The sequence below is a fragment of the Centroberyx gerrardi genome, chromosome 2, assembly GCF_048128805.1.
Source record: "Centroberyx gerrardi isolate f3 chromosome 2, fCenGer3.hap1.cur.20231027, whole genome shotgun sequence".
NCBI classification, from domain to species: domain Eukaryota; kingdom Metazoa; phylum Chordata; class Actinopteri; order Beryciformes; family Berycidae; genus Centroberyx; species Centroberyx gerrardi.
This window is the reverse complement of record NC_135998.1, coordinates 21,686,341-21,830,519: the sequence shown is the minus strand read 5'-3', so window position 1 is coordinate 21,830,519 and position 144,179 is coordinate 21,686,341. Positions and strand designations below refer to the sequence as shown.

General features: G+C 41.6%; 7 protein-coding genes across 10 annotated transcripts in view; 3 read left to right on the top strand and 4 right to left on the bottom strand.

The window, feature by feature from the left end:
• itga1 (integrin, alpha 1) overlaps nt 1-18,058 on the bottom strand; it is a 45,655-nt gene extending 27,597 nt beyond the window's left edge. Inside the window, exon 1 of the mRNA XM_071895006.2 lies at nt 17,781-18,058. Coding sequence (XP_071751107.2) covers nt 17,781-17,829 — 49 coding nt within the window. The 5' untranslated portion in view covers nt 17,830-18,058. The remainder of the gene's footprint in view (nt 1-17,780) is intronic.
• Nucleotides 18,059-37,253: 19,195 nt separating this feature from the next.
• On the top strand, nt 37,254-41,987 carry LOC139908298 (Golgi phosphoprotein 3-like). The gene is made up of 5 exons (XM_071894941.2): nt 37,254-37,638; nt 38,174-38,305; nt 38,638-38,752; nt 38,969-39,129; nt 39,791-41,987. Exons 1-5 carry the CDS (start codon nt 37,429-37,431, stop codon nt 40,052-40,054), a joined length of 882 nt encoding a protein of 293 aa, XP_071751042.2. The 5' UTR covers nt 37,254-37,428; the 3' UTR covers nt 40,055-41,987.
• Nucleotides 41,988-49,759: 7,772 nt separating this feature from the next.
• pstpip2 (proline-serine-threonine phosphatase interacting protein 2) lies at nt 49,760-62,394 on the top strand. 2 transcript variants are annotated; one of them, XM_071895054.2, is made up of 14 exons: nt 49,760-49,881; nt 50,937-51,037; nt 55,425-55,499; nt 56,307-56,341; nt 56,468-56,574; nt 56,682-56,744; nt 58,341-58,439; nt 58,568-58,613; nt 59,009-59,088; nt 59,307-59,405; nt 59,638-59,734; nt 59,935-60,019; nt 60,207-60,256; nt 62,284-62,394. In XM_071895054.2, coding segments are annotated over exons 1-14 (972 nt in total). In that variant the 5' UTR covers nt 49,760-49,848; the 3' UTR covers nt 62,286-62,394. The 2 variants fall into 2 exon arrangements, with proteins under 2 accessions (XP_071751155.1, XP_071751154.1); XM_071895053.2 differs by lacking the exon at nt 62,284-62,394 and adding an exon at nt 60,514-61,988 and having other exon boundaries at nt 60,207-60,247.
• On the bottom strand, nt 62,011-77,656 carry dhx29 (DEAH (Asp-Glu-Ala-His) box polypeptide 29). The gene is made up of 28 exons (XM_071895046.2): nt 77,359-77,656; nt 76,189-76,262; nt 75,390-75,503; nt 75,171-75,300; nt 74,935-75,074; nt 74,707-74,847; nt 74,399-74,525; nt 74,127-74,291; nt 73,357-73,525; nt 72,350-72,470; nt 71,819-72,220; nt 71,409-71,675; nt 71,043-71,186; nt 70,693-70,869; nt 69,587-69,727; nt 68,086-68,227; nt 67,767-67,887; nt 67,441-67,525; nt 66,649-66,737; nt 66,263-66,391; nt 65,987-66,062; nt 65,537-65,761; nt 65,254-65,390; nt 64,704-64,794; nt 64,286-64,582; nt 64,045-64,176; nt 63,698-63,794; nt 62,011-62,422 (listed from the first exon to the last, which is right to left on the bottom strand). Exons 1-28 carry the CDS (start codon nt 77,507-77,509, stop codon nt 62,367-62,369), a joined length of 4,140 nt encoding a protein of 1,379 aa, XP_071751147.2. The 5' UTR covers nt 77,510-77,656; the 3' UTR covers nt 62,011-62,366.
• A 58-nt stretch (nt 77,657-77,714) lies between these two features.
• Nucleotides 77,715-96,867, top strand: mtrex (Mtr4 exosome RNA helicase). The gene is made up of 27 exons (XM_071894912.2): nt 77,715-77,844; nt 78,717-78,854; nt 79,002-79,068; nt 79,148-79,210; nt 80,037-80,149; nt 80,275-80,449; nt 81,123-81,213; nt 81,338-81,462; nt 81,602-81,700; nt 81,908-82,028; nt 82,128-82,259; nt 85,210-85,289; nt 85,874-85,984; nt 86,663-86,764; nt 87,741-87,866; nt 88,501-88,651; nt 89,031-89,203; nt 89,727-89,795; nt 89,890-90,015; nt 90,116-90,226; nt 90,366-90,554; nt 92,205-92,368; nt 92,876-92,981; nt 94,502-94,558; nt 94,652-94,814; nt 95,826-95,930; nt 96,152-96,867. Exons 1-27 carry the CDS (start codon nt 77,744-77,746, stop codon nt 96,202-96,204), a joined length of 3,111 nt encoding a protein of 1,036 aa, XP_071751013.1. The 5' UTR covers nt 77,715-77,743; the 3' UTR covers nt 96,205-96,867.
• plpp1a (phospholipid phosphatase 1a) lies at nt 96,861-111,007 on the bottom strand. Of its 2 annotated transcripts, none has more exons than XM_071894914.2 (6): nt 110,473-111,007; nt 104,870-105,021; nt 102,901-103,184; nt 100,044-100,101; nt 98,506-98,682; nt 96,861-98,223 (listed from the first exon to the last, which is right to left on the bottom strand). In XM_071894914.2, exons 1-6 carry the CDS (start codon nt 110,528-110,530, stop codon nt 98,104-98,106), a joined length of 849 nt encoding a protein of 282 aa, XP_071751015.1. In that variant the 5' UTR covers nt 110,531-111,007; the 3' UTR covers nt 96,861-98,103. The 2 variants fall into 2 exon arrangements, with proteins under 2 accessions (XP_071751015.1, XP_071751014.1); XM_071894913.2 differs by lacking the exon at nt 104,870-105,021 and adding an exon at nt 107,376-107,530 and having other exon boundaries at nt 110,473-111,001.
• Nucleotides 111,008-115,328: 4,321 nt separating this feature from the next.
• On the bottom strand, nt 115,329-140,535 carry csgalnact1a (chondroitin sulfate N-acetylgalactosaminyltransferase 1a). 2 transcript variants are annotated; one of them, XM_071894930.2, is made up of 8 exons: nt 140,444-140,535; nt 131,314-132,802; nt 128,880-129,096; nt 126,341-126,442; nt 119,370-119,548; nt 119,185-119,279; nt 118,885-118,966; nt 115,329-117,188 (listed from the first exon to the last, which is right to left on the bottom strand). In XM_071894930.2, the coding sequence occupies exons 2-8, from the start codon at nt 132,119-132,121 to the stop codon at nt 116,893-116,895; spliced, it is 1,779 nt and encodes a 592-aa protein (XP_071751031.1). In that variant the 5' UTR covers nt 132,122-132,802; nt 140,444-140,535; the 3' UTR covers nt 115,329-116,892. The 2 variants fall into 2 exon arrangements, with proteins under 2 accessions (XP_071751031.1, XP_078144224.1); XM_078288098.1 differs by lacking the exons at nt 115,329-117,188; nt 118,885-118,966; nt 119,185-119,279; nt 119,370-119,548 and adding an exon at nt 119,831-120,148.
• Between the last annotated feature and the right edge of the window lie 3,644 nt (nt 140,536-144,179).

The window sequence follows — 144,179 nt, the reverse complement described above, 5'->3', positions numbered from 1 at the left end:
TTCATGCATCCTTTTATTCATTGACTGAGGATGTCAGGTCCACAGTGCCGCGGTATCGAATTCCACTATCAGGAAGTTCCAGATGTATTCTCTGGAGCTCGCCGTTTTACTGGCCCAGAAAACATGTAGGCTTACAAGCCGAGACCCACGCAATGACATCATTCCCCCCCGACGGTTGTCAAAGCTTTCATCCCTCCAAATTCTCCTTCCATAAAGCAGGGAGGGTTGACACTCTCCTAATCATATCCCGCTAACACACACACACACACACACACACACACACACACACACACACACACACAAGCACACATGCAGCGCCGGCTAAATCTGCTGATCTTAACAGTTTTAGAACCAGAGCTAACATAGAGAGCACAGCTGGGATGTGGGGGCTTCTGGGATAGATCAAACACCTCTGGAGATCCTAAAAATACACACACCCAGGGGTCAAAGGATGACCTTCGCCTTCACAACCAATAAGCAACGAGAGTAAATAATCATACGTGTCATGGGGCAAACAGTGAGAGAATATGCTATAATCATAAGCTTGGGAGTAAGCTCTATATTTCATAATAACACTCTACATGGACGACTAGCACTTAAAACATCACTACAGGTTTATTTTGGAAAGTCAATGAAAACAAATAGGAGCTTGCCATGTTCGATAACATACAAAGTTGCAGCAGTGGGACCAATCATAGAGAGACAAGAAAGGACAAGAAAACGGCGCTGTTATCATGAGTGAGAAACCAATGAATAAAGAATAGTGTGTAGATTGTTGATACAACGCAAACAGAAGACAATCGTATACAGTCGTGTGTAATGAGTATATGGAGCAATACTGACATTATAATAAGTGTATATCTCATTTTAAATGGCATGCTTCTTCTTCTTTTTACAATGCCACGCTGTAATTTAACTCTGCTGTTTAGTGTTTGTTTTTAAATCATGTGCCAACTGTAATGATGTGTTCCATAAGGCTTTTAGCCAAAGCCCACTTGATTGCACAATCCATTTATATGGCTGAAGTTTTGTGTTAGAGGAATAGATAGATGGTGAAGAACTTCAACCACTCTCCCTGCCATTTTGGTGGACTGGTGTAATCAATTTATAGGAAAACAATTGAAAATGATCTTAAAGCTAGTTTCAAGCTCAGCACCTGTTCTGTCTGTGAAGCTGACCAATATAACAGATTAAAGTATCAAACCCAAGTATATCAATTGTACATTCAAAATTTCCAATAATTCCCATCATTTAGGCTATAAGCTGATGACATCACACAAACAACCAAAATCAAGAAGACTCGAGGCGACGGGTGCTTAGGCCTGTCTATGATTTTAGTTTTTAGGGGGTGAATCTTGAAGTGCATGACAGCCACGTTACATGCCCCCTTGACTGTCTTTCCAGTTATTACAAGGCTACTTATAAAAAACGAAGTGCCATATCTCAGAAGACATATGCACTCGTCAGTCATGACAGTTAGATGGTGCTAGTGTCAAAAAACCAATTGCCTTAAGAAAGAAAGAAAGAAAGAAAGAAGCAAGCAAACAAATAGACAAAGGGAGGGGGAGACAGGCAGAAAGCAGGCCAGAGAGAGAGAGAGACGTATATATACTGTATATATCTATATATTAATGCTTTGAAATGTACAGGAGCGAATGAGGGCTCTGCTCACAGATTTACATTAACTCTGAAGAAAAAACATGAACGTTTTTGATCTATTTACAAAATTGTTTCCACCTCTCATTTTGATCATTTAAATATTTAAATGTGTATTTGTTAATAAAGTTCTCAGCATTCTATAACACATGACTCAATGGAGCCTGTCAGGACAGTTGATTTTCCCAGCCCAGCCTTTTTTATTTCTAACTGAAAAAGATAAGCTGACAAAAAGAAAAATGTTATGCACAGATAAAAATAGTAACAAAGACAAACAAACTGGGAAACTAACAAATACCAAGATGATGATGAAGAAGGAGGTTCAAATAAGACTCTTGGTGACTTTTGTTGAAGTTTCTTCCCCAACCATTAAATGTTCTCACATCCAGAGACCAAAAGTCTCTCGAGGCAATTTGGAATTTCTCACATGAAATTGTGTGTTTTCCTCTCTGGGAAATTTGTCTGTCCCATCTCTCTCTCTCTCTGTCTCTCTCTCTCCCTCTCTCCCTCCCTCCCTACCTCCTCCAGACATTATCCAGCTCTCTTCACTTCCCAAAGCTTGGACCAAAAGCGGATATTCCTCACACAGATACAGCCATGTTATCCTCTCCGGTCGGAAACAGGCTTGATGATCAGGCCTGTGAGATGTCATGTTACAGTACTGGGCAGAATTTTTCTTTACTAGCACATAGAGCTACAATAAGAGCAACACAGTGCCACTTCTGCACAGTTCCGTTCCTGGTTTTTTGCAAGCTACAGCTAGCTAGCCAAAACACAGACAGAGTTGTGAACTGTGACCAATAAGTCCTACCTAGATAGATACGAAATTATGTAGTCTATGTAATCTATGTTATGTAATCTATGTTAAATAGTTAGAAAAAAAAAAAAAAGAAGATGTTGACATGAGCAATAAATGAGTAGATGTCGTAGTTCTTTCTGAATAATTCTGAGAACAGTTTTGGGGAGTTGTGTGAACATTTTTAGGGATTCATAATTAAAGGAAAACTCCATCCTAACACATTGTTAACTTGAAAATGTGCTCAGTAGAAGCACAGACCTCCACCATGTCTGACAACACCCCACAAGGCTTCACTCAGAGACATTACAAAAACCGTAAGAAGGCACGGCCCAGTGGTTCTTCCCTGCACAACCTTTTGTCAAAGTTGTAATATTATGTGAATCTGTTCTGAAGTTATGCACCTTTTGGTGAAATGCCACGCCCACCACCACGGCTCCTTTTGGCCAATCGACATGAAAAGTTAATCAGTTTTTCCTTGGCCCATAACCAACCTTCATACCAAGTTTTGTGCAAATCCGTGCCCAACTTTTTGAGATATCCTGCTAACAGACAGATGGACAGAGAAACCCACAGACGCGGGTGAAGACATCACCTCTTTGGCGGAGGTAAAAAATCTATTTGTTTTGGTGTTGTATTTGTCTTATTCCTGTGGATAACTGGCCAAATGTAAATGATGCGATGTGACGTCACGTTGAGATATTTCCAGTGCAACTACAATGGAGTTTAATAGGAAAAAATAAATGTAACTGGTATAGGTTTTGGTGTCAGTCCCTCAGAATCAAAGAGCAAGGACTTCTTTCTAGAGTCGCCATTTTGCACCGACATTCAACAATCATACAGGGAGAAATCCATCGTAGACGAGACAGACACCAATTTCTCCACCAACAGTAGCCTCAGTAGTCCAGAACGCAACGCAGCCACAAGACATGTTGTGCTTTCAGTCAGGGCGCGATGCTCGCTGTGTCTCCACTGGAAACTGTCACTCTCTTGCTCTTACTATCGCTATTAGGGGTGTAACGGTACACGTATTCGTACCGGACCGTTTCGGTACAGGACTTTCGGTACGGTGCAGATGTGTACCGAATGCAATCTTAGTAGGCTTGTTTTGCGTGCGGAACATACTTCAAATCAGAGTTCCCACACGAACATATTACGTGGCGGACCGGACGTTTGTTTAGTCTCCGCCTCGCACTTTGAGCGCACTACACAGACAGCACGCTTAGCTTAGCCTAGCTTAGCCTAGCTTAGCCTAGCCTAGCCTAGCCTAGCCTCTGGCTAGCCTAGCCTCTGGCTAGCGAACGTCATGGCCAATGCAAACGATAAGCCAGAGCTTGAAGACCCTCCCTTACCGTTAAGGTCTCCTTTGTTCAGTAGTGATCGGGTATGTTTCTGGCAACACGTCAAAACTTGATAACTCATTTGAAACGGCACCATGCGAATGTGAATATCACTGCTGCAAGGAAAAAAACGAGCGTAGTGCAAACGCTGCTCCCTTCGTCATTTAAACAGCCTTTCGCTGCTAATTCAGATCGGGCCAAAGCAATAACAAATGCTGCACTTTAGTCAATGTGGAAAAGTTCATTTCCTAAAAAAAGAAAAGATTATTATAGTTATTTATATTTTTTATTATATTTTATATATTTCTTATTATATTTTATATTTTGTTTAATTTATTTAAGAATATTTTATTTATTGGAGAACTTATTAGTAGTAGTTTGCAGAAGTATTCTATTTTTTATTTTATTTTATTTTTATATATTTTATTTTTTATTATGTTTCATTTAAAATTTTATAAAAAAAATTATAAACTGTTGATGTTTACAAAAGTTCATAATAAACGACAAGCAATTTTATGTTTTGCCTTTTTTCCCCTTACTGTACCGAAAATGAACCGAACCGTGACTTCAAAACCGAGGTACGTACCGAACCGTGATTTTTGTGTAGCGTTACACCCCTAATCGCTATCTCTATCACTTTCGTTATTGCTTTCTCCAGCTACATGTAAAACTAACTGAATATTTTAAGTCCAGGCACATTCTGGGGGATGTCGAAAGGCATCCTGGGAAATTTAGGAAATCACTAACTGATGTAGAAGTAGGTTAGATGAGGCAAGTTGAGGGAAAGTGGATACAACAAAAAGGTAAATTACAACACTTGGAATACATTTTACATCACACACGATGATGTAAGAGGATCCAAGGGCAGAATTTTCCCTTGAAGTGAAGTTTTCACAACTTTTACTTCCTCTAGTTAGTACTCTAAGAAGAACAGACATGATTTGTAGAAAATTATTTTCTCAAGTGCTGTACACTGTGATGAACTGCATTGCAACACATGCAACAATTACATAAGATGCATCTTGTGTCTTATGATTGTAATATTGTGCAATTACTATAAAATAGCTATGCTGCTGTTATGAATGCGTGTATCATTCTTATACTACACTCATGACCTACGCTGTAACAGTGAATGCCTTAATAGTGAAACAAAGGTAGCTCACTCATATTCCTAAGTTCAGTAACTTATTTCCCAGGAGGCCTTTGTCTGGGAGAAGAGCACTATGAGCGGGGCCTGCGTGGTGGCCTCTTCTTGGAGAGGTTAATGTGAACGCGGTGCCTCAGCAGACGCCACAGCTCCACTGCTCCCTGTATGATGCCAGTTTGATGGATGGCTCTGGCCCGCTGCTGGCCTGGGAGACAGATAGGGGGGCGGAGGGCTGGGTAGACGTCGGGCTAGGCCTGGTGCACAGATGCAGCATTACTTTGGCTACAAGCACAAGATGGACACACACACACAGACGCAGTCTCAGACACACACACACACACACACAGGATCTGAGGCTATCAGCACTTAGCAGGTACTGAAAGTCTCAGAGGGCTGCAAGAGTGTGTGTGTGTGTGTGTGTGTGTGTCTGTGCATGTGTGTGTGTGTGTGTGTGTGTGTGTGTGTCTGTGTGTGTGTATTCCTCATGTTGTTTCTTCTGGCAAGACTGTATGGGGTCTGGCACACTGGCAAAAAAGGAAATGGCCCTAGACAGTCCTCAATCCTGTTTCACAAACATTTCACTTTATCACAAACTAGACCCAAAACAAAAGAACGTTTATAGCAAAAGAAATCCTGACACTTTGCTTTTGCCTATGAGAAATTCATCTTAAGCACAAAAAGTACTACACTAAAATTCTGCAACACTGTTATTTATTTATAGTAATAGAAGCTCCTCAGTCCAGTTTGTAAAACAGAAGGTCCACATGAAAGTGGTTGTCCGCTCTCTCCTCAGCTATTCACTGTTCTCCTTGTTGTTGTGCTAATCTGGTGATAATGCAATCTACTCCCACCACAGATTCTCTGAAATGAACCTCCCCTCTGACTCCCTATCGTCTCCCCAGCAGCTTTCCTCTCCCAACAACCTTCCCTGCACTTTCCCCTTTGCCTCCCCGTCTGCCCTCCCTCCTCCCTCCGTGGCCCTGATGCCTCACAACAACTGTGCAGTGCCAGAGGTCACATGACTGAAAAATACCTCAGCACTCATAAACTATCCATGGACATGGCACAGTTAAGCTAAGTGGAGAGATGTCCATCGGAACGAGACTGCCGCCAAATTCCTGGGTTCAAATTCCATTCTATGCCCCTTTTTCCTTCCAGAAAGGCTTGAAATTTCTTAAAATAAAATAAAAAATAAAAGTGTTCTATAAATTGGCTGTGTGATATTTATATAATTACAAAGTTAATATTTTAGGTTGTCCATGTTCTCAATGGACATCCTGACCTACGTACTGACGCTAACATGATTAAAGTATAGAATCGCTCTGTCCTTCATTTAAGGAAACAAAGACAAGCCATTTTTCCTTCTCTTTGAGAAGACAACAAGAGTCATAATTCAGCTTCCTTTCAGAGGCAGCGACTTTAACGAGTCTTCAATATGGAAACAATTATACCATCGCTACGGGGACTAGGGGATGCTCCTGAAAACGTAACAGTCTGAAGGAAGGTGATGACGAGCGGTGAAGTGTGAAACACATGCAGACACTCTTCAATGCTCTTGTGTTGAGTGTGTTAACTGTGTGTGTGTGTGTGTGTGTGTGTGTGTGTGTGCCCTGACCATTGGGAAGGAGGTCATGAGGTCACAAGGTCTTGATTGTGGAGGTTATGACCTAAGTGGACACTACATGTGATGTTGTACCTACATGGGTTTTTGTTTTTTTTAAAACACTTTTATGAGACATAGGTTTCTTTCCAATGTGTGTTTTGTTGGGGACTATTACTGCACATATTTATCTATAATGTGTGTCTCTGTGTTTAAGCTTCCAGGAAGTTTAGGTACTAAAACAATCTATGGAGGTGCTCAGTGTTATTCAAATACAATCAGTCTTTTTTTCTCAGTCAATTGGTCTGCAGCACAGAGTCAAACTCTGTGTTCGTCAATCTCAACCTGACCACAAAATCTGCACTCCTGATGTACTGTATGTATTTATCCAGGTTTCATGCACATCTACTCGCCTGAGGCAGGGAAAGCTCTCACACAATGAAGTTCTGGTGCTGGTGTTCCCACAATCTATGTTAGAACAGATGAGACTACTGGGGATAATTCCACATCTGCAGTAATGGTCTTGACACTGGGGTGGCATGCATGCTGTGACACAAATGAACATGAGAGTTTGGCAGAAGCATCACCCATCAAGTTCCTATTTTTCTCTCTCTCTTCCTCCTTGAAGCTGTGGCAGAGAAACCAAGATGATGATGATTCATTTATTTGGAAGAAGTGTTGCCATGGTGTTTGTTCCAGACAGAGAGTCATCATTCACTTGGTTTGCAGCGTAGGCAATATGGGCAATTCATTTTGTTTTATAATAAAACAAAATAATAAAATTAACAAAAGTAGCTGCATTAAACTTGCTAATAGATTGCTAGTTAGCATTACATTTATAGCTTGCCTACCACTGATGCCTTGGCTGAAATTTCTCTCAGAAACATTGGGCTCATAAGCTATAAAGTTTTTTGGTTTGCAGCAACCTCAGTTTTGACTATTTTTAGTTAGAATGACTTAATTCTCCACAAATCCAACTTCATCCATGCTAGGCTGTATGGCTGGTAACTTAGGCCGTGTTGACACGAGTCCATTCTTTCAAACTGCCAGCACCTTTCTAACATCACGGGAAATGGAGAGCGACCGCAAGCTGGACAGAAAGTGTCGGCTTTGGAAAATGCACTGTGCCTGACTTCGTTTTAGGCAGAGTGGAGCACTTTCTTAAGTGGAGAAAAGTTCATAACAAAGAAGAGGCAGGGTTTTATGGTGCGTAGGTAGCTGACAGATTATGAGTCAAGGATTATGTTGGCTATTTTGCTATTTTCTGGTGAATGGTGAGTTGTACCCATGTATTGTTTGCTGATAGCTGCTTGTGCAACTAGCCTACTTGTCATGGAAACAAAGAGCGCATTGTGCAATTCCACTTTTTTTATATCAGCACACAATTGCATGAACACGGCTTCAGGCTACATAACAGTTAGTGACTAATTAACTTCCGTTGCCCACATGACCTCTGAGGATTTGCAGTAAAATTACAAGTTCATTTTACTCAGTTAATTAAATATTTCTTTGTCACTTTCCAAGGCATTGTTTTGCATTAAGGTTGATTAATCTAAATTAGTGGTCAGACATACCATTAGCGTTCTCTACCTCAAAAGTTTGAAACATTACTGTTAACATAATGTTAACAATGATTTCCCACTATTTATTAGGCGAATGGTTATTATTTCAGTGGTTAAGTGATTATTCCCGCTATTTCTTTATTATACACTCCTCAACTGTAATTACTTCCACATACTATAGCCTCCGTTCAAACTTTAAAATGTTCAGGTACTTTAGAAGATGTGCGGATGTATTCAACATTTTGATTCTCTTTATACTTTTAAAATGTTTAACTTTATTGGATAATCCAATATAGATACTCAACTTCCTATCAAGTGACTATAATGTAAAAGGTCTGAGTTTCAAGTGATACTCATAATTGTGTGAAAAGTAGCCTATAGATATTCAAAGTCTGGGCTGGGGTTAATCTCAGGGTTGGGGTTAATTACCTCCGCCAAGGAGGTGATGTTTTCACTTCCATCTGTGTGTTTCTCTGTCCGTCTGTCTGTTAGCAGGATATCTCAAAAAGTTGGCCACAGATTTGCACAAAACTTGGTATGAAGGTTGGTTATGGGCCAAGGAAGAACTGATGAACTTTTCATGTCAATTGGCCGAAAGGGCGCATGGTGGTGGCCATGGCATGTCACCAAAAGGTGCATAACTTCCTTGCAGGGTGTTGTCAGACATGGAGGAGGTCTGCGGTCTACTGAGCACTTTTCCAGTGTTAGAAATGGGGCCAGGTTAGGGTTGGGGTTAGGGTTAAAAATGGGGTCAAGGTTAGTGTGAACATGCATCACATAAATGAGTGTGGATGCGATTGCTTTAAATTATGCAAATAATTGTCAATTGTATTAATTGATTTAGTATAGACTGTTCATCTGAACACTTTTGCGTTGCTAGGAGATGTGAAAACACCCAGTCTGTTTACACTAGGAAGTGTCAAGGAGTTTTCATGCTGAAAACTATTTCAAATCGATGGAGATTCTTCTACTTCTTTCATGCATGGTACATAATAGGGACATCTCATTTGACAAAATGATAGAAGTTGGTGATAGCTTGCCACTCAAGAAATATGACCACTGTACCTTATAACCTAAAGCTACATGTTTTTACCCTTTAAAAACTCTATAACCAACTGTAAGCATCAACCTTGAACCAGAAACTTTGCACCTGGTCTACTTTTGGTTTCACAAGCTTGGGGCTAAACCACAGAACCACGCTCTAAATACTTCCTCTGCCAACCATAGCAGGGTCTTCCTGGAAATGTATGAAAGCTGAACAATCAAGAAGGTGCAACTTCCTACCAAACATATACATTTTATAACATCAGGCACCCCTGCATGCTCCCAAGATGCACCGGCTTGTCTTTGCTGATCATGCAAAAGCAGTGGGAAATGAATTCCTTTTCTGAATGAGCTTGACTCTGATAATGTGCATGTGCTATGATAACCATGTATAAATCTCTCTAGAAATTAGAAACAAGAAAGCCAAGAATCTCTTGATGAGGTCAAGGATCAAATCCTTGAGTTGCTTTACTGACAATGAATGGAAGACCAAACTTCTGGATATGTTAACAAATAACAGGGCGTTATGGGATATAGGTACTATATTCTTAATGCTAATATGAGTTTAGGCTCACTTGAATGTAAATGCTCAAACAAGCATTCTATGAGTCCATAAATTCTGTAGTTATTTCTATTGGTTAACTGAGTCACAGTATTCTTGCTCTGGTTGCTTCCCCATAGAGTTTGCTGAATTTAAGTTTGAAAATTCATTATTAAATGTGAAATGATTTTTATGTTATATGCAAAACATTTTTCTTTGAAGCAATAAGTGACTGTATTTATTAGATGAATGCAGGGGAACAAAAAGATGGACTTGTGTTTTGAAGTGTAATGATTTCCCTAATTCTCAATAGGATTGACCTACCTTGACATGTTGAATTTCAACTTATTTTACTCACCAGAAAACTGCATCTTTCCCCCACATGTACATTTTTCCTTTAGTTTCCTTAAATGGTTATGTTCATATTGGAAGTATTCCTTATTGAAACCAAGGGGCATCACTTGCTGCAGGCTACTGCCAGTTGTAGTGAAGCACACACCTTGCTCCAATTGATCAATCAATAATGCATGATGTGCCTGGACTTATACTGACTATGGCACATCATGAAAAAGTGTATAGCACGCACAAACAGTAAAATTTCAATATATTAAAAGATTGTTTTTTGACTGCATGACATTGCTGGACTAACCATTTGTAAATAAAACATATTTTGTATCCAACATATTTATTACATGTTAATGTGTGGTTCATGACTGAGGTCCTTATTCATCTGTTGCCACCGGTAGCACATGAAAAAATGTCTTTGTTAAGGCAGCGTAGGCGATGCCTTCTGTCCAACACATTAAACTGTTTCTAATCATATAGGTTATGGGATTCATAACAAAAATCAAAAAATTATATATGTAAGATGTCAGTGTTTGTTAACAGTTAAAAATAGCAAATGGACACAATAATCGAACACACTCAAAGCAGTCTGTTTAATAAAAACACAGAGTCTCTCTATGCGGCTTGCTCCTGGCAAATATTAAATTACAAACAGCAAGGCCACTTAAAGAACGGATGGGTCCATTCTCTTTAAAAAAAAAAAAAAACAAGCCCATGTTCAATTACTGTCAAATGGCACATGAGCATAAATAACGAATGTGTAATAGGCCTATAATGTGATCAGGCAGTTGAGACGGTGATCGGCCAATCATGGTAATCTATTTAAACGTGTATTCAGTCAGAGACACTTACGTCAAGGGAGTTTGGACCATTTATAGCTCAAATGGTTATACAGTTGTATTTGGCGGAAAAGGCTCTGGTCTTGAGGACGCTCCCCAGATGAATCCATTTGATCCGGGGAGAGCAATAAATACCCCAAGGCATGGGGGGTTTAGTAGACATATCATAAATAATATGAAAACCAACATAAAACCAGACGTAATTCAGAGATAACTTGCACAAGCGTTCTGTGTACAGATAACAGCAGGAGGAGGTTGGGGAGGTGGAGGGAGTTTGGGTCGACTTGGGTCAACAGCAGCAGTGGCATGAATGATCAGCAGTGTGAGCTGACAGATTATAAAGACCGCCTCATTGACTTGTTCGAATGTGATTGGTGATGAGAGTCAGCTGTTGGATTGGATCAGCTGATAGCCAATAAGCTGATAGCGTGCACGACGTCAGTGTTCTGCCTGAATTAACGCCATGCTCCATTTGGACAATTATGACCGGTGGCCAATTGATTGGTGCATCCCAGTACTGGCATGAGTTTCAATGACGAATTCCAAACCATCATGCCATTTAAAGATGAAGAGCGCAACTGTTGGCCACTAGTTTAGAAACTGCTGTTAGTGCGCACATGAAGAACACAGGTCATCCCAAGTTTGCACCTTTGCCCCTTTCGTTACTATTGGTCAGTACCTCTCGTGCAAGCAAACATGGTCGTAATTGTGAAGGTACCAAAACAATTATGCTGTTCCTGCTAATGTAGAATTTTGCTTGAAGTAAGCGAGTGACATGAATCTAACCAGCAAACCACCAATCATTCAAAATCATTCAAAAGGGGAGGGGCAGGGTGCAAGAGGCCAAGAGTGTGTGTGTGTGGTTTGCACATGACACTTTACACTGGAAAAAGAAAGTAAACAACTTCAAAAAAGGATGTAAACAAAGCATTTTTGAATGCATTCACAAAACTAAGTTTGCAACTATTTTATGAGGCTAGACATTTATTCATTTTGTAGTTTATGCTACAAAAACACACGCTAGTTAACATAATAAGGTAACAGAGGCTACGTTCAGACTGCAGGCAGAAGTGGCCCAAATCCGATTTTTTTGCTCATATGTGACTCAGATCTGTTTTTTTTATAACAGTGTGAACAGCACAAATCACATGGAATCTGATCTTTTCAATTCTGATTTGGGCCACTTTCATATGTGGTCCTAAATCAGATACAGGTCTGATTTTTTGCAATGCGACCTCAGTCTGAAGTCTGTCATATCGGAATTCACGTGACTTTTACGTCACTCTAGATCGACATTCGTCACAATTCCGCGCTGGCGGGAGTCGCTCGGTGAATACTAACATGGAAGACAGCTGCGATGGAGGAAGTCAGTGGAGGGACAGTGAGGTGTTAGACCTCATAAGTATTTGGGGTGAGTGAAATTTTGGATGAAATCTGTTTCAGTGAAGCCATTCACGTCACGATCCCACCACTCCTGGCTCCGACTCCGCATCCACACACACCTCCGTACAGAAATAGCAGCCATTGCTCCACAAAAAGCCATAATTAAAAATTTGGCTCTCTTTCTCCTCATCCTCGTCCTCGTTGTCATCTGCTCACGAATTCGCTGGCTTCCACTGCACGTCAACTTATAAATGAAACCGTAAACGCTGACTTCAGTGGCGTCCATGATTACTTCCGTACGACAGCGTGCTGCGTGTCACGTCTTTGTTATTGTTCTTTTGCGCATGCGGGTCAGTTCAGGACCGTGACCAGTTCACACTGGAATCTGATATTGGCCACATTTAAAAAATAATGTGAACAGCCAAACAAAAAATCTGAGCAATAAATCCGAATTGAGCACTAAGACTTGCAGTGTGAACGTAGCCATAATTAGAATGTAAACACATTTTCATTCTTTCTTGGGAAACCTCCATGGCACAGCTTTAAGGGAAATTGAAGGACTCTGGGAAACTGGGATACTTCAAAACTGTACTGAAGTACTGAAATAATCAAAAAAAATCTAAACTGTACTTTAACAAAAAGAACATCTCTCTCTCTCTCTATGTTCCTCTTTCTTTTTTGACACTTCAGAAGATTCTATGTAGTGTCTCCTTCAGGAGACACTACATAGAATCTGAGCCACTCTCAAGCCTGACCTCAGTGTTACCCACTACGCTTCCTTGTTTGTAAGAAGGATGGAAACTTGTACCCTTGCCACATCAGATATGGCACTAACCAAACTGCCAGCCTAAGCAATCAAAGAAAAATGTGCTCGAAGAACGCTACCTATGTGGATATCTCTCAGCAGAGAGTAAACTGCAGAATTCATGGCCCATTTGAAATGCTTCTTATCCATTAAATGTCAGAGCTAGAAATCCAGAAATACTACTTGCACTGGGCAGAATGCTACTACTATGAGACATTAAAACACATGTTTTTCCACTGACAGAAAACATGACTTCTCATCCAGAAAAAAACATGACTTAATATTTTTTTATTCTTCGCAATTGATTATTACTCTGTATTAAATGACCATGAGTCTTTCAATGTGCGCTATCTTGCACATCCTGCGCACTATCTGGGATACTGTCTAAACCAATATCTGCTTTCACGAGCAGTGATGCTTAACAGTGCTGGCTGAGTACTGTATGACTAAACTTAGCATTTTGTCATTGTGAAAGGTTCATTCATCTAATTTCACAGTTAAATAGTTCATAGTTCAATAGTTTTGAAACAAAGCAGTGTGATTTCTTATGTGATGTTTTTATGTGATTTTTACCGTTATGTGCAAATCTGTTCTCTGATTACAACATAACAGAAAAGATTGGAAGAGAAGAGAAGAGAAGAGAAGAGAAGAGAAGAGAAGAGAAGAGAAGAGAAGAGAAGAGAAGAGAAGAGAAGAGAAGAGAAACATATTTTAAAGCAGATCACTTGGGCTTTTACACTTTGTCAGCATCACAGTCATCAGACATCTGGTCTGCAGTCGACCAGCTTTTTTTCACTACCTTATTTATGCAATTTATAGCATGTTGACTATTTACAATATCATGCTAAATCCTAAAAGTTGTTTCTAATAATCTCTAATAATCTAACCATTCACTATATATCGACATTATCTCTGAGTGTCAACCTCTTAACTCCAGTATCTAGTTTCTGACTGGGGGAAGAGAAAACTGACAAACAGGCTTCTATAGTGCTACAATCCAGCCGACACAACGCAAGGCAATGGGTTTAGTTTCCTCTCACACCTTCACAGCACTGCCAGACCTTCAGACCTCTCTGAGACAACAGCTTCAATTGATTGGAAAAAACAAATACGGAAGTTAAAATGAAGTGTCACACACTACATCAAATGTACATATGCTAAAGATGTGCTAAAGAGGAAACGAAAAGTCACAGAACGTAATTAAACGTGATTAAAGTGGAAGATGGCAGAGGAGGAAGAGACATAATGCTAATGACTGAGATGGTGGGCTTCACTTCACTATAGTCTCTCCAGGCTCATAAATTCATTCAGAGCTTTAATGTCAAAGACGTACAACCCTTCTTCTTACAGCCTTCAAACCTTCAATGAATCCATCTAATCTGGTGCAACATTCTGTGAGTTCATGATCTTGTAGAGAGAAACACATCCTCAGACCTGAGATGTGAGAAACCGCAAGAAAAATTAACAACCTTAAATACAAGGAAGGGAAAGTATCTCACTCCTCTAAAGAATGTGGAGGATCTAAATCAGTTCATGTTCTACTAACCCTTCACCACTTCTCTCTCTCTCTCTTTGTAGTAGAAGAACTTCCAAAGACATTAAATGGATTCCTGAATATGACGAACATATGGTTTGTATTCTACAACTGTGCATTCATGTGACAAGTGGGCTGAACATCCGCTAAATTGATTGGGAAACGGCTTACAGCTTATGAATCCCACACCAGGAAAACATATAACGTCTATCTGCTCTACAGTAAAAACACATTAGCAGCAGAAACCAACCAAAAGTCTCATAACAGCTCCCCATCTAATTTAGTTCATTCCAACCAACTCATGGACCAAAAAGCTAACTTTTAGTTAGTCAAGGAGCCATATTGTGAAATATCACCCAAAATTTCCTAAAGCTGTTTTTCACATCTGACAAACTTCTCTTACTGTAATTGCATGATGCACCACAGTCACTGCATTCAAAAGAACTCACACAACAGCTCCACAAATAATTGTTCACCACCTCACCACCTGCATTCAGCGGTGTGTGTGTGTGTGTGTGTGTGTGTGTGAGAGAGAGAGAGAGAGAGAGCGAGAGTGGGAGAGAGAGAGAGAGAAAGTGAGAGTGGGAGAGAGACTAAGAGAGAGAGAGTCTTAAGTATAGGTGTTCATGCTGTTCATGTGTCCATAGTAAGTTTGGTCACCCCAGTCCCACACACACTGATTGAAGCCAGATGCCCCTGTTCTATGGAGTACCAAACCAAAACCACCTGTACCCCCATCTCCGTTAGGAATTTACAGAGATTAAATGCTGCCACTACAATAACCACATGTGGGCCTCTGAGCCAAGCAGAGGTAGCTCCAATAGCACAACATGGGATCTCCCAGTATGGTCTCAAACCAAACAGCTCCTGCCCCTGTATAACCCAATTTGGGTCATACACAGTACAGCCCACAGTACTAGACTGAACACCAGTGGACAGAGTGGGACTGTACTAGGTGAGACAGGAAAAAATAACAGAATAAAGCAAAACATGAACTAGTTTAGTTAAGTAAATCCAGGCATCCCCATTCACAAACAACCAGCTTGAAGGCAGATGCATAACCACAAGGAAAACAGAGACAAGTTCATTACTTAATGAACAGAGGGAGCATGGTGGGTGGGTTGCAGGGGAGATTTCCCACCAGTGTGGCAAGGATGTGTCCTGTGAGGGAGGCATGTGCATGGGACCACGGGATGAGGAAGGAAACGTCGGTGAAACATCAGTGACCTACGGAGAACCGCTGTCTGATTGGAGGAGCTAGATGGGGGCCAAAGAGGGCACTGGGCCAAGTAAGGAAACTTGACTTCTTGATGTGATGACAGGAATGATTTTCTGCAAATGTGAGCTTGTGGTGATCCCTTCTCACACACAGACACAGACACACACACACACACACACACACACACACACACACACACACACACACATATTTTAAGGTTCTACAGTTGTGGACACTTCCTCCACCGTGCAGCCAGTGGATCAGTGACAGCGGAGAAGGAGCAGTCTCGTTCCAGCTGCTTAGCTCTTGCTCCTGGCAGACCTGCAGTCCTTAAGCCTCTGACGGCCAGCTTATGGAGATGTCCAAGGCCGGCCAAAATCAAAACCACAAGCCTACACAAGAACCCAAGTCCACATATACATGACGCTAATGACTAATACTTAAACAGTTTTTCAGAAAAGGTGATCCATATACAGGTCAAAGGTGCAGGCAATTTCCAGAATCAGGATTTCTCTTGGGGCTTTGTTTACGAAAAACAACAGCAGGGATGTTGGGTACATTGGAAGACACATCATATGACTATCAAAGCACCTCGCCATCACACCAGAGTGTTTATACATTGATACAGGACTTGGAAGAACCTCTCTGACATCTATAGGCATCTGACATTTACAGCCATTTACTGTATGTGTGACTACTTGTAATTCAGATTCAGGATGTAAAGCACAGTATGGGTGATGGTTTTCAAGGTATCATAGGGTTAGATTGTACTTAGTTGGTAACATCTGTAGCCTGTATACACACACGCACACACATTTTATCTCCAACTGCATCTCTTAACTCAATTCTCTAATGACGGTCACAAGCCAGCATCACATGTAAGCGTAGGAATCTGAGAATTAGAGAGACCTGCACTGTTTACTTTAGTCTCTCTCTATTCTCTCTCTGTCTCCCTCTCTCTTTCTTTCTAACACAGAGGAGAGGTTCATTTTGGTTAGCCGGTACTTTCCCTCATGTTTGAACTACATGGACATGACCTAGAAGTTAATTCACTACTGCTGCTCTGGAGCTGAACCTGAGAGTACAGTGTCACCAAGGGACTCCCCAATACCAACATGCATATCCATTACTAATACAGTACCCCACTCCCACCAGCCCGTTATGCTGGTGTAAAGTCAATATTCAATAAAGTGTATTATGACGTTCAAAAGATAACGCCCTCAAGAACTTTACAGAATGAAAATCTGATTGTCAGTGATAATAGTTAGAAAGCCCCATGCCTGCATATTGAGTCATATAGGGAGGATTTCTTTCATTAGCCTACAGGAACTAACTTTAATCAATTTCATATGCCATTTCTGCAGTAACATGATATTGGTGAAATGACATCACAATGAAGACATCTCTGCTTAGATACAGCAAAATTGTTTAGTTTTTTATTTTCCAGGAAGTCTTGACACTTGTATGTAACATATGTACTGGCGTCTCTGTTTGCTCGTTGGTGCACACAGGCGCGCCATTCAATTAAAGCACCATACAGTAGGGTAGTTTTACTGACATAATGTCTGTGTGCACAGTTACATGTGGCGGTGCCACGCTCCTAAAGCCAACCTCCTACACGGAGAAACAATTAAGTGTTCTGCGGTTTCCTCCAGTCAGAATAAGTAACATGTGGGCATTACTGACGGAAAGTATTTAGGGGCAGTTTGCGAGGACACTGTGGTGCCACCACCTTTTAATGGGCATGGAGGCAATGTTAGTCACACACTTAATGGATGCTTTTAGTTGCTTAGTCGTGAATTATGCACACTGCAATTATCTAAGATGTGCTGTCCGGCGTGTGCCCAAAGATGCGCCGGAGACCTTGACAAGGTACAACACGCGCGCAGGCGCGTAATTTCATGTTGGTATCTTCTTATTTAATCTGGTAATCAAGCACAAGCGTCCCGTCCCTTTCGACTTTACTTACCGATGGTTGTTACTGTTGTCAAAGTGAAATGCTGACTTGTCCCGAGCATCTTTTGACACTATCGGTCTCCTGCAGCTTCAGTTATTCCGCGACCTTTTCCTTATGACGCTCGATATTCAACAAGACAGAAATCTCCTGCGGCGTAATGGCTAAATGAGTAATGACAGTTCACAAGGCATTTCCTGTGCTGCAGCATCCACGCTTGAAGTAGGCTATCTGAATCGCTGATGGTAAACTCCCGTTTGAAATAGGCTTCACTCTCTGGGATGTGCTCTGTTCCACTGCCCGTCCCGTCTGAGCGGAGCGGACAGAAACAAGGAGGAGGAGGAGGGAGAAAGCGAGTGGGAGTTATAAGTTCACTTATACAGAGGACCTTAGGCTGGAGTGTGTAACGGCTGCTGGTCTTGCCAGCCCATGGGAAAATCTTACCAGTCAAATAAGTGCAGGGCAGTAACTGAGTGACATGTCGATCAGAATTCTAACTTCTTCTGAACATAGCCTACCATATTAATATACAACAAGTAACACTTTACTTATTGTTAGTTATTTAACACATTTTAACTTTCGAAACATATATTTCATCTGTCAGTTGAACTAATGTAATTTCTCAGATGAACACAGCGAATAATGGAGCTTTTGAAACCTGATCCAAAATCTCGTCTGTTACATGTTACTCTGAACGTGTTGTGTCCTGGTTTCCCTTAGACCAGGGGCGTAACAATATTGTTAATTGTCATGACTCTCGTATAACATAATTTGATGTCACTTTACTTAATAATATTAGTATAATATGAGTTTAAGGGTTACTAATAAGACATTGTGGCATAAAGAACGCCACTTATTCTGGATATACCAGGTTCATGATCCATTATAGTTTTTTTTAATGAAATTTTCTGATACCTCTATGATGTAATTCTAATGTACTTATATGTGTTATAAACAAATAAATATATATAGGGCCCAGTGGTATATAATAATAATAACAATAATAGCCTCTTTATTTATAGCTATAGCACTTATCTAAAAACAGAGTTTACAAAGTGTTACATAATAAACAGGAGTGAAACAAAAGAAGAAGAAAAATAGAGTAAACAGTAAATCAATAAAAGTCATTAATCCATTAATTCATGCATTTTCTATACCTGCATATTCCTATTCAGTCAGGGGGTGCTGTAGCCTATCCCAGCATGCATTGGGGGGAGGCAGGGAAACCCTGGACAGGTCATCAGTCCATCATAGGGCGAACACAGACAGACAGACAGACAATCACACTCATTTCTCAAATACATTATTACTGCTTACAAAAGAAATCAGTTGGTTGAAAACTACTGTCTCTAAAACCTTTGATAAAAATGGCAATTTAGAGATCCGGTCTATAGTTATTGAAGGTTGAAGGATCAAGGCTGGGTTTCTTAAGGAGTGGTTGAACCACTGCATGTCTAAAACTGGAAGGGAAAGTACCAGTAGCCAGAGAGCTGATTATAATTGATTAAATTAAAGACTGCATCGAAGACCTCTTTGAACTTGATGGGCACATCATCTAAAGGACAGGTAGAACACTTCATATGATTAACAATCTCTTTTAAAAATTTATTTAAAGAATGTGTTTAAAACATTTAAAAGAGCAGTGTTTTATTAAATTACATTTCCTGAGTAGGAGAGGAGAGTCTGATGTTCTGCTATGGCTACTGCTATAGTGCCACTACTACAACCACCTTGTAACAGCCTAGCAACCACTTAGTAACACCTTAGCTACCAAGAATAATCACTTAGCAACCACCTGGTAACAATAGCAACCAGCAAAACACTCACATTTTCTTCAGAAAATGTACTTAATCTGATTTGTATTATTGTCTCCTCTGTCTTCTTTTTTCTTCTTGGAATTTATTTTTCTGCCTGTTTTTACACTCTTTTTGTGCCATTCTTAGTCTTTTTCTTGGTCCTGATATGTACATCGGTTACATGAAACATTCTGTTTCAGAACCCATTATTTTCCACGTTGATGGAAGTTTACTCTATTATGACAATTCTCACTATCTGTCTCACTATCCACATGCACAAGTAGGCCTATACACACACACACACACACACATACACACACACACACACACACACACACACACACACACACACACACACACACCTGCATGCCTGTATCCATTTCTGCAATCACTGAGTGGCAGGTCCACTGTGAGCCCTCTCCATTACTGTGTGTAAATATTATGAATCCCTTTATATACAAAGAACCACAAACCTCATGATCATTTCATCTGCTCGCACACAGGATGAGTTATTTACCATAAGTAGATCCTGTTGTAGCCTTCATCATTCTATTATTACTGCTATAACACACACCCACACACACACTGTACAGGATGTGCATGTACACACATACACACACAAAGAATAACGTGGACTTACAAAACGTGCATACATTTACACACAACAGACACAAATCACAAATCTACACATCTGTATCACACAGAATCTCAGGAACTCCCTGTGAAGGAGACAGTTTACATCAGTCCTTCCTGTCTTCAGCCCTGCAGACATCTCTGACTGAGACTCAGGAAGACTCTGATTAGTTCCTATGTTTTCTGTTTTCCGTCACTCCCCCTTTCTCTTCCCCACCCATCTCCCCCTTCCTCATCCTTTTACACCCCTCTACCCAATCATCTCCTTTTACCCTGGTAAAAAATATATGGGCAGGACAGTAGTAATCCTCCATGTTTTCAGTTTGACCCTGAGCTTCCCACACAGTCTCCTCCCACCCTTTCTTCTGTCCCCAGCCTTTCGTCCCGACATACAATATGCCTCTATTAGCCGTGGAAGTCTATTCTAATGTGTTTTTCCTCTCTCTCCCGCTGTCACTGCCTGTATATACATACCTGAGGAAAGCACCAGGAGCGTAAGAAGCAAGGTTCTCTGGCTACCTAATGAATCAAGGGCTTCTTCATTCAATTTCACAAATACTCTCTTTGATATGGAATTGTCTCCTATAAAACATTCTTCTGTAATCATACTGTGGAAGTAGCTAGTCTGTGCCGCTCTTTAGGTGATGTAAGGCTACTGAAAGGTAATGAAGACAGTATTGTATATGCTGAGTAAATCCCTTTAAGTGAAGGAAATGAGCTTGGTTCACATAGTCTAACAGACAATATTTGTTTGCCGACTGAGTCTTCAATCATCGGGTCATGCTAAAGCCAAGCGGCAGACACCCCCCCCCCCCTTAAAAGAACCTTTCCCCTCTAGTGAAGGCTATTTACACTGAGCATCTAAGGAATCTGTAATGTATACAAGAGGATGGGGCTTGTGTGTAAAGGTATGCTAGCTGACAGTTCACAGTAAACATGCAGTAGCCTAAATATGTTTTTCCCTCATATTACAATACATATTGATACCTGAAATTCTAAGATTTTTTTATATTCGACTAATTACGGGGCTTTCTCTCCTCGCTATATTTATGTTGACATTCAAAAATCAACCCTGTATTCCTTACCTTCTTTTAACATTAAATACTCAAAAAACAGTTATTCCATGTCTAAGACACCCTCTTATGCTGTCAGTTTTCACCAGTCACCACAGCGCCATGGACGTCAACAACCAAATTGACATCAGAGTGAATGACACACTATTTTGTACAAATCAAATCTGTTCCTCACTGAGCAGTATATAATTAATAAGACAAAGTAAAAGTTTAGTTTAATTTAACTTCAACTACAAATCTTTACATCTTTAATTGATTTTTCAACTCACATAATCCTCCTCTTGTATGTAAATAATTTAGATGACATCACACAATGAGGGAATAAAATACATTGTATGAGCAGCGCTTCTATGTATGTATGTAATATGCTATAAGTTCATTTGCTATCGGTTAAGTTGCTAATGTTAACTAGCAAGCCAGGTAGCCTATATATACAGTATATTACAGCTGTGAATGTGAAGGGATGGAGGGTGGCATCATGCAAAAGACTCAGATGTGATGTGATGAGTAGAGGAACAAATGTTACTGTATTCTCCATAGAAGAGATCAAGGCAGGGAATCAACTAGGGATCCAGAGAGCTGAAATCCAATTCAAATACACTGCTAGTTAATTATGTCTATGCATCATCAAATAAAACTGTGAGATTGTGCAGAAGATATACTAGAGCAGATCACACTAACCTCATAAGGGAAATGTCAATCTAAAATGTGCAGTTCCAGATAAAGGGGACATTGAAGATGTAATGATATAAAAGGGGAAGTTCCTTTTTAAATTAAATGACGCAATTTGCAAAGACAGAACATTTCAGAGAGCCAAGTCTGCTTTCTAAGTATGTTTCTGCAGTCTCTTACTATACTCATGTGAAGGCCAATGCTGCAGCTCATTGCTATATAAGGACATGTTGGCTCTATACTGTTGTAGCATATGACTTTGTCTTTTTTTCTTGCTTTTTTAAATCTCCAACAAACTGTATTATATTCCCTCTCTGTGAAGACAATGAATGTGTAAGATAAGACTACTACATGTATGGTCATGGTTATGGTTATGTTGCATGACTTTGGAGCTGGTTTGGTGGTGGCAGAGGCAGCGGTGCTGCAGACGTGACCCAGCAATACCACTGGGGATGCACTTCAGAGAGGATTCAAGTCCTCTGTCAGCTCGGTGTGAAAGAAAGCAGATCCATCCCTCCTGATTCCTCTTTGATGAGAACAGCTCTGACTATGTCTCCAACTTTAACACTAACCAGACTTAGGAGATATTTAGATCACATGTAAATATCTTGAGATTAACCCTCTGTAGTTTTTGCTCTCTCACTCGCTCTTGTTCCTCTGATTATTGTCCTTTCCTTTGTTCTGAATTATGTTTAAAAAGCGGAGTCTGGCGTCAACAAACAGGAAATGCCTCATAACAAAGAGCAGATGCCGAACAATGTGATAAGTGAATCTGTGCTTTATTTCCTGGGTATTGGACATAGCATTATCTCAACCAATTAGAGCTCATGGTGCACTGGCCTTCAAATCCAGTGCTGTGCCCTGACACAGGACAAGGCTTCATCCAGACCCACCTTGTAAATCCTTACTTTCCACCAAGACGCCAAGAGGGTGGCAGTTTTAGCATTGATATAAAAATATTTTAGCTATTTTTCTGCCACATTTTTTATTAAAGAGCACCATAGAGGGTCATACAAAAGACAAAAGAGAGTTAGATAATGGCATGTGATACAAGTCATGTCTGGACTCAAACCCAGCATCATAAGAACATGGCATGCGCCCCAACCTGCCAAGCCAATGAATGCCCAGAAAGAGTTCTAAGCTAGTGAATCCTTACTTCTTAATTCCATGTAGCGGAGTGTCGGAGACTACATTTGCACACTGTCTTCAAAGTCATCTCCCAATCCTCCAGGTGGGCGAAAACAACAATCTGACACATGGGCAGCAATTAGATGTCTCCTCAGTCTCCTCCCCTCTGGGGCTCTCTCTCCCCTCTCTGTCCTGATGACAGGGCCTGGAGCTCCACCTCGCTCTTCAGAGGGCCGTCACGGGGTCTCGACCCTTTGACTCTGTCAACACTGACTCAGAGTTAGGGTTACAGCCCGGCCACTGGCTCCCTGCCTCCCACAGACAGACTGTGCACCTCTGCCCTCTGTTACAGCAGGGGTATGGAGAACCTTTCTTTTCCGATGTGTATAGTCATGAATAACATTGAAATTCCATAAAACATGCCTTTGCGTACTTGGGATCTCTTGCCATGCAACAGGGCATAAATCCCATTCTCGTAATATCCTATACACCCCAACCCTAAAACATGCTTCTAAAATTTCCGAAAGAAAACTGCAAAAATGAATAGACTCCTTAGAATAAACTCCTTCCAGCCTCAAATAATGTGCCTGTACTTGAGGAAACAGGGTGTGGAAATTGAGATGTACAGCTGTTTTTGTGAAAAGTGTTTTCTTCCTGTATCCTCTCTGCTGACTAAACAGCATTGTTCTGGAAGCAGACGCAAACGTTGGAGGCCATTATGTTTGTTGGTTATTGCTGTATGCTGAGCTCATGCCACCATGCTTGACTGTGGCTGACTATAACAAATAGGAATGTGAATTCTGTCAAAGGCTGTCCCCAGACCACGGCAGGAGTATACATTAAAGTGCTGTTTCTTCAGTCAGTGGATTGGATTGTACTGCAGTAATTCAGCCTGGGGTAGTTTCACACCAATTTTCCCTTCACACCAATTTTCCCTTCAAAAGGTTACAGCAAGCAGCCATTGGTACTGTGAGAATCTGCTATTGAAGAATTTAGCTGCCATGATGTCTCTTTTTTTGTCCCGCGCACACACAGACACACACAGACACACACACACACACACACATATATGCACATATGCGCATACACAGTTGTTTCCAACATGTGACATCACATTCAAAGCATGTCATACAGTCATTGTGATTGGAGGATATCATATTCTGCTGGGGGAGCGGTTTAGGGCTTGTAATTCCTCAGCGTGACATCTGACATGACAGCATGGAGGAGACAGGAGGAGAAAGCAGGGGGTCGTGGTAGCACACTAGTGACCACCAAGGTCGATCCCTAAAGCCATGTTCACATTTTAACACGACGAAGATTTGGCACGGGCCTTGGCCATTGAGTTCTGTTGAACTTTGAACCCCCCAGTCGCTGACCCTTCTTGGCTTTACAGTAGGCGGTTGTAGTACACCCACCGTCTTTGTTATTTTGTCGTCTTTGTTGGATTTCCAAAATGGACTAAAAGCTCATGCTGTGTGTTTCAGAATTTACTGACTTGTACAACAACTCTATCAGAGAATACAGAGACCACACAAAGAAGGCATAGTGACATTTTATGTGTTATTTACTTACCAGGCCTTAAGATGTACTGAGCGGGAAGTTGTGCGGAAGCCGTCGGCAGAAGCAAAGTCTTCGTGCTGGAGCGGCTACAACACTGTGCTCTTCAACACGGTGAGCGCAGCACAAGAGCCTTGTTCTGTCGCTGAAATGTGAATGGCGATTAAATCCTGAACACCTTCTTGGTCATAGCATTTACTCTAACCATTTATCCATTGAGTTAAAAACTTGGTTATCCATCATATATATCATTACTTTTAGAGACAAAGCACAATAAATGCACATATACAGTAATGTTGACATAAACACTGTGTATATTATAGACTTAATATCCATTTAGGATCATTAAACTGTTTTTTTGTGCAATTGGCACGGCTTAAGGCTGAAATATAGTTCTGCGTCCAAGTGATGCCGTATCTTGCTTGCGGTGTCTGTGGCGGTGCAAGCATTGTATAGTTCTGCGTTGGAGGTTCTGCACGTAGACCGCCAAAACACTAGACGGCGGTGTCAAGTTTTTATTACTTCCGTGCTAACAAAGTACATGTAAAAAGCAAAGCAACTCACAGTTCTTGCGGTCTTGTGTCGCCCTATGCGCAGTTACATTTTGGGAGTCAAAGTGTCACCATTGGTACACCTACAGCGCACCAACGGCGACACTTTGACACCGAACTATAAATCAACCTTTAGAAGGCACACCAACTTGCAGTGATACAGAGATAGTGATTCGATTTTCAAATAGTAGTTTCTCCACAGTACAACAAATGTGGGCACACTAGGTCTTTTAATGTTGTTGGCAGTTTACCTATTGTTAGTATACACCCTTGTAACATCTGTTTGGAAGTTTAACCGCTCACTGTTTGAGCTTTGGTCTTTTGACAGGTCTGCTGTGGTGGATATGAAGTCAGGGGCCTATAAGGGCCAAATGCTCCAGTTCAGGGGGTCACATCTCCTCAGGTAAATGCTGATACTCCCTGGGAATATTGTGTGTGTGTGTGTGTGTGTGTGTGTGTGTGTGTATGTGCAGTTGTGTATGTGTATGTGCACGCTCATGCACATGTGCATGTGTGTGTTTATATGTGTATGTGTGTGTGTTGACCCTTGTGTATAGAGTACCTCTCCTCATGTAACCAGATGATGATTAAGATCATAAGGTCTCCATGCTCCCTCATCATGTTCACTTTGACTTGACTTCTCCAACCTCAAATCCTGTGTTTTGGGTTAACATCAGTTGGCCTCTGACCAGAGTGACTGAGCAGCACAAGAAGTCACCTGGTGAGGATTATTTGACTTAGCAGTGGACCAGGATATTTCAAACGCTATTTCATTTCGCTTTCCCACAACTTCAGCAAAACTGTCCTTTTGGGATCATTCCATCAGTTCTGTTGAGCCGTAGTTGCAGCAAATAAAGCAAATCTTCTATGTGAGATATGCAGTTGTCTGAGGTCAGCAGTGCTGCTAATTCATCAGATGTTCCCGGCCTGCATGTGCTAATCAGAATAATGGTCTACTGTCAGGTCAGTTGTTTTATTGTACATTGTTGTAAGTGAATGAGTGGCTGCACGTTCACTTTCTATATGCACGTGTGTGTGTGTGTGTATGTGTGTATACACATGCACCTGTAGTCACAAGTGTGTGTGTGTGTGTGTGTGTGTGTGTGTGTGTGTATCATATGTGTGCGTGTGTGTGTGTGTGTGTGTGTGTGTGTGTGTGTGTGTGTGTGTGTGTGTGTGTGTGTGCGCGCGCATGCAGAGTTTCTCACAGCTGGGTTTCAGAAGGCTCTGGAGGCCATGGAGTTCCATTGTTAAATGCTTCCTGCAAAAATCTACTGGGGAGAGGAGAGGAAAGGGAGGATCGCATTTTTAAAGTTTGGCAGCTAAATACAAAAAGAATATTTTCATTTTAGATTGTATTAATAACAACTATTAGTTTGTGCAGGACATTTCTTGCTGTAATAATGAACAAACAGTAGCTAGTTGCTACTGTCCTGGACCAGATTTAGCTGGAAATAGCTTTCAATGGTGCAATGTAAAACATATTGCATATTTAAAGTTCAAAGAGTTCATGTCAAGTACTGTTGCACTCTCAAACATTAGTGCAACGCATTCAAATTCTATAACAAACCAAAATCCTCAAATAAATATCCGGCTAAACTTGAGAAAACCAATGCTCCTTAGTTCAACTGTAGAGATAAAAGACAATGATTTCATTCAGCCAAACACATGTGACATAATGTTTGTTCGACTACAAGACTTCCTTGGTCCATTGACTGATCTGTGTCCTAGATACAAGGCTTTCAATACACTTACTCAAGCTTCTGGTGTAAAGCAAAATTCCTCGCAAACTCCTCTGCTAAATATGAAATTGCATGTGTTGCATCATTGTTATGGTTATTATTTAGGCCACTCTGAATAGAGGCAAAAGAGTAGCACTTCCCGTTTTGTGCATGTTTAGAGCAGACATTACTTTCCTGCTTTATCTCTTTCACCCTATCATTTTCGCTCTTTCACTCTCTCTCTGGCCTCTGTCTCACTTAGTATTGTTACTGTGCTTATGGCACACCAGGCACATGAACCAGGATTGCTGTTGTCCTTGAACTCCACCATAATAGCACCATGCTTGGCTCCTTATAGAAGAAGAGCCACCAAGCTTCTGTTTCACCCGCTGTTCAGGTTCACACCAGCCCGACACAAAGGAACAATGCCAGCTGAAAACCCTGCAGAAATGTACAGATGTGACCATTTACTCTCCCATCATTTCCATCTAGTCACGCCACCTCTCAGACCTCGTTTCTTATTATTGTAACAAGCTGCGAGAAAATTGGAAGGATCCCCGTTCTCAAGCCCACTATATGATCCTGAAATTGTGATCCTGCTTTTTCTCAGCCTTCTACTATTCACTAGGGTTTTTGAATATCACGAGCTATTAAAAATAATTATATTTTCTCAGCCATTATTCACCAATGAGATACAGTGCATTGGGCTATTGAGAGACTCTGTTATTCACTTACTGCGGCGCTGTGGTAAACGACTCCCCTAGTTCTCTCTGTGGGAGTGTTGTCTTAAAAGTGTGTGTGCATATGTGTGTGCGCATTTATCCAGAGGGGGCACTAAGGGTCAACCCTTTGCCCACTCCAGAGACAGGAAATGGCTCCAATATGGGCCTGAGTGTGGCCTTCTTTAAAGCCCCGGGGGAGTGATTTAGGCTTCTTGTCAAGACTACAACTCCAGGTTCAGTGAGCAAAAATGTACAAAGTGAAAAATACAGATGTTTTCTTCAGGCCATTTGAAACACTGGAGAAACTCAGGCAGGAACCAAAGACCTCTGGCAGGCTTCATAGGGACCTAAAAGTCTATTAATAGTGTCAGTGGGTTTGGCTAGGAAATGACGAGCTGATACTTCATCATTACAAAATCACGCCCAGGCCAATATTCACATTTTAAAAGATGGTTGTTTTCAATTGACAGAACTCTAACTTATGTTTATTTCCCTATTTTCTTTAATAAACATTTGAATGGAATCTATTAATTAGCATTTGTTTACTTGAAGAGTATTCTTGTCTGCTGAGGAAAACGATCATAGTCAATCCATAATGTATCATGTTTCACTGAAAAATAAAGTTGGGTTAAAAAACGTTCAGCAAACACAAATAGCTTTTGCTAGAAACAGCAAAACTTTAAATAATTACACCTTACAATACAGTTTCCACTTGTCATGTGATGTGAACACAGAAGTCAGCAGGAGATTGGCTAATAGACTTCAGAATGTGTCCAGAATAGGCCTAATGCTTGTGTATCTTGTCATCTTGGACTGTGTGCAAATATGCTACCTAAATGGTCAGAGTGTTGGTGGACTCTCTTGGCTGTGATGGTAATAGAGACGGGTTGTTTACACTGAGCATATTTCCAGCCTTCTGGGGGAATCATCTCTCCAAGGGTTTTTAGAGGACCTTAGTGGTATGGGTGTTTTGACATTGGTGAAGAAGACTGATCTGTTGTAGTTCCTTATACTATTTCTGGAACTGTGATGGGGAGGATAACGTCAACAGGAATTATCTGGATAACAGCGGTATGGTTCTCTTAACTAGGAGATTTGAGAATGATGAGCAAGACAAGTTATGGCCCATGTGCCTTTCCAATGACTCGCAAATTCTGCCAAGTTGTTAATTGTCTAAAACTCATAGTAACTTCTGTGTGTAAATTGGTGGGTGAATAACTCAGCTAAACCCCCGGGATTCAGTGATTGTGGATTTAAAAAAAAAAAATGTTTTGACATGGAAAACAGATTGCATAATAGAAAATGGATTGCACTGTAGAAAAAATTGAAAGCCATGGAAGCAGACGAAAAATCCCCATAAATCCCCTTTAATTGCAAGTGCTTATTTTGACCACTAGATATCACTTAAGGGCTGTTGAGTTTCTCTGTTCACAAAGCCAAGAGTCCCGCATGGAGTAGCCCAAACAACCTCAAGATGTTGCTGCAATTAATTTGCATTTACTTGCATCTTGAGATCAAATACAGCCCATACAAAACCTTGGAGGAAATCTTGACCACCTACCATGTAAGCCAGAAGCAGCTAGTCAAAAACGGGTTCTGATGTGATGATGGCTTCCTCCATATACAGTAGAGATCTATGTGAAAATAGACACTCAGAAATGGACCACTCCATGTCCAAATCCTGCAAATAGTGCAACCGCTGTTCTCTGCATCCATGTGCCGTGTAACAGTGCAGACTAAATTTCAAAATAAGAGTGATACGTGGACCAAACATGCAAATCCTATTATATAATGCCATAATGCTGTATCATATATCATTTGTTGGGTTTGTTTGATCCTTGTATCATTCTGTTTTGGTGGACTTGGACATGGAATGATCTGTTTAGTCGTTCTAAGTTGATTTTAACAATGAAATTAAACTTTAGGGTGTTTATTTTTTGCATTTGTTTTGCATGCTCCTGGAGGAAGCCATCGCATCAGATCTTGTTTTTGATCAGCTGCTTCTTGTTGCATGGTATGTGGTCAAATCTTCCTCCAAAGTCTTACTCAACTTGTTCACAGAGCAACTTTTACAACCACTAACCCCCCCCCCCCCACACACACACACACACACACACACACAGCCCATCGCCAAAAGAAAAGTCAGGCTATATTGTTTTTCAGCAGGGAGAGCGCAGTCTTACACACAAAAACTGTGGCCACTGAGGAAAGGAGAGCAAAGTTTTGCTAGTCAGAATTAAGGAAGTAGAGCTTACGTCAATTTCTGTCAGCAAACTCAAGTCTCGAAAAGTAGTGAAGCAGACTACAATGTAGGCTGATATGCTTTAGGCCTGGCTTAATTACTTGGGGGCCTTTATGTGAGAGTTCAAAGTAGAGATAGACAGGAAAGATTGGGAGTCTGTACAGCGGTGAAGAAAATACAGCACAATTGGGGAATCTGAGTCCTTCACAGACTTCTGGTCTGCTTAGTGTTCAAGCCAACAGTGTCAGCTGTTGCATATCATTGTTAAGACTGGTGATTAAGTTGGACATTATTGGGTGAGATGTTGTGGGTTAGGGTGGAAGCTGCCTCACAGGCAGATGGCATTACAGACTGTGTCATGGACATGATTATGAGTAGAGAAAGTACATTACTAGATGCCAGCGTAACAGCAGTAAGGGAAAAGAAACCTCAGGTCCATTATTTTCAGGTTAAAATAACAAGCAGGTTATTTTTGAACTGAGCCTTATTTTCCAATCATTTGCCATTATGCCAATCAAACCTAATTCAAATTTCCTCCTCTCCACTACGGAATGAGTTGCTCCTTAAGGCTGATGAGCTGAATAGACACACTGGTCTCCAATACAATCCATCAGGCAACTGCAACAACTACAAATATCTTCAAAAGCAGAACAATTTCATTTTCAACACTGAGACGCTGACATTTTGTTGCTTTTGATATACAACTAACTACAGCTTCAGCCTGTCTGTCATTCAATGGTAGTGAAGAAGTAATTTTTTGGTGTAATTCAAATACACAAGTCCGAACCATTTCGCTATTCACACGACTCTCATACAGCCAATTTACGCTCCGGCTCTCCTCCTGCACCTCCCTATACTTGCTGCCCTATCACTCCAGAGGGTTGAGCACCTGGCTCAAATGTACTGTATGCTCAAAAGTGCCTTAATGGTATTTGCTGAGGGAAAGAACAGTGTCTCTAATTCACTTCCCCCTATTTTTTCCTCAGTTTGGCGGTGGTGGTAACATATAAATTAGAGAGGCAGGTTTGAGATTGGAAGGTTGCTGCTTTGAATTCTAGACTACTACTATAGTAACTTCACCAAGGCTGCTGAAAGCAACAGTGTTACTGGTTGCTGCTGAATAACGGTATACTGCCCTCTACTGGGGAAATGATTTATGTAGCAACAGTATCACATCCCTCCCATTTTAAGATTTCTATATGCTGAAAATCTGAACAATACCATTTCAGTGTCTATCAACCACCTTACATTCTATTATTCTGTATCATTTCTTCTTGTTTTCCAAATACCTCACAGGTCTCATTGTTATTTTCCTTTCACAATATTCTTTAACAATTTCCTTTCACAAAGTTCCAACAGGCAAGCACTGTGTTGTTGTGTTGTGTGTGTTGTACCAAGTCTTTTTATGTCAGATCAAAGTCCTTAAGTTGATGTAACTCTTGGCCCCTTTCCACTGCACAGGAAACTTCAGGCACCTTGAACCAACCAGGACATAGTTGGTTCCAGGAAGGGATTCCCTGTTTCTGTTTCCATTGCACTTAAAGAATCCCCAGTGGGACATCACGCATTCTGATGTCCCCACATCACAGAAGTGGGGACATCAAGGAATTATGAAGACCAACAATGGTTTGAGTGTGGCAGTGCATCGACGTAAGCACAATCAAAGATAGCAAAAAAAGTTTGCATAACAGGTGGTGCAACAAATGTTTTTGCTAATTTGTTAAGCTTGTTAAAGCTAGAGCTTCGAAACTCATTACGTATTCAACGGACACTTACTTACAATGATTAGTCCAAAAGGGGCGCTACAATCGCCTTCCAAACTGAAAATACAAAAAAAAAAGGGAAAAAAAAGAAAAGAAAAAATGGGTAGAAAGTCTTAACACTTTGGCCAAGAGAGCTGCAATTTTGTCAGTGGTATCTAACACCAATTCTGAAGTCACCCCCCTCTGTTTAGAGTAAACATTTCTGAAATCCTTGTACCTTGTACCTTCAATAGTAAAGATGTCAACAATTGTAATATCTTAAGTGTTCAGTACATCAGAATGTACAGCTATAATTGGTCCGAAGACTTGACAATGTCAAATGTTCAACATAGATTAATCAGTCTTCATTAAAGTAATAAGTCATGGTTTGTGGCTATACTATCCACTTGAATCTGCGTAAGAAAAGTTATCCAATAAGTGCAATTTTTCTATAGCTAATGTCAGCCTGGATATTGTATTGATCAAATCTGTATGATTCCATGATAACAAATCTGTATGATTCCATGTAGTATAGCTAAGTATAGCTGGCTTATTAAAACATATCTGCTTCTTCATATATCTGCTACTTCTGTATGTTTTGATTCTCCATGACATGCAAACTCGTGGAAGATCGCTATCTGTTTGGGTCCACAGCAGAGCTACTGAGTGGAGAAAAAAGACACCAACTATGTGTGCCCCTACAAAAAAGGATAGCCATAGCACTGTGGAAACTTGCAACCAATTCAGAGTACATTAGTGTCTCCCATCTCTTTGGAGTCGGCCTCACAACAGTGTGTTGGTGCGTGAAGGAGTTCTGCATGGCTGTTCAAAAGGTGATGCCAGAAGTGCTTCAATTCCAAAATCTGGATACGCTTGAAGGAATGACTATGTGCTGTACTTTGAGCGAAGATGGGAGATGCCACAATGTGTCTTGCCATTGATGGATCGTACATCCCCATTCTGGGACCAGAGGAGTACCACACAGAATAAACCACAAGGGCTGGCAGTCCATCGTCCTGCAGCAGTTGTAGATGGAAAGGGACTCCTCTGGAATGTATGCCCGGGATGCCAGTCAGCATGCATGATGCCAGAGTTCTGCGGTTGTCAACGCTGTGGGAACTGGTTGATAAAGGAATGCTGTTCCCAGACTGCACCAGGAACATTTGTGGCCATGATGTAGGTTATTACATCCTTGAGGATGCTGCATATCCTTTATAAAGCTGGCTTTTGAAGCCTTTCTCTGACACTGGGTGACTGACACCGGAAAATCAGATGTATAACTATAAAATCAGCAGAGCAAAGGTAGTTATAGAGAATGCTTTTGGCAGGTTAAAGGGTAGGTGGCAATGTCTTCTGTGTTTTGAAAATTGCTATATAAATAAAGTTTATTCTAAAATGCAATGACTTTAATGTAGAGCTGGTGAAATCCAGGGTGCCAATGTTGCCTCCCTAACTTGGGGGGTCAGGTGGGCAATGTAATGTCCTGTGGTTTGAAATAAAGAGACAGAGAAGATCAGCTTCTTTTCACCTTCACCGCAGGCTTTATTGTTCTGCCTTTAATTTAAAACATATAGGCATTAGGCTATAGTTACAGCCTCAATTCTGAATTCAAATGTAAAAAATAGAAGTATTTTCAATGATGCTAAACAATGTAGTGACAACAGACTTTCATCATAAAGCTGACCTATAATGTCCTTTTTGCAGATTTAACCAATACCAATAACTAAAAGAATGGTTATTGAAATGGTTTCTTCTCTTCAGCAATGTATAAACCACTGAAATACATCTTCTGCTCTAACAGGTCAAATCGAATCATCAAAAATATTTTTCCTTCTGTCAGTAAACTACAAAATATTAATAACATTGTCAAAATGGCAGAATTTCTATACTTTAGTGCAAACCATTTAAGATTTGATACTTGAATTCTATTTCAAACACTTAACATATCAATATTCATCCAGTCATTAATATTATTTGGTGTAAACTACAGAATAAACAAAGCTGCATAAAAGTGAAGCTTATTCATGTTGCATGCTGCTTTGTTCCATTTTGGTTATAGCTAAACCCTTTATGGAATTAACTAACGCAGACACAAGACAGTCGCCATGATGCTGACTGTACACATTATCAGTATCAGTTAGCAGACTGGCCGCCTGCCATCTGCTCCAATTATTATTTCAAGGTCAACACAGGGAATTGAAAAGATATTTATCCTATCCTAATGTCTGACCATTGTTGTAAACTATCTAATTCCATTTTTAGTAGCAGGGGTGAAAGGCTATAAGCTACTCTGGGAATAAAGGATCATGATGTGATCCACTGCTGCTTGTTTATTTTTCTCTGGGCTATACTGAAGCTCGCTGCAGGAAAGACGCTCCTGTTGACTCCTGATGTTTATAACCAGGCAAGACAACACTCCATTGATCACTGACATTCCAAGTGTGTAAACCAGATTATGTCCATTTGCACAGCCAGTTAGACAAGGCCTTTAGCTGCCACTGCAGCAGGCTATTGGACCGTTTTACCTCTCCTCTCTTCTGTTTTTGTTGCCCTTCATGCTGTATACTGCAGTATCAGAGTAGGCATTGAATTTGATTATCTTTTAGACACTAACTTCATTCAGCCTAGATTTGTGACCTTAGCGCCGTTTTATTCATGTTTCAAATCTCAGTATCGGCATTGTTTTTGTTGTTATTGTTGTGGTTGTTGTTTTTTTGACAGATTTTTACTGTCCCGTACCACAAAATGACTATCATATATCTGTCGCACACTCTTCTCTTTTCTTTTAGTTTCGTGCTTTATTTATCCCACCAAACATTTTAGGCTACATGGCCTTCATCAGGGTGATACAGAGGAAATGGGTTTACTTCCTTTTATGTACTGGGCCACAGGTCGACATCGCTGTGGTGTTTCATGGAACTCATGAACAATAGGGGGAATTTCATGGTTTTTTTGAACAACAATGTGGATAATTTGTTCTTCACAGTGGAGGTGGACTCTAAGAAAATGAACTTCCTGGACTTATGGATTATCAAGACACTTATATACACTGATGTCTTTGTGAAGCCAAAGGATCGGATCCCTAGCACTGCAGAACAGCCTACCATACAGTCGACTCTGCAGGTTAAGGTGCATCTGCAGACAGGACTCAGACTTTGAGCGCCACCTACAGACAATCCATAGCTATAGTGAAAAATGTATTGGGAGTGTCACAAGAAAAATCAGACTACAACAAAGGAATAAGCTAAAAAGGAGGTCAAATTTATCATAACGACAACGTGCTCTGAAAAATAAAAGGCATTTTGTGAAAGTACTGGCACATTCTCCAAAAGGATGGAAAACTCAAACATCCATACAGGGACCTAACAAGGGGGGTATTTACTGTAAACAAGGTAAAAAATTTGACGGATAAACTTGTACTTTCAGAATATTTTTTCCCAAGTATCCCCAGCTCAGTCCTTACTGGCCCCAATCCCAGATGGAAATTATAAATGTGTGGCATGTGCCCAGTGCAATAGCAGTACAAAACAAAGCTGGTTCAAACATCTACACACAGGAATGAAAACACAAATGAAGGCAGTAATTTCATGTAATACCAGGGGAGTTATATACATGTTAGCCTGCCCGTGTGGGAAAGCCTATCAAGTGAATTGAAACAAAGAATAGCCTTTTCTGAAATACACTGGTATTGAAAAAAATGATATTGTCCAAAAGAGGGGGAGATGTAGATAAAACACTTCTATAAAAGGGAGGCATTTTGGATGCCACTGAATGCCCATGGTTTGAATGCTGAATTGGATTTCAACAAGCTATGAGAAAAGGATTGTGATGAATGGGTGTATCACAGAATGTTTGTACTGTTTGACCTATGACCTGGGACAGGTACACATAAGGAAGTAATTCCATTTCTTCTGTATCACCCTGATGAAGGCCGTGCAGCCAAAAATGTTTGGTTAAATAAAGCACAAAACTAAAAGAAAAGAGAAGAGTGTGCAACTTGAATTTTCTTTATACAGTAAGTGGAAGTATTACAAAAGCCTCATATCTGCACCTCGCTGGGTATGTGTTCTTTTTACTCTTATTTAATTTTAATCAATACCAATGACGATTACTTCATTTGGTGCTGGGATTCCTGCCTTTCAAAACTTACTCCAACACACAAAACAAAAATGTTACTTTATTATTGGTGTCAATTACAGGCCACTGTAAGCTGTACCAGAGACCTGTCAATGTTGTTGCAATTCATTGGTTACTGATAGAGGTCAGTACAAGTCATAGATTACTTATTACTGCCCCTTTAAATGAAAAATGTCTGAGTTATTAAACCATTGCATTCTTCAAAGAAATGATACAAACAGCCAAAAAGCATCTCCCTTCTTCCTATAAAAGTACAGTGAACAGTTGTTTACTCAACCTGCACTTGGGGGTGTAACATTTTAATTCACAGCTTTTTTGAGTTCTAGGTGCTCTTTTCCAAAGCAATTTGAATTCAATGGCACCGACTCCCACCTATGTCCTTTTGTCAGTGGCACATCCCATAAACCTATAGCTCAGACTTCTGTTTCTTATGGTCTTTAAATTAGATCTGCCTCATTCAAAGCTGTGTTCATAGGGTGAATCCCAAAGCTTTTTCACTACTCCTCCTCTCCTGCCCTGCCTCACTACCACTCCTCTCCTACCAGGAAGTAACTTGGAGGAGACAAGGCGAGGAATAGAGTGGAGGAAAGGAGGAGGGAGGGAAAGTGGAGGCCATTTGGGACAGTTTATTTGTTACTTCATCAAAAATGGACATCTGCTATTGATGAAGTAGCCCTCTCATAACTGACTAGCCCGAGCTCACCACAGGCATAGCCAATCAAATTTGTTATGCACACACAGGACAATATAATTATATGTGTGTGTGTGTGTGTGTGTGTGTGTGTGTGTGTGTGTGTGTGTACATATATATGCCATATAAATGAACATTAACCTGACGCTGCTGACATTAACTATCAACTTGCAATGACTGTAACCTTAACTGTAAGTAATGTTAACCGTTATTCTCACATTTATGAGCTGGTAATTCCCCTGCCCCCTTTTGTCATATTCTGGGTGTGATCACATTGAGGTCAACCCCCGATGGAGACTTCATAAGCATCAATTTTCAGGTCACAGAGGAAAGGACGAGGTAGTGGAGGAAAGGAGGGTTGATTTTGGGAGCTTTGGGACGAATCCGTGAAGTGGGCGAGAGTCTATTTCTACACTGACACCTTGTGGCTGAACTGCATATTATGGTTGCGTGGCATTTCTGCACTGAAAGAAATCGTTCAAATCCAAGTTTGTTTTTTTTTCCCGTTTCTGAACACAATGCAGACTTTGTAAATATACAGCCTTGGTATTTACATCAAAGGAACTGCTCAACATCGTTTTATCAGTTTAAATCAAACGGATAGTCTGTGGCAAATTTGTGCTGTAAATCAAATTGATGTGAAAAAAAGAAACGGGGTGGAGGAGGATGGGGGGCGCTTTCCGAGTTGTATTTACCACCTGTTGGGTCGCCATGTGTGTTCTTGTAATTTCGCAATTTCCGACAGCACTGAAGGCAGCAGGAAGGAAGATGCGGAGATAGTCTAGATTTGACGTCATCCGTCTCCACCATGTTGGATCAGGAAGTGGGCAGAGTCGAAGGAGGAATCTCGAGCTGAGTGTAACAGCTGTCTTATTTACTCGATAATTCACCCGTTTTTTTTTTTTAAGATTTCCAGCTAACCGTCGGGTTACATGCGCCGTGACTCGCCGGCTGTTCGAGGGACGCTCTTTCGTCGGTTTTGATCGCCAGGACAAGTAATGACTTCTGTAACACAGAGAACCTCGGGCCTTGTCCAGCGGAGGACCGAGGCCACTCGCAGTGCCGCCGCCGACAAGGAGAAAGGGTCCGGCGGGGAGGAGGACGAGGTACGTCGCGGGGACGAGGAGGAAGAAGACACGGGGGACTCCAAAGAAACTAGACTCACACTGATGGAGGAGGTGCTGCTTCTGGGCCTAAAGGACCGAGAGGTGAGAACTGTTTTTATTCGTCACTCGGTAACTTTAAGCTTGCCAACAGTTGACGTTAGTTCGTTTGGTTGATCCAACATCCGTGTTTGCAAACGTCAACAAAGCCAACTTGAATTTACCCATTTACGCGATAGTTCACGTTTGCTGGATTTTAGCCGTCGTTTAGCGCCAAGTTTTCTGACAAAGCTAACGTAAGCTAACGTAAACGTTTGCCAGGTCGCTGATTTTATCATAACGTAACTGCGCAGCGCCAATTATTATTGTATAATTTCAGCTGGGTATTGCTTGCAACCAAATGTAAGAGGATGTCAGAAAATCCAAGTGAATCCGATTAGCCAACGACAGCTAAGTCCTTAATGTTAACTTAACGTTACTGATCCAACGTTAGCTCGTTTTACTGTGGGTTTTTTTTTTTTGACAACTTGTCACCAGCAGCATGACTCCCCTTCATCCTGGAAGTGTCACACAAAGCAACTCCTACCAACACGTCAGCTAACCAGAAATACACCTTTATTGATTTTTCTCCTCCTCCCAGGGCTACACGTCGTTCTGGAATGACTGTATTTCTTCAGGTCTCCGAGGGTGTATGCTCATCGAGCTGGCCCTGAGAGGACGGCTGCAGCTGGAGGCCGGAGGAATGAGGAGAAAGAGTCTGCTCACGAGGAAGGTGAGGAATCTGGCAGTGCAGGTGTTAAAGTGAAGGAAGAACCCGGAAGGCGTTAGCTCAGCCAGTCCAGCCTGCTGAGGTGTCCTTGAGCAAGACACCAAATCCCTACTAGTGCCAGGGTCTGATTTCACATCCATGTCAAGGGGGAGGGGAGGGGTAAGCAAAGGGATGAATTGCTTCTTCTCCGGGGATCAATAGAGTATCACAAAAATAGATGCTTACGTTTTTCTGAGTGTTTGTGTATGAACCCTGATGTTGTGATTATGCATGCAGCATGTGAGTGAGACCGACTTGAGAGAGACATGCTTATGTTTCCTTGTCTATGTGTGCAGGTGATCTGTAAGTCGGATGCCCCGACAGGAGACATGCTGCTGGATGAGGCTCTGAAGCACATTAAAGAGACCCAGCCTCCAGAGACCGTCCAGAGCTGGATAGAGCTGCTCAGTGGTGAGATAAGCCTGCTGTGTTTGCTAACCAAACCTGCACATATCTAGTCCATTGCGATAATTTACTCATTGTTTCATTTGTTCGACATGTGGGTTGCAAGTTTGCATTTTCATAGCTCGTGCTGGGTCTGCTCCAGTATAGTATCTGATGTGTCAGTATACTTTGACAAATGTTTTTAACATGATACAATGTATCTCATTTTGTGTTCTTCTTTAGGAGAGACATGGAATCCTCTGAAGCTGCACTACCAGCTGAGAAATGTCAGAGAACGTCTAGCCAAGAACCTGGTGGAGAAAGGTGTTCTCACCACAGAGAAACAAAACTTCCTGCTTTTTGACATGACCACACATCCGCTCACCAACAGCACCATTAAACAGGTAAGGTACACTGTAGATCAAAGGGGAAGGAACCACAATTATTATCCTTTTAATTTAGTTCATAGCTGAACATTACTGTTTTTCCACTTTAGTTCTAGCATTATGACAAGCATAATCATGCTGCAAACCAGTAATCACTGGTTATCACTCTGCAGGATTAAGATCAAGAGTCTGTCCTCATATTTTAATTATTTTGTAAAGGATAGTGAATATCTTCTGTAGTGAGCTAATATTAGTTAGCTATCTTAGCAATGTTGCCTGCCACCTGCGAAATACAGAAAAAATACAGTTTTATCTTGGCAAGAAAACTGTGGCAAAAACAAAACATAGGAGAGGAGAAACAGTAACAAGTTGTGCTTGCAGTTTTGCTGGGTGGCATGATTGTCAGAGCTAAACGCTTTTAATAAAATTTATTAGAACAAAAAAGGAACAATTTTAACTGGTTTCCTCGCCTTAATTATAATGATTATGTTCCAGAAAATTTGAAATCAAATCCCTGCCAGGTAACGTTTCAATTCCACCCAAAATGTTATTCTTTTTTGGGTTTTGTTTCATTCTTTGAACTATTTCATTCCCCTGGCTGAATGTCCTTAGGAATGTTCAAATGTAATATTTATCATGTATAGATATGAAATGCATCAATTAAATTTATTGCATGCAGCGACTCGTCAAGAAGGTCCAGGATTCGGTTTTGGAGAAGTGGGTCAACGACCCACACCGCATGGACAAGCGGGTTCTGGCCCTGATCCTTCTGGCCCACTCATCCGACGTCCTTGAGAATGCCTTCGCTCCACTCCAGGATGAGCAGTACGACCTGGGCATGAAGAGAGTCCACACTCTGCTGGAGCTGGAGCCAGAGAAGGAGAGCACAAAGCCCAATTCTAATGAACTGATGTGGGCTGTGGTGGCAGCATTCACTAAATGAGAGCAGCTGATTGGTTGGACTGGAAGATCTGGCTATGGTCTATGTTATTTAATTGGTTGAAAGACTTCACTTAATGAGACAATCTGTTTGGTTGGGGCGCCTGGTTGTACACCTATTCCAGATGACATTTCAGTGGTAGGCCATGTTAACCCAATGAAATCTTACTGGTGGCGGGATTCACCAAGTACCATTTGATTGGTTGGAAACCTTCACTGAATGACAAATGACTGGCTGCTTTCCCCCAGTGAGGTATATTATCTGCCACTGGGAGACTGGATATACTGATAAACTCTGACACTACGAACAGATGGGCATCTGTTCCTCATGTTAGATGACAGTGAAGGACAATAGAGGTGGAAGCAATGGTCATGATGAATATGAAGATTTTGACTGGGGCCACGTTTCCCTTCTACACTGAGGAAACACCATCTCTCCTTAATGTACAAGATAGGACCAGAATCAACTCCTGGCCTCTTCTCCATACTCTCTCCCACATGCTTATGCAAGGATAAAGGATAGCAAGTTACATGGCAGTTGATACTCTTAGCGCTCACGCAGGTCTCCCGCTTCCACCTTTTCATTCATTCCCACTCGTGCTGGGAGCACATGTTAAGGGTCACTGCTAGACTAGACTTTGTGTGAACGTCTCTTATCGAGTCACCGCAACTTCTTTAATTTCTCTCCTCTTGTTCCTTCCCCATTGCAATTTGAGGAGGAACGAGAGGATTCAAGTAAAGAATTAAGTTCAGGTCCTACATGATTGAAAGTGGGCAGGGTAATTTGACCTTAATTGACTGTGGCCTAAATGAACAACTAAAACTTGAGTCTAACAAAATTGTTGATCTTCTTAGTTTGTTATTTTTGCAAGGGTCCATTCTGTGTTTAATGGAACGTGATTAGTCTTCCATTTCTGTTTATGTTGCTAATAGATGCTTGAGTAGCCTGCCATTTATCAACTATTTTGCACAGTCGGTAGCCCCGTATTTAGGACAATATTTATGGGGATTTCTTTGGGTTGAATAACCCAGTTGTGAAATGAGATTGAAAAGTATGAAGTTAAGCAACCATGGTATAATTTTAAAATATCATGTGATTTTGTCTACACCCATTTATCTTTATAGTTACTATAAAATCATTCCTCCTGATTCATAGTGTCATAGTCTCAGTGTGAGACATAAATATGTACAAACGATTGACAGTGATCTAATCTATGCTTATGCAAGCCCGGATCACAATGTCAGATTGGATTTTTGTTTGTTAATACAATTGGGCTGGGAAAATTTTGCTAAATGGGCTGGTTTTAGTTCTAGAAAATATGAAGATCCCCCTCACAATATAAACCTCAGTTTGTATGTTATGTCATATTTAGGTGTTATTTGACCCATGTGGGCATGTTGTATTGACAGTTACTGTAGTTTATTCCATGCAGATTTGGGGAGGGTTACATGGGCCTGAGATGAATCTTTGTTCAAGACTGAAAACATCCAAGAACATATAATCCATTCAAGAAAAATTATCCTCAGACATGTCTAAGTCCGGGCCTGGGGAAACTATTGTTCCAATGTAAAATTTCCATTGTAAGAGTTAGTCTTTGGTCTGAATGAATGATCTGTGAATGAAGTGACATCACCTATTGGTTCTTGGCATTGGTTCTTGTACTTCTGTCCTTTTTTGTACCTTCAAAATGCCTGTGGGTATGAAGAACTGTTCAAAACCGTTTACAGTAAAGAGACCCTGCATGCTATTGGTGGAGGGCTGGGGAACTTGTGGATGTAGCTACAGAGGAAAGGCTTGTATGTAATTATTAGTCATTTTATGTGTACGATAAAATGAAATTCAATGAAAGGGATCTTCTCTCCTATTCTCTATAATTCTGTATGCTTTTGTATTACGACACAAAATAAAGTATGGATCCTTTAAGTGCCTGAATTTAGCACTGTTTTGCTGTTGTGGTTCTTATTCCATTATGGTTTTATTTCATTCGTATTTGGTTTTAGTTTCCTCTCATTCAACCTATTGAATAGACTTTGTCCTCTAAATGTATCACAAATAACTTGCAGTGCTTTGTCTGTTGAAGTTATATCGGATCCATTGAATCTTTACTGCAGTAACCAATGATAAGCCACTATGGGACACATATCACCAGATATCGGATTAGTTTACTGTACATTTTTTATTAGCACAACTGATGGCATAGTTCCAGCAACCATTGCCCAACAACGGATATCATCAAGAGATGCTCCGCACACAACAAGACAAACATTTTTGACATCTCAGTCAAAGTCTCAAATAAGTTGCTTCAGTCAAACAAAGTAGGCTTATAGAGACAGGTTTCAGTATCATTGTCTTTGTACAACATGTATAACACATATGCATATATGCGTGGAACACATGCAACATCAGTGTCTTCAACAGATGAACTCATTTCCATTCAGATGTTCATCCCTGGTGCCAGTCACCTATGGATCTGCATCAGTGGATCAGCAGCATCCCACAGCTTTGGGTCTCCCTGCAGAGCTCCAGTCTGATGTGACAACAGTCCACAGTAGAACCTGCAGCAACGTGTTCCTTGGATCAGGACGTGTCCAGAATTTGACGCCCCAGGTGAAAACTAGCATTCTGCCACCAGTCGTCGGGTTCCAAGACCCCTCTGCTTTTTTCGATTTTCTCTTGACATGCAGGTTGACATCAAGTCTCACTTGACTTTAGTGACGTTCTTGTAGTTCTTGGTCAGTATCTCCAGCAATTTGTATCTCCAGTCAAGTGCGTCTCCAACTTTCCGCAGCTCATGTGCACAGTCCATAACTGTGGCTGTATGATCTGAGGACAGAAGATAAAGTCCAAATAAGAGTCTATAAGTCTATTGTGCATACTCAACAATAAATTAAACAGTATTAAAAGCAGGTAAAATCCAATCAAATCTATTCAGATACTCACCATGGCCAGTCATTTTCATTACAATAATGCCTTGTCTGTCTGGAACGGAGAAGACGGCTCTCAAGGTTCTTTTGCAGACACAAGAGTACTTGCCAATGGTTTATATAGCTCTGTAGTTACTGCTTGACAAGAAGGAACAGGTTTGAACTATTGATAGTAGTGCAGGCTTATATAGACTGCCGCTGACGTAACTGCACAGCCGCGGAAACCCCGATCTGTCATGGCCAAGTTCCTCCTACTCTGAGGCGTTCTCTGTCTCACTCTGTTTACAATATTATCATAGGCACCTATAATCACAAGATATGACGTCAAATGTTCTTTACTGTTTTCGTTTCACTTTATAGCACACAACACATATTTATATGTGACATTGTTTGTGCCAGTTGCTGTTCTGTACTTTTAGTTTGTTTCAGTCATCTTGCACAAACATAAAAATACTGGTGTGGGCAGACTATGATTCACATAATAAAAAAATCACATATAGAAATGTAGAGCTACATATTTACAATAATGAATCATTATAATGTGATGATTTGACAATGTTAGAAATTACATTGATTACATTGCATGACAACAATGCATCAAAATAGGATTTTAAGACCTCTTCAATCATATTGTTTTCTGTTTCAGTTATTTAATATGGGTTCAGAATCCCCTCTGGACCCTGACCTACTGACATAATGAAGGACCTCATTACAGAAGGGGAAACAGATACACTAAACAAGCTCTTGGCACACTGGCACACTTCAGTTTGCGCAGTAAGTAAAAGAAACAGTATCAGTGATGCTGCAGTGTCAATGGAGCAAGATTTAATCATGTCACAGTATGTTGTTCAATAGATAGACACACACTTACATAATCACGTCATAAAGATTTATTGGTTTTGTCAATGTAAGGTATGTAATGTCTTTTGCAACATGCACAACAACTGTAGACAGGAGCATCAGTCCCTGATTTGTGTCCTAACTGGCTTGATAAGCTACTTGAACACAGTGGCTGCTCCCCAGATTATACAACACGGTCATAACACTTGTGTTATGACCATTATATGACCATTGACCATTATACAGGTATAAATACAGAATGTTCTAAATAACTTTCCCCCTGTGATGAAGAGAGGTTGTTTCTTTTACATCAAAACATTGTTAAGGACTTTTTGGGCAACACAAGAAAATAGTGGACAATTTTCATTGAAGGTATTCATTCACCAACACAAGCAATTCATTTAACTAACACCACCTTTACTTAAATGACACACACTTCAGGCCAGAAACCTATATGATTAGTTGACTAGGGTTTGTAATGTAGAATCCAAAATGTATGTGTGCACCATTTCAGCCTAATTCCTTATGACACCCCATCAGAATAAGAATTCCCCTTATCCTGTGTCGCTCTACAGGCGTCGTTAACATGTCAAGACTTGCCCCTGCAGTGCCAATCCCCTACTATCAAAACAGGGAAGTGTAGGTCATATGAAAATTACAGCCGTCTGCAGTCAGGTGACCTCAGCACTGTTGGCTAGATCTCAAAAGCCTCTCATTGGTTCCTTATACTAAGTTAATTCTGTGTGTTTGAATGAAATGTCTGTGCATTTATGCTGTTATATTTCTCATCACTGTAATGTCTGCTTCTCTCTAGTTATGTCTAACTTCTTAAATGTGATGAGGGTGGAATTTCTTTATGGGGATCAGTACTACAGTGTCAGTATTATTATTGGTGCCCATTGGGGTTATTCTGATGGAGAGATGAGGAGAAAGGATACAAGAACCCAAGGAGCTTCATCGGACCCGAAAATTCAATTTGATCAATTCAAGCAGTGTTAAGTGGGCCTGGCTGTGGAAAGCAGTGTTGTAAAACACCATGTTTCTATCTTATCTCCCTCCAGGTTTAACCACGTGTCTTTTATTACTGTATCTTGCAGGTAGTGCGAAGAGCAGGGAGTGTTTTGAATTTAAATTAACTAAACATGCTTTTGTTATGAAGCTCTTATCACTGTTACCTAAACAGTATGTGATATTCTGTATGTCAACAAAGTGTTGACACTTTTTGTACAGGTAATCAAAATATCTTATGTAATCAGATGTGTGGATGAATGAATGATATAAATGATATCAATATAAATAAATGAACATGAACTTGAACTTGAGCAACTAGTCATAGAATGTAGAGCCTAGCATGCTGCACAAAATAGGCATAGTTCTGATGATTAAGAAATATTAAATAATGTAAATAATATTGTTTGTTAATCTATTATTAATTAAGAATCATTTATTCATAATCTAATATTGATTTTTCATTGGTCAACTTTATACAAAGTTACATTTCCATAACAATTTGAGGTATTTACATTGAGCCGGGTCTATTGATAAACCTCTGACCAAAGCATCTCAAAAGCATCTGGAAAACTTTGCCGTTTGCTTTATTTACACCCGGAGGTTGCACTTGGCATGAAGATGTGCTGAATTCTGCATGGCTCTTTATTGTACTTTAATACAGACAGGCATGTTTGAACTTTATGTATTTATTTGTGTGTGTGTGTGTGTGTGTGTGTGTGTGTGTGTGTGTGTGTGTGTGTGTGTGCGCGTGTGTGTGCGTGTGTGTGTGTGTGTGTGTGTGTGTGTGTGTGTGTGTGTGTGTGAAATACTGTGGGAAAAGCCATGGGCAGCCAAAAGCTGGGAGAAGGTGAGAAGTGCTGAGAATTTTTTAAAATAAATAAATAATAAATTAGGACCAGATGCAATAGAGGGGAGCTGCCGCCAGAGGGTGCTGTCACACCTCCGACACCCCTACTTCCAACATGTCTGGGCCTACAAATTGCCTACAATAATGTTTTGCTTCTGTAAACCAAGGTATACAAGTAACTAGGCTACTATGTCTCAAAAAGACTGAATTTAGCAGTGTTTGCTCCCTCACTACTTGTCTATTAGCTATCAATGATTGGATGAACACAAATTTCTTAAAACTGAATGAAGATAAGACAGAAATCCTTTTGGTCGGCCCCAAAGCCAAAAGGGAAGAACTCTCCACAAGACTTGGGAAGCTGAATCCCTCGATCAAATCAGAAGTAACAAGCCTGGGTGTTTTCATTCCCATATAAACAAGGTGACCAAAACAGCATTCTTTCATCTTAGAAATATTGACACGGTACAGCCCTTCCTAACCCAGAAACATGCTGAAAAGCTAACTCACGCGTTTGTTACAAGTAGACTGGACTACTGCAACGCCCTTTTTACCAGCATCCCTAAAAAGTCTATTGAGAGGCTTCAGCTTATCCAAAACTCTGCAGCTAGACTTTTAACAAAAACAAGGAAGCGAGAGCATATCACTCTGCCACTTTAGCTACACTGCACTGGCTCCCAGTGTCCTTTAGAATTGATTTTAAAGTCCTTTTACTTGTATACAAAGCTCTTAATGGCTTAGGACCGGCCTACATTACAGAATCCCTGCTGTTCTACATTCCATCTACTGCTGGTTTGTTAGAAGTACAAAACCCCACTCAAAAGAAGATTGGGGATGCAGCCTTTTTTAACTGTGCTCCTAAACTGTGGAACACCCTCCCAAAGAATATTAGAGAGGCGGGCTCTGTAAGCATTTTCAAACGACTGCTAAAAACCTATCTATTCAGCTTAGCTTTTAAATAGTCTTCATTTTAACTGTTTCTGTTCAGGATCCCAACAGAGCTGACACGGGCAAGTACAAATTTTCATTGGTCTTGTCCGGGTAATACTCACCTGCACAAGTGAACACTATATGTGGGGAGGACAGAGCTTTACCCTGTATGATCTCATCCATCTGTGGATGGTGAGGTTTTTGACCAAGAGGAGAATCTATGATTCTCGTCTGCCTTAGGCAGTGAGATCTGACGTAAATATCAGATCAAGAGTAGAATCAGGAAGGACAGGGGATAAGAAAATTAAAGAAAAACATATGGGTTCACTCACAATGTGCATCTAAAAGTGGGAGTATTTGTTGTGTTCTTTTATCTTTCTATTTTACTTGATTTGATTCTTTTAATGCAATGCAATTTGCTTGTTCTTTTATATTAATTGTATCTTTTTATCTGTCTTTTATCTGCCTTTTATTGATGTAAAGCACTTTGAGCTGGATGTTGTGTATGAAAGGTGCTATACAAATAAAGGTTATTATTATTATTATTATTATTATTATTATTTGTCCTTCCAATCCTATCATTCTGAAATGGAAATTGAAGGAACACCATAGCTGCAATGTTACTTTAACCTCTGTCAGCTTTGGTTCACGACCACATTACAGGTTTGTAAGAGGCCTGCTTAGAGTATAAAAATTAGACAAATGACTCACAGTTGACAGATCTGGTGTTCATTAGCAGCTAAGAGCACCAGTGTTTCTCACACTATGCACCTCAATGTTGCTGATGCTGTGTTCCTGTCTGTCTCTGCGTTGTCCTCCAACAATGCCTTCTATTTTATTCTATTCTATTCTATTCTATTCTATTTAGTAACAATTTACATTATGCTACACAAATTACAGGATAATGACTGTTTAATTACATAGAAATAATCAGAAAGTAACTAGCAACTTCTAGTACTAACAAGTAACTATTTGTAATTATAATGTGTAATTTCTCAGTTAAATGCTGATAATTTTTTGTGATAACGATAATTATTAGCATGATAACAGTAAAGTTGTTCAATCATTACTGAATAATTACTGTGTGGGTTTGCTTACCAGTCCTTTACTTCTCTGTTAAATGGAACTTCCATATTCTGGCTCAGAAGACAGGTGAGGTTGTTACCGTATTGTTACCCAATACCTATTATAAAAGTACTAAATAACATCCATGTACGATGTGAAACTAAGAAGTACGGAAAGACTGAAACAGGATTTCACAGACAGAGTGGGGAAGCGAGTTTTCATTTCTGGTCCCCTGCCAAGTGCTTACTAGACTCTGAGAGGTTTAGTACGCTGTTTTCTCTGCACACTTGACTGAAAGTGACCTACCTTAAAGCTGGAGTCACTTTTATTGCCATTTTGATCTCTTTTGGAAACGCTGAGACTGTTTCCTCCGACCATTTTTAAGACTGCTATGGTGCAACCACTTTCGAATAAGTGTACTTGAGACTCTGTTACTCTTAGGAACTATAGAGCAATTTCCAACTTAATGTTCCTCAGAAAAATTATTGAAAAGGTGTCCTCATTACAATTAATTGATTAATAAAACAGTAATGGCATATTTGAGAAGTTAAACTTGATCTACCGTATGTGCATATGAACTAAGCATCATGGGTTTTTTTTCCACATGATACTGAAATATTTGCCTCTGTCCTGAAAAAAGCCTCCAGATCCAGAGGCATTCATGATCAAATTGTAAGTTCACTTACAAACCTCAGCAACAGTCTTCTTTTGCAGAGACTGATACAAATACACAAGCACAGCTACACAGAAAAGCTTGTCAGACAGTGGGATTTAATGTCTCAGTATGTGTTCTGGGGAGGAATCCCATGCTGCAGGATGATGAGTTTAACCACTATGCTATCCTCAAAGGTATAGTTTAGGTTCAAGTCTGATCTTCCAGCTGCTGTTTCTTGCATTATAGCCTCCCTAATGGGAGAGTTGTAATATGAATTGTAATAATTGATCATTACAATAATCCTAGATTAGTGAAGTGGTCCTGTATTTGCAATATGTGCTAATGAGCAGGAAAAGAATCAGCTAAATTAGAATTTGTTTTTTGTTGCCCCTCGGGTATCTTTCAATCCCTGAACAGAGGAAACAGCTGAAGAGCCACATCTCTGAAACTGATGATACCTAAAGGAGATATAGGAACAGGAAGGTGTAAGCTACATATCAATACTCTAGAGGAGCTCCCTTCCCTTCTCACTATTCCTCCTCACATTCACTGATATCAGTACACAAGGTAGGTAAAAGTAGAGGATGTTCATTAGGCCTTAACTTGTACCTGTTGAGGAAAGAAGTGTGTGTGCGTGTGTGTGTGTGTGTGTGTGTGTGGGTGTGTGTGTGTGTGTGAGAGAGAGAGAGAGAGAGAGTATTTGAGCAGTGTAGGCTCTTCATCCATGACAGTGTGATACTTTCATTGAGTGCATGATAGTAAAAGTTCACCAAAAACTACTTGAAGTCAATATTTAGTGCTACATTTATTGTTAAAATCTACAGCTTTTACAGTAATTCACTTCGTCCCTAGTAGCCTCCTAAACTTGCCATCTTTCCTCACTGTTCATAATTTCAATAAACACTAGAGGGCAGCACACTCACTCAAATATAGGGGAACTTTATATTGTGTGGCTACACCTGTTACAGTAATATAGCCTACCTTTGTTTTCATTCCTTCCCGTTTCTGTGCGACATGACGCTCAATGAAATCACACTGCCACGGATAATGTGTTTTAAAATTGTGGTGAGAACATTTTAGGATGATTTAATGACATAACAATAACAAAAATAATCGATTATCAACAGATAGATCGGTTATTGATCATCTGTCCGGACCCAAAGATCACGTGCTCAGTTGGTTTCATAGAGGTTATATGTCTCAAACCTGAGGTCATGAGGCGCTCTCATTTCTCTAAGGAAATTGCAATCAGGGGAACGGAAAATTGCGCAAATTTGTATCATCATTACTGCAATCAAGAAAACTTCTGATGGCCGAAAACTCATCGTTTGCTTCCTCTTTTGAACACAGTTGAGCCCTTCTCTCTCTCTCTCTCTCTCCCTCTCTCTCTCTCTCTCTCTCTCTCTCTCTCTCTCCTGTGCCCAGCCCACAGCGCTTATCTCTCATGAGATGCACTGTCGCCCTCAGTAGCTACTAGACCTATAAAACTGCGGAAATATCTGTTCTCCTGTCGTTCCGACTTTCAATTATGAAAAACCTTCACTTCAAGGACTACTTTTGGGTAAGCAGTGTGCTCTGTGTTTTGTGTTATTATTTTTTATTAGTATTATTATTAGGGTCACAAAATTAGGGCTACCTCGCAAACACAGTAATGAAGACTTGTGTGCCAAGTATTTTTTACAGTATTTTCACAGCAGTTTCTCTTTGTAGCCTGAATGCTCTAAGTTGAATTGTGATGGGCTTTTAACCACGTGATCTCCGGTCTCATCAGTTTCTCAGAAATACTTTCGCTATTTCCCAGCCCTTGGTGCGTGATTTATAAAAAAAGTAATTTGGCTTCTAGATTCCAATATACTATTATTTAAGAAAAATATGATGAGAACAATTATTTGTATGGCATACTTTGTATAATAATAGAAAATCGATCTAACCCACTGATTTTGACATCAGGATGGTTGGGATGATTACAGACTGTCAACCTCAGCAGACCCAAATTATGGGGAATAGCAGCTCAAAACATCAATTTACATCGTCTGTCAAAGATGCTACCTGTGTTGGCTCACCGTTAATTGACTGTGTTTATTTATGTCTGTGTGTAGAGTTGCCTGGTGTGAGTTTCACATGTTTAGACAGAGACTTCAGAGCAGCTAGTTGTACTTAAACCTTATGAATGAGCCTTAGTCAGAGAAAGAGTGGGGAAGGGAACGGTGTGACCACTGCTCTCCAAAATCCTTAAGGTCTATCCTAGATATATAATATGGTTTAGTGGCCCACCTCATTACCTATAGCTGTTGTGTGTATGTGATGTGTGTGTTTTGTGAACTGTGTTCTGAATGTGACCTCTGCTACCAGTGATCTGTGTTATGTTGTAGTCGTTTTTTGTCACTGCAAAAAAAAAAAAGTCCTATGGGGACAGTAAAGTCAGTAATGTAAATTAGTGTTTACTCACTTTTTGAAATATATAACTGATATATCTATAACTAATCCATAAACAAGACATCATCTAAACAAATCTACTTTAAGATCTATAACCCTAAACACACTGCAGCTAAAACCAAAGACAATGAGCACAATTTTTAATTTTACTCTAAGATCTAATTTCCATCTTACTGACAGAACTCTGACCTGACCAGCACAGGAGGCTACGATGCCATCATCCAGCATCTCAGTGACGGCAAGAGGACATGCAAGGAGGTGGAGGACTTCATGAAAGCGAGGTAATGAGGTACTTAAAACACAGGATATGGCAGCGTCTGTCTGTGCTGCACAAGGAAGGACGATCCATGGAATGATACATGAATATCTCTACTTGAGCTAAATCTGTTTATCATACATTCTATTTGCAAGGTTTCAGATTTCCAACAGACTGGGGAGACAGATTGGCAGGTCTAGAGCAGAGGGAGCAGAGAAGGTCAAAGGAAAATGTGATGGCTTGGTAGAAATGTAGAAGTGATGGAGTCTGTGGAAAAGAGATGAAAGAGTCAGGTGGAGGGAGTGAGGAGAGAATGGAGGGGAAGAGGGAGGAAGGACAGAGAAACTACATTTTGCTGAGTCATGATAGTGTGAAGCGAGACCAAGTTTCAAAATGCGTTAGCGAGGGGAATGGAGAAGGTTACAAAGTGACAGCAATGAAATAGAGTTAAACTTCTCTGTGGCGAGGCTGAAGTTGCCTATAGGAGTGTAATGGGTGTCCTGTTTTTGCCTGATATTCAGACTGAATGGCCGTTTCATTTTCAACTTCATTATTCTGACTCTAGAGACAGCGATTCAGGGTTGGTGCCTGGCAAGTCATGTCAGGAATTGTGCTCAGAAGCTCATCTAAGAAATCATAAAGCAGACCTTAGGAGCAATAAAGGGCAATAATAAGAAGAGCAGCAACATGAGTTACAGTGACAGCATGGACTTCAGAAGAAGAAATACACAACTGAGAGAGAGGCAGGACAAGAACTTTCACATTAGGGGAGATCTACAGTTTCTCCTTATGGAAAAGAAAAGTTTGCGCCAAACTTTCAGCAAATTTAAACTATTGCCTTAAGTTTGCCAAAGTTGTCCAGTGCTGACAAAGCTGCTGCTAATCTCAAGTAAAAAAGCATTAGTGGCAAATAATTTACCAGCATTAGCAATCTGTCAGTAGCGTCGTATGAAAGTTTACCTCTGATAACAATGCCATTAGCTGCCAGTTTACGGTGAAGAACAAACAACCACACCCCAAAATTCCAAGGCAAGCCAAATTTCCAATTCTTAGAAAAAGGCACACCAAATTATTGATTGCTTACAAATGTAAAATAAGATATAATGTAATTACTCAAGTGGGCTTTCATAGGGAAGGATCAGCTGGACTTGAATTTTATTGAAGTTAATGTGATATCCTTGTCTGACACTGGGTTTCCCCCTACACTTCAATAAAAATCTACAGGCAAACCAGAGCCGACTGCAGCACACTGCTGTGTTATGGCACACCAGCTGAGAACCAGCTCTGTAAACACACTGTGCTTTATACAGAAACAGCTGTTTCAGACCTAGAGCTCTGAGCCTGGAGATCAAAATATTCATTGTGAAGGACTATCAAAATTGACTTTATGGTGGATGGAATAATTTATGAAGTTTAATATTTGAATTTTCAATTCCTCCTTCCTCATATAATAATTAACAACCCCCCCCCCCCCCCCACCCGCCTCTCTCTCTCTCTCTCTCTTTCTTGCACACCTGCACACCTGCTGCACACACACACACACACACACACACACACACAAGCACAGTTGGCAGTCAGTGATATACAGTCAGTCAATGGCAGATATACAGATAAGATAAGAAGAAACCTTAATGATCTTGTGAGGAAACTGGGTCATTGCAGCAGCAGAACAATAACACACAGCAAAGAAATAATAGAATTTGAATATGAATATAGCAAATAGGAGATATTAAACATAACGGACAGTTCCACTGTTACAAGAACATATTCAGTCAAAATGTATGAATGAAAAGTATGAAATGAAATATATGCAGTATGAAATGCAATAAGTACAAATAACACAATGAATATGAAGAAAATAAACTTTACAGCATATACAGTACACATGATGTGAAACAGGTCTACAGAAAGCTGTATATATTAACAGAAAGTGTCTAGGCATGTCGACATGCATTGTAAATAACTATTCATCTTAAATATAGAGCATGCAGCTTTGGATAGGTGATTACTACCTATCCATCTTATCAAAAACTCCAGTCGGAGGTACCACGTGTACAGAAAAAGTGGCAATGTGCAAGGTAAAAGAGCATTATTGTCTGTTGTAACTATCACTCTCATAATGAGAACACTTTTATAGATGGAGTCAGCATGCAGAAACAAATACACAGATATGTATCGACTTGTGCAGAGAATATACACAAATATGTGCAGATTGGAAATTGCACATAAACTGTCTAAACATAAACTTATCTTCATTTTTTCATTTATTTATTGAAATTTATTGAAAATTTTCTGGTACAGGATATAAATCCTCCACACCAGACTCTACAACTCAAAACAAACAACCATACAGCAAAAAAATACCACAATATAGTTTTTTTTTAAATCACAATAATTTCACAGATAATCACAAATAATCACAAATCAGCTTTATAATTATACAAAATTTCCTTTGTTGACCAGAATTTATCCAATCTATTTTTAAAAGAATTAACTGAAGGAGCCTGCAGTACATCCTCTGGAAGCTCGTTCCATGCTCTTACAGCACGAAGTATGAAGAAGTTTTTTCTCTTTTCAGAGAAACACCTTAGTGGAAATAATTTTAAAGAGTTCCCTCTTAACTCATACCTATTATTCCAAAAGTGGATGACAGGCTCGGCTGCGACATCATATATTCTGTGAACAAGCTTATAGACCTCGATCATATCTCCTTTATGTCTCCTGTATACTAGAGTTGGTAGTTGTAATTTTCTTAACCTCTCTTCATATGACATCTCTTTCAGACCTGGAATTAGTTTAGTAGCTCTTCTCTGAACCTTCTCAATTTTTTCTATATATTTTAATTTATAAGAACACCAGACCGAACTTGCAAATTCAAGATGAGATCTCACCAAGGATTTATATAATGGTAAAACAATTTCCTTGCATACATTTTGAAAAGTTCTTCTAATTATCGCCAGCATGGAGTTTTCCTTTTTAATTTTTTCAGAAATGTGCATGTGGAATTCAAGTGAACTATCAACCACAACACCTATGTCCTTTTCCTCTTTCACTTGCTGAACCACCAGTTCTCCAACTGTGTAATTAACCATGTTGACACTTGTTTTCCCAGTGTGTAAATGTTTACATTTTTCTGGATTTAATTTCAGTAACCACCGATCACACCAATTACTCATGCTATGGAGATCTTCTTGAAGATGGGCTGTATCAGTGTCCTTAGTAATTATTCTAAATATTTTTGTATCGTCCGCAAAAAGATATGCATCAGATTGTATCACACTTGGTAAATCATTTATATAGAGAGTACAGGGCCCAGCACAGATCCTTGTGGAACTCCAGAGGTCACCGGTGTCCATTCTGAAGTGGCCCCATTTACCACCACCTGCTGTTTCCTATTACGTAAAAAGTCCTGTATTCAGTCTGTAACTCTGTCGTCTATGCAATAGGATTTTAATTTTGACAATAGTCTTTTATGAGGAACTGTATCAAAAGCTTTTTGGAAATCCATATATATGCAATCGACTGACTGTCCTCTATCCAAAGCTGCTGACCACTTATCAAGAACCGTGAGAAGCTGAAGTGTAGTCGATCTTCCAGATATAAATCCATACTGCTTATTATTAAAAAGTCTGTTTGACTTCATATGGTCAACAATATATGTCCTGATTAGTTTTTCCATTGTCTTGCATACTACAGATGTCAGACTAACTGGCCTGTAGTTTCCTGCTAATGACTTATTTCCTTTTTTGAAAATTGCACGGATTTGTGCCTCTTTCCAGTCACAGGGTAAAATTGATTCTTCTAACGATTGATTATATAATACTGTTAGAGGATCGGCAATCACACAATCATGTTCATTGCTTTGGTAATTCTAGGTCTTGCAGTCAAGAAAAAAGCACTTGCTCTGTATTCTGTATATTGTATCTCATTAGCTGTCATTTGAGTACCTATTGGCCCTGTGGACTTCCTGATTATGGCAGACTCAATAAAATATCAGGGAATTCAGGTGCTGATTGCTAAACTTTGTCACAGCAGTATTGTCCTGATTCATCTCCCTGCACCTGGATGCACACCTGGATCTTCCTATAGCTTGTCTAGTTCAGAGTCGACCTTTTAATCTTAGCTGACATTTGTCAATCTTCTCAGCAGTTGTTGATCTGTAATCATTTACATTCATATCAAACTGAGCGATGAAGGGGCATGGTCAAACATTCTAGTTTAGCGGCCCTAGTCTGAGAGGCCTGTTGTGTGTCTATGCAAACTGGTTTAAAAATGGTATCTAATACTGATGTCAGTGTAGCCTCACCATGTAAATTACGAGCTAAAGGGTTGCCATGGCCTCACACGTACTTAGTAACAAGGGCTTACTGTTGATCAGGATTTTCCAACGTGTGTCTGTCTCTTTCTTCCAGGGCATCAATTGAAGAGAAGTATGCCAAAGATCTCCTAGGTTTGTCCAGGAAGGTGTGCGGACACAACGAGATGAAGTAAGCGACCTCAGTGTTGAAGTGGCATTTTTTTCAGGTGTTTGAACAGCTCTATTTACAGCGCTCTGTGCAATGTGGGATGCAAGTATCATACAGAGAAAGACCACAGCAGCTAGAGTCTGGTCACCAGGCCTGAGACTATTTTGACTCTGTGGTTCACACATTTGGAAGTGCAATAGCTGCAGCTGGTCAGCATGCACTGCAGAAATGCTGCACTTCAATGCAAGATAGATAATGAAATATTCTATTCTGTATATATTTGTGGGTGTTCATTGTGTGCATCATATCAGTAACACATGGAATACATTAAAACATGATAGCGAGAATCAAGAATATGTAAATGCAAAAACCCAAGCCATAGTGCATAATGTCATAATAACAATAAAGCTTTATATTATTGTGCACTGTGCATTGACTTGAAAATGTGAACTTCTGTCAGTCTAAGGTAGTTAGCTGTACTGTCATCTAGATCGTATCAGCATGTCTAGTTCCCATTCTGTCCCATTAAGGGAACTTAAATTACTTTATAATATAATTATTATAATACAAAGTCTTCTGGGGATTTTAAAGGGCATTATTGATACATCCAAGTTACAATGTGCGATTATTTTATACAGCATTTATCAAGCAGTCATATTCATTTTGTGTGTGTTTGTGCATTGGTTACAGTGGTGTGTGTGTGTGCGTGCTTGCATGCATGTGCGTGTGTGCATGTGCATGTGTGTGTGTGTGTGTAATGTAACTCAGTAAACAATGTTGTATGAGGTCAATTTCCCCCCATAACCTTGTTTCTTATTGTTTTTCAAGCACATTAAAGAGATCCCTGGACATGTTCAAATTAGGTAAGTGCTCGACGGTCTTAATAAAACTACTATTCAGTTTGCAGTTTATGTAGTGTGCTGCCATTTCTCATGGTCAGCTCATGTTTCCATGTATGTCACAATTTAAATCATGTTTTTACACTGTAGAGACTGAACATGTGAGTCTATCACACCTACAACTGGCACAGACCATGAGGGAGGAGGCCAAGAAGCTGGAAGACTTCAGAGAGAAACAAAAAGATGCAAGGAAAAAGGTGAGTAGTTTTATCAGCGCTATGATGCACTGTGGTGATCATGGTGTCTTGGCAATACAACACATATTAAGTTTGATAACTGTATAGATATAACTCTGTCATTACAGGTAGAACAGCAGATGGATGCTCACCACAAACAGAAGGTTTCACAGTTCAAGAAAACCATGGAGGTGAATCTCTAAATATTTGGGCTCTATCTTTGTGACGGCGCATGGCACATGGCACATGGGGGGCTTTGCATTGGCAGAGTAGCATTTTGTCAGGCGCACACAGGTTTTTTTCTCACCTGCGTCTGTTTGACATTTTGGTGACTCGCTGTGAACTTGACTGTGTTAAGTGGGAGGAGAGGAGCAGTAGGGGTGTGCCAGTAACGATCAAGCAGCCAGTGAAATTTGGTGTGAAGGGTTACGGGAATTTGTGCTTGCACCACCCGCCTTTTGACCCACCAGGTCAAAAGCGCATGGTGCAGTCGTGTTCTGTGCTATTTTCATGGGTTTACCAAGCGATGGCCAAATTGACTTTGATATAAATCCCTTGAGCAGGAGAAAATAAGATACAACATATACATCCTTCCAGCATGTGGCTGTGGTGTGAATGATTGTCAACCAACAGAGATCTGTCAGTATGCCCCATGATGCACGGAGCGGAGTGGGGACTGTGGATGCATCGGCGTCAGGGACTGGCTGGAGAACGCCCCCCAACAGGAAATTTGTTGCCGCTGAGTTTAAGATTAGTTTCAGTTGTGTTCTGAAAACAGTGAAAATGCCATTCTTATTCCATCTTGGTCCTTCCTCTTCGGAGAGGGAAGTTCTATTGACCAGTCTGGGAAGTGAACCACAGGACATCTTTAACCACTATGAAAATGACCGCCAAAAGAGGAACCACTTCTCATGCATCATTCAAATGCAAAAAAGAAAATGCAACTTGTTGTTGATGGGCAAAGACAAGTTGATGGTAGAGGTGTAAAAGAAAAAAGGAGGAGGTACAGAAGCAACAGTTGCATTAAGGGCTCCAGATTATAAAACTGACCAACATGAGTGTCACTGTTTAATTCCAAAGTGTAAAGGTACAACAGGTATCTGGAAAAAGTGTCTAATTTCAAGATGAGTAGGCCTGGTCTTGGCACGGTCTGGTTTCTGAGTCTTTAAAAAAAAAGTGTCTTCTCGCGATGTGTCTCAGCTGTTTACTCAAAACTGTCTCGCAACCACAAGTACGAAAAACTCCAACATAATATAAAGCAGCCAGTGTAAGGTAGCAGGCAGCTCCGGCTATGTCTTGTTTGTTTGCATGTAGGCATTTGTATATCACTATTTTACATCACTATGTTATCACTACTTGCTCACTCGCTCCCTTGCTCATATATGAAAGTTTCATCCATTTTCCTAGATATGACCTACTACTCAGCCAACCTATAAATACAGGCCGGTCTTCACAGGCCACACCAAGAGTGGGAAATGTTTAGCCTGTGTGTGTGTTATGTTGTTACTATGCCAGCTGCTAATGAAAGACTGGCCTTTTATACCGTGGGAATTGACCTGAAAAACAGCAAAATAGACTCAGGCATTTAATCAGTTGATCAACCAAACAAATATGACCTCTATGCCCCTTTTCTCCAGCATTTTGTCCAAATTATTTGCTGTAGCCTCAATCCAAGAATGCATGGAAATGAAGTGCAGCCTGCTGGAATCTATTCACACAATCAGTCCAGTTGATGCACTGAAAACTCATAATGCTAATGCTAATGCTAACCCTGCTGACGTCCCCAGTCTAAGAAGACCTATGAGCAGAAGTGTCGAGACAAAGAAGAAGCAGATCAGAACGTGAACCGAAACGCCAACACCAACAACACCAAGCACATAGAGAAGGTACAGTAGCACCAGTAGGCCAAGTCACTGATGGAGCCGGAGATGCTAAATACTAATTGTGCTGTCTCAGCCTTATTCTCACCGTTTGAGACTAAGTGTTCATGCGTCCTTTCCTCTCCACCTTTCAGCTCTACTCAAAAGCACAGCAAGCAAAACAGAATGCAGAAGAAGCTGGTAAGTTCCTAACAGCCTACTTTGTGCATAATGTGCTACAGCCACCGCAAATCATCACCAGATCACATGCTGGCTATGTACTGTTCTTCTCTTCTGGGTGATGCTTCACAAGCAGTGTGAAATAAAGAGCGTGAAGTGTGAAGAGCCAGCTCAAATTCTAACACGCAAAGCTAGGCAGAATTGAATTTAGCTCAGTTTGGCCTGATTACATATTGATTATCGTTTCAGCAAACAGAAATTGAACTATGCTTTGAATTTGATTTGATTTGATGTTAATCATATGATCTACTACACAGGAGACTGGGGTGGCCAGCGTAACTGTGAAAAAGGCACCTGTGTATCTGGTCGTGTTTGTGTATTTAAACTGTTGCTGGGTGTATATGTTTGATTGGCAGACAGGATATACCTGCAGAATGTGACCGCATTGGGGAAGATTAGAGATGACTGGCTGAAGGAGCATGTCAAGGCCTGTGAGGTAAGACTCAGGAAGACTCGAGAGTGAAGTATTATGTTGAAGTGCAGAGTCTGGGATACCACAATACAGGACAGTACATATAGGATCAATAATAGTCACCACACAGGCATATGGGATCTTTCTAATCTCCACAAACAACAATAAAAAACACATTCATTTGAGTTTAACATACATAATGTATATGGAGCTGAATGTTTCCCTCCATGTTTTCCCTACAGATGTTTGAAAAACAGGCCATGGAGCGGATCAATGTTCTGAGGAACACAGTTTGGACTCACCTCAACCAGCTGTCCCAGCAGTGTGTTACCAGTGATGAGGTAGGCCCACACAGTTACAGTAACTTTCAAGTCATCTGCAAACTACTAAAAAACTCTGGCGCATTATTTTAAAATTCTAGGGTTAGGGTTACGTTAGGGTAGGTTTAAAATTCTAACTTGTTATAAACTTGCTTGGATGAATGCACACAGACAAGGCCTTACTGGACTTTGACATTATTTAACTCTCTCTTTCTCTCTCTGTATGTGTGTGTGTGTGTGTGTGTGTTTGTAGCTGTATGAGGAAGTGAGAAAGTCACTGGAACAGTGTGACATCCAGGAAGACATTGAACACTTTGTAAATCTCAGACGGACTGGCGACAAACCACCAGGTATAAACGTGGTCTGAGTCATAGATAACGTTACAGGAGCAACACAGCACAAAACACAGCTCCACAGCACACACACAAGTAGACTATCATCGACATGACACACACACACACACACACACACACACACAGACACATACTCCCTTCCCTTCCAGGTTGTGTCTGGAAGTATCATTGCTTGTGTCATTCTTCTCCTCCAACAGCTCCAGTTGTGTACGAGAACTTCTACAGCGGTCAGAGAAGTCCAACTGTTGCTCCGCTCCCTAGACAGCCTCCTCCAATCAGCAGGTAAGGAAGAAAGGGACACTAGGATAGACTGCCATCTATCTATCTATCTATCTATCTATCTATCTCTCTACCTATCTATCTATTAATCCATCCATCTATCCATCCATCCATCCATCCATTCACTCTAGCAATTCCTGTCTAAATTGTTAGAGCAGCTTGTTCTTTACCTTGTTTTGTGGACTTGCAGGAGGGGACCGTTACCTCCCGATCCAGCCACTAACAGCAGAGGTAGGCTATGTTTTGTTTTTGTAATCAAATAATAAGATCTAATTCTTCTGGTATAGTGTATGAATGGAAGATCTACTCATCCTTTCTGTATCCATAATAAAGCCTTTTTACTTCAAACCAAATTATTGGAGGGTTAGAAAAACAACAAATTGTATTGGGGTTAGAGCCTAGTCGCATTGTTATCAACTAAGTGGTCACTGCACGTTGCATATATATTGAAATTACAGTCATTAACCACTGTGTTTTGATCTTTGCTTTGATTGCAGACGATGCAGTCTACTCAACAGTGCAAGAACCGGGGTACAGCCTTATCCGCTACTAACACAGATCCACTGGAGAAGCTCTATCCTGTGCAGACTGTAGTTGGGCATGAAGGTTACATTAAGTATCGTGAGTTCCTTCACAGTGATTTTCCTGTAAGGATAGGCTGACCAGATGACTAATTACTTACTATGCATCCTAACAGTGTAAATAAGTACATGCACATTTCATTGATATCTCCAGCTGTGTTCTAAACAGTACAGTAAAGCAAGATCTTGCGTGTAAAACTACAAAGCATAGAATGATGATTTGTGCTCAATACTTCTGATGAAAAGTACATTCCTTAGAATGATACAGATGTTGATAACACAATCAATAAACACATAAAATAATGACTTCCAGATAGCCATACATTTCAGAGGTTATGGCCACTGTCTGGAAATAGAGCCTATTTTATTACACAGATATTGGAGAAGCTATTAATTTGTTGATTTATATGTTGATATTGCACAAAACTATTTATTCAGCATAATTGTACCTTACTTTATACTCAAGTATCTATTTATTTTTGTGGGTCTGTACATATTACAAAATTTTACCTGAGATTTACAAACTGAGATATAATGTGTGTCATCTGTTTTCAATTCCTCTTGGTCATGTGAGAGCGGCATGTAGCTGTCAAGTGACTGACAGTGATCTCAGGACTGGAGCCTAATGCCTCACTCAAACAACTTCACTTATTTACAGCCATTTACCTACAATGTATAGTCATGTGGATCAAAGTGACCACATTCTGGCTAAAAAAAAAAATCGTAAAAATTCTTCCTATTTGTGCTTAAGCTTCATTTCCATAACATGTACAAAAGTAAATTTAGCTCATCTGCCCCTCAGATTAACATTACAGTAATTAGAAGTACAGATTCTGGGCAGTCACACAGTGCATCTGTGGTGTTGACATACAATTTTCTTTGAATACATGAAGAGGATTGAAGGAGTTTTTGCAATAATAGCACTTTTACTTCCTTTTATTTATTTAAGGACACATATGATTTGTAGAAAATGAAAATGATACTGTAATATATTAGACGAGTTGCAGCAGCGCTCCTGGACTGCTGCATGTCAGGGAAGATGAGGTCTGGTACCTTATCTGGTACCTGGGTTGCATCTCAAGGTTTGTGGTTTGTCACTGTGATTCCTGTCCCCCATTCTCTTCTATATTTCCATATTTCCTCTTCTATACTTCAAGAAAGGTTATGTTGTGCAGAAAATGAGTTTTCTCTCCTGTTCCCTTACCCTTGAATAAGCCACTCCACCTTTTACTCCCAAACAAGGCCTGCATTTATCAGCCACATAACTTGTACTATGCAACTACACCATTTCTACATTACACATAAGGCTTTGTTTGTGCGCGCACACACACACACACACATACACAATTATATATTTAATACCTATTTTCTGTTCAATAGGTTATGGAATAATAAACACGAGAAAGGTTGAAATAAAAGTAATACAGCTTTATTTCATCACATTTGGCAACAACTTTATCTCACAATTTGTTTTTCTTTTTGAATTTCGGTATGTTTTCTCTTTACATTTCATATTATACAGTCCTCCTCAGTGGGACTAACAGTCCCAGGCACCCATCAGTACATCTTTAGGGCACCCACATCTTTCCACCGGGTGTAACACTGCCTAACCTACAGGCCTGGTGTTGCACACGTTCATTATGGATACCAGAGCTGTAATGGGAAGCACAAGCACTTTGTCAACAGAGGCAGAGGCCAGTCGATAGCATAAGAAGAGGTTCTGGTATGCAAGTTCTTCAATGGCAAATGTGTCCTTTGGTTGCCAGATATCAGACAACATGCTCCATCTTGATCAGCTCCAGAATCAACTGGATGGTCCTCTCATCTACAGCGGACAGACAGACAGAATCAGTAATGCTAGAGCAAATACACGAGAACCTATTTTGTCCTTGTTTATCCGCTTATATGCAGAAAATCTAAAAAACACTTTCCTGTAAAATTTGTATTTCAATAAACATTTCATTCTTCAACTCCTCTTTCCAATGGGGCAAGCAATAGCTAATTTTAGATGTGAAAAATACATATGGGTGAAGGGTGTTGCATCATCAAAAAAAAAAAAAAATTGGTCATGCTTTCACTTAAAAAAGAAATAAAAATTGACCCCCACCCCCAGCTTCTACTGATTTTTTATCTGTATGATGTCCATGGTGAAATTTCAGATATGAGAAACCAGTTTGGGTTGAGGAAGACAAAATTATTACATTGGTTTTTTGTTTTTTTACCCCACTGGTGTGCTTAGCCATGATGTGTAAATTATAGACCAGTGATTCCCAAAGTGTGAGCCGCGGCCCCTTGGTGGGCCGTGAAGGTACTGCAGGTGGGCCACAAGAGGTCATTTATAATAAATAAATAAAACGTTTTTAATTTTCAATTTTGTAATTAAGTTTGAAATTACCATAAAATATTTATGATTAAATATTTGCATTAAAAAAAGTAATCAGAACTAATAAAACAAAGCCATGGGATTTAAATTACATGTTATTCTTCATTTATCTGACCTATTTTTGATCCGGCCGGAACGTATCTTATATCTCATCATTGGCGGGGAATTGTAATTGAGGGAATACCTCATCATTGGCGGGGGAAGAGTAAAAATGGTAAAAATTCTGTCTGTTTTTTCTTCATGTTGATATTGGGTTGGATATTGTGAAATTTTATGTATTAACATAACTTAACAATTCACTATTTGCACTTAATTTCTTACATTTGTTGCTTTACAAATTGTTACGTGTATGTGGATGGATTATTAATTTGCACTGCATTGCCGTATGCGCCCACGTTCACATGTTCTGTTAAAAATAAATCATCTTAGTCTCGTGTGTTGATCAGAGTTCAGAAGATTTTCAGATTTCAAATTGGGCTGCGGCATTCTTAAGTTTGGGAATGGCTGTTATAGACAATAACTTTCTCTTTCTGTCTTGTGTTATGAATTGTTGGCAGAGTGTTATTAGTTATCTGCTTCCTCCTCAATGTATATCATGTTTTCCACCATTTTAGATGCAGCCTTGGAGATATTTGGCAAGTGTGTTACTTTAGATTTTCTGTTGCTTATTCTAAGGAAAAATGCTGTTTGTGCACATGGTGCGAGGCTTGGCTTTACCTTCCAGGTTCATCTTAGGGTTCTCTAGTTTCTTTTCCAGCAGCGAGTCCATCAGCTTCCTAAGGTGTTTGAAGATTACACCAATCCTCACAGGAGCCTTTAAGAGAGAACATGGGTGAAATAAAAAAAAATGATATCCACTTTTTCTGGTCTACAAAGTCAAGTTTGCAAAGATACACCTGCTACTACAGAAGGGGATAGAATAGGCAATGACATAGTAAGTCAAGAGTAGTTTTTTTTTGCTTTTTTTTTCTGTTTTTCTGCCAATTTTTGATGTGCTCCACGGTCCAAGGGTAGTTTTGACCCCGTATTGAACCAGTCCCAGAGCAACCCAGATGCCCTCTGACCTGGAAGTGTATCCATCCATCCAAGCTGATGAGGCGTTCTCTGTGCTGAAGATCTATGTCGCCTCCGAACAGCAGCATGGGGAAAGGAGATATCAGAGTTGTGTCTCGCAGGTAGATCTTGGTGTACTTCACCTGAAGATAGAAATAAACATAGGTGTGACAAGTCAATAAACAGATATCACACACACACACACACACACACACACACACACACACACACACACATATGCTTCCTCCATACCTTCTCCTGGTAGAGCAGCCAGCCATGCGTCTGCAGGTTGCGGTTAACAGATGAGGGGTGGACCTGGGCCTTGCCTTGGGGGGTCTCTACTGTGCAGGCCACCCTCTCCAGCACGTCCACAGAGGGGGTGCAGAGGACGCGGGCCACGCTGTCGTACAGCCCCGCTGTCAGCACCGCATTCAGGACAGAGATCTGCTGCTTGGACAAAGTGCCCGTCTGGGGTTTAAAGCGAGAAGAGGCGCGAGACGACCAGAAACCAGCCTGCTCCATCATCCGCATCAGGTCCTGCTTCACATCCTGGAGAGAAGAAGAGATCAAACATATTGGATCCCATAGGAGAAAGAGAGAGGTAGAGAGAGAGCGTGTAACTAACTGACTGTGTCTCTGTGTGGGAGTAAAAGGTGTGTGTGTGTTTTACCTGCATTGTAAGGAGAGCTGTGTGGTTGAGGAAGTGTTTTCTACAGTAGGACATCTCTGCTCTCGAACCTTCAGTCCGGGAGTTCTTCCACCTAACAATTTAACAGTTTCACAGGAGAAAATAGGTCATCAGAAAGTACAGAAATTAGCTTTCAGGATGACAGACAGACAATTAGCCTACTAATAAAATTAAAATATCAAAATATCAAAAATGTCAAAAATGTTTGTGTGGTAGCATTTTAGATATTGGCAGTAGCCAATAGCTCAATGGTAGTTCAATGGGGACCTAAAAAAAAAAAATGTTTTGCTTCAAGCTAAATGCTTATTTAGCATGTAGCTTGACTTGCAAGCTATTCAGGAAATGGTTTGTTAACCCCAAGTTAACCCCACTAATTTGCACTAGCATCAACAACATTTGAATGACCTGAAAGCAATCTTTGTGATCAATGAGAGGCTTCTAAAAATATCCAACAGGCCATTGGAGGAATATGTACAGTCTGTGTGAAGTCATGTCACTATATAGCTCAACCAACTTTTAGAACAGTCCATACCCCAGATATGCGTTGTATATGGTCAGGTGATCAGAGTTGGCTAATGCCAGCGCAGCTTTAGCCAGGTTGGCTTCCTCCCTCCTGTGCATTGGCGTGGAGAAGGGAGACTTCTCGGTGATGGCTGCCGCGATGGTTGCCTGAAACACACAGCTTATTAATACTCATGGAAAGATATGAAACATACTGTAAATAATAATAACAAAACGTAATAATGATTGTAACAATAATAAAAACCAATTTTCTAAGAGTGGTTTCTGCTAAGTGAGGTGAGAAGAAGACGTACTATGGGGTCCAGACAGCCAAGGATGGCTCCATAGATGAGCATCTTGCCAATCTTGACATTGACGGGCAGGCTGGCCAGGTGCTGTCCCAGTGGGGTGAGCAGGTGGCTGTCGGGGTGACACGCCCCGATCCTCCGCAGCAGGCTGACGGCGTTACTGACCGACTGGGGCTGGGGAGCATCCAGGGCCCGGCTCAGGAAGTCCTCTGGGGAGCCGTACTCACACTTCTACAGAGGGGTGGGGGGTGGGGGGGGAGAGTGAGGTAGGAGGGTTTGGTGTTTAGAGTGTGTTTGTATCAATCTCTGTGTGTGTGTGTGTGTGTGTGTGTGTGTGACGAGGGACATCCAAAACAGAAGATCCCCATGAATCATACTAGTAACCTTAAGAGGGTGGGTTTTGTGTTTCTGTGTCTCCATATGTGTGTGTGTGTGTGTGTGTGTGTATTTGTGTACCATAATATGAAGGCAGAGCTCCTCCAGAGGGACCCTCAGTATCTCTGGGATGGAGTAATCCATGAAGGCGTCAAACCTGAGGTCAAGGAGATAGAACATGAGCAAAGTGTACATGGGATAAAATGATCTGTAACAGGAATATGATTTGTCAGGGTTTTTTCAGGATTTCAGTCTTTTTGGATGAACAACTCCCATTTATGTCTAATAGGGGATTGTTGTTTTCCTGCTTTGTGTGTTCCTGATCCCATGCTGCGCGGTGAGTGATGAGCTCCATACCTGTATTTAGGGTAGAGTCTGAAGCAGAAGCCACTTCGGACACGTCCTGCTCTCCCCTGCCTCTGGAGGGCGCTGGCCTTGGAAACAAAGGTTTCCACCAGAGAGCTCATCTGGCTGCTCTCATGGTACCTGGACAACACAGCAGACCGGAGTTCAGTCTCTCTAATCAGCTCAAGTCATGTTTTACTATTGCTGAGGTCATTTATTCTAACTACCTGGTATCAATACACAGCTAGATAACAGACGTTGATATCACAGAACCATCAAACAGGTCTAATCATTTACTTCCACAAGCATGACTATCTGTTTCAACTTCACAAGACATAATGTAATATACATAATGTTGATGCTGTATCGTGAGAGACTTTTTGTTCACAGGCCCTTACTTGTTTTCTTTGGTCTTTCCAGTGTCGATGACAAACACAACATCAGGGATGGTCACGCCCGTCTCAGCAATGTTAGTCGACAACACGATCTAAAGGAGAGACAAAGCATGTCTTGGCAGTTTGCTACAACATCACAGATTTGTAGGATTTTTACGACTTACAGCTATTTGCTCGTTGGGAAAAACAAGAGAGGGCAACTTGGAAGGCAACCACACAGCAAAAGATTCCCATCTTAACCAGTCATTTTATTTTCTATTGAGTCTCAAAATCTATTTTATCTTAAAGAATCTGACAATGGGGTGAGACAATTTCACTTGTTTCCATTGCAAAACAACTTTTTTAAAGTAATACACATTTTCATATAAATAAATGTCTGTTACGCTACTCTCTGTCGCCAATTGATACCATAAAACAGTGATTCAACCTATAGCCAGTTCATTAAAGCTTTTACATTTGATGTTCTTAACACCTATGAAGATGTCCCTCTTTCCCAGGAAAAATCCTCTGCTGCATTTTACATTTATGGAAGCAACAACAGCAGCTTGTTTGGAATAAATATACGAAGGTAGAATAAATATAAGAGGCTAAGAGAGTGTCTTTCTGCAGAAAAACACAAAAGCAATGACTGCTTATCACCAAAGGTGTTGCCAAAATCAAGAAAAACAAGAATCTTGTGGATTTTCACTTTAAAGAATTTTCTCAAATCATGTCACATTATCTTGATTCTAGTGGAGTTATGTCAAGATATCCGTCATCCCCAACCCTGTGTTGTGGTGACACACTCTGCAGTACCTTCCGGACCCCTGCAGGGGGCACTGTGAAGGCAGCAGCCTGGTCCTTGGAAGAGAGAGTCGAGTGGAGCGCCACCAGCCGGTACCTTGGAGTGGATGACAGAACTCGTAATGAGTGGGAGGAAAAACCTTGTTGGATGTTAAATGTGCAGCGTATGCTGTTATAGTTGGGTGTGTCTTATGTGTATTTCACCATTTGTTTTCTTTTCCATGGTGGTGCAGGTCTGTTAAGTATGTGCTTTAGATTAGTTTACATTACGTAGTGTGTGTGTGTGTGTGTGTGTGTGTGTGTGTGTGTGTGTGTGTGTGTGTGTGTCTCTCTCTCACCTGTCTTTTTCCCTGAACCTCTTGTCGGAGGACAGCAGATCATAGAGCTGCTGGATGTGGGCCAGGCCTGGGAGGAACACTAGAACCGCCCCATCCACCATTGCAAATTGAGGAGACTTGACTGGTAGAACACAAAAAAAATACAGATATTGTATTCACACAACTAGACCAAAATGTGTTTTACATTACAGTGCTGATCTGAGCGAGGATAATCTGACCACGTTTGTTCAGTCCTGAGACCTATGTGACTAAAGCTATATGATCTGCCCAGCTGTGTGAAAGATCTGTCATCTGAGACAAACGTGACTGTATGTGGTACCTAGGTAGTCAATGAGGTCTAGCATCAGGTCCATGTTGATCTTATTGGGGTTCATGTACTGCAGCACCTGCCGAGTCCTGCTGCTGAAGTGGTCGAGGTCAGGACCCAGGTCCCAGCCAGGAGAGTCCCTCACTATCACCTCCTGCAACACACACAAGCACACACACACACACACACACACACACACACATATCAGAGATAAGCACAACTTACATATACATGCACTCTTCTACAGAATGGATACATTAAAAATATGAGAACAGGAGATCTCTCTTTTGATGAGGTTCAACAGACAAGCTATCCATCTCGAGGCAAACCTCTTTAGGGGCAGCAAGGTAGACGATCCGGTAATTGGAAGGTCCCAAGTTAAAACGCTGCAACAACAACAATGTTGCGCCCGTCAACAACCAAGTGTCCTATCAAAGTGTCCTTGAGCAAGACACTGAAACCCTCCCAGCTCAGTTAGTGGAAGTTGCTCCAGATAAGAGGATTGGCTAAAATAACTAAACATTTACCACAAGGAGCAAAAACTCAATTGATCCTGACATCCTGTTTAATGGAGAGGTCATCACTTCTGTGAAATATTTTAAATATTTAGGCATTATATTTGATTCAAACTTGTCTTTTAAAAAGCAAGTTAAAAGGGCATTATTAGCAATGTTAAAGTTAATCTAAATAATGTGAAATGCATCAGACATAAGCTGTCCTTATCAGCTGCAAAGCTCTTTGTTCATTCTATGATTTTTCTTCTATTGTCATATTGCATTACAACCTGGTCTCAGGCAGGTGACTACACTTAAGCCACTGTACTCTCTATACAAACAAATCCTGAAAAAACCTAGGGATCATCACTGTAACATTCTGAGGAAAATATCATTTTTTAAACTTTGATAATTTTTTATTTTATTCAGATGTATGTCTGATGTATAAAATTATCAATGATCTTGCACCTGCTCCCTTAAAAGGATGCCTGACCATCCCTAACAGCAATGTTAGGGGGACTAGAGCTTCAGTGAGGGGCGACTGGGTACCACAGTTCAGAAAGTAGCCTTTGGCCAATCAGCTTTTTCTGTTAAAGTAGTTGGAAAATGGAATTCCACACCTTCCAATATCAGAGAGTCTGAAAGCCTTTCAGCTTTTAAATGAAACCTAAAAGTCAACTCAATCATGTCACTAATGATTACCTTGTATGGCTAATTTTATCTGGTATATTCACTACTATACAATGGGGTTTTTCATGTACATTGTACTGGGTTGTTTTTTTCTTTAGGAAGCTAACTCTGGTGCAATTTATTTTAAATTGTGCATTGTCCCTGTAAAAATAAACAATAAAAAAATAAAAATAAACTCAGATATCCCAACAACTTTCCAACATATCGGTGAAGGAGAGGAGACAGAGAGAGAGAGAGAGTAACATAAACAAATAAGACTCATCCTCTCACTCCTTTCCACACAAACATATCTGAGTGGTAGATAATACGCCCCAGAGACCCAATATTACCTGGTGCTGTAAGGTCTTGCCCCCTTTTTGGGTGACGGAGATGCTAATTTCTTCTTCATCTTCAAGAATTTTCTGGCTGTACTCCGAGTCTTTTTCCAGGACGTACCCGGTCTGCTCCACGATGTCTTCCAAATGGAACACCTGAGAACAAAGACAAAGCTTGATTATATCCCATCTCATCGGTAGTGTCTGGATGTGTCTAGGATGGTATGGACAAGTCTAGTTATAGTAAATATACTGCACCACAGGAAGGAAAAAATAAAATCAAACACATGCACACACATCACTAATTAGTTATTATGTAGTCAATACACTGATACTGTTTAGTTTATTTAATTTAAGGCGCAGTTGTCACAGCATCATCCTTGTAAAGCGATTGTGAACAGGTCATGATGATGTTGCGCCTGATGGCAGCGCATCTTCTTTGGAACGTATGCATCAATAAATTGTTTACCACCCAGAGTCGTGACAACCATTCAGTGAAAAAGTGTGAAAGTGAATCAGACGAACTGAAAGAGTAAAGAATGCATCAATGTCACGTTGGGTCAGACAAAGCAAACAGACTATTAGGTGAGAAAGCCAGGGTGGTGTGGGTGTAATGTAACTCAGTATAGGTCTGATCAGCAGTGATGTAGTGATAAATAAAAAAGTGGGCAAATGAAAACCTCCAGTTGGTGATCATCATAAGGTAAAAATCCACCAATATAAACAGAAGTCAATTCTATTTTTAGAAAAGCATTATTTCTTCTCATTTTTTCCTTAAAGGACTCTTTCCCATATAACTTACATCAGTTTGATATTGGTTACTTACTTATAGTATATAGTATGAATTTATCACATAAAGATTTAAGTGTAAACTGAGGTGTGTTACGCTACTGAGAGTGGTTGTGGAAGGAGTCAGAACTTATTTCTGCTGAGCCTGGTGGGGATGTCATGGGCCTAATCGTCAACAAAACGCCTGTGATGGGAGGTGCCCAACTGATTACGCTGATGACATAACCACTCTCACCGATCCCAATATCCACGCTCACCCACAACAGAACAAGGGATAGTTACATTCGATTCTGTATATCAGTAAACACAGAAACGTCTCACGCCTGTCTTACCTCCACAGGGAAAGTCCTGCCAGGAATGGTGACTACAGGGCAGCGGTTGAAGTAGTTGGAGAACTTGTGACAGTCCACCGTGGCACTCATCAGGACCAGCCGCAGGTCCGATCTCCTCATGACAACGTCCTTCAGAATGGTTAGCAGGAAGTCCGACTGGACGCTGCGCTCATGGACCTGGGCGAGATGGAGGAGAGGCAGGTGGGAGAGAATGGGGGGAGAGAGGCAAGTGAATGGGATGGAGGTAGAATATATTGTCCTATTATCACATTTCTAAATCTCTTTAATAATCTCTTTAATTTGCCAATACTGTCTTAAATCAAGATCTATACATGGATCCCGTGCAGTACCTCATCTACGATGATGTGTGTCAGGGAGCTGAGGTGTTGGTCTTGCTGGAGTTTCCTAAGCAGAACCCCAGTGGTACAGTACAGCAGACGGGTCCAGTCCCCAGACTGGTTCTCCATCCGGATCTGGTATCCGCACAGCGACGACTGAAACATCATTACATTATTAGACCTCATTAGACTGTGTGACAGTTAGTATATCCAATCTAATTGCATTGTCACATATATGAGAGCTATACACAGGCATTAATTCCATACAGTTCCTCAGCTCATTTTGAAAGCTTCTACATACAGCGGTGCCTCTATAGGAGCAGTTTAACAGTATAATCTAGACTATAATCTGTACTGACAGAATCGTATTATGTTCACCTTAGATCCTGGTCCGTCCTCGCAGCCCAGCTCCTGGCTGACTCTGCTGGCCAGACTCATGGCAGATATCCTGCGGGGCTGGGTCACCACGATGTTGCAGGGCTGCGCCACGTTGCCCCCCGTCAACAGCTCCTCCAAGAGGAACTGGGGGATCTGAGTACTCTTCCCGCTGCCCGTCTCGCCGGCCACCACCACCACAGAGTGGCGCTGCAGAGCCTCCAGGACACGCTGCCGGTGCTGGAAGACTGGGAGCTGCTCTCGTTCCGCCTTGAAGGTACGAAAATTTCTGAATGAATTGGGTTCAGCGTATGCGTGTCTTGAGGTGTGCAACAGATGAGTAACCTGAAAATGTCTAAAATATGGTAAATTGTATAACATGAAGAAGTGAAAATGTAATCAAGTGTATTTACCCTCAGTCTGTGGGCCAGTGGGGACTTCCGCAGCTTCATTAGAAGCTCCCTGGACGCCTGAGGTGCTCCTGCCCCTTCCCTCCTCCCCCCTCTCTTCTCACTCTGATCCTCCAGTTCCTCTCCTCCTTCTCCAACATCCAGACCGGCCAGGCTCTCCCAGGACTCTTCAGGCTCTTCAGGCTCTTCGTCCCCGGCCCCGTGCAGCCCCGGCTGGGCTTGGGACTCCTGCCCTGGGCTCTGATTCTGGCTCTGCTGCTGTTTGAGCCTGGTCAGGAGCCGGGAGATGAACTGGTCTCGAGGTTTATTGGCGGCGGTGCGGCTCTCTTCCTGTTGCTGCTGCTCGCTGTCTCGCCACTCCAGCCACACATCTCTGTAGGTCGGAGGAAGGAGCTGGTGCACCGACTGAGAGAGAAAGGAGGGAAGAGAGAGGGATATGGCTATGGGGCTGTGGGGCAGAGCCAAAATGTGAGCTCACGCAGGCCAAACGGCATAGCAACACTGGGCTAACCTCAGCTAGGTTAGAAGCATTACCTGTCCTTTGACCAGGGTGTAGAGTGCCAGCGTGGCCCCCAGATGTTGGGCTTGCATGCTGTCCTCAGTCACGATGGTGGGACACACTTCCAGGACATCATCTGCTCTCTGAACACGCACCCTGACCGGTGCACAGACATCATATCAATATAAACACATGTATACACACACAAACATATTGATAATGAAATACTGATACTTTAATACCACCATGATATCAATATTTAAAATGGTTCTGATCTTTGTTAGTCATAAATTTGATAGTATGCCTACGAAAAAAGACAATGGAGTTAAAAAAATCTCAAATAGCACTACAATCTACGGGCTACATGACAAATATATTTGGTGGTACCGCACGTTATTTCACTCTTCATTCCATGCAGCACAAAAATGTTTGAAGCAGAACTAATTAACAACAAGAAGACAGTCAGAGGTCAGTGAAAATTCAGAATTCATCCCTGAACGTTTGCTCCTAACATAAGCAATGGTAGGAAAAGGCAAGTGCAGAAACTATGTTGAACTCAAAAGGAAAAAAAGCAGCATGTGGTGACGCTTTCTGTGGAAAGATTTTGCTTATGAAGCTTATGTGCGGGCAAAGCAAAATGTGTGTGTGTATGTGTGTGTGTGTGTGTGTGTGTGTGTTTTGTTCTCCTTGTGGGGACGAGTTTGAGTTTTATACCTTTGCTGTGAGGCGCTCACTTCTACAAAGGACTAGTTTAGGGTTGAGATTTGAGTTTTTTAATCAAATAAATTCGAGATTTGTGTCTCAAATTATTAAAACATATTTTCTGTTTTGAGCCATTCTATCTTGTGTTGGTAGTTTGTTTCTTTTGGTCATGGTACCAATGGTATCAAATATTATTTATTTTAGCTATTATCTGTATCAACAGTCCAAATTCTTGTATCATGACAGTCCTTACACACACAACCACATATGAACATGCACATAGATAACTAGACTAGACGCGTGTACACACACACACACACACACACACTGTCTCACTTACTTGCATCTCCAGTATCTCCCAGCTGCGACCTTGTGAAAAGCCGGCGCGGGGCTCTTGGGCAGGTTCTTTCGGACCCAGTCTATGAGGAACTGTTTGGGAGACTTTCCTGTCCAGCTGCGAGCTGTGTAGTCGAAATTGCGAATGTCCTTTGGCTCATTCTTTTTCACAACTGCAGAAAAACAAGCAGTATTTAACAGTCAGCAACATAATCTGTTAAAAGATCAGCCAATAGCAGATGGCAATTTGTGTAGCATGCTTTTTACCTTTCGATGTCAGGCTTTACACAGATTTGGATTTGGGGTTTAGTTACTCTTTGAACTTGACAATGAGCGTGGCCTTATACAAACCTGGCTGTAACTCACTGATCGTTTTGCTGCTCAACGCAAAACTCTGTTCAGCAGCGGTTATCAAAAATGTCTGCAGTAGCATTTCAAATTCATCCCATGGGGGGCGCCACAGATGACATAAATCTGTATATTCTGATGTGGTAAATGTAGTTTAATAAAATTTGGTCCACATGCTTTAGGTACAAGCATAAGTCACAATTTTAAGTTTGGTTGTGGTTGGTGATGTGGGTGTGGCCTAAGCAAAAATGGTATATAGCTCATATTAGGCTTAAATATCATTAGGGCTTGAACCTGAATCAACGCTTGCGGCTATATTCTCATCTGTATTTATCTCTGTGTTACTCTGTAAAACACTTTGATCCTGTTTTTGTCACAGTCACTTAGTCTAACTTGGCTCAAAAGGTATTAGTGTGAGAGATGTACCTTTCTCTGGAGGAGGCGGCGGCGGCTTTTCAGCTTGTTCAAACAGGCTGAAGCCGAGGTCCTCTTTCTGCTCACTGACAGCAGGGGGTTTCTTCTCCTTCTGGGGTGCGTCCACCATCTTTATCGCTGGATTGAACATGGGATGGGACTCCAGTGGCTTCATTTCTAGAAGTAGGACAAACCATTTTCATTTGTTGTTCTACATAAGTCAAAAGTGAGTTGAAGAAAGCTTTGATCTGTGTGTGTGTGTGTATGTGTTTCAGCACACGGACCTTGCTGTATGATGCGTATCCTGTCCTGTGCCATTCTCTGGCCGGCCTTGTCTTTTTTGGTCTTTGCAGCAGCTGCCATTTCCTTGGCATCATACAGGTGGGCAGAAAGCACCAAGTACCTGTCATTCTGCACAAGTAATGACACACACTGTTAGACAACGAGAACACCACACACCATACTTTTATACCACAATCGCATATACTATCACAACTTCATACTTTATTAGACTGTATTCACACAGTTTCTATATTTATAGCACGATTACATCAGTTCAATATTAAATAATTCCAAGTTGAACTCCTCTTACCGGGTCAAACTTTTCATCCTGTTCAGGATCACGTGCACTCTTCTTTCCTCCATCCTCCTCCTCCTCTTCCTCTTCACTGGACTGCTCTGCATACCTTAAGATCCAGTCCTTCATGCTTGCAGCCTCGTCCTTCTCTGGGACCTGACAAACACCATGCCGGTGAGCTACTATACAGCAATAGCAGAAAATCCGTCCACACAACACAAATTTGTAAGTACCCAAACACACCTTAGCGGTCTCCTTGGGGGGGTTGTTGGGTGCTTTGGGGTTGGGGGGCGCAGGCTTCTGCTGGACAGGAGGCTGGAACTTGGGCCGACTCCTTTGGCTCTCCTCCTGCAGCTGCTGGCTGAAACCCTCTGGGAGCTCCTCTGGAAATTAGAGAGTCAGTCAAGAACGTAACAGTACTGACCGCCTCATGTTCTCAAGAGCATCTAAACATCCGTTGGTCTGCCTGTTCATCGTACCATCTTTGAGGTTGAGGCAGAGCCAGTCGAGAGCAGAGTGGAGATCCCCTCCGTACAGCACACTGCTCTTCATCGCCTCCTCGATGTGTTCTGTCTTAAACTTGAACTTCTGCAGAGCGGTGTACAGGTCCTGGAAGAATAAAAACACAACAACGGTCACAACACCAAATCTGCTTGTTTATCAATGGTGAAAACAGTCAGACGTGGTTTTATCTTAACCAGCAGTTTCTTGCTTGTAAGTCTCCCTGATATTGGCCCTTTGTCTCCATCCTCCTGTCTGAAGTCATTGATCAGCTTGATGATCTTCTTCTCCAGGTCAGCTTGGATGACAACCTGCGGTAAAGGGAAAGTCTTTGTCAAAGCCCATTCATTAACAACATGCTCTACGAGCTAGTAATCCCTTAAAATAACCTTACACTTGCATTAATTCACCCCTTAATTCATGCAAAATCCCCTTAAAATTAGTTTAGGGAGTTAGTAATGGAGGAGACCCCATCAAAACCTCCTTAAACACCCCTTACTTTTTGACTCCTTACATTCTAATTTAATGTAAAATTCAGGGAGACCGAAACTTTCCATTAATAACTCATTAATAACCCTGTAAACCATGCACAAAAGGCTTACAAAATCCCTTAATTACTAGCGTCTCCATGAATCAACCCATGAATAAATCCCTTAAAAACCCATGATACTAACCTTACCTTTTTAAAGCTGTTATTTTTAATGGATAATTAATGTTTATGTAATGAGAAATTAAGGACATTTCAGGGATAAAATTAAGGGGTTTGGTTTCGTAGTGATGACATTTGTGCTAGAGGACGATAGAGGAGGCAAAATAGACGAGACTGAAGACTGAATACAAACACTGATCCATCTATAGGCTACTGATGTTCTCTGTTCAATCAGTTTACTACAAGGAAATCAATAGCAAGTTATAGCTGCAACTGCAATGTGAGTGAGGCTGAGACAAATTCTGGCAAGAGAGAGCATGTTTACAGTTACTGCACCGCTGACTTACTTTAAGAATCGACTTGTCAGAGACTCCACCCGTGTCTACCTGGGCGGTGTTGGCAAGGCTGTAGGTCTTTGGAGCTGCAGGAAGAAAAGAGTTGTGTGAGTCAGAAGCATCAAGTCATTCATTTTCTGGTGCACGTGCTAACTGAGCTGGACTTAATGTTAGGCCAACCACATAATGTTGGGATAAGTTACTATTGGTGAGGAATTCAGACTCTTAGTGAGGCAATGGAAAAGTCAGTATAGTAGAATGAAGTTTTTATTTAGAATTTAGTTAATTCCTGGTATCATCTGCCAGTGTTATACTAATCGAGTTGGTCTAGTGTGTAATAATAATAAACTTCAGTGCTATGTAAAAAAAAAGGAGCTAAAGAGAAAAGGTAGAGGGGAAGGTAGAGAGGAGATATCGGAGAGGAGCATATAATACAATGGGAAGAGGAGGACATTATGTATTTCTTGAAAAGTTGAATGTTCACATGGAAGAGAGAAGATCCTATGCTACTTATAGGCAGCAGCATACAAAGCCTATTCAGGGCCAGTACAAAGGACCTCAGATTTGTCTGAATTTAGCTGAAGGACATTCTGGGACATTCAGCCCTCGGCATCAACAATAGACAGTCGAGTTATCCTGCCATCATTTGGTTTCACTGAGAGATACAGCTGTGTATCATTTGCAATTAACAGATCAGTCTATCATCACAAAAACTGAACCTTGAAGCTCATCACATAGCCTATTAGTTCCTACAGATAAGATGAGAATGTCCCAGCGATAACAATCCAATTTCTAAATGTATTAATTCTTTTGACATGATCAATTGTGTCAAACACTGAAATTTTTCCAAAAAACAGTATCTTTTTCCAGATGGTATCAGACATGCTTTGAGACGCACTGTCCAACTAAGGATACTACTATACAGATATCACAGCAAAACTACAAGTGCCTATAGGGATATTATAGTGATACAATGGGAGATAAAAGCACAGTGAAGTACGATGTCACTATATAGCTACTGCTGAATAGCACAGATACACTAGACGTGGCTATAGGACTGTTATAGTGACATTTCTTTATAGGGGATAAAGCTTGGGTGCAGGACAGAACAGAGCAGAACAAAACAGAAAAAGAGCCAAACATAGTCTGAAGCCACCTGGCTCTGTTGTCAATCATGATCACCTTTTGATTTATTCTCTTTCGCCGGTTTGGCTGGCTTGTTGTTTGCCTGTTTCTTCCCGGCAGACGGGTCTTCCGCCACGCCGTTCCCCGCTGCAGGAGCCGGGGCCACCGGAGCAGCAGCCGCAGCTGATTTCTTCTTCTTTCCACCCATTCAGTCACTAAAACGCTGCCGGATCGTGGCCCCACTAAGCAACTATGTGATGACAAGTCATCGGTTTGCTGCTGAAACGTGATGAACTCAACTAAAGCCAGGAACCAGGCAAGTAGGTAACTCGCACGTCTTCATTCAGGTCGCTTGACTTTTGGACCACACGGCTGCCGTAGCGGAAGTAACCGTTCAACCTCGTGGTGTATTGTGGGAATTGTGTTATAGCCGCTGGTAATCATGGCAGACGCGTTTGGGGAAGGCTTATTCAGCGTGTTTGATGATGAACAACAAACTACATCCAGCAAAAAGACACCGGCTTCTCTGGCACCAGAAACGGGGTAAATGTTGGCCTTTTCGCTCGGTCAAGTTTCTTGTAACGTTAGCAAAACAACTTTGAAATGAGGAGGCTTGCTGTCCAGAAACCTGAGCATGCACGGAGCATCATGCGTGCCGCCAGGCAGTAACAAGGCACAGTCCTAACTATCAGTCTGTAGTAAGGAAGCTAGTCCCAGGTAGCTAGCTAGCTCGTTTAGGAGACATAATATAATGTACCTGCCTTGATTGTATTAACTAACGTTAACGTTAGACCAGTTAAACGTGTTTCTGAATTTCTTTGTTGTTACTTGTCAGGGTGGGAAATTAACTTTTTGAGCTACTAGCCTCTGTGTCTGGTGGATTCATAAAATCTACCAGCCACTCTGTTTTTTATAGCCACATCTTGAAGTCAGTGTTAAAGGCTAAATATCATACATGGCTTGGCTTCTAGACGGTTTGAAAAAATAGCTGCACTACTTAATGGTTTCCTTGGAAACGAAATTTCATATCAGAAGGATTTCAGACTACGTTGCTCAGTACGGTTCCAAGTGGTCACGGGGCATGTCAGACCTAAACAGAGGGTAGTCAAGGTGCATGGGCGTCACTTTACCCCAGTTTGGGCAAACTTGGTTGTCCTGCCACAGTGGCTGGTGGACCTAACAAATTTACCAGCCATTGCTCAAAATCACACCCATTTGACAGAAGTTAATATCCCACCCTGGTTGTAAATACGTTCAATTCAGTCTCTGTAGGATTGGGAAGTATTATGTTACCTGTCAGAAAAACAAGTGCCTAAATGTTGTTCTAGGTTGCAACATTTCTCTGAATAAATCATAACCTCCCAGCTGCAGCGAACAGCAATACTGCATCTGTCTGTGTTTCCTTTCTCCACTAGGAAAACCATAAGTAAAAATGGTAATGACAAGGATACAGGCCCATCTACCAGGACCAAGAGGGAGGCAGACTGCGATGGGACAGACGAGGTGGTGTTTGGGAAGAAACCTCGTCATGACACGGCCTCTTATGACCTAAAGTAAGATCAACCTAAAATAAGATAGGTCTGTGCAGGACGTCGCAGTGCTGTTATTACGTAAAACTGTTGAAGTAGACCCAGACCCAGACCCTGTCATGGTATTAAAAAATAGGTATATATAAGTAACAGGTTTTTTATTTACCCCAGTCTTGCAGATTTCATGCCCCAGGTGAAGGTGGAGCAAGTCGAGACTGTGGAAGGATGCTCCCATGAGGTAAAGAAAGCAAATTAAATTGATATATTATGTTATTTTTCTTATTTCATTTGATTAAACTGCTGTACTTCCCCAACAGGTGGCTCTGCCTGCCAACGACGACTACAAACCACTGCAACCTCGACAGGGGAAAGCAGCCAAGGTACAGTAGGCCTTCACATTGGTTATTCTAGTGCTGGGATTCATTTTGTTTGTTCAAATTAGCAGAATGTTGCCCAGAGACACTTAATACGATTTCAAAACGTATTCAAAAACATGCATGCACCTCAAATCTACTTATTCAGGGTAATTTGTTGTAATGCCTTTTAATATTATGTGTTATGGCTAGAAAAAAAAAGTTTAGTGAACTTTTCAAACCTTTTTAGTAAATTTTGAAACGTTCGTTAACTTTTAACACCAGAATGCACATGGTTCTTAAAAGGAAAATACTTGTGTAATGAAATGTTACAAACGTTTTTCACGTGGAACACAGTAATGCTTTATGAGGAGTTAATGTAGAATGTGCACTCTGCTAGGGAGGCACCGATACTGGTATCCATCCGTATCAGTGCCGATACCAGACTAAAATGGAATATCAGTATTGGAGATTTTACCCAAGACTAAAATCTCATACACAAAGCCATGAGAAACATGTAAGAAATAAAAACAAACTGTCTTTATTTTATGCATTTGTGGCACATAGAAGCCTGTATTTCTCAAATGGTGGGAAAAACAAGGATTTTATCTAAAAAAAAATGTGTCCATTGACCCCAAACTAAGGAAGTAAGCTTGCACTGTTCAGTAACAGTAATGGATCGGATCAGTACTCGGTATCGCTAGCCAATTCTTAATTTTTCGTAGTCTGAATCGGTATCGGCATTGAAAAAGTGGTATCTGTGCATCCCTACACTCTACTGGTGTGGTTAAAAGCGGGTATTGAGGCAGGCTTATTTTTCGCTTGGTTCTGATATGGTTTCTCTGTCTTGCAGGAATACCCTTTTATTCTTGACCCGTTCCAGCGTGAGGCCATTTTATGTATCGACAACAACCAGTCTGTGCTCGTGTCTGCACACACATCTGCCGGCAAGACTGTTTGTGCCGAGTGAGTATCATCTATACACACCCTGCTGTTTAAGCAAAGTGCTGAATCAATTAACTTACCTGAATTGTTCATTTCAATTTTAAAGCGAATGAATCTGATTTTACTCTGATATCCTGTGCTTGTAGATATGCCATAGCGCTGGCCCTCAGGGAGAAGCAGAGAGTGATCTTCACCAGCCCCATCAAGGCCCTGTCCAACCAGAAGTACAGAGAGATGTATGAAGAGTTCCAGGATGTAGGACTGATGACCGGCGACGTCACCATCAACCCCACCGCCTCATGCCTTGTCATGACCACAGAGGTAGGGCGTGGTTACGTCTGGGCAGAATGGGGTCAGTCGAAACACCGTTGGAGTTTGTAAATCCACACAGCACACGGCGAGTTTGCTAGCGCTGCTCTGCATCAGCCTTCTCCAAAAGAACAAGGGGATCCTGGTTATAAATATGTGGCTTTTGGACCCGCAGTGCAATCATTTGCCTTCTGAGCACTTGGCTTATTCTGTTTGGAGTCATTTTATGGTAATTTCTTGTCCTTTTTGGAACTCTAAAGAGCCAGGACCAGGCCACTTTAGTTCTTTTAAAGAAAGTGAATACAGAGCAGCGCTAGCAAACGCGCTGTATGTTATGTGGATTTACAAACTTAACCAGTGTTTCCACTGACATGAAGGTGAGTAGATAATGAGCAAATTTTCGTTTTTTGGGTGAACTATTCCTTTAAGTCTGAAAAAAGAGAACACAACAGGAGCAAGTGGGAATTGCCAGGGCCAGCTGAAAACATCACAATATCAAAACGATCCATTCTATACTTGAAACTTTTGCTCAGCCAAAAGTTATTTAAATTTGTTCTGAATGAAAACCGTCACCTTTTTTGGAAGGGGGGTCTTGGCAAAGTGTGCTGTGTGTTTGGTGTTGTGTGCTGCCGGGGTCTGGAGGCAGAACCGGATAGTTTGACACGGTTCCCTGCTGTCCCCCCAGATCCTGAGGAGCATGTTGTACCGAGGCTCTGAGATCATGAGGGAAGTGGCCTGGGTCATCTTTGACGAGATCCATTACATGAGAGATGCAGGTGTGTAAAGAACACACACACACACACACACACACACACACCACTGACTACCACATTACCATTGTGCATGGGAACATTGTTAGTAGCAATGTGTGAAATCCTTTTTGACTTTTGTGTATTTCAGAGCGTGGCGTGGTTTGGGAGGAGACCATCATTCTGCTTCCTGACAATGTGCACTATGTCTTCCTGTCGGCCACCATCCCCAATGCCAAACAGTTTGCTGAGTGGATCTGCCACCTCCATAAGCAGGTGGGCTGATGTAAAGACTGAACAGAATCAGAGCATCAAGCACACGTTTTTTTTTTCATGAGTGGTTCAGCATCATGTTTCCTCTTGTTTTTGTCTGTTATTTTTACATTATTACTAAAGTATTCTTTTCTCCCTGCAGCCATGCCATGTAGTGTACACAGAGTACCGTCCCACTCCTCTGCAACACTACATCTTCCCAGCAGGGGGCGACGGACTCCACCTGGTGGTGGATGAGAATGTAAGAACACCTACAAACTACACTCACTGATCTCTGGAAGGCCAAGCTGTCAACGCAGCAAACATATCCATCTCATATTATCCCAGTTTGCCCGTTTCTCTTGTCTTCGCTCTGTTTTTTGATATACATCCAGTTGGGATTAGTCTTTACATGTCAGATGTGAATAATATCTGTAGTCTGATGTGGTTTTTCTGTGTAATTCTTCAGGGAGACTTCAGAGAAGACAATTTCAACACGGCAATGCAAGTGCTGAGAGATGCTGGGGATTCTGGGAGCAGCAGTGGAGGCGGCAAGTGGGACCCGAGAGGACGGAAAGGAGGAACTAAAGGTGTGCTTGTCAGTTTTAAAGGTTATATTGCCACAGTCATGAATGTGAATGTCTTAAATTCAGTGATTTATAACAGAAATGTGTGTGCTGTCTCCCCAGGTCCATCCAGTGTTTTCAAGATAGTGAAGATGATCATGGAGAGAAACTTCCAGCCTGTCATTATTTTCAGCTTCAGCAAGAAGGAATGTGAGGCCTACGCTCTGCAGGTGTCCAAACTGGACTTCAACAGGGGTATGTGCATTTATGCTTGGGACTGTGTGTTTGTGTTAGAAATGAGGATACTTCTCTCTCTGGAGCCCCTGTATCACAACTAATGTTGCTGTGTGTGCATTTAAGCATTTTCCCTAGAAGTGTGCAGCTGGCCACCCACCCTACAGAAATTTTCAAAATAAAGGGCAATGCAGCCAAGAGAGAATTTGATTTAGGAAGGACTGACCTTGTATGCAGTACTCCTGCAAGCTCTTGTACCTTGTTCGAGTTGTACTATAGTCCTGGTTATTTTGTGGAATACTCTGCTAGGTACAAGGTTTACTTCTGACCTGGAACCAGTAGATTAGTGGCAGGTGACCTTTTTTTTGGCATGAGATGTACTTTTTCGTTTTCATTTTTGGCTAGGCTAAGATGAGCTAAAAGTGTGAGTCAAGTAGATTCCATGAAAACCATGATTATAGTATAAATATGCCACCATGAAAAAAGTCAATAATTTAATGTTCTTAATAGTATTAATTCTGGTGATTTGGCTATGACTTGAAGGAAATATTTGGCAGGTGCAGGATTTGACAGTCCAGAGTGCAAAAGTGTAGCATAACCAATTTAAATGTAAACTGCATAATCTGGGAATTACATTTTGGGGCACTGATGCGACTATAAATACTTTTTATTGTACCAGCATTGAGAAATCCTTGCCGGTTATCCGTCCAACTGGAAACGATCAAATGTCAGCTTTACATAAATTACCTCTTATTTGGCTAAAATTATTTTGTGAGCCATCTTCTCACTACATTTATTAGTTAGCAGTGATAAAAGTAGCACTACAATGTGAGTATTTTGAGCTCCTTGGAGTTTTTGAGCTCCTTGACTTTCTGTGCTCAAGTGCCAGAACAAATACACTTTTTGTCACAAAATGCAGAGAGAGAGTTGCAAAAGAGTGAGAGGTCAAATTAAGCAAGTGGAGCAGCTCACCAAAATGCTAAATTGTTGGCAAGGCAGGCTTGACTGAAGCCTCCCCACTCAGAATGCCATGAATATGGCTCATTGTGCCAGCACAGCTGTTGCTGTCCAGTAGATAAGTGAGGAGATGCTTTATGAAGGCAGATCTGTGCATGATGAGAGATGATACAACAGCAGATTGAGCTTGGCTTATATCCATTGGTTCAGGCTTTTTTCAGTAAAATAAAACATGCTTATGAAGACTTGTTTGGGGCAATTATGCTTCCCTCATTTTGGTTTGTTTTACCTCCTATTATAAATAAGAGGGTTTGTTTTTGTGCTCAGTTTTTGCGTTCCAGCACTCTGAAGGCCTTTTTCTGTCAGTATTGCCAATATTAAGCAAAAAACTGGTTACCACAACTGAACATCTCTCAGTTCTCTTTGAAGGCTGTAACTTGACCACAAACTGCACCTGCCCCCTTTATATTGAAAAACTACCAAAGGACATTGCTGTCACTCAGAAACTCATAAAGGCCCACTGTTCTTCTGTTTTCTCTCTAGCAAAGCATCAGTTAATTTGCCAATACGCCATTACTGAGTAATATAGCTTTGTGACAAGCCAGATTGTGTAACCTGTGTATTTATAGGCAGGCAGTTGCTGGCATGGAGTTCCTCAGTGTGTCTGTAGGGTCCTGATGAGGAGAGGGAGCCACGTGGCTCTCCTTGTCTCTCTTTCTCAGCCAACACCCCCCCTCCCTCCCCCCTCCGCCATCCGCCTTTTCCTTCTTTTCTACTTTTCGTGTTCTCTTCCTTCCATCCATATCTTTTACTCTGCCTCTCCTCTCCATGCTACGACTCCCCCTCTCTCCCTTCCTCTTGCATGCGGTGACACATAGTTTCTGGGCAGTGTTTGTGGAAGGGTAAAGCTGCCTTGGACTCAAGGGACTGGCTGGTGCCAAGACAAACCCACAGACGGACTGCAAACAGACTGAGGAACTGCAGCGACAGACAGACAGACAGACAGACAAGATAGAGAAAGAATGCTGATTATGCTGGTACACATAAAGACGGACACGGATCCAAATGGTGTTGTTGTGGTTCAGTCCTGCAGCAGTCACCTAGAGGTGAATAGTTGCACAAACTATCATGCTTAGATCTGTGGCCGTATGGCATCTCACTGTAGTTGCTTTAATTGAAGCACTGACGTCAGACAGCCTCCTCTGGAAGTCTGCTCTGTGTATTAATTGCCAGATATATGATGTAAGGCAGATGTTTTGGTTTAATTTTCTTTTATCAGATTGTTCTGCTGCAGCCATGGACTTAGCTTGGGCTTACCTGGCTTTTTACACTGGTCTGTGTGTGTGTGTGTCTCTGTATTTTGCTTTATTTAACCACCTAACACAAACAACACAACTTCATTATTATATTCAGTTCTGATAAAAGCTGCATCAAGGAGGATAGTGTCTCACTGATAGCTGAAGGGTCTGTAAGTCTCTAACAACCAACAACAGTAACATGACAAGCCTAGACTGGGAGAGAAAGAGAGGGATGACGTGTGACAAAGGTCCTGGGCTGGATTTGAACCCAGAATGTCACGTTTACATGGTACGTGCCTTCGACCATTGAGCCACCAGGACGCCCCGTGATAAAACTATTTCATCAGCATCAGTTAATTCAACCCAAATGTGAATCATGTCCACTAGAGAGATGGAGAGTAGTGTCAGTTGCTCCTTCAGTCCCTGGGTGGTTGTGCAAGTTTCCCCACACGTAATGTCCAGGTAGGAGAGCGTGAAGTGAATTATTGTCCCCATGAAATCTCTCCCCATTGTCCCACAAAGTCAGTAAACAGCAAATAAATTATCAGAAAATGTGTGTGTGATTAGTTGAGAGACACACAGGTTCAGGAATTTTATGAAATATGCTCTGCTGGCTTTTTGCTAATATTGAGAAACCTTAACAACTATGGGAAAACGTTGGTAACTGCCAACCCTTCAGTTTGATTGTCATTGGACTGCGTTTTTGTTTGTTCCAGATGAGGAGAAACGGCTGGTGGAGGAAGTGTTCAACAATGCGGTGGACTGTCTTTCAGATGAAGACAAGAAACTACCTCAGGTAAGGAGGACAGGACTTTCTCTCACTCTCTTTCCTCGAGTGATATTTTGTAACCATCCACACTGTTCTGACTTCAAACAGTTTCTGAACCCACCTCTGCCACCTTGTAAGCCTTTAGAAGAAATGCCTCCCCATTTCCTTCAGAGTCATTATTTTCTGCTGAGGCAAGACCGTAAAAGAGCCTTCATGTAAAGGGTTACACACATGCCACATAAAGTCGACAGGCTCAAACACTGGGCTCCTGTTGCGCTACCATGCTGTGTTCAATCATTCTATGAAAACCAGCCCTGTCGAAGTAACGGTTGTTAGTGGCTAAACCGCTACCACACGAGCCATGGCAAAGCCAACCACAAATCTCGCTTGTTCACTTACATGGCTAGATGCTTCCATTTTGGATCAAGCATCACAAAGTCTCTCTTCTTTGTTTTTTTTTCCATGAGGCCCTATGAAAGTTACCCTTATCTTCTTGTCTGGCTCTTAAGGCTTTGATCTCACAAATCTGTCCATATGCACTATGATAAACACTAATAAACTTAATACTACAAATTCCAAGCTCCGTTCTCCCTCTTGTGGATGTCGCCCAGGTGGAGCATGTGCTGCCATTGTTGAAGAGGGGGATAGGTATCCACCATGGAGGCCTACTGCCCATCCTGAAAGAGACCATAGAGATCCTTTTCTCTGAAGGCCTGCTCAAGGTAGGACTGCATCCGGACACTCACCAAACCATACTTAAATAATCTAAGATTCTCCCAACCCAACATTATTACCACAATCATGGGTTGGGAGCAATCACTCCAGTCAGTAATTGTTTAGAAAAGTTATCATAATTGTAAATGTTATTTAAGGATTGTTGCCTGATATTCCCACTGGGGAAACTAGGAGTTTGACCTCAGATATGAACGTTGGGGTTGATTTGCTTCTAAGAGCGTAACACAAGTGTGCTCATCATGCAGCTGCTTGGGGGATTGTTTCAATAATGCAATACCTGTGTAACATGTGGAAAAGTGATTTCCTGTTAGACTGGCAACTCCTGAAGCATGACGAAGCCTTGGCTTCAGCCTGGTGAAATGGAAGAGATGTTTTTGATGTGTTGCTCTCTCCCAGTCCCAGCAGTGATTACTGCCTAGAAGGGAGCGGGCCACTTTGTTATATTTTTCTATAACATATTTCTTATGAAAGATTACAATAAGTAGTAATATTAAAAATGCATAAGGAATTGAAATAAGCAAAATTGGAATTGATACAGTCGAGACAATTCCGAGACAAAAACTGTAAATACGAGTGAGTTAAGTTAAGATTCTGTAAATTTTCTAATATCTAACTGAATATTGAGATTAAATTGTCTTAATGCTGGCTTTTCATCCTCAACCCAGGCCCTGTTTGCCACAGAGACTTTTGCGATGGGCATCAACATGCCGGCCCGCACTGTGCTCTTCACCAGCGCACGGAAGTTTGATGGCAAGAACCACCGCTTTGTAAGAACACACACACAATTATGGTCACTTGTATGTGGGATGGGAGGGATGGTATATGGTCTGCTCAGCACTGATGTTGGATTAGTTCCCCTATCCTACATTTTCACCCTGTCCTGTCCATCAGTTTTAAAACCACAGCAGGGACCTGAGTGCAGTGTGTAGGTGCCACACAGCCTGCTGCTGTGAGGCTTTATAAGGCCTTGGAACCCGGCAGCTTACATCGTCACATAAACAGCCACGTATTGTTTACAAGAGCTGGGGGCCATGGATCAAGCTGCTGTCACTTAGAAGCACCCTTCATCTTCACTCCATACACATGGACTTCCAGCTCACACACACACACACACACAGGCTTGAAGAGAATGCAAGAGGGAAGGAAGCTGCCCTCCAAGAGGTTCATCAGGAACATCTGGTGCCTCTGACGGTGCCAAAGCTCCACGCAGGCACTCGCACACTTAAACACATACAATCTCTCATTCCACTGCACTGTTCCAATTCATGAGCTGAGCTGAGAGACCGTAGCAGGCCTGAAATGAAGATCAGATTATTTCAACACAGAAATAATCTGATCTTAATTTTTATTGCCCAAAGACCAGCAGAAATATGGGTTTTAATCAGAGCCATGTGTGGTGCAGATAATACTGCTTGGAGGCTAGCAGCAAACCAACCGGTTCAGTCTCTTCCTCATTAGAAAAGACTAATATCTAAATGTCTGTTACTCATGCAGGTACTGGGATAATTATGGGCAATAATTGTAGAAATACCCTTCATATTTTGCAAAACCTTTGGCACTATTTTCACTTATAGATGCACATTAAAACATTGTCATTATATTTCTTCTGTAGTAGAATAGGCTATTCCTTGCTGTTAGTCTTCCTCAGAACCACAAAGACACACCACATTCCACTTAAAGAAATGCATTCAACATAAAATTGCTTAGTTTTTAGTGTTATATCTGTGTTTTTGCATGCTCTAGATCACATCAGGTGAGTACATCCAGATGTCCGGGCGTGCTGGGAGGAGAGGAATGGACGAGAGGGGAATTGTTATTTTCATGGTGGATGAGAAGATGAGCCCAGCTGTGGGCAAACAGCTACTGAAGGTACTTTATATGTGTCTGCTATGAAGCTGTTACTGCATGTGCGTGATAATGTTGTTACTCGTTTAAAAGTCACAGATTTGGATGTCAGTGAGTCGGCATACATGTTCTACATCACTACAGTGATACAGGGTCAAGTGAATTGCCAATACTGTCTTAGTCCTTGGCTCGATGCATTTATGGCTCAGGGGAGAGATGTGTGTCATTTGAATGAAATATCTGGCAAGTTTGTGAGTTTTTTAATTTATCTGCCCTTGGCTTTCAACAGTGCTGCACTGTCAGAGTTGCATGGATTGTGAAAGAGGTTGTGTTAATGTAAAATTGCTTGTTGGCATCGCCACAGTGCTCGCTCCCAGGGTCTCTTGGATAAAGCTGCCTACCACATATCTGTGGTTCTGGGGTTTCAGAGTTGGTGATTGCTAAGCCCCTCTCAGCGTCCTTTCAGGGAAACTGACTTTAGCCTGTATTTATTTAGACCTCTACATCTAGTTGGCACTCTAGTGAAATGTTACCAATGTTGACTGTTAATGCTGACAAAATATGCATGTCAGTCAGAGCTGTGTACTACTGAAATAACAATGTTGAGTTTTAAATGCAATTTTTACCGTACCCCTCTGGCTTTTCCCGTGCTGTGCAGGGCTCGGCAGACCCTTTGAACAGCGCCTTCCACCTGACCTACAACATGGTGCTCAACCTGCTGCGTGTGGAGGAGATCAACCCAGAGTACATGCTGGAGAAGTCGTTCTACCAGTTCCAACACTACAGGGCTTTGCCTGGCGTCGTGGAGAGTAAGCACATACCCATTCTTCTTACTTTTCAAAAGCTGTCAAGAAACGCAAATCAAGTTGACATTGTTTTCACAATTAAATGAAAGCCCTGATGTTGTTTATATATCAAGTTTGACCATTTGCATTTCGTTAAATATGAATACATGAGGCGGATGTGAAGAATGCCCTGAAGGTGCATGGGAAATTCCTTTCTGTTTTGTTGTGTGTCAAGCTGCTACATGCCATGGGCTCTATCAAAATGGCGTCCTTCTATCCAAGTGACCAGAGGAGGGCAGTGTCACAAAAATCCTTTGCCTGGCCTTTGTCTAGTAACACTTCTGTAAAAAAAAATATTTTGTAGAATAGATTTTATTTATATTGGTCTGATTTTTCTGTACAGAGATTAAGAAGTTGGAGGAGCAGTATCACGCCATTGAGATTCCCAATGAAGAGAGCGTGGTCACCTACTTTAAAATCAGACAGCAGTTGGCCAAACTGGGTAAAGAGATCCAAGAGTTCACCCACAAACCCAAATACTGCTTGCCCTTCTTACAGCCTGGACGGCTCGTCAAGGTAAGGGGGCGTAGACACATGCATTTCACGACAAGACGATAATAATGGAGTCTCATATATCACTTTAATTCACAATGAAACGCCATTTTTGAGAGCATCTTGCTCCCTTAATGTGATGTATTCTGATGTATTCTATCCTGTTGAAACAGGATATTGGGGCGGGACATAACGTGGGGAGGGATCATTCAAATGTGTAAACCAATGGGACATCAGTTAGGTAGAGAAAGGTAGTTTGATTTGATGAGAGGGGTGAAGGGGGGGTATTGTTCAAAAATCTGTGATGGTTTTATTGGTTGGAATTTTCATGTCACCTCCTGGTGCACGATGAAGTCACCACTAAAGATTTTCTGTTTTCCACCAAGTAAAAGTAATGACATTTTGATATAAAAATACAATAACATTTTTTTTTTATTTTTTTTTTTTACATAAATTGTCAAATAGGTGTATGGTATAGTTAGAAGGAGCGAAAAAGTAATTTTTCATTTCAGTGTGACTTTAATGGATCTTTGTTGCAATCCCACAGGTGAAGAATGAAGAGGCAGACTTTGGATGGGGTGTGGTTGTTAACTTCTCCAAGAAGTCTCATGTGAAGGTATGTTGGTGTCACATCATCACATGTATCATCTCATGTATGTGCATGCATTTAGATGTGTGTGTGTGTGACTAATGTGCATTTCCCTGTCTAGGCTGGTACAGACTCGGAGCCGCTGTATGTGGTGGAGGTTTTGGTCCACTGCAGTAAGGAGAGTGTAAAGGACGCTGCTACTGAAGCTGCCAAACCTGCTGCCCCGGGGGAGACGGGAGAGATGCAGGTGGGTGCAACAAACACACCCAAGAACACACACAAATATGACTACATGTGCCTATAATCAGTGTCACTATGATTCTGATCACTATTTGTTTTTTGTCCAGGTGGTCCCAGTGATGCTGCACCTCCTGACTTCCATCAGCTCAGTTCGTCTTTACATCCCCAAAGACTTGAGACCCTTTGACAACAGACAGCTCATGCTGAAGTCTATACAGGTACAAAACGTAACCTTCTTGAAAACGGAGCATGTTGAAACAGGTACAGCTAAACGGGCATCCTTATCTAGATTTTCTTTTTCTGAAATTGGTGTTCTTTCTTTTTTTTCTCTTTCTCCAATCTTGTCGTCGTCGTCAGGAGGTACAGAAGCGTTTCCCAGACGGTGTCCCTCTGCTGGACCCCATAGATGACATGGGCATCAAAGACCAAGCGTTGAAGAAAGTAATTCAGAAGGTGGAAGCCTTTGAGCACCGCATGTACTCCCACCCCCTGCACAGCGACCCCAGTCTGGAGTCTGTCTATTCCCTTTGTGAGAAGAAAGCCCTGGTGAGGAACTCTGTGTGTGTGAGAGAGAGAGAGAGAGAGAGAGATAAACTACTAAATGTCAAACCCCATTTAAATTTAAGGTATTTAACCATAGGCTGCAGTTGGTTTTGTTACCATTGAAATATTAATTTAGATTATCTTTGTGTGTTGATTCAAATCAGCATCTTTGTTAGTTAACAATCAGTGACCTTCTGTTGTATTTTCCTGCTAAGCAGGTTGGGATGTGGTAATATACTAGTCCAACAAACACAGGAAGAACGCCAGGACAATAATCCAATAAGACCTCGCCCTCGTTCATAGGTCAACTAGCACAACATGACTAGCAGAGCCCCTCCTTTGGACTGGGTAAAAAGGAGAGAAGGGAATAAAATATTTTGACAAGAAAGAAAAGATCAATTTGAAATCTTATTCTGCAACAACTGAGAATAATTTGATTTGGCCTGTGTTTAGCAAGAAAATGGGTAGAATTGTTGTGTTTATGAGTGTAGGTTAGTCATTCCAAGTATTTTAAGTGTGCTACACTTTTCAGACAGATCAAAGAACCGGTTTGGCTAATGAAATGAAGGTAGCGAATGATGTGGGTGTGTGTGTTTATCTGTTCAGTTCAAGAGAACTTTATTTATCCCGCATTGGGGCAGTTAACTGGGCGCAGTGTACAAGATGCAAAACAGAAAAAACTCCCATAGTGGCATATCTCAAAGAAATTTTACAGTGAGAAAAAGCAATTAGGGGCATATTTGACTATTTAAAGAAATACTTGCATCTCTTTTTGCCTGTGAATGTGATCTTGTGTGTGTGTGTGCTGTGAGATGTTAAACTCCTCAGTGTAAACTGGATTACTCTGTGTTTGATGGGCAGAGTGAGTGTGTTGAGATTAACTGGCCCTTCTATTAGCGTCTCTCCAATCCCTGGATGGCCAATCTGGGACTAATCCTCAGTATCATTTCTCCAGCTACACTCTCCTTTGGCCTTAACAATAGTCACAGTACACTTTCACCCACTCTACTCATACCACACCTACACACCATTTTATTTGTTTATATGTTAAAACGAATGGCACTGTCTCCTGGATGCATTTGTCTCACTTTAGTCTGAAATGCTATTGTCACACACCAGGTACAGACTATTAAAGTTACCCACATTTGATACCAAGTAGCGTAATACTAAACCAATATCTATTTAAAAACTTTGTTTTCGTGGTGCTGGCACCTTTTTCAGTGTTTTCTACTTGGAGCACTAACTGGAGTAGCTCTCTCCTCCAGTTCAGAGAACTGAGCTTACATGTTTTTTTCTGGCAGCTTGGATAAATGATGGTACACACTAGTGCAATCTGTCTGTGGCTTTGTTTGTTCTACTTTGGCACTGATGCATGTTGTAATGATTAGGGGTTGCGGTTAAAGTGGATAATGGACTTAGCTGGGGACAGATAGGTAGCTGGGTGCTTGTGTGTTGGCAGATGACAACTCAAGTATTCCTGCTAACGTGACTCTACTACTACGACTTCTAACTTGACTGCCTGAAAGCAGCTCACATGAGATTTTTAATGTGGTACAGCTGGTAGTTTTTGAGAAAAGCCTAGAGGGACTTCCCTAACTTACCTGTGCTAAATGTCACTTGGCATAACAATATGTGTGTTTGTTTGTGTGTCAGATCGCAGCGGACGTTAGGACAGCCAAGCGGGAGCTGAAGAAGGCGCGGACGGTCCTGCAGATGGACAAGCTGAAGTGCAGGAAGAGAGTTCTGCGACGACTCGGCTTCGCTACTCCCTCTGATGTCATCGAGATGAAAGGACGGGTTGCCTGTGAAATTAGCAGGTAGGGAAGGACAGAGCGCACGCCCAATGCGCAAATCACATAAATACAGACTTATTCCACTTAAATAGTTTTTTTGTATTGTCTGTTGTATGCTGATACAATGCGGTATCTGAAATGATGAGCAGGCCATTTCAAGCCAGCAGGCTCAACCATCTTAAGCCTGTTGTTAATACGATTCATGGTGACTTCTGGGTGAGATGTTATGGATTAAATCTAAGACTAAGTATAGGTGCAGTGGAGTCAGTGTATTGTTGTTCTTGTCTAGGGAATTGTGGGTATTATCAGTGCTGAAAGCAACTAAACATCTGTGATGGAGATGCTTACTCACTGACTCCAGTGACCTCTGCTCTCAACTGTCCCGTTTCTCTGACATCCAAGCCAGGTTTCTGCATAGTTGCTCACCTAAGTTTAATATAACAAGGGACAGATGTATCAGATCCTGTGTATTGACAAATTAATAAAATACCAGCTGTTAATTCACTGTATGGATGTGATGTGTCTTTCCAGTGCTGATGAGCTCCTCCTGACAGAGATGGTGTTCAACGGTCTCTTCAATGATCTGACAGCCGAACAAGCCACCGCCCTGCTGTCCTGCTTTGTCTTCCAGGAGAACGTACGAAAGCATGCGCACACACACGCACGCACACGCGCACACACACACACACACACACACACACACACACACACAAGCAGGGTAATTCCCTTAATTCTCCATACAAACAGATATTGAGCCCTCCCCGAACACTGAGATAAACAGCCCATTCCTTTTCCCACACATTTGAGCTCCAAATGCATTCTTGGCCTTTTCCCATCCACTGCAACCAAAACAGAAACCTGAGTTAGAAGTGTGTTTGTCTTGCCTAATGAAGCCTGTTCTCTCAATGAGGCAATCCAGCCTCAGATGCTTTAACAAACCTTTGCTTTGGCTCCACATCAGCTTAGTCCTCTGAACAGGACAAATTTCTGTCTCTAAACTCAATCATCTCGACCCAGGCCTTTGTCTCTATAGAATTTCTTTGGCTTGTGTGTGTGTGTGTGTGTGTGTGTGTGTGTGTGTGTGTGTGTGTGTGTGTGTGTGTTCCTTTGCTCTCTCTTGTTCACTCTCTTTTCTTTCTGTGTCTTGTTCTCAGTCATTCACTGTCAGCAGAGAGGAACTGAGACAGGCAGCTGTCACATTTTCATACCCATACAAAGGCCTGTGTGTGTGTGTGTGTGTGCACATACAGCTGCTGCCTGTCATTAAAGAGTGCTTCCACCTGCTGCGAGTTAACCAGGCTTTGACAGCAATCCTTACTAACCTGTATGCGTTTTGCATTCCATTCATGTATTCTGACATTGAACATCTGAGTAGCCCAGTTTGTCAAAATACACTAAAACAGGAGGGATTGACAATTCCACAACATTATTAACCAGCCGGGGAAAGAGTGTAAATGAGTCCCTGATTGGACGGCTAGAGTGAAAACAAGGCAGCAGTCTTTGAGAACCAGGATTTAGAACCACTGCAATAGTTAACAACTATTGTGCGTTTGCCTGCAGTGTTTGAATTATAGAGCAGAAAAACTAATGTGTGGCAACAGGCTATGTTACTCCTGCCAGACTAGATTGTATCAGTGACGGATTTTAGTAGGATGTAGGAGGTATTGTTGGTATTAGATGCAAGTTTAAAAGGGGAGTGAGGATGGAAGTACGTAGCAGACTTGAGGCGCACACACAGAGCTTATGGTATCCACTGAGAATGTATGTGGAAAAGACACAATTGGGGCTGATAAAAAAGCCTAGTGCAATGATAAACACGGGTAATATTACAGACAGGATTAAGGAAATGTCTTGGCCCTTGGGTTCATATCACTGTTATGTGAAAACCTTGTATCTCCAAAATGGCAACTTTTCAGAAAAGCAGCCTTCTGTGTAGCTTGACCATGCATTTTTAGGTTTATCCAATTGGTTTTGAAAGGTTTTCATGAGCCCAAGGGGAGTTATGAAGTTTTCACCCAACGACCACAATATGCTTTCCTCAAGCGAAAAAATGTGTTTGAGATTTGAGTTGTAAATATTAAGACATTCTTAAAGACACCATTTTGTTGCCAGGTTTTTCTAGGTGATGATAATGTTGTAATGTGTTTTGTCTTCCAGGCCAATGAGATGCCAAAGCTGACTGAACAGCTAGCTGGACCTCTGAGGCAAATGCAGGTAACGGCACAAAACAGTCCCAAAGTTGAGTCTAATAGTTAATAGTAATAGTCTGAATTTGGTGGAAATCTCTGCTGTTGTTTTCATTTCCAGGAGTGTGCGAAGCGCATAGCTAAGGTGTCTGCAGATGCCAAGCTGGAGGTGGATGAGGAGAGCTATCTAAACCAGTTTAAGCCCCACCTGATGGATGTGGTCTACACCTGGGCTAATGGAGCCACATTTGCTCAGATCTGCAAGATGACCGACGTCTTTGAAGGTGCGCCATTAATATTGATATCCACCAACAGCCATGAAGGACAGTTACATAACAAGTGTTTGCCCATTCCTTAAACTGTCCAGTAATTCCTTGTAAAATAGCCTATTGTACTATATAAGGTCACTTGCTTAATTAGCTATTTGTTTAGTTATTTATACTATGATCACCTGCATTTCGGTTCATTCCCTTGTGCTCTGCAGCCTGTAGTAAATTAAGACAAGAGGCAGGATTAATCAAAAGGAAGCAGGAAAAGGAGACATTTTCTTTTATAAACAGTGGCTTCAGTTATTGTAGGTCTGTCTAGGCTATTTTTACAGCTTTGAAGAAAACATAATTAAGTCCTTTCATTTTGCAAAATGATTTGATAACCAAAATTAGTCTGTGGGCTGGCTGAAAATGTGTGGCAGGCCTAGAGTTTAACAAAATGTAGCCCAGGTACCACAAAGCTTTTAAGAGTGATGTACGGTTCAAATCAGATCAAAGTCAGAGTCATCCTCCCCATACTTTCTAGCTCTGACTCCCAACAATGATCCAAGCTGTAAAATATGGGATATGTTGTAATCAGGAAGTGATGCTGAGTTAAGAAAGCTGGGGAGTATTGGCTGTGCATGTGGGAAAGGGAGACTGAGAGTAAAAAAAATCCAATTGATGATTCTCTCAGTCTTTCAAAATAAATATTTTGATATTACTTAGTTGGAGACAAAATATCCCTGCTACTCAATAAAATGTGTTTAGTTCATGTTTGTATGCATGCATGTTTGTTTGGCAAAGGGGAGAGTGAGCTGTGGTTGGTAGCCACAGTGCCGAATATGACGTTAGTTTCATTTAATCCTCAATGAACCAAAATGTTGGACCTTGCTCCGAGACCTCCATATTCTCCTATCAAACATTCAGTGTTTCACAGTGTGAATCAATACTGAATCCTGACAGTAGCATTAACTTTATATATAGCTTTTTGTCATTTTTACTGTATCCACACACTAAGCCTGGTGTGGGTCTGTGTCCCCGCAGGGAGCATCATCCGCTGTATGCGTCGTCTGGAGGAGGTTCTAAGACAGATGTGTTCTGCAGCCAAAGCCATCGGCAACACTGAACTGGAGAACAAGTTTGCTGAGGGTAAGAAACCTGACAGCCCACATCAACCCAGTCCCCAGTCCACAACCTTGAACCTAGTTTTAGACATGATCCACCCATATGATAATACATACAGTCATCATCCCTTGGCCTTTTTAATTGTAGACATCTCATTTTGGAATAAAACTTCTCATTTGTAGTTGCAGCTGTAAATGTTGTGGTTAAAATTTCATTCACATATGTATTTCTGTCTCTCTCTGTAGGAATAACCAAGATCAAGAGGGACATCGTGTTTGCTGCCAGTCTCTACCTATAATTGCCTTACAGCGTCCCAACACAGGATGGGCAATGGCTATGGGAGGATAATTACCTGTTTGTGACCTTATTATAGAGACAATGTCCGAAATAGTGATCATTTTAGTCATTATTAACCACCAGTGGATCCCCTGCCCCCTCCACTCCCTTGTTGTCAGACTGGGGTCAAGTTGTGTTCTCTGTTGTTTCCAAATGTTAGATGAATGGGGTTTTGTTCATCAGTTGAAGAAAATCATTTTTTGGACCCTCAGATTGTTTTTAGTAATATCTACTCATGGCCTCTTGCCTGAACCTTGTTATGTCCCAGAAAATGTCTGTGAATCCTGTTAAAGGAGAGATCCTGGATGTATGTTGTTGAATGGAGAGCTGTTTATGCGTGTTTCACATGTTTCAGGTTGCCTGCCAGAGCTCACAAAGGACTGGATACGTGTATGACATGTTAGTTAGTTGTGTCACATAATTTAATGAGCTAAACCTGGCTGAGAAAGTAAACAGTTTTGTCATTTATAGGTGAATGCATCTATCGTGACAAGAATGCATTGAGCATTTAGGTTTGTTTTGTTATTTTCATTATTATTTTTCCTCACATAAGCAAAGTGGTGCATCACATGACAAATTAATATATCTGGCTGAGCAAATAAACAATGTAGGCCATGCTTTAATTTGAAATGATGGCTTTTATTTTGACAATAATACATCAAACACTTGTACGTTTCATTTGTGTGTTCATGTTAATAAGCAAAATGGCTTTTATTCTTTTTCTCATTCTTTTCTTTTTTTTTTGCTGTCATTCAGAGCAGAACATAAAAGACATTTGTACATATTTGTAACAATTTTCAATAAAAGTCTGTATAGTGATTTTTTTTTTTTTTAACATACACATTATACAAAAGTAAGGTCTGCTTGTACAGATAATTTGATGTTTATATTAGTTCTGAGATACACAGAGAGCTGTGCTAGCAGCAGTAGCAGTCCAGCAAAGGCAACACGGGACTCAAACTGGCAATCTGTTGTCCAACTCTCTAACCGAAAGACAAGATATAAATGACGCTCATCCTTTATCATGAGGTTAGAAGGTTGGAGAATTTGATCGCAGCGACAGTGTCCTAGAGTCAGCAGCTCCAGATGCGGAGCAATGTTTCCCTCTGGTCTAAGATCAGCTTTAGTCTCCAGCATATTATCACCTTGAGTAAATTTCCTTTCATATTTAGCCCTTTAACACTGGACCTTAGACAATACATTCTCAGTAAAAGCTATGAAACTCACTCATAACTCTTAGTGGTGGAGTTAACATAAAACTGACCCTAAATCAGCATCTTGAGCGGAGTGACTGACTCCAGGTCAGGAAAAGCACAAAGCAGGGTTACATTCACAGGTTTCCCACCCTCTCTCTCTCTCTCCCAGCAGTGGTCAGACCCTTTAGTGGGCGCATGCAGATAAGTCTTCCCACTGGCTCAGTAGGTACATGCTATATGGTTCCTGTCCTTACAAAATCTCTAGCCCCTAACCTACATTTCAGTCACTTAAGTAGATCTGAAAGGATTGGATAGGTGTAAGCTTATCTCACCACTCTCCCTCCAGATGGGGAACTGATAGACAAGACAGCAACTTGCCTGTAATTGTGAAGTCTTTTTAAGTCTACTTTAAATGAGTCTGGGGTGTAACTTCCAAAAGTTTTTATGCATCTCACCTCTCTCACCCATTTCATTGAGATGCACACTCATCCACTAGCTGACATGACTTAAGAAGCAAGGCCGATGGAGCACATTTACAACAATACTCTGCGTTGTAAATCCATGCAGAGTGTTAGATGAGAATACGCGTCAGGTGAAAGGCTAGAGAGCTGGCATCCAGGGTGTGCATTTGGACTGGGCAGAGGTGTCCTCGCCTCTGGTTTAGCTTAGTTGGGGCTGTCAAAGTGGTTTCCATTGGTCGGGGTCTCCTGGAGTGTGGTGTGGGGGATCTCGACCTCCTTCTGGGGCTCCACGCGCTTCTTGAAGAAGTCGGACACAAAAAAGACCTGCAGAATACAGAGAGAATAGGAAAATGACATTAAGCAAACTGCAGGTTCTACAAGGTGCTCGAAAATACTGAAAGTGTCAAGATAGGAAGAGAGCCATACAAGGCTTGCTTCAGGCACTCGGGCACTAAAGTTTAAAAGCCTTTTCATGGCATAGATGGAAAATGAAAGTGGAGCTGAATTATTTGCATCCGTATCCTGTTTAACAATTACCGTCAAGGGCGATAAATCCATAACCAAAGTGCCTCAAATGCAAACTTAGGGTAAAGTACAGGTACTTACCACCAGGATAGCCATGAGGGCTCCCTGCAGGAGCCCAGTCAGCACATCGCTCCAGTGGTGTTTATAGTCTGACACCCTGGACAGTCCTGTGTACACTGATGCAGCAATCAGGAAAAACTGGATTGTGGGTCTCAGTAGCCTGGCCCATTCAGCCTGGAGTCTAGCCTGGAGGTAGAGCTGAGGGAGACACAGGGCAATGAGGGGGTTTTTGGAATATAGAAAAGTCACACAGTCACATAAAAATGTGTCACTGTGGCTGTGATAATAACAGGAAGAGAAGGCACTAGGTTTGGTATACTGTGCTACTGAATGGTTTTTGCAGAAGACAGGAGACATACTGCTGGGACAGTGGCATGCAAATGAGCTTCAGTGATATGCAGATGACTCGCTATCTGATGGTCAACCAACCGTCATTTTTTAATTTTCTTCAGGTAGCCATTGCAGCCTGATTATTGTAAACTCCCATTACAACGTTGGAGATTACAAAGTTTACAGCACATCATCTGTTATAATCCTGATGGATGTGGTTATTTGTGGCTGTTTGCTAGGAACACAAAGATCCTCTCTATTTTTATGACCCAAAGTATCAGCTGTACTATTTAGTTCCCCCTCCATCTTTTAAAGGTGCAAATATCTCCTGCAACAGCCTCTCCAAACAGGCTGCAAGGCCATCATATTTACACTCAATCAATGGAATGCTCACTCAGTGGAATTATGACCTTGAAATAATCAATTTCACTGTCACTGATAAAAGTAATCAGTACAACATAGTCTCCATCATCTAATATAACAATTACTTCGACACCAGTCACACCTCCTCAGTGGCAGTGTACTCAGGATGCCCTATCATGCTGGAATCTTCAGTCAGTATAACCTCATATTTTCCAATCACATTGGAAATCAGTCATTTTATTTGTTTTAATAGTGGGGTGTGTTCTTTTTGTTTGAATTAAGGCTAAACAATACTAACCACTTTATATAGACCCATGTCTCTTCCTGTTAAACCTTCGTTCTGACGCAAGCGCTCTAATGTAATTGGTGGTGGGGGAAAAGACTGGTACTCCTGCTTTTGTCCTCCTTTGTAGGTCAATTCTCCTGCTGTTTTAGACACTTGTACTTCCATTTCACATGGAGGGTTTTGTTGGCGCCAGGACTTTGTCCCTGTGCCTATTTATATCAGCTGGCGTTCTGTGAGTCAGCAGCCTATAAAGCCAGCAGGGCTGGGCAGTAAAAGCAGCACTGGACGAACATAACAGAAGATATTCACAGCCGCTGGATTCTTCAGAGTGGAACAGTGCTACTGATAACAGAAGGTCATCAGAGGCCCATGAGAGAAACTGAAAACCTGGAGCACTGCATGCTTGGCTGGGGAGATCAATGAAATATCACTCAGATTTGATAAGAAGCTTTATGCAACAGTGCAATGATCAGCCCTTTGAGTGTCCTTATTTGCACCCTGCCTTCAAACACAGTGTACCAGTAAATTGATTGATTGGTTGATTTAATTAGCAATGAATAGATGTGATTATGGTACTTACAGCCAGGAACAGCATGCAGTACATGGAAAAAGAGGAGTGGCCAGAGTAGAAGGATAGCCTGCAACAGAAAGACAAAGGTACGGTTCATGACTTTGCTATGAGCGTGATGAATTCACAACAAACTACAAAACACAAATAGGAGAGACAGAGGCATCTTGATATGAGAATAGCTACGGCCTAAACCATGTACCACACATGCACTGAAGGTATATGAAGATATATTAGAACTACACATTCATTCACACAGTCACACACACACACACACACACACAATAATGCACCTTTACACGCCCATATCTGGATTCATGGTGGGGTTGAGGTTCACTGACGTTTGAGCGCATCCATTTCTGTGAGAATTATGAGAACTGACAGCTGAGAGCGATGTCATGCGCAGGCAGGCGGTCAGCAGCAGTTAAAGAGCGGCAGGCCCTCGTATCCTTCCAGCCTCACTTACTTCCTGTTTACATAGGCAGCGGTGCACTGTGCTGTGTGGCTTGTCTACAGCGACTGCCATTAACACACACACACACACACACACACACACACACAGTATAATATCACAGACTCATTGCTCTTCACTTTATGAAGGGTATATTCTCTACTGAATGAGATGAGATATGTATTTCAGAATCCAGGTGGCACTGCGGACTAAAGACCTGCACCACCATACACTCATACCATAAGTGAAGCTGTAATCAGTAGTATAGTGGATTCAAGTCAGCCTCTATCCAGGTCTTCAGAGATACTCAGCTATGCCTCCAGGACTATTTCTCTCCTTTCAAGCTTCCTTCTCAAAATGAATGTGCGTATCCTTTCTAACACGCCTGCAGCTTTAGCTTTGGTCGTTCTGCTGCATCCCTCCTGATCTTTTACATTACAAGAGAAACACTGATAAGGCCTAAGACAGCAAGAAAGTCAAATTGGGGATGAGGGCGCTCTGAGATTCAACATAGTGCTGGTGGAGAGCCCAGGCTGACCAAACAGTCCACAGTAACACAACCCAGCTGGCCAATGCAATAACAATACAGACCTCTATACCTCCCCTGTGGTAACAGATTAAAGCTGCAGGCATGTCAGCGAGGATACACACAGGCAGCTCTGACTGTCTGTTAACCCTGTGAGGGCTGGGCTGACAGAGGAATAATCACTGTTGCTTTAAACTATGGGTTGGGACCCAAGATTAATTGTGCGATTGTTTCTCCTACTTGACAAAAGAACTGGTATGTTTTCATTACACTCTCAACCTTGGAGAGCATAGTGCACTACTCTGTCTCTTATGCATAAACACAAACACACACAGCTCAGACAGTAGGCCTCTTCTCCCCAAGGGAAGCTAAGCTAAGGCCTCACATTACAGTAACATGATCCAATGCAAGTTACCCTGACCTGCTCTCTCCTCTCCTGCTGCACTTATTTGCTCTATTAATGACTAGCAGACCAGGCCAAACACACACAGATGGTGCTGGGAATATAACTTGGTCTGAATCCTCTCCAAAAAGACGTTAAAAGCCCTGGAAATCTGCCTCGAATCACTTGATGCTCCTCTTGGTCTGCTGGTAAATGTTTGGCTCAGTGTGCCAAAACAAAAGGGTCTGATCCCAGATCCAGAGGCCTGTACCTGGACTCTGCCACTACCAGAGCGGTCAAAACAGCAGATTGAGTGGAGCTCTGTGTCCAGGAAACATCAAGGCCAGTGAACCACACCCTGGTAAATATACAGTAGATGACCCTGAGAGGACAGAGGGTGGGTGCACCCACAGCCCACCGTGGAGCTAAGACACATTACCGCCCGGCTCTCAGACTGACAGGCTGCAGCCGGAGGAAGCTGCCCATTCATGAGGGAGGAAGAAAACGGAACATACTCGACAGGAAATATACAGATGACTGACTGTATGAGCTGTGCCAGTATTTTTGTCTCTGACCTTTATGTGTGCTGATAAAAGGTCAGTGACTGAAGGCAATGTTAAATGTCAGTGAAATTAAATCTCATATTCTTTTGGTTAATAAATAACTGCTTCTGCCCACAGGTGTGGATTAGAATAGAATAGAATAGAATAGAATAGAATAGAATAGAATAGGTGCCTAGTAGCCTATAAACCCCGCTTCAGACTGATACAGTGTTAAAGCTAATGTCTCTATTTAGGCCTCTGCTTCTATAATTATCACGGGTGTGGAGGCTGATGACTGAATCAGAAGGAGAAGTGGATATCCTCTCCTCCCTCTGTACTTCCTTCTGCTCTGAGCTGATAAGGGATAGAGACTCTTACTATAATAACATTTTACATTCCTGTGGGATTATTCAATCCCATCACTGGTCTGGTGTGGGGCAGATGGTAACAGGATGTTGCTAAAAACATGGTTCGGTTCATACTGTCTGCACACACACACTCAGTGATCTAGGAACTATAAATCATGTTATGTTAGTTTTGTTATCATCATTATTAATCATAGTTATCTATCCATGAGGTTGTTTGTGTGACTGATTTAACCTTTGCACTTTGTACTTACACCATCAGGATATTACAAAACAATAGAGAGAACAGATTACAGGGAAACCCATATGATTCATACACTTCACAAGACAGCCTGTCACTTTGTATTTGACCCTCTCCTTAGGACAGCTCTTTTTTAAAAATGTTAGTTTCTGTCCATCTCACTGGACCTATTGAGCAACAAGGAACCGGGGGGATTACAAGATTACAACATGACCTAATTTCATCAACTAACCATCTATTAGTGTTACATTAAAATAAGTGATGCATCCATTAAACTATCCATGCATTCATTCATCTATTCATTTCTGAAATCTATTCAGTTATTCTACGTTGATAGTTTTGATAAAGATAGCAATAGTTACCTTCCCTCGTTGACCAATCTCTTGTCTCCATTGCAGGTGAAGTCTTCAATGTAGCCCCCTGCTGTACAGTTGATAAGGCTCCAGTCAGGTTTGCACACATCCAGGAAGTGCGGCCTGAGGCGGCCAATAGAATACTTGGCTATGTCAGTCAATGATTGGCTCATTGCAGCACCAAAAAGGAAGGTACCAACGGCTTTGTAAACACAGGCAATGTAGCTGTTGCTGAAAGAGGACTTGGATTTGATGCGCTTTAGATAAACTGAAAGGCACTCCCCAAAGATCATCTGTAAGGGCAGGGAGGGCAGGGGAGGAAAGGGATGGAGAGAGTCAGAGGTTAGTTCACAAATATGAGGCGTCACATGGAAACCAAAGAAAAACCTGAACTTGAAAGCTATAGTATCTGTCTCTGTAATATTTCCCTGTTCTCACCATTTTCCACAAAATGAGCACATGTGCATTTCCTCCAACATGGATGTAAAATGGGTTTGGTGCCTGTAAGTATGGCCTGTTACACCCGTTTCAAACTTCCAAAGCCATGTTAGGAAATACTCACTTGCATTTGTGAAAAGTGGGTAGAAGGTTAGGTAATTGGGTTGAAAGATAATATCCTTGACATTATAGTGCCGATCTGACAAAATTAGCAATTTTTGCTAGACCCTAGTTATTGTACCAACCCCAAGATTGCAAATAATGTTGGATTTAAGTTAAAAGAGCTTGGCCAGAGGATGATGTCCACTTAAAATGATAGACAAAAATATATATATTTTTATTTTCCTTATTTAAAAGGGGAGACAGATGTACATCACACTATATATTTTGTCGCCCTGAGATCTAAAAGATCAAACTAAAACTTGCTTCTTAAGTGGATCTCATGACAAAACAATTTTGCTTGTGTTTGAGCATGTACAAATGCATGTGTGTGCATATGTGTGACGCATCAGGAGATTCTTTTGTGAATTTACATTCCTTTTCATGTGAACATTGTGGTTAGGGTGTGTGTGAATGTGCTTGTTTCACAACACTACTGCTAACAGATAACAGGCCTGGAGGGCTTACTCTATTCTCTAACAAAAAGGTTGTTGACACGTTCTTATTGCTTCCTCTCTAGAATACGTAGCTTTTCCAGACTTTGAACTGGTAGAGATAACGACTACTGTTGAACTGTAAACTGCTCAAATATTGGAGAAGAGTCAATGGGGCAATATTGCATGACAAAAGGTCAAAGACTTCGCGTCCCAATGTGGATGTCACTGAAGAATAAGGATGTCGCTATTTTCATTCATTATATCTCAGTGAAATATCTGGTTTCCCTTCACTTACAGCAGCTACAGACGTACGTTAAAAGCAGGAAGTTTGCTTTCCGCTCTGTTTCATTCCTTTATAATGATAAAACCTGCACTGCGGAAACCTTTTGTAAAACGCTACTGTAGATGATGAAGACACATCAAGGCACTCTGCTCCATTATCTCTCTCTGTAGACTTGAATGATTGCCAGTCTCTAGGATATTCCCTAGAGAACTAGTCATTCAAATTATTTTTTCCGTTAAGAAATTGAGAGAATTGACTGCTGTACAGACCTTTGTTTTTACGCCTGCTACATTTACAGTCTTTTTGCAAAAGAGTTGCAGCAGCTAGGAATCTATTTAGGGCCGGTGAGTAGAAGACACTACAAATCTTTTAAAATATATTTTCTATCCAAGAAACAATATGCAATAAACAAATTAATTTTTACAGTTAGTGATGGTGATGGCTAAAGCAAGCAACTAAAAACTGCACATACATTATTACTAGAATAATGTATTCAGCAGCAGTCATGGAGTAAGAAGGGAGAAGGAGTTAAGTAAGAGATAGAGAGTAAAAGTGCATCAAGATAAACAGGAGTTAAAGAGAAAGAAAAGGGGAGAGGCAATAAAGAGGGAGAAAAGGATACAGGAGAGTTGTTAGCAGAAAACAAAACAGATGCACTTACAGTGAGTACTGTGACGGGAATCATAATGCCCCCTAACAACTGATAGGAAATGGTGTCTTCTTTAAGGGGGTACTTGATTGAATCATCATTACAGAAAAAGCCCCGGCGGAAAGGTTTGTGTTGCCCTGTGAGTATTGCAAATGGGAGTCCAGCTAGCAGAGAGGCAATGAGAGAAAAACAGGAGAATACAGGTTACAAGAGCACACCGCTAGGCCCCCCCGGACCCCTACCCATGATGCAACGTCACTGTCTGTGCAAAAAGGAAGAAAGAGAGTTGTCAAACAGGGCTTGGATCACAAGAGCTCTGGAAACTTTGCATCCTCTGTCCTCGTTGTATCCGCATGAACAAGCAAGGAGGCAGAAAAGATGCAGGTATCCTCGCCAGCGCTCAGGAACCAGTGGTAAACAACAATGGTTAGTGTTTGCATAGCAACAGACAGCTCCTTGCTGGTGAAGAGAGGGTGTTAACAGAGAAAACCCAAACCTAGCAGGTGACAAAGCTTGCGCCAACACATCACATCCAAAAAACATATGATGGGTCTTTCGATTTCTCACCTCCTTCACTACTCTCTTTGAAATGCATGATTGTAATTGGGAGCTGAGCCCTAACAACTTTCTCTCTCTCTCTCTCTCTCTCTCTCTCCCTCCCTCTCTCTCATGTTGAGGTTTATCAGGGATTGTGTTTCTAGGCTGGGTCCTATTGCTATGGGTCAGTTCTCACTAACAGACCCACGCCATGCTGAAGCTGTCAGGCAGTGAGAGGACACAGTGGTCTCACAGACGCACTTAGGTGACCGATGCGCTCTCACGTTACACGCTCACTTTCTCTCTTCTCTCTCGCAGGCTGGCCCTTGCTTTCTTTTCCTCTGTCTCTCTTCCGAGAGCCTGCCATCTTCATTTTCTCTTCCCGTTGGCAGACCGACATGCCCTCTTCCTTAATCTCACTCTCTATTTCTAACCGCTCTACGTTTCCCTATCTTCCCTCCCCTGCTCTGTCTTTCTTTGGGCAGACAGTGATAGTTTCAGTATAAAGTGCTTCCGTTTGAGATATTGCCACTGTTACAGCTCTGATAAGTAGATGAACAGTCAGACGCTTGGCATACGTGAAGGAACGAGTTGTTAAAAATTAGGATACGATGACATTTAAGAATGAGAAGTGTTACAGTGCTGGAGTGTGATTACACCAGGAGGGGAGGGATAAATCACTGATATCACACACACACACAGAGACACTGACTGAACTCTGGCCCTCAACACTGAGTAGCAGACAATAGCTAGTAACAGAAGTTGTGCGCTGCGTACGTATGTACTCACACACACACACACACACACACACACACACACAAAGAATACAGCGTGTGCCAGCAGCACTTTCTGTCTCTGTCATTCTCCAAATACAATCTGCATGAAGTTAACGTAATCACAGTGTTCCAGGAGAGCATTCCAGCTATTTTAGGGAACAGAGGAACAGAGAGTGCAGCCTGCGTGTCTGTTGCACTAATTAACAACAGCGCTCGAAGATTTCAGTTCAATATTTTCTTGATCCTAAACTACAAGTAATAAAAAAAGCCTGGCTTTACTTACATTTCATTTCCACATTTTGTACATTCTTTCAAAGGTAAACTGCTTATCATTGTCACTACACCCATCATTAGGCTAGTAGGTGGTTTGAGTCTTTTGTATGAGATAGAGTTTGAGTATGTACAGTATGTGTGTATGACAGTGTGAATGACAAATTGTGCTAAGCAAGCATCTCAACCACGGAGGGGAAGATGGATTTATTGGTGCTTCATGTTTGGATAGTCCAAATGTTAAGGAATGGACCGTTACTGAAAAACCACAAATCTGTCAGCGCCCAGCCAGTGGCAGTGGGTTAGTGTCCTCCCACCATGACCAAATCAAATCTCTGTCTCTTTTCTGTCTCACATTCCCTGCAAAACTTACAGTCTTCAATGCAAAACAGATATTTGTCAAAGATGGGAGGCCACTCTCCATAAACGGTCTATATTCTTACCGGAAGCTTTATGAAGCCTGCTGTGGTAGGTGAGATGGTGAGGAAGGAATATGCATTGGGAAAGGATTTTTTGTGGACGTAAAAGAATTTAACATTTATTCAAAGGTTAATCCTCTTGTATTTTTTAAGTGGACATCCTCCTGCCTCTACCTTTCTGACAAGTCTATGTAATTGTAAGAGCAGATCTTGCTGAACATCCTCAGTAATGTCAGGACCCAGAGCTGAACAAAACAGACACATTTGGTTTAAAATACCAATAACAAACAGCTGTCCCATGGTAACAGTCAATAAACAGCTGAGGTTATTTCTAACATCTAATAGGCAGCTGTCCCTTCTGAATATATCCTAAATTAGGCTCAGTTAAATTGTTTGTTCATTCATGTGCTGTTCCTGCCAGCTCTACGACCCTTTGCAACCTGTCTATAGCTATGGCAAACACAGCTGAACCTTCCTTGACTTCTGCACCCTTGACTTTGGCTCTTCTCTACTTACACAGCTAATGGGCAGGCTGAAGCCCACTGTGTAGAGCACTGTGGAGGTGACTGTGCTGTGGTGGAAAGGGTAGTTGATGCTGTCGTCGTTACAGAAAAAGCCCCTCTGGTAGGGGCGGATCTTACCCAGGTTAAAGGCTGCCAGAGGCAGACCCCCTGTGGAAGGAAAGGCCAGGAGGGGTTACCAGAGGGAGAGGTCAGAGGTCAAAACAACATGGCACAGAATGAGATGGCTCCTGGCCAAAGGGTTGAGGTCAGACTTCAATTCTGTCATCTTTCAGGGGGAAGCGAATTTGTGAATGTCAGAGGACACTGATGCTAATTCACAGCATCATAACAAACTATGGAAATGCCAAATAAGTGCCAAATTAGATTTTTAGAGACTTATTGACTTGACTTCTTGTTGTTGCTGAGCTGACAGAAGTGAGAGACCCCAACCTTTCTACCAGTCAGGTTAAGGCTGAGCCTCAGCAGAGAGCATCCCTGAGGTCAGACAGACACTCTGCAACATCATCAGAGTGTAACAGAGGAAAACCTTGTGAGGAAAGCATTCAACAGCAGTGACTTCATTACTGCAGAAATGATGCTATCTTTGGGTAGTTTTTCAATGGGGAGTACTGAAAAGCTCTTGGCTGGGGCAATGAGTCTCACTCGTGTGAAACGAGCCGTGGACATAGCTCAGCACTCCCTATAGAAAAAACACCATAAGATAACAAATTATGCTAATTGGTTTTGACAGTCCAAAGTCTGAATGTAATGCCGCTGTCCTTTCCCTGGTGGGCCGGCCCGTTTAGCCCATTGTTGTCACTGTACAAAGTACAGTGGGAGAGGGACACAGAAGTTCATTCATATTCTGGTGGGAGCAGAAAGTGAGGGTCCGTCACGGTACTGTAATGCACAGCCACACACATGTTCAAAAACAGCATAATACGCACAAACATACACACACACACACACGCAGAAACACTCAAACATTGCCTCTAAACTGCTTCTCCTATGCTGTCTAGTATTTCTGTTTGCCTGGTGCTTCTACATCTGTTGACACTGTCAGCTGTGCCACCCTAAGTTGATTGGCTTCAACAGCTGTAAATGCCAGCAAGTCTGTACAACAGCGCGCTCAGGCCAGGGCTGGATCCCCAAATCACTTTCTGACTGAGAAAGCAGCAGTGCACTTTCACCTGCTCTCGCCCCTAGCTGTGCACAAGAAGAAGACACAGGGCTCCCCCAACACAAACACACACAAACACACACACACACACATGACTGAAGTGCACATCTTAACATAAATAGACATGCTACTCTTAAAATAAATCTTGATACTCTTATCAAGAGTTATTGGCAGCCTGCTCAGTCATTTTAATAATGACCATATTGAGTCAGCTGTGTAAGCAAACCAGAACAAATACACTATATCCCTGCTTATTATACACTTCAGAAAATAGAGAGTCTTCCCATGCACATTTATCAAGCTGTGCTCTTGTGGGTTAAACCTCACTACATGTAGTATGTGCGTGTTTAATAACATGTAGTTATGCATGAGTGTTTTGGGAAGCTGAGGCGGTCTAGAGGCAGACACTTGGTTGTACTTCATTATGTTATGGACAGTTATAGGTTTACTTCAGTCATCCAAACAACATGCTGAGATGGTTTTACAGTCTTAGGGCTTCTCACTGGACATAAGTTCTGGCATCAGCCACTGCAAATTACGCAGTACAAAATAAATCAGTCGCCTGGGGAGTTTGGTAATACTTTAAACCTGATTGAGTCCATTTTCTCCAATCCAAAAGTATTGTGTTGTTTGTGGGGTTTTTTTTTAGATAAAGTCTGTGCAAGGACAGCTATAGCTTTATGAGTCACAGTAGATCTCCATTATTCATAATCAGATTTACACTACACTACTAAAGCCGCAGAGACAATGCCTTTGCCTGCTCCGCAAAACTGAAGCTGGATGGCCCTATGATGATTTAAGATGTATTCAAATCTCAAAGCCTTTTGAGACTAGCAAATAAAAATGGAGACACATCAACTTTGTGGTAACACTAAACTTCCACATCTACCATAAAGCCTTTGGAACAATGATCTATCTAAGCTGTAACAATTGCATAAACCGAACTGATCTACATTACAGATATATTCTAAATAGTTCAAGCCCCGATGGGCAACAATGCGAGTATGAGTGCTGACAGCAACCAGCCATGTAATGGTTTTAGACTTTCTGAGACGAAGACATGTAGTTACATGACCCATGAAAGCTGGGGGGTGTTTGGGCTGTGGCGGTGATGGGACATGGTTTCAAAACGTAGCCTGAAAGTGAATAATGTCAATTATCACATAGTTTCTGAGCAACACCCCTTGGAATAGGTCTAAGACTATTCATAGGTCTAAGTCAAAAGAGGTGAATGTATAGACATACACAGACCTATGTATTATAGTCAATCAATTTGTCTATTGGACTGAATGAAACACTAAACAATAAGGCATAACATATATAATGACAAGGGCTGCTGGCCATAACTTTGATCTATTAAAAAATCTAAAAGGGCAGGCAGTGGCTAATTTTGTGAATAAAGGCATGTGTTACACTGTATTTACTGTATAATTTAACATTGTTGCACTCTACAGGACAGCATCATTAACCACCTATCTACGCTTGTAGATTCCTGTGATGAATTGAAACAACTGGAAACACGAATATGGAACAGTCCGGTGCATTGTTTTTGCATGCAACATTTTAGAATAAAAAAAACAAACATTTATTTCCTCTTTCTTTGTCCTTATATCCGATAATTGTAGAAAGATACTATAGAAATATTACTGGGATATTATAGTGGTACCATAACAGATTAAAAACAGCATAAAGTAGCCTACTATAAAATCACAATAAAGTCACTACTATACATTCCGACAGGAATATGTATGGATTATTTCAGTGATCTGAGCATATCAGTAGGCTGCAGCTGTAGCATACACCACTCCCTTCACGTGATGGCAAGCTGTTAATATCCGTGTACATTAGTGGAATCTCTCAAATCACAAATAGGATGACAATAATAATGCAACAGTCATTAGCAGTCGTGATAAAGTATTTAAATACATACCTAGAATTAGACAGGCTATGTCCAGCAGGATAAAGGGGATCCCTCTGGTCTCGAACATGTTTGCTCTGGTCTCTCTCTCCCTCTCCCTGACTCGTGCGTCCTCGGCTGTAATAAACAGTAGGGGGATGCTCCTCCTTGGGACGTCGCTGTCGCAATTGTTTCCGTTAAAGTGTGAGATCAGCAAAATAAGAGCATATTAAATAAAAAAAATAAATAAATAAAAAACAAGGAAACAAGCGGTGTCCTCGGTACAAACGAATAGACCTTGGTCATTAGAAAAAACACATTTCAAGTGGAAAAGGCGTATCGCTGTTGAGTCGCAGCAGAGTCGATGTGGTTTATCGCGTCATGATGAACGCGGTTCCGATGAGCCTTAAACTAAACATGGGCCTACTACTCACTCTCACGGGGGGCCGATCATTTGGACGGACACTTGCCCAGTGTCGACTGGTGTAACTGGTGGCAGTTTGGCGGACCCGAACCCCTCCGAGGGCGACTTGAGCAGCAGGCCTGGCGGTGCTTTCACGTGCTAACGGAAATGTCGCAACTACGAATTTTACGCACATGAACGATTTCATAAGGTGGTAGCCTAAACATTATTGGGAAAATCTGGATTTTCTAGATACCTGAATTGCCGTGACGTGACATTTACGGGGCGGAGAGTTTACAGGCCGTGTCAACAATGGATGGGGGAAGTGGTGTAGCTATAGGCTTATGTTGTTGTTTGGAATTAGGCTGTAAACATTTAGTATTGTTGTGAGTTTCTGTTGTCACTCTTTCTCTCATTTTCTCTTTTCCATTGCTTCGGCACAAAGTAGCTCCATGCTGCTGCTTGGTTTGTAACGTAAAACAGCTGCCAAAAACACTTTTAGTGACAGGGTCTGTTCTGTATTTATTTTCCATCCAAGTCGTAATTACAACTGGACAGCTGGGAAGTAGCAGCATGTGATGAGACATTGAAGGCAGCATGACAGCAGGGTTTCATAATGGCAGCGAAGGAGCGTGCGCTGTCTGCCAAGACGATACAAATGCGCCGCTGCAGCTAAATCACCTTCTTAACGTGTGCATCGATGTTTCAATGCGTTTATGTTTGCAACTTGTAGGTCTATGGCAACATTTGCAAATAAGAAATACTTTTCAAAAATAAAACCAAATGCATGACCTGATTTTCACAAATATTTTACTACATGTATGTCCTTGTTGTAGAAGACTTACGCCTAATACTCCCTGGACACGTTTACAATACAATTCTACAGCATATATAAAACCCTATGTAAACCCCCAGACCCGTACCCAGGCCCCCGCTCTGACCGCGTTGCTAGCTCACTATCCCCATCTACTGCTGTGGAGGTTAAACACACTACACATTAAATTGAGCTATATAGATATTAAGTAATAACGCTGATCATTCATATTTTTGAAAATTTCTTCCCAGTAGGCTACATAGCCTATGAATTGCATACTTCGATATTATTGATTTTTATTTCATTTCATTTTATTTCATCAGTTCGGACCTAACCCAGATTTTAAAATGAAATGTATGTAAATTAAAGTGTCATCAGTGTTGTTATCACTAGGTTCTACAAACTGAAACATATGAATGCAGAGGCGTTTGATGTTATGCTGTTGTTGCAGAGTCCGGACCTAGTGTAGGCACAACACTGGATTCAATACACATGTAGCCTACAGTATATTGTCTGCAAGAGCAAGTTAACTCATGTCATTGTCTTTATTTGCTCTGAAATGTTATCCTTAATCTCCATTTCTATGCCTGCTCACACGCAATTTTTTTTCTGTGTTATCTATTCTAATGAACTTCACTATCTTTTTGTTTGTTTGTTGATTTGTTTTTTAATAAATCACAGAGTACACTGAATTAAACATGTTAGGGATTCAATTTCCATAAAAAAAACAAAAAACAATCTTCCTTGTAATAACTTGTGGGCTGTTAAGAATACACTTTTCTATTGAGATGGAGATTGCCATTTTTATTGCAATGAGCTTTGTTATGCATCCTAGTTAATAACATCTATTTAAAGATACTGTTCTCATACAATTCATGCAGGTGACTTGTTGGAACATGAATGTGGAATTTCTCAGGAATAGAGAACCAGTGTTGGTTTTCAGCTGTTCAGCCCATTTTCCACACAGGCCAAATCTGCTTGTAATAAGAAATTCTCTTTATCATGTGACACTTCACTATAGATTAAACTGATCAGCTGTTCATAGTTTGAAATTATACAGAGTGAATGTAAGATGATAATTAATTTCTGTCTCAGCAGCAAGAATATCAACAAATTTGTGATACGAAGATGAGAACTTGAGTGTTTATGGACATAGCTGTTGCCACACAATGCTGCCATCTATAGGTTAATAGCATATATTACTGTGTACAGTTCTTTGTCACCACAGTAGGTAGACCCACTGATGATGGTAGTGCAGTGGTTCTCAACGTGGGGTCCGGGGACCACCAGGCATCCTTGAGGGAGTTTCAGGGGGTCCCCAGCAAATTGATGAATTGTTAAACTTCACCATTATTTCATTTACAAGAAGTTAACATAATGAGAATGTAGAAGAATGACTGTTTTGATCATAGTTTCACTGTTATCTCTCTACCTACAATACAGATAGTCATGGAATTCTGGACAAAATCATATCTAATAATAAAAATATTCTCAGATTTGGGTTTGAGAGACAAAATCTTATCAAATGGGGGTCCAGGGCCCTAATGTGGACTAAATTAGGGGTCCTTGATATGAAAAAGGTTGAGAACCACTGTGGTAGTGCATGCTTGCTTGTCCGTCCCTCCATCCGTCCATATCTATCTATCTATCTATCTGTCTATCTATCTATCTGTCTGAGAGAATATTATGTGAAGATTGGTAGATAGATAGGTAGATAGGTATAGAGTAATTCATCAATTGAACATCCAAGTGAGTGGACAAAATGATGGAAACACCACATGAAAAAGGACTTTAACTTTGTCATTGCCCAGGGTCCAGTAATCGCTCTGCATGGTCGTATAACAATTAAGAAATATGAGACTTTACAGGACCAGGAGCACCCTGTGGTGCAAACACTGTTCCCTCATGATGTTCATGTATTCCAAAATGAAAATGTCTCCATCCTAAACAAGTTCGAGGGTGGTTTCATGGACACTGGGATGAAGTCAAATGTCTTCCATGACCAAAATCACCAGATCCAAATTTTGTTGAACCTTAATGGAAAGTTGTGCAGCGTGCGAGGTAGATTTCCACCTCCATACCTCAAAGAACTGGAAGCTTTCCTTCTTGAATTTCTATTTTCCCACCACACACAGTTCAGGATGCAGGGTGACAGCAATAGGAGGACTGAAGCTGTTTTTAAGGCAAAGGGTAGCCTTACTCATTATAGATATTTACATATTGTCAGGTGTTTCCATTGTATATATTATAGACTAATCAAGGATAAAAAAAAAATTATTATAGCTGCCAGCAGCAATGTGACAGCTGGGAACAGCTTAGCATTTAATTATGAGGGGGAAATTGGGAAAAAACAGGAAGAAATGAAATCTGTTAGGCTTAAATAATGTCTTTTAACAGAACTTCACCAAAAACAGCCAGCATACATACTGTATCTGTATTAGTGTCACGTTATGGTTGCACCACCCAGGACTTGATCTCACAAATTTGTTGAGCCAGCTGGGAAGTGGTTCCCAGCTGGTTTTTTTTCACAGTATGACATCATGAGTGTGCAGTTTTAAAACCCGGGGCATTTTGAGGGGCCCAGGTGCAAAAGAAGTTACTGTGTAGTCTGCTTGAACAACGGAGGCAATGAAGAACTGTAAAAGTAGATTGAATTCATTTTGCAGCCTGCAACATAATTTTCTGCTCACTCATTTGTATATATCTCCTATATAGTTTCATTAAAAATTCAAAGTTTTTTTTTCTTTTTTAATCACAGATAGCCTGTATGATGTCTTAATGATAATCTAGTTGGATGTAAAATGTAATATTTTGTATATCAATACAGACATAGACATGTTTATTACCACAGTTGTATGCCATAATTTTTTCTATTCTATTCTATTTTTTTTTTTTTTTGATGAATAGATAGAGAAGCCCGTGAAGATCAGATATTGGTTCAGCCTTTCAAGAGCCATAGGTGTTGGCATGATATGCAAATTATTCCACATTTGTCTAAAAAGTTTCAGAGGTTACAAAAATTTCACTTTTTCACAACAAAATTCTGAAAAATTCACACCTCATCCATGTGGTGATAAGAATTTAGTCATTTATTTTCATTGAATCAAATATTGGGCCAAAAGTTAAGATGCCTGTGTTCACTAAAGTCACTGTGGGCTCAATTTATTTATTTTTTAAAAACTTTTTAAAGTTGAGGATCTGCCGATTATATGGAACCTGGTTTGGCGTCATTTCGACTAGCAGATTTCAAATTTTTAGTTTTAGGGTTTATGAAAAAAACAACTGAGTGATGAATGTTGTAAATTTCCACTTGCAGTGTAGCTACAAAAGATTCCTCTAATATGGGCCTACAGTCTCAGAAAATTGCACACCTGCATATAGCAGATTTTTAATGAATTTTTGAAGTTTTAAACTTTGTACAGTTGCTTGCTGCTTCATCTGGAAGATTGGCCGCGTATTACAATATGCGTCCTTTTGGACCAGAATACTCTGCAAAGTTTTGTGCATTTTTTTGTATGGGATTTTTGTCAGAAGAAAGAAAGAAAGCGATGAACAGCATCTACAAAAACATCTCAGCCCAGCCGCCTAATAACCTCTTTACATTCCACCTTATAGTTGGATACGACTTGAGAGTTGGCTGACGTAAGTAAACACACTGCATTTAATTATACACAATGCACAAATAAATGTTTTATTCAACTCATTCAAGTGAAAAATAAAACTTCAAACCTAAAGACACTCAATTGACATTTCAAGGAAGGTTTCAATGGCTTACAATAAAAACAAGATTCAAAAAGTGCCTCTTTTTCATAGCTTTGGTCATCCACCAAAATACAGCTCACTTTGATTGCCTCTAAGGACTGAAGTGCTGGAGTGAGATTTCAAAACAGACAATAGTTCTATAGGTGATTGTATGAAAAACATGATTATATATTAATCATCTTGGTAGTTGATAAAGATTGTTCGCTGGGTTTTTGCTCCTAGGGACTTGGGACTGGTCAGTAATGCACTTAATGTCACATTTTCTTTTCGCTATATTGCACTCTGGATCACACCCAGATTGTGCTCACTTTTTCCAACTGTGTGTGTGTGTGTGTGTGTATCTGCGGACAGGAGTCACATGACATTGACAGAATCAGAAACATTAGGTTCATCAGGCTCATTCAGACTTGTCAAGTCTTCGTCAATATGTCAGCTCAGCAAAAAGTATTATTGCCAGTCAGTAATCTTTCCTTTATGCACTCTATCAATTCTGTGTCCACAAATTAGCTATATGAAAAGACTATGAATTAGTCTTCTTAATTAATAATGTTCAAGTTAATTGTTTTTGATCATATATTACTTGCATACATCCAACTCATTCTTCATCACACAGAAGGCGAAAGAATAACAAAGTCATTACATGTTCAGAAATACCTATAGATAATTCATAGCATGTTTTTTTTTCTTTCTCAATACCTATCCTCGCTTCATTATACAGGGGAATGGCCCACACATAATAATACTGCCCAGGCAAGATATCACATAGCTTTGAGACAACTGTTGAAATTAGGAAAAAATAGCAACTTAATAATGCATATTAAGAGTGAAATTCGCAAAAGAATAGCAAACATAAATATAATGAATGAAGATTACTGTATCAATAATTTATAAAAAAAAAAAAAAAAAAAGTTTCACAAGGCCATTCCAGGCTTTAAATGAGTCCTTCACTTTTTTCACCACCATGTTGTTCCACTTCAGTCCACTGGGCGGCTCCACTGGCCCACACAGAACTTAATGTGTACTGTATGCAGGCAGGTTCATTTTTCATCGGCCTTCCTGAAGAGATATTGTCGTATTAGTCACACAAGGCACATGGTTTAAAGACCAGATGACTTTCCAACTCAACTTTAGGTTCCACGGTGTCTTCCCAAAGGCCTTGCTACAGGTACAGAGGAATATACAGATGGACATCACAACACAGATGGTTGTATCAGAGATCTGTTGCTTAATGTCCCACAAAGATCCACACATTGTATCTGATGGAGATGCTTCCATTGTATGGGTGAACGCCTTGACCAGTTCAGTTCATTTAAATTAAGCTTAACTTTTTGTTGTCCGTTTTGAGCCCTTGGAAAGTGAAAAGTCTTCACATTTTTTTTCAATAACATCAAATGTTATTCAATCCAGTTCTCTTCAGCTGTGTTTGAATCGACTGCAGTCATTGCGATAATGTGATCTGTCTAACTGCAAGTCTTCATGTCTTCTTGGGGTTTGAGTTTTGCTGTTGCTTCTGCTTGCGGAGGTGAGCTTCGATCTCGTGTCTGAAGAACAGCATCCCCAGCTGGCCGTGCGAGGCCTCGTTCATGGCTTTGGACTGCATGCACATGCGGTACTGCTCCGGAGGCAGCTCGTCCGCACAGTGCTTCTCGTGCCACAGGTGAAACAAGCCTCTGGAGGGTGCACGGACCACCAGGAGGTTGCTATGGAGATACTTTCTGTAAAGGTGGACGTCTTCGCCGCCCCAGCCTTTGATGTCAACGTCAAACCCTCCTGGAGATGAGAGAGCACGATGAGGGAATAGATATATGGCTTGTTTTGCAATCAAGAAATTGAGCATATGACACACACTGCAAGAAATGTGAAACTTTTTACTACGCCGATGTGTATCTATTTAAGGTTTAACATTGCATCTTAAGTGCTGTTATGTGGACTTGAGATTACAAACCCTTTCGCAGTGCAAACATTTGATATTTTCATTGCTGTGTTGACTAACTCTACAAGGAATGCTGATTGTGAGTCCTGATTACAGTGTGATGTGTGATTGCGATCAGTTTCCCCTCCACACTGCCTGGCTTGTCGTTTGATGATGTGATGGTGCAGAAGTGATAAGATAACATGGTGCAGAGTACAGGAACATGTGACTAGACATGTTTAAACCTGCATCTTTGGTGTCATGTCTTGCTCACACTGTATAGTCTGTGTATCCCAATGGGTCCTGTAGTGACATAGGTAGACATGTTTAGTTTGGTTTTATTTTGATTATTATTTCTCTCTCTCTCTCTCTGTCTCTGTCTCTGTCTCTCTCTCTCTCTCTCTCTCTCTCCCTTTTCTAAGATATGCTCCAGGGCTAAACAGAGTTAAGATGGGAATTTGAAGATAACAGATGAATTGTTTGTATTCATTTGTGGTCTAAAAATATTCCAGTGCAATTTACCGTGTCTCTTTATCTTACCGCAGAGAAGAAGAACACACAGCTACAAAACTAAATTACATTTTAAACCCGTGGTTCTCTCTCCCCATACTTTTGTCTTCTCGGAGCCTTGTTGTACGCTTTTGCACAATGTGTGAGTGTGTGCGTCTGCATGCACGTGTTTGTGTGTAAGTGTGTGCGTGTGTGCGCCCTCCACAATAAAATCTTTGGATTTGTTTATAGCCTCTGAACTTATTTCATCGATTTCCCTTTGCTGGAAAAATATATTGACGTAAATCTGTCTCGAGAGCCAATATTCCTCACCTCCATTGTCATAATACAGATAGAAAGGATATGGGGATATGGAATATGGTAATGCATGCTGCAGCTCAGAGCAATTTCATTCACATTAATATAATAAAATCCCCTCCGAGTAAAGAAAAGCGATATGTTAGATTGATCCATTAGTGTTATAATGTTTTTCAATATCCATTAACCTATGGCAACATTAGCATTATGAAGCACATATTGTTGTAGCCATCGTAGAAGCTCCATTTCAACATGCTTTATGTAACGCTGCTGCAGCCATAATCAACCCCCAGGAGGAATTGTTGAGAAATTCAAGGGGACTGTTGTGATGGCTGCCACATGTAGGGTATGTTGTGTTGTAAAAGGAAAAAAGCAGGAGTGAAAGGCCCAGGTCAGGGATTTCCTCCTACTCCTCCTCCCCCACACCCACCCACAAATTTCTTATTTTTCTTATTTCTATATTATTGTTGTTATATATTGTAATGCACATACTTTACATATTTTTATTTGCACATATTTTTATAATGCACATACGGTACTTTACATATTTTTATTTTATTGTAGTATAATGCACATATTCTACATATTTTTATCTTTATTTTCTTATTTCTATTTTTCTTATAATTTCTCTATGCCTATATATATTTCTGTGAGCAACTGCAACGAAACCCAATTTCCCCTCGGGGATCAATAAAGTGTTTCTGATTCTGATTCTGATTCTAAATGTTGTTGTGCTGTAATATTTACCTATGTTGATAAAGTCGGACCTGTACTGGCAGGTCATGCCGAAACCAAAGTCTCTCCAGAACCCCGTGTCTTTCTTAATCACCTGAGGGGAAAAGGACTAAGTGAGTTTATGAACAACAATAGCAGCTCAACACACATGGGAACATGCTTCTGTGAATTTATATCCCTGTAGCAACCGGAGAGGGGAAATACTTCTTAGTAAATATTTCTACCTACACCAGCAGTGTAGCACAGCACTGAGCGCAGTATATTCCAGCAATGGCTTGTAAAGTGTGTATAGATTTGGGCGGTGTGTATTACCAGCTGTTGCTCCACAGGTGGCACGTGGTCGGCACTTCCATAGATTAGGGTGGGGTTGTACTGGCTGAATAACACCGGGTAGAACACCTTTTTACCTGAAAGCGAGAGAAACGGGGCTGTCAGACCACCAAGCTGTGATTTGACGGCAATGTGTGTGTGTGTGTGTGTGTGTGTGTGTGTCTCACCGGGCTGTGTGTTGAGTCGGCAGGTGTTGAGGAAGTCAGCGGTGAAGTAGATGTCCACGTCGCAGAAGAAAAGCAGCACGTTGCCTCCCTTCCAGGCTCTGGCCCCCACGTCGAGGCCGCGCCCCCGAGAAAACTCCTCATCCAACTGCAGCAGGGTGTAGTTCTTAAAATTGACTTCCCTGCAGAGAGAGAGAAGGAGAGAGAGAGAGAGAGAGAGAGAGAGAGAGAGTTAGAGAGTGAAGCATGCGGCGAAATGAAATCGGGTGAAAGACAGATGAAACGAGTAAGAAACAGAGACAGAGAAGGAAGGAAGACAGTGAGAGAAGTTGATTAAGCCATTTAAAGTTAGAGCTCCATGGGTGAAATGTTCCAGAAAAAAAGTGAGTGAGCTTAAATGATCAGCTTCATGGAAATATGAGAGATTCTAATATTCTGCTGGTTTACTACAAACCAGTCTACAAACCAATTTTTCCCCTCAGGTGGGAAATCTAGTGGGAAATCTCCATCCCATCATCAAGATCTGCACTTACAGTATGTAAATCAGCACCTACTAGTATACAGCTCTCCTCCTTGTTTTGCTGCCTTCTGTATCCCACAACCTTCACATTCTCCACCCAAATACCACATCACCACGACCTCTCCATTCTCCTTCCCTGAGTCATTTCAAGTGCAGTGGGGGTGTTTCAGCACAACCTTTTCTGGACCGACTTCCCTTCACTGATGTTCCTGACCCAGCTCATGTTCCATCTCACTCCGATTCCAGCCACGACATGAAGAACCTTAAAACGTGTGAACTGAAAGTGAATCGGGAGGGAATGAATCGAGCGCGCTTCCTTCATCGCTGGTCTAATGTTTTCTCAGAGAGGCGGTGAGAGCTGAGAGAAAACAGCTGGATACAGCAGGCTTGTACAGTTGGGGATTTATGCTGAACTGTAACTATACACACTGTCTGTGACCAATCCTCTACTCATGCATGCACATGGACAGACACGGACACAAACAATGACACACACACACACACACACACGCGCACGTACACTTGCGTCGCAGCCAGAGCGAGAATAAGAGAGAAAAGCTGGTTTACCGCTCTCTGTCCCAGGCAGAACTAACAGGATGAAGTCTATTTCTTTCACGGCAGTCTGATGACACATCACAAACAGAGATGAGCACAGAGAGAGGGGGAGAAAGAGAGAGCGCAGGTAGACAGAGGAGGCAGGCAGAGCCAGACACACACAGGAAACCAGGATGACCAGAGGAAATATCTGGTTTGTTTTGGCCAGGGGCAGCTTGAATCTGCCTCTCCACCTTTCCGTCCCTCTGCTGTGTGTGTGTGTGTGTGTGTGTGTGTGTGTGTGTGTGTGTGTGTGTGTGTGTGTGTGAGACAGCGACAAAGTATTTATGTGTACTACTGTGTTAAAGCCCTTGTCTCGCTCTCATCCTTTCAACCTCTCAAGACTGATATAAAACCTTGTGATCCTGGTCCTCCTGACTGCCCTGAATCCCATAGAAACATAAACATGTGAGCTTGTTTCTCAAGAATTAGCAGTTTGAAAAATATTTATCCCTCTGAATAACAACTCCAACGGGCCAGCCCAGCAAAACAATGTTTTCACATCCCAAAAATTGCTGATGACAGAGGATTTCAGGAACTTTTTAGAAATCACAAGAATACCTAAAACACTTGCAAGGCTATTCTGCTCCTCCCGTCAAGGCTAATGTGTGTGTGTGTGTGTGTGTGTGTGTGTGTGTGTGTGTGTGTGTGTTTGTGAGTGCTGTCTCCATGATTATCTACAGCATGTGAATCCAAACACAGTTTATCAGTTCCACAGCCTACACAGGGTCCCAGGAGACGTGGACCCACCCACTGGCGCTAAACTGTCCACAGAAGGGAGAGAACACAAATAGCTCTATCTGGGTCTCACAATGTTAATGTGGCACTAGCATTGTGCAAATGTGTAATTACAAAGCAATACATTTATTTGACATTTCATGCATGAAAAATACAAGGGCGTTTGATTCCATCCAAATTTTAATGGGACTGGATTAGGGATGTTTTTTTTGTACTTTAATGTTTTGCATAATTGTGTTTTAGCCTTATTGCCTCTGGTCTGTTTGTAAGCCATTACTGTCTTTTGGACGTATAAATGTTGAAAAATATTTTTGGATAGTCTTGCACTGAGCTTTTTCCATCTTTCAAAACATTCTGCATTGATTATCTGTTACTTAATGATGACCTTCAGTTATAGCGCTAAAGGCCCACTTCTTCATGGGTTGTGTGGTAATAGTAGTAGTTGTGTTGTTTCTGCCGTGTCGTGTAGCATTGTTTTAAATTGATATTGCCTAATCCTATGACAAAATAAAGTAAAACGGATAGTGCTCGTTTTTTATGGTTAATATTTGTTAATAGTTATTTTTTTTAAGTTATTTTGCCCATAGCCCAATAAGCTTGTAAACACACTGACTAGCCAATTAGTCATTCAGATAACCCACTGACTAGTCAACCATGAAAAAATAGACTTTTGTGAAAATTGGGAACTTTCCCACAGTTGTCAGGCGGGTCTTCATGATTGAAGAAGCACATAGTGGTTATTTTCTCAGAACAAACAAACAGCAATAATATTGTGATGTTACGTTGCCCTGTTCATGCAAAAACCTCATGTTCCTCTATGTGTTTTAAAATGAAATTCTGCACGATCCAGAACTCAGTTATATTGGGGACATAGGTTATCCAAAGCATCTCGGTAAGCTTATATTACTGATGCTATCTCCTGTAATTATTTAATAATTAAGCTGTGCATATATCAGCGACTCCTTCATTCTCAAGAGAGGCACATAAATAATTCATTGCCAATTTTATGGTGTTCGTATTTTGGTGATTACCAATATTATTTAAGGACAGATTTAATTGTCTCTGTTTCCAGAGAGCCAAGGCTGGTGGTTGATGTATTATTCATCCTGGTACGTGTGCGGTGTGTGTGTGCTTGTGCTGGTCTCAGAGCTTTGGCTGTTTAAATAATTCTTACACACATGTTTATGCGTGTGTGTGTGTGACTGTGTGTGTACATGTGCATGCGTGTGTGTAACCATTTCCTGAGTCTGTAATATGTGTGTCCAATTATGTGAGTACTGGCATTGTAACTCAGTGCTACATCCCACAGTATTCCAGCTCTCCACACTACTTTTTATATCCAGCATAATCTCCCTGCTACCTCCCTTTCTCTCTCTTTGCTTCTCTTCCCCAGGCACGCTGGCACACTTATTAAGGCTCAAAATAGTCTATTTGTTTACTGTGGGCGTAATAGCTAGTACCTAGTAGAGGCTAAATTGTTGAAATTTTGTCAGAGTGAGAAACCTACTAAAGAACTGTCATGTTCCCACTTAGCAGCGGGCCTTATCCTGTTAGTTCTGCTTAGGACAGGGAGGGGGAAACCAGATTTTCTCTCTCTGTGTGTCTTTATTTCCTGTGTGTGTGTGTCACCATGTAAGCACTTGTTTGTGTTTGTGTGTGTGTGGTTATGACGAGAGCGTTGGTTGCAGACATTGTGTTGACTAAAAGTGAAAAGCCCTAAGTGTGTAAGCCCGTATCGAGCCATATCCTGGCTTCTCCCAGCTCTCACCACCTCCTACAGAGATACAGCACGTTAGACCAGTGAAGCAAGCTTGATTTTGCCTTCTAAATAAATTTCATCCAATTAAGCTAAACCACTTCTCTTGGTCCATTTCTGGGGCGACGCCAGATGCAGCCATGCCAAGCAAGCCTGTCTCCCTGTCTGTATCCCTTTCTGCCTGCCAGTCAATTGGGACTTTTGGTGTTTTATCCTGTCAGCAGGTTTGCCTATCTGTCATCTATCTGCTGTTTACAGAGAAGGGAATCTGGTTTGTTCTCTTTGAGCTTTTGTGTAGAATTAGGTAAAAAAAAAAAAAAACAGTGATAGAACCAGGGAAATCTGTCTGTACATGTAATGGAGAGGTGAGTGCAAGTTATTAAAAATGTATACTTGTTGTGATCTCGCCCAGAGACAAGACAGCTACACATGACTTATTAACACTAATGGCTAATTTCGAGAATATGTCCATAAAGACATTTGCCACCTGTTATATGGATGTTGAATAGCCGTCTAACTCATCCGTTATTTGTTTTATCACTCCATCCTCTCATCATCTTCCCATGTTCACCCTCTCTCCCTCCCTCCTGCCCGCTCCCCTCCTCAGCACCATCAAAGCCCTTCTGAGAGTTGTTGACCTGCCCATGAACTGAATGAAATGCCACACAATGAAAGGCTGGTTAGAAGGACTGTAACAAGACGGGAAGCAGTAAGATGAGCGAGGGATTATTGTTGAAAGAGTGGCAGAGTGATCGCATCCTCTGTCTCTCTGAACTTCTTCTATCCCCCTTTCTTCTCTTCTTTACTTCTCTTCTTCCCTTAGGATCCTTATCACCACTCCTCCCCCCTGCCCTCTGGAAATCTTTCTCTCTCTCTGCTTCAACCTCCCTCTCTCCTCATCTTATCTTCTCTCCTCTCCACTGTCCTCTTCTCCCACTTCTCCCACTTCAACCATCTTCTCTCTTCGGCCGTTCTCTCCTGAAGTGCAGCAATTATTCATACGTATTGATTGATATCTCTCTTCAAACAGCTATCTACTCATTCTGCTCTCTCCTTCACACACAAACAGTTTCTCTCCTCTCTCGCTCTCTCCCTCCCTCTCTCTGTCTCTCTCCCTCTCTCTCTCTCTCTCTCTCTCTCTCTCTTATAACTCTGGATGATAATTCCTGTCTTTGTTTGAAACGATAAGCCTGCTCTCTCACAAAGACTGAGGCTCAGAAACATTTATGCCCCCAAATGGTTCGAGTCCAAGTTCAGTCTTTGAAGTTTGGATGTGTAATAGATATACTTTGCTAGTCATGAAAGTTCAGTAGCCGAGCTTATCTATTTTAAATGACATGCTTAGTGTCTAGCTGATTGCTTGAAGACTGAGGCGCTGACTTGCTGAAGTTTCACTTTCTCCTCTTATGTGCTTGGCTGTTATTACGGTGGAACCGGTTAAGCTTTGTGATATACGCCGTAAGAATGAGCACCTGAAATAGAAACCAAGACTTTTCGCCCTCATTTAACCCCTGAAGCAGATCTGAGGGGAATGGATATAGGCGTAAGAAAGATAGTGGAAATCCAGGGCTATTTAAATCTTAGATTGAGACATGGCTTTGCTTCTCAGATCATTTCAGTCATCTCAAATCAGAGTGAGACTCACGGGAGTTTTGTCTACAGTGGTTTAAATGGGCTATTACTGGGCATGCAGGTGTTATATGGAAAATTTTGGGCAGGGACACTGTGTTATTGAAAAGCAGGGAGTGTGACTAAGTGTGATTTCACAAAAAACCTACGCAAACAGCTAGAGGTTATTTTGGACTAGGCACAAACCAAACCAGTTTATAGAGGTGGATCTAATTTGTGGCAAGGGCAGTGTGGAATCAGATCAGCCACTAATGATCCACCACATGCTGCTGGGAACAGATATTGACGTGTTTGTGAGTGTGTGAGCGTGTGTGTGTGTGTGCACATTCCTCTGTGAGCCTGTGTGCGTGACAGTAAGTGCTTGTATATTTGTGTGTATGTGTGAGTGTCTGGGCATGTATGCATCCATATGTGTATGCCAGGGTTCCCAGATAACAGCCCAGAGGCAGCGATCCTCCACTGCTGACGCCCATTCATTTAGACAGAAGCAACAGAGTCAGATAAAGGAGAGCGAGGAGCTTGGAAGAGGCGGTGTCTTCTCAGGAGTTCAGAGCTTGATTACAGTGGCTGATTCACACTCAGATAGAAACAGTTACGTAACTGATGAATGCACTGCCATTGGCTGTGAGTAGAATGCAAAAAAGCTTTAAAAAGTTCAAGGCAGAACTTCCGCTTAGTGAGGAAAATTACTGGACAATGTACTTTATTCGCCCCGCTTCTCTCGCTGTACTTTCACTCTCTTCTGCTGTAATTGTATCTCATTCAGTGCCTCTCTTTTTCAAACCTTCGAAATCATTCCTTCAAGGCTGTTGAATAATCTTGCAGGTTTGTTGTATGTATATATTGCTGCTGCATATTTACCAGTTCTGATTTTATGTCTCTTTTTTTTTTTTTTTTAGATGTGTGTGATACACGTTTAAGCCTATTTGATGTTGGCCATTTCATCTTTACAATTCTTTAATCAGAGAAATCTCCGGATAATGGGACTATAGCCTCTACCTTATTATTCTCTCCGTCAGTGAGAGAGGCAGGCAGAGAGACGGAGAAAGAAAGAGAGATGGCGTGATATCTGAGATAGTCCGACTGATTCAAGGCCACACAAAACCTTCGGAGCTGGGAACTGACTAACATCACCATAGCAACCCCCCTCAGGGAATCTGTAGCTCAATCAACAGTGGATCTGATCCTCTGATCAGCTAACTCTTGATTATCTCCAGAGGTATGGGGGCCAGTGTGAGAGTAGTGTGAGTCAGGGCCGACCACAGGCCCGTTATAATTTATCTGTGTTGGATGGCAGAGGTGGCAGAGCTCTCCGCTCCCCGGCATGGGTGGCACACTGCTCCATTATTCATCAGACAGAAGACGGGCTGTGGCGGGACACCATGCGAGGAGAGGAGGTGTGTGTGTGTGTGTGTTTGTGTGCCTGTGTTTGTGTGTGTCTGAGAGAGAAAGAGAGAGAGAGATTGGGTGCAAAATGTAGAGAGAGAAGGAGGGTCTGGTGTGGGCGTGTGTGTGCATATGTGTCTGGAGAGGAAATATTATCAGAAGATTTTTAGCAAGGACTGTTTGGTGTGTGTGTGTGTGTGTGAGAGAGAGGGAGAGATAAAGAGAGAGAGGGCGAGCTATTGAGTGCCCATGTGTGCCTGCAGCAGCGTTCATTTCATTGCATAATTAGATTCCATGTTCTGTGTTTGGCCTCTAATTCAAGGATCTAATCTTGGCTGTGATTTCACCCACCTGGACGTGTTCTCCAGGGTGCTGCGGACTTCGCTCATCTGCTCCTTCCCGAAATACACCACTGTCAGATGGACCCGACCATCCTGACGCACACACACTTCCCTGTAAATACACACAAAGGAAGGAACAATGTATAAAAGCGGTCGGGGGGGATTGTAGGAAGGAAGAGCACTACGATCAAATGAGGTTTTAAAAAAGAAGGCCTTAGGTAAGTTTGCAAGGTTCATCCAAACTCTCCTTACTCACTCAACTCTATGCAAATGGGAGGGATAAAGACAGAAATGGAACATAGAGACATAGAGAGAGATACTATTAAACTTGCTATTGTTTATGTTTATGTTTATGAGAGAGAATGAGAGAGAGAAAGAGAGAGAGAGATTGTGCGTGTGTAAAGGAGAGACCTAGTGGGAGATGCCTGCAGGCATTTTGATGGAGCCATGTCAAATATGTCACACACATGCTGAAGATAATTCACCTCCCCTCCCACACACACACACACACACACACACGCACGCACGCACACACACACACACAACACAAACATACTTGTACTTTTCCCAGAAGCACATGGGAACTCTGTTTGTTGAACTCTAATACTGTGCCGTTCTGTATTCATGTTGCTCCTGCAGCTTGCTCCAGCAGTTCTTGGGAAAAAAACACTGAAATTCTAATAAAACTCAACTAGATTAATAAAAGATGGATAAACAAAATGGCTAAATGTGTGAAGAGGAGATTGGAGAGGATAATAGAATTTTCACAACTGTCATTATAGACAGTTATTGTCTTTTCTGTGCTGCTTGGTGGAAGGCTATTTCTTAATGGCGGCATTATTAGAAGTCAATTATTCTTTGCAAGGATCTGATATTGTGCCATCTTTCATTTTGTCACTGGGTCCACACTGCAGGGAAACAGTTATTATCAATTCATCAAGAAGTAGTTCCAAGATTTTTGCTAGAAACTGTCTGTCAAATCAAATGTGTGTTTGTGTGGAACTACAAATATTCATTTACATGCCATTCCTAAATGGCATATAGGAATGGCATATCCTATATGCTACTCCTATATGCCGGCCCTATACGCTTGGGAAAAGTGTCACAGTGCATCTGAAATACTGCCATTTTTCACTCTCCATGTGAATAAAGATCACGACAAACACACACAGTTACTGACCGATCCACCCACCCCACACATGCACACATGCACACACACACACACACACACACAAGCACACGCTCAAGCACAAGTACACACACACACACACACACACACACACAAACACACAGTTCTTTGGTATAGCTTTAATATGGATGAGGCTAAAGTGATTGCTCAGCAACTCACGGAGTCTTTAAAGTAGGTACACTAGCCATGCTGTATATCAGCCTCTGCTGTTCTGCCCAGGGGGCATTTTAATGGGCTACAAGACTGCTGCTAAGCAGGATTTACCATCTAAAAAGAGCTGTGATAAGCAGCAGCAGGAGTACAATAAATCAGAGACATTAAGGCGGATGTTTCCGCAACTGATGGTGACAGACTGCTGAGCTGAAACAAGCATATTTGTGTTAGCTGATTAGTTTTGACTGCTCCTTTTAATATGAAAGTGAATCAAACAATGATTATACTTACTTATTATCATTTGAGATTCAAAGCTTAGCACTGTTTCTCTAGAGGGTTAGGGTTAGGGTTTTATCTCATGCCAATGCTAACCTTGATAAGAATTAGATTTTCAGCAAATTTGGAGTCTTTACATGATTAAATGTATATATGCATGGAAACCCCATATGCAGTCTAAATCATGTGACCCTATTTTATTACATTTAGATGTCCTTTAGAAATTAGTCAGGTGACTAGTAAAAACGTAATCAAATTTATTTATTCTGCATTTTAGCTAGGATCTCTATAGCTATCTTCATTCAAATTCTGGAGAATTTTGACAAGCCTCTTACCCAGAAGCTTGCATCATTTAAATCTTCTCCAGCTTTGTTTGCATTCTGACTATGTACCAACACCAAAACACATGTGTACATGTGTGTACACTTTCAAAGTGTTACCTTACGATTTAATAATCTAAATAGCATATAGTAAAAAAAATAATTCAAAGTGTAGTCACATGTTCCCCTCTATAGCTTCTTGAAAGCATCTCTGGTGTTTATTTTCTTTACTCTCTCTCTCAATCTCCTCCACTCCACGTCCCTGTCTGCTTGGTCCCAAATTAAGATGTAAATTAAACTGGATTTGAATAACAGAGTTTGAGATATGATACAGAGAACCTTTTTGAGTTATTTAACTTGGGACTTCTGTTGTCTCATTCTGATGACTCATGGACCTGTATGCTCGCCATTCTGTAGCCAATTAGGCTCTTGTTAGGTATATTAAAAATATATACTATAATAAAAATTATGTGCACTGATGTATTTGTCAGAGAATGCAGTTTTTGCTATGACAGTTTCAGTAAGTGGTAAAAATTAGCGAAAAGCTATCAACTGGATGTTTAAAAAAAACAGAAAGAGCATAAAAGAGTAAAGTTGAATGACTGTCTGACCTGAACTTGTGCATGAACTGTTTGAACTTGTCTGTGCGTCTGGACAGCGGGACGATGATGTTGATGGGGACGTTGGCTGTGTCCACTCTCTCGTTTTTCACCTTCATCAGCGGGCCAAAGGGACGGAAGAGGACCAGACGTCGGAATTCATTACTCGACTCCCCTCTGAAGGTCAGCTCGTACAGCGTTCCTTTGTCCTTCTCTGTACGGGCGATACCTGCAGGGCGAGGGAGGGTAAGACAGAGAGAGGATGAATGGAGGGAAAATTAGGGTATAGGAACTCTTGACGGTGACCATGCTGAGAAAACATTCTGACAAGATTTTGCTGTATTGTGTTGAGTTTTGATGTCAGAATTTTTGTTTCTGTGCCCAGTTCATCTTTGTCTCTTTGTGTCGTTTTGATTTGTTTTCCCCCTGTTTTCTTTGGGTTGAGGCATTTTATAAACCCCTTGGGGTCTCTTTGTTTCTTTGTGCCACATATCGTATTTCCTCTTTCTCCTCTCAAGTTTTTATCATTAACTAAAAAAGAAAATGTTTTTTTTACAGAATTCAAGCTGAGAGAAAATGGATTTTCAACCCCGTCATCTACCATCATCTCTCTGTGTGTGTGTGTGTGTGTGTGTGTGTGTATCTGTCAGCACTTCTCTCACAGAGGCCGATGGTGTGTGTGTGTGTATGTGGGTGTGGGTGAGAGAGAGAGGGCAGAGGGACAGACGGGGCATCTGAGGCCACAGGAGACACTGTCCCTGGACTCTCTGCCGCCGCTGCTGCTGCTGCTGCTGCTGCTGCTGGGCAAAGAGCCACAGAGACAGCTGTACACACACATACACACACACACACATACACACACATAAACTCCCACACACAAACCCACAGAGAAAGAGAGGTCACACTGGGATCCAGTACAGTTCTTTCAGAGTTGAAGGGCTTATGTGAGCCTGCTTCTCCAGAGAATCATGCTTTTTTTAAAATTACTCTTCCATTACTTGCATAGTACAAATTGATTGAACTGGACTGTGGGAAAAGAAGCAAAGGGGAAATGGGAGGGAAAGAGTGAGGAAGTGAGGCCAAGAAAGATGAAATAGACAGAAAGAGAGAGAGAGAGAATAAACAAAGTCACTGGACAGAGACAGAGTCTGCAGAGAAAGAGAGAATGACAGAAAGAGAACAGAGAGAGACAGAAGAGAGAAGGCGAAAGAGAGGAGGGACTCGAAAGAAAATGATAGAGAGAGAGGGAACGGAAAGTCCTCTGTGACCACAGATTGGCAGTCTGATAGCAGCCTGGATAACTATAAGGCCTTCCTGTCAAAATGGCGAGCTTCCTGTGATGCGAGGCCTCATTTCCCACAGGGACCTGCAGGGCTTTGATACAGTAAACATGTTGGCCAGACTAGACTACATGCCTTCACTTCCCGTCTCTGTCTATTTGTTTCTCTGTCTCTCTTTCACAATTTTGAGTGTATCCCTTCCGAAGCCACTCTGTAAATAGACAGAACCGCCCCGACCAGCAGCAGCGCAGCGCATGGCAGTTCATTTTGAGTGTGTTCGGTCTCAGCTCCCTGGCTCGCTACAGTGGCCTCGAAAGGCTCCTGAAGATGCTTTTGCCAGCGTGTGCATCTAGGCCGCCTTTCAGTTGTCTAGCTGCTCGGATAAAAAGCTCCTTGTTCGAGATTCGCTTAAAAGTGATGTCTAAATCCATTAAGGAACTTCAATGCAAAATATGAGCTGAAGGGAGTTGTTATTTCATTATAAGCCAGCTGCACTCTCCTCTGTTGTTGAAGAATGGCAGCGGCTGTTTACATACGCACACAAAAAAGGACGGGGATCTGTTTCACACACACATACCACAGGGACACACACATGCACGTATACATCAAACATATAGCAACCTATGACGCATTCTCTCCCAGCCAGGTAGCCTTATTTCTCACTTTAAAACTGCAACCCTCCCCCTCGCTGAAGATGTTGACCTTTAAAAAGCAATTCACACACACACACACACACACACACACACACACACACAGACATGCACACATACACTGAAAGACCATGTTTGTAGAGATGCTCCCCTGTAAATGAGGAGCAGCTGTGTTCATTTCCTACGGTTGTGATCAGAGCTGAGCAGAACAAACTAGGAGGATATCCTGACTTTAGTTGGACAGAACAGAACAGCAAGAAGTCTCCCCCCCGCCTCTCTTTCTTTCTCTCTCTCTCTCTCTCATGCACACACACACACACACACACACACTTACACTTCTGACCTTCCAGGAATTCTTAATATACAAAAAGTCCAAAAGTAACCCAGCACTCTGTCTGCATCTTACTTTGTTTTGGTTGAGTGGGTTGCAGACAAAAAGGGGAGTACATTTTCCAGATCTAGGGGAAATGTTGATAATCTAAATACCATGCACATAAAATCTTGGTTTACTCTCACCTTCTATGAAGTCGGATGGTGTGTAGACCTTGCTGGTCTGACTCTTTTCCCCGGTGCCTCTGCTGTCTTGCTGGGACGGGGGTGTGTTGAGGCTGTGGAGGGCAGTCTCCAGTGCTTCCCCCAGCTCTTCCCTCTTGTCCTTCCTCACAGGCTTCTCCTCCGGGTGACGTGTTAGCCCCATCTCCAGCTGGTACACTCTCTGCAGGGTGAAGCTCTCAAAGGGCACCACCGCGTACTCACTGGGCAACCTGGTGCCCGCGTTCACCTCTGCCCTCGACAGCTGGCTCCTCAGAAACTCCTGGAGGTCCGCCTGCTGGCTCTTGGCTCCCTGGGCCTCCCCTAAGCCCCCTCCCCGAGACCCAGCCCCAGCTTCCTGTCCCTCTCCTGGGCCCCCGGCCCCAGCTGCCCTCTTCAGGCTCTCCTGCACTCCTTTCAGCTGCTGGCTGCGCTCCTGCAGTGCCTCCTTCAGCTGAGCAATCTGCTTCTTCAAGGAGGAGATGTGGAGGCGGTGTTGCTCCTCGCGCTCTTGGAGCAGCACCTGGTAAGACTGGGCCCCCGGGGGTCCACCGCTCTGGGCGGGCCCAGCTCCGCCTCCTCCTGTCCCACCTGCCCCTGCCCCAGCCCCCGGCCCTGTGCCCCCCAGGACAGGGTGGTTGGGTCCGGCGCGGGGCAGGGCGTGACTCAGTGGGGGGTCGTCAGAGTGCGGAGGGCTGCAGGTCATCACATACAGGAGGGACAGAGAGCAGCAGATGAGCACAAGCACCCCCCCGACACGGGACACCCAGGCTAGGAGACCGCGACGCAACATCACCACACGCACATCAACACTCACCCCTCTGGGTTAAACACCTATACACCCAAATGTGACTGGACACAAACACAACATGTACACACACACACTCGCACGCACACACACACACAGAAATGTCATATAACCTCACACACTCCAGCCATGATGATAAGACTGCATTTGTGATTGATTATCTTCAGGCAGCCGGTGAGGGAGCAAGCTACTTATCAGTGTGAGGTCATTTAATCAGAGTTAGGTCATTGCCTCTCCACTGACATAGATGGTAGCTGGTTTTGTCACTGACAAAATACATTTATGCAAGTCAGAAGTCAAAAAACACTTCCTCCCTCTCCCTTGGTCCAGTCAGCTCCATGGTCTGCTATAAAAGTGTGACCCAGACTTTGGTTACATCATGTATCACTCATCTGTGACTCATCTGTTCATATGTGCTTTGACTCTCTCCATCAGTCCATAATGTCCTCTTCCTGTCTGCAAAGCACTGAGAAACTGTCTCAGAGTGTTGGAGGAAAGTAGGTGAATGTCCTGGAATGGTTGAGTGTTACGCTGCGAGCCTGATGACACATCAGCCCGGATGAAGGAGGCTGATGCACGGGGCAGAGGTCCTATGTTCCATGAGAAAGCGTATCCTCTGTGGTCACTGGTGGTTTCCTCACGTACCGCATGGTTTCTCTGACAATTCTGAGGGCAGAGAAAGCAGGAGCGAGAGAGAGAGTGAGAGAGAGAGTGAGTCATGAGAGAGAGAGAGAGATTCATGAGAGAGATATACACAATCATTCTTTACATATTGACCTCTATCGTTTAAAACAGATCGGAAAACACGCCTGGCCACTCTGACATGTTAGTTTAGAACGGCCTGCAAGCCGAGGGTTTTAACCGCCTCGGCCAAACTAAGCATTCCTCCAAGGGTACAGCTCCTGAAAAACAATGTTGTCACTGATGTGTGAGGATATGAGGCAATGTGCAAGGGTGTGTGCTTGTATGTGTGTGTGTGTGTGTGTGTGTGTGTGTGTACGTGCATGCTTGTATATCAGTGAAGTCTAAAGCAAATACAAAGGATACAAGGGAAAAGAAACTGGGGCATATTCACAGACACACACACACACACACACAATCTATCTACCTATCTACCGATCTATCTAGATTCCTCTCACACTCCTAATGCAATGCCAAACAAACATAGTCTTAATTATAGAGGAAGAGGTCATGTATGTATGCTTTGTATGTAATGGCAGTACAGGAAAGGTGAGGGACAGTGTATTTGTGTATGAATGTGAGTTTTGAATGTATGCATATGTATGTTTCTGTGGGACTATGTTTTAGTGTTTGAGTTAGTGTATGTATCTGTAAATGTATCTCTGTGTGTGTGTGTGTGTGTCGGTCCAGGTCTCTGTTGACTCCCCACACAGTTAGCTCTTTGACAGGCCTAGCTGAAGCCGATCCTAATGAAAGGATTAGTATATGGCAGAAGTGAATACTGGACTGTGCTCCAACTGACGGCTGAATCAGGGCAGACAGGGCGTCTCTCCAGCAGGACCTCCACTGCTGAGGTAGAAAATCTTTGACGAAAGGATGCTGGGGGAAAGTGGGATCCAGTGCTGGAGTATGGCTGCTGTGATGGACTGTCATCCTTTCAACCCGTCACAAGAAAACCCTCATGATGTCATTCTGTTGGTGCCGAAAAGCTCGTAAATATATGACATGAGCTTAATAAAATGCAGTTGTGGTGGCAATTCAACCGCGTTCAGCAGTGGTTCTCATTAGTCTCATAACCATGTGGTGTTTAGGCTCGGAGGAATAGGAACCTCCTCCTCCAAATCGTTGCATCACTTCTCCCAGATGACTTTGACTTTCCTGGTTTCAGGGCTTCCTGTAACAAACTATGGTGCTAATGAAAGTGACCACTAGCTATTCAGACGGATGGATAGATGGATAGTGGCAGTTAGTTCTGACAATGTGAAGGTCTGTTTGCAAATGCACTACCATGCATTGTTAATATTCTGTTGGTACAACCTAAAACTCTGGTGTCTTCAGTTAATCTCATATCATACACACATATAATGCCATCCATCATGAGACAAAAATCACTGTGTAGTTATATTCTGTTATTAAAACCATAATCTGATACGATTACCCACCGATAACTGGATAAAAAAAGTTAATTTAACACAATTTCTTGCTATAATATAATCTTGACAAGACTCCTCATACAAGAGGAGCATAATTTGAATAGATACAGTATACAATACTACAGTAATCTCATATATATTACCATATGAATGATGCATATCTGTATATGAAAGCACTATACTTCTGCCCTGAGACATGAGACATAATTGCCAAATGTATCATAAAGACAATATAGGAAAAGATTCTCTGTGGCAAAGCAATCAATCCCTGTTGTAAAGTTATTAGAGAAAGATTCGGCATCGAAGAGGAGGCTGGTAGGAGATTTATGAACGAGGACTCGGAGCCAAACCGCTGACTCTCACTGGGCATGAATGAGTTGATTCAGGCCTGGTTATTTGACTCCCCGTGGGGATAGGCATGGCTGCAGCACAGGCTCACTAACAGCTAAATCATCATGTCGCATTGATGGTGTGATGTCTAAACAGGGATCTGCTGGTTCCTGCTTCATGCTGGTCGCTGTACACATTTCAATACAATGCTGGCAAAAGCAACATTTAGATTGGTCATATTCCATTTCCACATTAAGTAAAATAATTGCTATATTACAATTCACTGAGCAATCCATAAAGCAATTAGTATGCATTTCCATTAACGCTACAGTGATTTTCATAGCAATATGGCACTGCTATCTCATACAGAACACTTTGTTGATAAGAGCCTTCAGTTAGGGATTCAGAAGGGAACTTCATGCCACAACAAAGCGGACCACAGATTTCAGCACGACAAACTGACAAACTGGCATTGTGCTTCAGAGAGGAAATGATGTCGCTGGACTGAGTTCTCTTTGCATAAGCACAACTCCCCTCCCTGACTTCCACTAGTCAATGCTGAATACATACATTTCAAATCTGAAACTACATAACTTTGAAGCTTATTATTATTTTACTGTGAATTCTAAAATATGCAGCACACATTATTTGCACAGATGCAAAACTCACAACGACTCCAACATGAAATATAATGCAACAGTTCCTGTTTCTCTTGTTTGGTGGTGTGACTTCCCTCTCTAACTCTGCCTGGACTGGATTGTTAACACTGCTAAGTTCCCTAGTGCTTGTTTCACCCAGACCTGTTCATCAGACTCAGACTCGGTCACACCTTCCATCATTAAAATCTCATGGAACTGCATTTTCCTGCATTTTTGCCTAATTCTTGTTTCCATATTGGGAAAAAAATCTACATAGTGATATTTTACTGCAATATAAACATTGTCAAGCTTGTTTACAAACAGAGAAAACAAGGCAGAGGATGCATTCTCTCCACTTCCCAAAATGACATAAGTGATGAATGTGTTTTTTCCCCCTTATCACATATTTCATTCCCTCTGCCAGAAGAGAAACAGAGATGCAGCGATGAAGGAGGGAAAGGGTCAGAAAGAGAGAGAGAGTGAGAGATGAAATAAATAACAATCAGACGGCTACAAAGAGAGAAAGACAGAGAGAGAGAGGAGAGAAAGAGAATGATCTAGTAGGTGGTGATCAGAGACGTTTCCAGGGCTGCGCTCTAGGAGCATCTGGTTCAGACACAGAAATCACTTCCGCACCTCCTACTGCAGCTTCCTGTCTTCAGGGCATTGACTGTGTGTGTGTGTGTGTGTGTGTGTGTGTGTGCGTGTGTGTGTGTGTGTGTGTGTGTGTGTGTGTGTATGTGTGATCTATTTCATTCACTGCAAAAAGTATTAATGCTACCCTCTTAGCGCCTGGTAAGAGTGGTGTGTTTGTGTGTGTGTGTGTGTGTGTGTGTGTGTGTGTGTGTGTGTGTTGGAGAAAGGTGTAGGCGACAGACAGCGGCAGGTTTGCTGTAAGGAAAGGAAAACAGAGAGAATGGACAGAAAGATGTGGCATACCATTTATTTTCAATCCTCTCTCCCATTCCAGGACGACGACAGTCACACCACTGCAGCAGAAATCACACACAGATGACAGGTACAAGCATGTGCCTGTCTGTACTACTGTGTGCACAGGTCTGCCTTTCAGTGTCTGAGATATTTGAGGTGAACCCCTGTGCTCCTCTGGTCTGCACGGCTTATCCGAGAAATGTAGTATTTCAGTCCCACTAGCTGATCTAATGTTGTCTCTGTCCTCCAAATAGCAGATTCTCTTCGCTCCCCGTTGGCATTTAAAATATACAAGTACGCTCCAATGTCTCATTCCCAAAGAATAATGTATGCAGAGAGAAACTATAAGGTATTTTCAAAGGCAGCAACAGCTTTGCAGTCGCATTATGTGAATGTTTGTGTGTGAGCGAGAGAGAGAGCACAGAGAAGATGCAGACCATGGGGCCAAAAACTACAGAAAAGATGTGTCCCTCAGGACGCCAACTCTGCCTCTCTAATCTCATAGCTTCAGATGCTCATCTAAAAAAAACACACATGCGCACATGTTTATATGAGAGAGCATGAATGCATAAATCTTTTAAACAGCACCCCCACACTCTCTCTAAGCAGTGGCCTCAGTGATCATTACAAACAACCTGATAAACCACAGAGCCATGCTGCGTGGTTAACTCCTTCCCTCTCTCTCTCTCTCTCTCTCTCTCTCTCTCTATCTCTCCACCCCTCCCTCCTACTGCCTCTCTTGGGTTATGTATTTGTTCTGGGTCAAGGCTGTTTATGTGCATGTGAATGTGGTGCCCCGAACGAATGTCAGGCCTCTTCTCAGACAGTTGCGTCTGAACTGGCCCTCTGGCTGTACGTCACTGTAAAAATGAAGAACGTCCTGCAGGGAGGTCACAGCATGGAGGAGAGGAGAGGAGAGGAGGAGAGGAGGAGAGGAGAGGAGAGGAGAGGACCAACAGAGAGAATGAAGAGGCCAAAGCAAAGGAAGGGTGAACTGAAGCCACTATAAAGCGAGAGAGAAGGAGCTAGAAGTAGAGAAAGGTTTCTTTGATGTCTCTTGTCCCCCCAGGTGATTCTCCCTCCCATTCATTAGGGGCTGGTTTCCCCGGAACCTTCCCTACGATGTGCCATCTGGACGGCCCTTAAACACACACTGCACTCTTCTGTTTCACTACAAGCACCCCGTGTTAACACCCCCTCTCCCCCCGCTCTCTCTCTCTCTCTCTCTCTCTGTTGGCCCCACTTTCTCAACGTGTTATATTTCCTCACAGTTAGGTTAGATTAGATCAGATGAAACTTTTATGATCCCCATGGGGAAATTGGGTCACTGCAGCAGCAGAGAATAGGTTATAGGGAAGAATAGGACAAATAGTGAGTATTGAAGATAATACCCCAATTAATTACAGCAATCAAACATATTGAGATTAATTCAACAACTGTAGATAGATAGATAAAGATACAGCATCTGTTGTTAGATTTACAGATGGAGGTGACGTATCTGCAGAAATACAGTATGTAAAGAACACGCAGGCGTGCATTTAGTAGCATATATACAGAGATGTGTCCAGAAATATGTACTGGCTTACAAAGAACAGCCAACATGACTAAATTACTCTAAACTCCATCCAAAATGGACAGCAGGGAAGACAAGCATTGGCGTTAGTGCCTGTTAGAATCAAGCACCATTTGGCAGCGCAATGCCCCAGCCAAGCCATCCACAAAGAACACATGAAAAGATTGATCTCTATTCTCTTCCATAAAACAACAACACAATAACAAACACCACCCAACTCTACAATGTCCCCTTTATAAGAATATGCAGAGACGGGAAGTTAGTGGGTACTCCCTTATTCATTAAATCACAATGAAAACCACAGCATAATTCTGATAAAGGAAAGGATCATCCCTATGTAATTAGGAGGCAATATAATAAAGCATAGTTTGTAAAGTAAGACACTCCCTCTTTCAGTTGCTTCACAGCAGTGTTTTTGCATGGGAACATTATGCAAAAGCAGACAAACAAGCCAAGAGAGGGAACCATGGTTTCCACAGCAAGTACCAGACCACATGAGCTGATCCAGTTTGTCCACAAGTTACATCTGTTGATCTCACAATCTCACCCACACACACACACACACACACACACACACACACACACATACACACACACACCATCATAATTGTACAACATCAGTTTTTTAATCCTTGCAAAGTGTGCAGTGGATATCCAGCGAATTAATTCTAAGAATTGCTTGGCAAATCAGTTGCGAAAGACGCTAACAAGTGCCGGCCAAGTTCAGTCAGGTCCAGAGCTCATCCCTCTTCTCCCTGGACAGCCAACCGGCTCACAGACTTTACTACTACTGTGACCAGCCTGAGCCATAGGATTTAACAAATGTAGCCTGTTTGCTTGCAAAGTTAAGGCCGGTGGATTAGCTTTGTAGAATTAATACAAGTCTTTGGATCGTCTCAGGCAAGAATTGTAACTGAACCAGCTCTGTTACACTGTGTTATTTATGTGGGTAATTTATATTGGTTTACGTAGTTGAAACTGACAGGCAGCTCTCCAGGCAATATAGCCTTCGGTGGCATTTATAGGCTCTCTATCTAATAGATTTCTATAAACCTGCATCATCTAGATGAGCCAGCGCGAGTGTCATATCATCAGAGGTAAGTTGTCAATACTACAGGGACATTACATCACCGCCGTTAAAATGTCACCAGATAAATGTCTGGCAAGATTCTGTTATCTGATCTGTGTAACATGAGAAAACAGGTTCTGCACCAGCAGCAGAGCGTGAGAACACACACACACACACAGTCTCACAGACATGCAACATACACACACATACAAGCACACATGTGCATGCACACGCTCAGGGGCTCTCTCTCTCTCTCTCACACACACACACACACACACACACACACACACACACACACACACACACACCAGAGAGGCTGTTCATGTCCTATATGTTTGGTGTATTGAGCATCTCAGAGGGGGCAACTTTATCCTCCAGGCACAGAAAGCACATATGTCATCACATATCACATCACAAGTTTACCATTAATTAGTCTGGTGCTGGTATAGGAAAAAGGCTGATAATGTGCCCTAAGCATATGTCTCCCACTCTGTAAAGCCAGCCTTTAACTCTACTCTGCTTGCTAAACAATCCAAACTGCCGCACAATCCCACATAATCTCCCGTCCCATTCTTCCAATATGTGGAAAACAACTGGGAGCTTTATGACCAAATATTTCAGGGTGCTAGGTTCCTGTTAGTGAGTGCACTAAGTAGGATTAGAACCATTTCCCTGATAAAACCTCCAGCTCAGCCAGTATGCTGTGTGTATATACACGTGCGCGCGCGCGCGCGTGTATATACACCTCTGTGTACAGAGGAGTTGAAGAGGGATATTGGAAATGAAGCCTGTACTTACGAGGCACATTTAATGTCAATATCCGCTGATCAGCAATTATTGCGGGCGGCTTTTTATTAATTTTATTAATTCTCGCCATGTGATTTTGTTTATAAATGGCCCTAAAACGTGATTAAGCCCATAGCTTGGTACCTGATCTTTTATAATGAACAGGTTTTGCTAATAACGTCAAAGTCCTTCCTCTTTCACTTAAATTAAATGGACAAGCCCTTTGGGAATGCGCACCACTCTCATGATGAATAAAACCTCTTCAGTAGGCTACAGTTATATTTTAGTACAAAACACACAAGCAAGCAGGCATGCATGCCACACACGCACACACACACACACACACACACACATTTTCTCTGTATGCTGCTATACCCTGCAACCTATATGTAACCTATAGGCTACTCACATTTAGAAAGAAAAATCATTCTCTGTTCAGACACATTATAGCCTGTCCATGTGTGTGTGTGTGTGTGTGTGTGTGTGTTTTCATAGTCAACTTTCATAGTCAACGCAACAACGTGATTCGCTCTGATTAAAAATGATGGGAGCCGTTCTTGCATGCTCCCTCAAGAAAAGTTAGTTATCCTAAAATAGACTTTTAGAAGGATGCTATACAAATATCACAGCAAATCTTTAAGTTCCTAGAGACATAATAGAGGAATATAATAGTGATGCCCTAGGACATAAAAAAAAACAAAAAAAACACCATGAAGTAGGATAATGTCACTGTAAACTCACCATTGAGTACCACAGACACACTGTAAGACCCTATAGAAGCATTATAGGAATATTAGAGTGATTTTTCGTTAGGGCTACATCTGCTGTCATACAGTCTGAGCAAACCGTCCCACCTGGCCAACTTACCTCTTCGTTTCTACAGTCGTGAAGTCCCGGTTGAGTGGAGGTTTTGTGTCCCGGTCCCGGTGCTGCGGTCCCGTCCTGCAGCCATCCGCGGTCCACAGGCGCAACTTGCGGTGGACAGGCGCGGGTGTGAGGGTATGTACTGCCGAGCTGCGTCAAGCCAGCCAGACCTAGACGGAATAACACAGGAAATTAGGAGATTTTGCCTTCAAAATAAAAGCATGAACTTCAGAAAAAAAACACATACAGGTTCTGGACTGTCCCAGAGTGGATGATATTTGCTGTAGGCTTACACCGTTATGGTATGTGTTCTGTAGCCTACAGACCAACAAAAAATGTCAACATTAACACTGCAGTAAATATGGAGTGAAACTTTTTCTGTAAACAATGTAATGAGATACTTTATTGATCCCCTGTAGTGAAATACTCTTTTCACTTCCAGGTGGGTCAGAGTGCAGCGTCAGTTACAGAGCAGCACCCAAGGGACCGATAGGGATCCAGTGACTGGCTCAAGGACTCTTCAGCATGGAGGATGTTTGCTGTCACAGGGCTTGAACCCAGGTCGTCTGAAGCACAGTCTTCCTAACCACAACACCACCCTGCTGCCTCTAAAACAGAAATATTATATTGTTGACACACTATATTTTAAGATTATATTTAGATTATATATAGCCTACAAATTAGATTATATACAAATTAGATTATATTTGCTATTCACCAGATGCATCCTTAAATATATTTATCCATTCATTCATTGTACTTATCCAGGGCTGAAGCCTATCCCAGCATGCATTGGACAGAAGGCAGGGAAACATCCTGGACAGCTCACCAGTCCATCACAGGGCAAACGCAGATAGACAGACAATAACTCACACCCCCATTCACACCTATGGACAATTTAGTCTCTTTAGGTTTTTGGACTGTGGGAGGAAACTGGAGCACCCAGAGGAAACCACACACACACACAGGAGGGGGACATGTTAACTCCACACAGAAAGGGCCGGGGCCAGGAATCAAACCCAGGACCTTCTTGCTGTGAGATAACAGTGCTAACCCCCTTATATACATTTGTTATTTTCAATTTGGTACTTTGTTTTACTAAAAACTGGTGGGGTGTTAGGGGTTGGCACGGTGGCTCAGGACTGTCGCCTCACAGAAAGGAGGAGACTAAATTTTGCTGAGGTAGGAATATGAGTGTGAGTGTGTGTCTGTCTGTATTATGTGATGGAATGTTTCCCTGCCCAATGTATGCTGGGATAGACTCCAGCCCCCCATGACCCTGAATAGGAATAAGCGAGTAAAGACAATGAATGAATGTATGGTGGGGCGGCAGCGTGCCCTAGTGCTTAGTGTTTAGAGACTTTCAACCCAAAGACTTTGGTTCAAGTAGTCCCATGTCAGCAAGCATCTGCCCCACTGAAGTGTCCTTGAGCAGGATACTGAAACCCTATTGGTGTCGTTCTGTAGCTGATCTTCACCGCTCCACAGATCAATAAAGAATTCAATAAGCAATCAATTAGGCAGTGGTGGCATGTCCTACTCTGTTACCTTGCTGGAATTTTAAATAAGTAGAAGTAGCTCATTTAAAATGTACTCAGAGTAAAAGTTACCGAGTTACTTTTTAGAAAAGAGAGCGCTGTTAGATGATATTTCCCATGCAATTCTAAAAGAGGACAGAGTTGAAACTAGATTATTATTAGAAATGACAAAATAAAGGGCACAAACAAAGTAAAGACAGATTACTCTATCTTTTGCTGACTGATTGTTCAGTGTCAATGGCTCCACAATTGACCAAGTAAAAGTAAAATTAGTGACTTTAAAAAAATACGTAAAAATGTACAAAAAGAGCAACTCAATTACAGAACCCTAAGTAAATGTAACGAGTTTCTTCCACCCTTCCATTAGGTTTATCAATAAATTACTAATATTATTACTAAGAATGCTTGTCATGCGTGTCCACTGATAAAGGTTTTATTTTGAAAGTTTTGAGCGGAATCCCTGTTAATTAACATGTCCGGCTTGATGCTGGTGTGCAGGACCCGCTGGTCCTCCCACATCCCCGCCTCCCTCCCCGCTCTCACATAAAGGCAGCCTTGTTACTTGATTCAGCACGCCGTTACGGCACTAGGAAACACTACTGCCTTTCATTCTAGTGCCAGCAAGAAGTCCGGCGGACTCCAAATTTAAAGTCGACATGAGGTCCATCTTCTCCCATTGACCCGTAGGTATGCGGACTGGGGTCAGTAGACAGTGGTCAAAACGGCAATGCAAATATTAGATGAACTGGAGTAAGAATTGCTTAATTTCATTTTATTCAGTCCTATATGGCCTAAATATATTCTGAACTCTGTATTCAACCTCTTACATTGTGAATGACTGCACAATGAAAGAGGTTGAACTGACTTAACGAGAAATCACAATAATATCCCCACTATATCCCTATAAAGACCTCTAGTATCTGTGATGCTAAATAGTTATTACCATTAGTACCGGACTTAACTGTACATTTTTAACTCCTATGATATCACCATAATATTCCTATAATATTCCTTCAGGGACTTGCATTTTGCTATCCTTCTGAAATATATTCTATGATTAATATAGTTCTTTCACTAGAACTACAGATCCATGTTTTTGGTCTACAGAACCTTCAAAATCACGAGGGCTGACCTGACCTGTCAAAACCTGATCAGTGAAGTGTAATTAGGTGAAAATGTGAAACACCACTTCCCAAAGGTCGTTATAATGCTTTATAATGATTTTAATGCGTTCCCTGGTTTCTTAGGACACCAAAACGGGGGTCTGAGTATGGTGGCTGAGATGAAGATGAATTGGCCTCCAGTTCATGCAATTGCTATAAGTATACAGTAAGACTTGATCGTTAAAGAGATACGAGAAAAAATATTGGAGAGAGGTAGGCTGTTATCTCACCACTCCCTACAAGCTCAGAGTCCTGGATAGGACTATATAGATTGTGGCTGACCACAATACTGCACAACTTGAGTTATTGGCGCGCTAAATAGGGCTATAACGTAGGATGAGAGACCACATGCATCTCTAGATTAGCCTGAACAGGAAATTCCTCCAAATTTAGCCTATCATAATCATAACCCACTTCTTCAGCGTTTGAGGACATGATTGATTCAGCAATTCATGGCAAGTCTGCTTTGAGTGTTGTAATCATCCCTCTTATTCAGTCACTCGGCCTGGGCCCAGTTTGTAGCCTATCTGAGTGAGAGAGTGAGGGAGAACTGATGTCCTAACTACTGTCAAATTCAGAGGGAAACAGCGATATCATTAGGCTTCTCTGATAAATAACAGCACAGCGCCCCCACATGGCATGACACGGCACCTACCACAACACTCTAAAGGAGTAATGATACAAACAAGAGGTGTCGAGTTGAATTTCGAGAGGAAATAAAAATACGGTGATGATAAATAACACTTTATATTAGGGAACACATATTAACTATCAATAAGTTGCTTATTAACATGCATATTAGTAGCGTATTGGTTCATTATTAGTCATTACAAACCACTTATTAGCACCTTATTCTGCACTATTGTATTCTACAAATATACCACATTATAATGTGGTATATTGGTATATATATATACACCAATATATATACCAATACAATATATATATTATAGTTATAACTATAATATAATAGTTGAATATAATATGAATTATAACTCAATAGCCTCCTAATTAGTGCTTATAACAGTCAGTAAGGAA

Excerpts from the sequence above, each read along its gene's own strand:
- LOC139908298 (XM_071894941.2), top strand. The coding sequence starts at position 37,429 with ATGACTTCTGTAACACAGAGAACCTCGGGCCTTGTCCAGCGGAGGACC. Across the intron at positions 37,639-38,173 it reads TGGGCCTAAAGGACCGAGAG|GGCTACACGTCGTTCTGGAA; the intron begins GTGAGAACTGTT and ends TCCTCCTCCCAG. Across the intron at positions 38,306-38,637 it reads AGAGTCTGCTCACGAGGAAG|GTGATCTGTAAGTCGGATGC; the intron begins GTGAGGAATCTG and ends CTATGTGTGCAG.
- pstpip2 (XM_071895053.2), top strand. The coding sequence starts at position 49,849 with ATGAAAAACCTTCACTTCAAGGACTACTTTTGG. Across the intron at positions 55,500-56,306 it reads TGCGGACACAACGAGATGAA|CACATTAAAGAGATCCCTGG; the intron begins GTAAGCGACCTC and ends TTGTTTTTCAAG. Across the intron at positions 60,020-60,206 it reads CAGCCTCCTCCAATCAGCAG|GAGGGGACCGTTACCTCCCG; the intron begins GTAAGGAAGAAA and ends GTGGACTTGCAG.
- dhx29 (XM_071895046.2), bottom strand. The coding sequence starts at position 77,509 with ATGGGTGGAAAGAAGAAGAAATCAGCTGCGGCTGCTGCTCCGGTGGCC. Across the intron at positions 71,187-71,408 it reads AGGACGGACCAGGATCTAAG|TCGTCGCTGTGCGGATACCA; the intron begins GTGAACATAATA and ends ATGATGTTTCAG. Across the intron at positions 67,888-68,085 it reads AGACCTCATTGACTACCTAG|TCAAGTCTCCTCAATTTGCA; the intron begins GTACCACATACA and ends GTGTTCTACCAG.
- mtrex (XM_071894912.2), top strand. The coding sequence starts at position 77,744 with ATGGCAGACGCGTTTGGGGAAGGCTTATTCAGCGTGTTTGATGATGAA. Across the intron at positions 79,069-79,147 it reads TGGAAGGATGCTCCCATGAG|GTGGCTCTGCCTGCCAACGA; the intron begins GTAAAGAAAGCA and ends CTTCCCCAACAG. Across the intron at positions 90,016-90,115 it reads GGGAGACGGGAGAGATGCAG|GTGGTCCCAGTGATGCTGCA; the intron begins GTGGGTGCAACA and ends TTTTTTGTCCAG.
- plpp1a (XM_071894913.2), bottom strand. The coding sequence starts at position 110,530 with ATGTTCGAGACCAGAGGGATCCCCTTTATCCTGCTGGACATAGCCTGT. Across the intron at positions 107,531-110,472 it reads CATAGCCTGTCTAATTCTAG|GGGGTCTGCCTCTGGCAGCC; the intron begins GTATGTATTTAA and ends TTCCTTCCACAG. Across the intron at positions 98,683-100,043 it reads ACTGCATGCTGTTCCTGGCT|CTCTACCTCCAGGCTAGACT; the intron begins GTAAGTACCATA and ends TGTCTCCCTCAG.
- csgalnact1a (XM_071894930.2), bottom strand. The coding sequence starts at position 132,121 with ATGTTGCGTCGCGGTCTCCTAGCCTGGGTGTCCCGTGTCGGGGGGGTG. Across the intron at positions 119,280-119,369 it reads CCGACTCAACACACAGCCCG|GTAAAAAGGTGTTCTACCCG; the intron begins GTGAGACACACA and ends TCTCGCTTTCAG. Across the intron at positions 118,967-119,184 it reads CACCTGTGGAGCAACAGCTG|GTGATTAAGAAAGACACGGG; the intron begins GTAATACACACC and ends TTTTCCCCTCAG.